The 138,951-nt window shown below is 40.9% G+C and overlaps 3 protein-coding genes and 1 non-coding gene across 5 annotated transcripts; 3 read left to right on the top strand and 1 right to left on the bottom strand.

The window, feature by feature from the left end:
* The first annotated feature begins 2,898 nt into the window (after nt 1-2,898).
* On the top strand, nt 2,899-106,873 carry Smg1 (SMG1 nonsense mediated mRNA decay associated PI3K related kinase). Of its 2 annotated transcripts, XM_021167439.2 has the most exons (64): nt 2,899-3,331; nt 26,877-26,934; nt 31,443-31,606; nt 31,917-32,072; nt 33,761-33,897; nt 35,064-35,122; nt 36,116-36,329; nt 39,923-40,048; nt 40,452-40,524; nt 41,392-41,489; nt 43,751-43,924; nt 45,850-46,074; nt 46,749-46,850; nt 48,168-48,437; nt 51,035-51,165; nt 51,273-51,434; nt 51,996-52,114; nt 52,558-52,645; nt 52,732-52,833; nt 55,312-55,452; nt 55,920-56,119; nt 56,465-56,661; nt 56,824-56,988; nt 57,546-57,700; nt 58,559-58,701; nt 58,853-59,054; nt 60,687-60,796; nt 62,246-62,393; nt 62,622-62,781; nt 64,283-64,403; nt 67,783-68,031; nt 69,118-69,402; nt 71,210-71,354; nt 71,466-71,604; nt 71,905-72,135; nt 72,239-72,416; nt 73,338-73,499; nt 74,040-74,257; nt 74,498-74,652; nt 77,002-77,224; nt 79,995-80,241; nt 80,595-80,824; nt 82,029-82,277; nt 83,077-83,215; nt 83,302-83,411; nt 83,537-83,755; nt 84,156-84,346; nt 85,530-85,702; nt 85,829-86,108; nt 87,334-87,606; nt 87,775-88,009; nt 91,253-91,479; nt 94,147-94,297; nt 94,391-94,580; nt 94,746-95,215; nt 97,159-97,293; nt 98,948-99,100; nt 99,333-99,512; nt 100,158-100,385; nt 101,478-101,689; nt 101,845-101,951; nt 104,210-104,389; nt 104,471-104,577; nt 105,653-106,873. In XM_021167439.2, the coding sequence occupies exons 2-64, from the start codon at nt 26,921-26,923 to the stop codon at nt 105,728-105,730; spliced, it is 10,905 nt and encodes a 3,634-aa protein (XP_021023098.1). In that variant the 5' UTR covers nt 2,899-3,331; nt 26,877-26,920; the 3' UTR covers nt 105,731-106,873. The 2 variants fall into 2 exon arrangements, with proteins under 2 accessions (XP_021023098.1, XP_021023097.1); XM_021167438.2 differs by lacking the exon at nt 26,877-26,934.
* LOC115031579 (small nucleolar RNA SNORA71) lies at nt 86,672-86,803 on the bottom strand. The gene has a single exon (XR_003837259.1). It is a non-coding gene; the product is annotated as a small nucleolar RNA SNORA71 (small nucleolar RNA).
* A 4,887-nt stretch (nt 106,874-111,760) lies between the features above and the next one.
* Nucleotides 111,761-121,513, top strand: Arl6ip1 (ARL6 interacting reticulophagy regulator 1). Its single transcript, XM_021167984.3, has 6 exons — nt 111,761-111,920; nt 114,093-114,226; nt 114,824-114,943; nt 118,318-118,435; nt 119,094-119,178; nt 119,959-121,513. The coding sequence occupies exons 1-6, from the start codon at nt 111,885-111,887 to the stop codon at nt 120,075-120,077; spliced, it is 612 nt and encodes a 203-aa protein (XP_021023643.1). The 5' UTR covers nt 111,761-111,884; the 3' UTR covers nt 120,078-121,513.
* A 2,906-nt stretch (nt 121,514-124,419) lies between these two features.
* Rps15a (ribosomal protein S15a) lies at nt 124,420-131,082 on the top strand. The gene is given in 6 exon segments (XM_021167733.3): nt 124,420-124,585; nt 125,024-125,161; nt 125,381-125,460; nt 130,145-130,230; nt 130,947-131,030; nt 131,032-131,082. Coding segments are annotated over 6 exon segments (453 nt in total). The 5' UTR covers nt 124,420-124,542; the 3' UTR covers nt 131,054-131,082.
* Nucleotides 131,083-138,951: the final 7,869 nt, after the last annotated feature.

The following is a 138,951-nucleotide window of genomic DNA, read 5'->3' on the forward strand; positions in this document are numbered from 1 at the left end:
TGCCCTTAGTGCCTTCTCCCTAAGCCTCTTGAGGGCTGGGTGCTGATGGCTGTCCTATTGTCAATTTCTTGGTTAGTAGGTACTCCATCAATTTTTCTGAATTTCGACTAAAAGAACAAACCATGATTAGATGACATATTAGAATGTACTAAAGACTGGGTCTGGAGAGATGGCTCAACAGTTAAGAATATGTACTCCATCTATATATTCTTATTATGTAGTCTGGCTGGCCTGGAACTCTCTGTATAGACTCACACTCACAGAGATTTCCCTGCCTCTGTCTCTGATTCCCCGGCTTAAAGGTGTACTTTACAATTCAGGGCTCAAGAACATACATTGCTCTTACAGAGGACCTGAGTTTGGTTCCCAGCACCCACTGGCTGGCTCCAAACTGCCTATAACTCTGGTTCCAGGAGATCCAATGTCCTCTTTTGGACTAATAGAACCCTATTAGTATTTGTATGTGCTACTCCCCACTCCCATAATTAAGAATAAAATACTTAAAAAATACTAGATTATGTGTTTATCATTGCTTCTGTAATTAAACACACAAGTAACAAAACAAGAATACCTTTTAAAAATCCAGGCATGGGGCTGGAGAGATGGCTCAGCGGTGTTCTTACACCGGTTTCTCTTCCAGAGGTCCTGAGTTCAATTCCCAGCAACCACATGGTAGCTTAAAACCATCTGTAATGGGATCTGATTGATTCCCTCTTCTGGTATGTCTAATGACAGCCACAGTGTACTCATATAAATAAAATAAATAAATCTTTAAAAAAAAAAAGGCAAAACCAGGCATAATGGCACATGCCTGTAAATCCAGCACCCAAGAGGCAGATGCGGGAGAGTTATGAGTTGGAGCCCAGCTGTGCTTTTTAACTTATGCACCTGGTGGGACCCTTCCTTGTATCCTCTCTTCAGTGAGAAGTAATCTGGCATTTCTGAAGGTGCCCAGAGCAATTTCAGTACAGAAACAATCTTATTGAAGTAACGATCATTATTTTACAGCACTGGCGATTGAACAGGAGGCCTCAAACATGGTAGGTGACCAAACTGCTGCAACACTGAACTACTTTTCAGCTCCATTATTATTATTATTATTATTTTTAACAGTAGGTTGGTGACCAGGGTCACCAATTGACCTGGGTCTGGCCAATTCCTTGTGGGAATTTCTGTCTTGAGTCAAAGATCGTATTTTTGAGAAGACTTTCCCCCCTTCTTCTGCAATGGTGGGCAATGTGGGTGGCAGAAAGAGAGAAAAAAAATCATTTGATTGTCTTTTGGAATAGCAGGATCCTCCTTTATTGACGGATTTTGTGGTCATACTCAGGATCAGATGGTGGAAAATGTAAGGGATATACTCATAGGGAGATATCGCTTGATAATTAAGTACTTTTAGTGATCGTTTTCTTTCTTAGGGGTTGGGTGGGTAGTGTCTCATGTAGGCCAGGTTTGCAGAAGGTGAGCCTGAACAACTTCCGGTTTCCAATTTTTTGAATGCCAGGGTTACAGACACATCGTCATGCTGCATTTATGGGGTGCTGGGGATGGAACCCAGTGATTCGTGCTTGCTCCTGCTTCGAGCATTCTACTTTCTGAGCCATGTCCTTGGTAACAATTTTGAATTACTTAAGTGATGTATACATACTTCTCTTGTGAGGCAAAACGATGGATGGCCTAAAAACTTTATGTGGAAAAGGTTTAAATACTTGCTTCATGTGTATCTCGGCTATTTTTAAAGATGAGCCTGCAGCTAGCTCAGTCATCAAAGTGCTTGCCCTGCACATAGGAGAAACCACCTGAAAAAAGCCAGAAATGGTGTCACCGTTTGTAAAGCCAGCGTTGTGGAAACAGAAGATTTGTGGGGCTCTCCGCCCAGCCAGTGAGAGAGAGAGAGAGACCTTGCCTCAAAATACAAGGTAGCTGGAGCTTATGAGCAACACTTGAGGTTGTTCTCTGGACTTCACGTGTAAACACGCACACAAAGGAGTATATTGCGTTCACATAATGTGGTCAATGCTTTATCGAATTCTTTCAGGAGAGTGTGGGTAACAGGACTCTTACTACTAGAAGGAACCAGAAGATTACAGAGCACAATTCATGGGGCAGGAAGCAGGCGTTGTTTTTCACATTTGGAAAAAATGTACCAGAACTGCATGACATTTCAGGTAGGGGTTGAAAAGGTGTCGCTTTCACTTCCCCTTCCTCGATTTTACTATTCTGACTTTTTCCCTTAAGACGGTGGCAGGCAGGTGGACGCACGTGAGCGCCAAGGGCACGTCTGTGTACGCGCATTAGCGCTCAAGGGCACGCTCCCCCTCCTGTCCTCCATTGGACGCCTGTTCACACCTGACTGCCGGTCCTCCGAGTGTATGGGAGGGTATGTGTGGACCCGGGGTGGAGACCACCTCTCCCATGATGCCCCGCGACGAGGCCACAGTGCTCTCTACCACCCGCAGACAGAGCTGCTGCTCAGGAGGCCCAGGGAGGTCCGCCCGGGTCCCTGCTCTCCAGTAGTTCTCGCCTTCTCCCCAAAGCCCCACCCCTTTTAGCTACGCGAACGCGGACCTCGCCTTGAAGCCTAAGCTCTCGGAACTCCCATGCCTCTGGAGCAGGTCCCGCCTTCTGACTTTCGCCCCTCCCCCTCTCCAGGTTCAGCAGCCACAGACCCCGCCCCAACTAGTCCCGCCCTTCTTCCCCAGGCTTGAGGCGCACCGGCACCGCCCCTCCTAGGTGACCCTACCCCCTGTCATAAGCCCCGCCTCTAGTCCATATTCTGTGACCAATAGCCCCGCCTTTCATCCCGAGCCCCGCCCCTCTCCAGGCTCCTAGGGCGCCGGCACCGCCCCTCGCTCCCAGCATGCCGTGCGGCAGCGGCGGCGCGGCGGGCGGAGCCGGGAGGCGGGGAAGCCGTGGCCGTGTGAGCGTGAGGAGCCGCCGCCACCGCCTCCTCGCTGTCCTCGTCCTCCTGGGCCCCAGCGTCGCGGGCCGCGCGCTGCCCTGGAAGAGACGTCGCCTCGCCTGCCTCCGCCTCCCCCTCGCCGCGCCGCTCCCGCCTCCTGCTCCTGCGTTGCGGGCTCCAGCGGAACCCGGAACGGCCGTCCGCCTCCCCCGCCCTCCGCCGCCCCCTCCGCGGCTTCCTCCTCAGCTCCGGGCCAGATCGCAGTGTCGGCGGCGGCCGGTTCAGGCGGCGACTCGCGCTTCTTCGGGCGGCGGCGCTTGGCCATGTCGTGTCGGGGAAGGTAATGAGCCGCAGAGCCCCGGGGTCTCGGCTGAGCAGCGGCGGCGGCGGCACCAAGTACCCGCGGAGCTGGAATGACTGGCAACCCAGGTGGGTGACCGCGTCGAGCCTCGCCTGGAGCTGGCCGAGGCCTAGGCCCGCGGGACTGGGAGGCGCGGCCTAGGCCCGCGGTCCCTGGAGCCGGGCGCGGCTTCCTGGGTGTCCTCCCGGCCTGGTCCGGCAGGAAAGCCGCGGGCAGCGGAGGCCTCTGTGCCCGGCTGCCCGCCTCAGCCGGATGGCTGGAGCAGTGGCTCTGAGCTTGGGTGGAGGAGGACGTTCCACTGCCGTCTAACTCCGAGTTGAGATTTGAGGTCCAGGAACCCTCCCTGTTACCCATTAACTTCCTCGGCTTCTCGTCCAGTCCTCATGCCAAAGACCACCTTAACTCTGCGCCCTTCTGGACTCCCACGTGTTAATTAATGTATTTTAAAAGCTGAGAACTCTACCGAGGTCTTTCTTTGACTTTAGACAGGATGTTAGTCGACCAAAAGATGAGATTGTGGGACTGTGAATGAAATCGACACAATCTGGCACTGGGGCATTTTAAGTTTTCCCCAACTGCAGAAATAGTTTTTCTGGAAACAGTAATTTCCCAGGGCGCTTTGGAGTCAATTTGAATTCTCAGGAGTAGAGAAATTTCGTTTTGCACGAAGGAATTGGAATCTGGTTGGATTTAAAATATTAAGAGAAAAGTACGAAAGAAAAACTATTTATAGTCAGTTCTTTCTGATTATGGACTGGTTATACTTAATGTAGGTTCCCATTCTTTGCTGAGTAAAGGCTTCAAGTATTCAGAGACTACCTGAGCTTTAACAGTGCCTAGGACTTCCTAAATGTATAAAACCTGTCTTTCAGTAGAAGTTGATGTATTCTTTGAAGTACACTCCGTTGTTCAGAAATTGGCCACGTGAATGGAAAGCTTAAACTTTTTGGTGTTGGTCTTGCTTTCTAGTAGATCCTCCTAATTTCAGAACAGCTTGGAAGTGGAGTATTTTAGGAGAAGTTAGTGTGTATTATTTTAAGAGTTGGTAGAGAAATTAAAATGCTCTTCGGCTAATAGGGGTACACTTATTTTGTTTTAACGTGCATTCCTAAACATTGTGCCTCTTGAGAACTGATGTTTGTGACTAAATGATTGTAAAAATGAATGCCTAAGTCTAGATTTGAGATTTGAAGCGGTTATAAAGAGTGTTTGCAAAATAATCGCTTTGACTTGCCCTGCATGAAGGTTTGTGCAGTGCGTTAAATAAAACAAGTTGACATTCTTTTCACTGACATGCTTTGTTTTCACTGTTATTGAAATGTGTGAGATTTGATTTTAAGCAGCTGACACATTAGGTGATAAATGAACTTGAATTTGACTTTCGATAGAGCTCTTATTTAAAAATGGATTCTACAGCTGGCTATGGTGGTGCACACTTTTAATCCCAGCACTTGGGAGGCAGAGGCAGGTGGCTTCCTTCCTGAGAGTTTGAGGCCAGCCTGGTCTGAGTTCCAAGACAGCCAAGATAAACCCTTGCCTCCTGTCTCGGAAAACAATGGATTCTACTATATTTTAGCATTATGACTTGTATAACACACACACACACACACACACACACACAGAGAGCAGAATGGCTTATATAGTTAAGGAATATGTACATAGGTTGTTAGTAAATGTCACCTATATTTCAAATACTTTTGTTTCTTGGCGTAGTGAGGGTGTATGGGGAAAGGATGAAAACTTTGTATGAGCTCTGAATTCTTGGTTAGAGACTACGACTATGATGAGGTGCACACTTGGCTTTATGGAGTACAAGGCTGGAGTACTTGCTTTCTAGAGGAAACAGGAATATACACATACCTCAGCACACTTGGTTTATTTGTAACGTGGTCACGATTGATATGCTAAATAGCCAGTGGAAAAAACCTCAAGTTTGTAGGTCATAATTTTCATAGTAAAAGTTGAAGTCATTCTTCTCTCTCAGAAAGATGAATAGCTAATGATAGAATGGAGACACCCCCCCCCCCCAACCTTGGCCAAGTGCTTTTTCCAAATATTTTCTCTATGTACTTACATAGAGACTATAGTTTATTCAAATATTTAAAAAAAAATCTTTTACTTATCTGTGTGGGCATGTCTCTGCCACAGTGAGCCATGAGTGGGTGAGTGAATAGAGAGATCAGAGGACCACACATAGTCTGTTTTCTTTTTCTGCCATGTGGATTCTGTCAATTTAACTCAGGTTACCAGGCTGGGCAGCAAGTGCTGAGGAGCCATCTTGCTGACCCTTGAATCTTTAAAAAAAAAATTACTAGTTTTATGTGTATTTACATGTGCCTGTAGTTTATGTATGTACAACATGGTTGTGGTAGGAGCCAGGAGAAGTTAGGTAAGGAGGGAGTTAGGTCTTTGGACTGAAGTTACTGGCAATTGTGAGTCATCATGTGGGTGCTGGTAACCAAACTCTAGTCCTCTGTAAGATCAGCAGCTGCTGAGTTCTCTTTCTAGGCCTCCTCCTCCTCCTCCTCCTCCTCCTCCTCCTCCTCCTCCTCCTCCTCCTCCTCCTCCTTCTTCTTCTTCTTCTTCTTCTTCTTCTTGGCGGGGGAGGGGGGTCTTGTTTAGCTGAGGATGACCTTGATTGAGCTCCTGATCTTCCACTTCCCAGGTGCTAGCAGTTTAAGTGTGTTACTGCCAGGCCTATTTTTTTATTCAAATAATTTTTATTAAAAACAATTATTTGTCCTTTCTTTCTGTACCATTTTACCCCCTCTGATTTTTATGGAGGGGAGGAGGAATCAGACAACTGAGAACTTAATTCTTGGGTTGGGAATGCATGAAGCAGCCCTGGGTTTGATCCCCAGCCACATAGCCAGGGTGTGGTAGTTAGTACATACCAGTAATTCCAGCAGTGATTTTTTCCATTAGATCAGAAATTCAAGGTTATCTTCAGCTACGTAGTGAGTTCCAGGCCAGCCTGAGCTACACAAGACTTGTGCCTCAAAACAGAAAAAAGAGCAGCAATTCTTGTCAGCGTCTTAAATTTTAGTTTGGCAGTTTGTCCTGTCGTAGTAGAAGTAATCCCTCTTACATATCCACAGGTAGTGTCTTTGGTCTTTGGTAGCTGAATAGTGGGCTACTGTGATAAGAGCAAGCTTACCAAGACCACTAGAAACAGTGTTTACAGAGCACTGGGCTGTAGTCAATCATGTGTCCTCCCAGGGTTTCTCTGTGTAGGCTGTTCTGGAACTTATTCTGTAGTCCAGGTTGTCCTCTAACTCAGAGATCTGTCTGCCTCTTCCTCCTAAGTGCTGTGATTAAGGTCATGTTCCACCACTGCCTGGTTGTAGTCTTATTCACTGTACTCTCCTACAGAATGGTTAGGTAAGAGCTTTGTGGGCTGTGGTGTCTTAGACCTATAATCTCAATACTTGGGAGGCAAAGGCAGGCTGTATAGCTAGCTGTCTTGCAAAGAAAAAGAAATGAGTGATGTTAGGTTTTATTATTTACTTGCAACCTGTTACTATCTTAGACAAAAAGTTGGGAAAATTTTGGGATCTTCCCAACCATTTTGTGCTGAACAGAGACCTATCTTTGCCACTAGCCAAAGTGTGCTATTTTTGGATTTTACCTGTATGGAAAATACCTAGTTGTATCCAAAGATAGAGATTAGAGTGCTTCAAGAGTTTTTTGAGCTGGCTGTAGTGGTATATACACCTTGAATCTCAACACTCTAGAAGCAGAGGCAGGTGGATCTCTTGAGTTCATGGGCAGCCAAGGAAAGCTACAGAGTGTGACCTTGTCTCAAACAAAAAAACATTTTTTTTTTGAGGAGATGGAGAGTTGGGTCAGTGAGTAAAAAACACTCAGCACCAGGCCTGTGACCTGAGTTTGAGCTCTAGGAACTACTTGATAGGAGAGAATCAACTTCTGTAGGTAGCCTCCACATTCCTGTAGGTGACTTCTATTTAAGTACGAAGGCACACACACATAGGGTCTCATATAGCCCAGGCTGACCTTGATACACAACTGTAATCTTAACCCCTTGAATGCTGGCAGTTACAGGTATGTGCCACATGTCCAACCAGAATTCTTTGTTTGAAAGTTGTGTGGGGCTGGAGAGATGACTCAGTGATTAAGAGCACTGACTGTTCTTTTGAAGGTCCTGAGTTCAAATCCCAGCAACCATGTGGTGGCTCACACCCATCTGTAGTGAGATCTCACGCCGTCTTCTGCATCCAAAGACAGCTACAGTGTACTAGATATAATAATAAATAAATCTTTTTTTTTTAAGATTTATTTATTTATTATATGTAAGTACACTGTAGTTGTCTTCAGACACTCCAGAAGAGGGCATCAGATCTCATTACGGATGGTTGTGAGCCACCATGTGGTTGCTGGGATTTGAACTCCGGACCTTTGGAAGAGCAGTCGGGTGCTCTTACCCACTGAGCCATCTCACCAGCCCAATAAATAAATCTTAAAAAAAAGAAAAAAAAAGAAAGTTAAGTGTGTAGTTAATTACTGTACATTTTAATATTCTAAATTGGCATTGACTAATTTGAGTAGGAGTTAAACTCATTAAAACAAAAGTTGGGCTGGAGAGATGGCTCAGTTCTCAGTACTCACTTTGGGCAGCTCACAATTCTCTGTAAATTTGGCTTCAAGGTATCTATACACACACACACACACACAAATACATATTGAAGAAAAAAATGCATTCAATAGGTCTTACTCCTAGACTTGGAAGTTTTAGGAGTTTAGCACATATGTATTGATATATATTAGGTAGCTTGTAGTGCCCAAGTTTTATCTGTCTAGATATTTTTTTGAGACATAGTCTGTAGCCCAAGCTGATCTCAAGCTTCAGGTACTATTCTCTCAGCCTTGAGTAGCGGGAGTTACTGGAATGTGTCACAGTGCCTTTCTATTTCTAGGCTTCTAAATGAATGAAACAGTACTAGAGCTAGTTACCATTTTTAGTACCATTTACCAGATCAAAGTTCTAAGGAGTATAAAACTCCATGTGAAAGATTAAAAAATAGAAGTGTTGGGCTGGAGAGATGGCTCAGCAGTTAGGAACACTGACTGACTGCTCTTCCAGAGGTCCTGAGTTAGTTTCCAGCAAGCACATGGTGGCTCACAACCATCTGTAAAATGATCAGATGCCCTCTTCTGGTGTGTCTGAAGACAGCTACAGTGTACTTACATATAAATATATAAAAAAATAATTTTTAAAAAGGTGTTAAATTAGAGTTACATAAATATATAAAAATAAATAATTAAAAAAGTTGTGAAATTAGAGTTAGATATTTATGTCTGGTATGAAAAGTTGGGTTTTAAGCTGGGTAATGATGATGCGTGTTTTTAATTCCAGCACTCTCTGTGAGTTCCAGGACAGCCTGGTCTACAGGGTGAGTTCCAGGATAGCCAGGGCTATATATACAAAGAAACCCTGTCTCAAAAAACAAAACAAAATAAACAAACAAAAAGTTAGGTTTCTAATTTGGAGACCGGATTCTCACTACTATAGCCCAGGCTTATCTTAATGCTCCTTGCTCAATCAACTTGTGGAGTGCTAGCATTACACAGGTGGGCAGGCTGTATAGCCTGGCTGGCCTGGAAATCCCTGTGTTGATCAGGGTAGATCTGCCTGCATCTGCCTCTTGAGTACTGGGATTAAATATGTGTGCCACCTCTGCTGGCTGACATTAGGTTTATGAGATCAGAATTGTATGTTGTACTTTTTTGTGAGTTTGTAGAAAGTCTAGTGTCCATAGATTTGTAATATACTGAATAAAAAACAGCTAAAAACCGAACAGCCACTTATCTCATTGCTATGAATGGAACTTTAAGTAGAATCTAATAATTATGTTTGAATGTTTGTTTGGTCTGTATTGTCTACTGGGCTCTGGTCCTTCTTCGTCAACCTCCAAGTATCAGGAAACATAACTGCAGCCCACCAAACTCCATCAGTTCTGTATTACAGATTCCTCAGTGCATTGAGAGTTTTCAACTAATTGTATAGGAGTGATTTGTTTTTCAGAACTTAATTTTTTCATTATCAAATAAAACCTTTATAAAAACATTTAGCAATTATTTTTTAAGCTGAATGTTTTTACCCTTTAATTCCTTAAAAAAAAAATCTTTGTGTGTGAGAGAGGGGGTAGGAGGATAGAGAGACATACATGTGACACAATGTGCATGTGGAGGTCATAAGACAAAGTTGTGAAGTCAGTTCTTCCCATTCACCTTTATGTGAGTTCTGGCAATAGAACACCAGCCAACCATCATGCTTACTGACAGCAAGTGCCTTTGCCCATGAGCATCTTGTTGGTCCTTCATTCCTTTCTAAAACTGCTGCGAGCCTGAACTTCAAATTAGTATTTAAACTATTAATTTTCATTTAAAAAAAAAATGTGTGTGATTGTTTTGTATGCCTGTGAAACATGTGCATGCAGTGTCCCCAGAGGCCAGAAGAGGGCATTGGATCCCATGGGATTGGAATTCAAGATGGTTGTGGGTGCTAGAAATTGAACCTGAGTCTTCTGCAAGAGCATTCAGTGCACTTAACTGCTGAGCCTTCCTTAAATCCCTACTAAGAAATCATAAAATAGTTTTAAGTGTGTGAATATGTCCTCACCAGTAAATATTGATACTTTTTAGGGATATTTTTGACTTGCAAGTCTGAGAAATAAAGAATGCTTTAAAAAATGACAGCATACTATACTCTAAGGCCTTATCTACGTGTATTTGATCATAGAAACTACTGAACTGTTCTCCAATAAAAATGGCAAGGTATAGTAACTATTTCTATATTAATGGCTTTAGAGGAGGAAAGCTATACATCTTAGTGGAAGTCAGTAGGGTGGTGAAATTGTTCTATATAGTTTTCATGGTAAGCTTGGAGAAAATCGGAACCAAACAAAGCTGCTGTCAGTGGAAGCTGTCCTCAGTAAATAATGTTTATTTAGAGGCACAATGCTTGGGAGGAATAAGATGATGAAGGTGGGGGGTGGGGTGGACTGCAACTACACTTGTTGGCTTTGGTCATAGTTGAAGTGTAATTGGAATGGTTTGAGGAGCTGTTGTTGAAGTCTTACTAGCAGCAAATTGGCTTCAGTTAGGAAGATTTAGTTTGTTGGTTCTTGAAGGGTGTGTAAGTATTGTAAGTACAGTTGGGAAAACCTAGACAAGAGACTACTGAGGACCTAAGTCACAATTCTGTGTTCTGTTTATAGTACATGATTGAAGCTCAGACAAAAGTGTCCCCAGTATGTAGAAACTTGGGCTAGCATAAGTCCTTCTTCATTTGTTGTCTAGTGTTGGTTAAGGGTGACTACTTACGTGAGCCTTTCTGCTTGCCCACACTTAATTCACCTTAGTAAATATGACATGTCACACCTATAAAACAGATGTGATCATACTGTCTTTTAGAACACTGAATTCTTACAGTGCTAGGGTTTTCTGCCTCCCCTATCCTAATTAACCAAAAAACAGATCCAAGGAGTTCCTGTCACTGAACTGTCCATGATGGAGTCAAACAAACTGTATGTTTCAGTTCTTTTCATACTGTCATTATTTTGATTACCTGAAGTTGGCTTCATTTTCTCAAAGCTTGTTGTATTTTTGGAACTACAAAATAAGGAAAGAATTTCTCTTGTATCAAGACCTAAAGGCAGAGTTTAGAAAATTTGTAGTTTAACTCTTAATAAAATACCTCAGCTTACTATATTTTGTTTTGTCTTTAGAGTATAATCAGCTTAGAGCACTTTGTTTACTCAGAACTGTTTGGCTTTAGAAAGTTCTGTTCCCTCTTCTGTTTATCGAGTGAAATGTATGGTTCATTTTTTGAGTTAGTGGCTTTTTTTTTTGAATGGATGTGAATACCTCTGTAACCACCACTCTCGACCAGGAGACTCACTTTTCAGTTGGATTCCTTGTCCCTGACATTGCTGCCAGCACCAGCATATGGTGAGAGCATACAATGACATTTGTTTTTTACATTTTTAATTTTTTGTGTGTATGTGTGCATGCACATGTGCACACAGGTGCCTCATCTCATTTGTGGAAGTCAAAGACTGTCAGATGTGGTATTAAGTGCCTTTAACTAATGAACCATTTTATTGGTCCTACCTTAAAATCTTTTGCAGAGAGGATATCTTTTTTTTTTTTTTTTTTTTTTTGGTTTTTCGAGACAGGGTTTCTCTGTATAGCCCTGGCTGTCCTGGAACTCACTTTGTAGACCAGGCTGGCCTCGAACTCAGAAATCCGCCTGCCTCTGCCTCCCGAGTGCTGGGATTAAAGGCGTGTGCCACCACGCCCGGCTGAGAGGATATCTTTACATGGTGGGTCAGGATTTATTATAAGTTTATACTTTATTAGGTTTTTGGGTCTTACCATCTTCAGTGTACTTCTGTCACACTATTGCTATAAACATTGCTTGCTTGGAATATCTGAAGAGTGCTATGACGTTTCAGATGGTAGACCTATAACATTACCCTTTTTGGGTATATGGGTTCTGGACCACATAGGTCCTCATTTGGCTAAGCTTATTCTAGGAGCTACAGATTCCTGGCCCTCTAACCACACTCTTGCTTTTTTTTTTTTACGTATCAGATATTTACATTTCAGTTCATAAGAGCAGCAAAATTGACCGGGCGTGGTGGCACAAGCCTTTAATCCCAGCACTCGGGAGGCAGAGGCAGGCGGATTTCTGAGTTGGAGGCCAGCCTGGTCTACAAAGTGAGTTCCAGGACAGCCAGGGCTATACAGAGAAACCCTGTCTCAAAAAACCAAAAAAAAGTAGCAAAATTATAGTTGTGTAGTAGCAATGAGAATAATTTTATGGTTGGGGTCATCTCAACCTGAGGATCTGTATTAAAGGGTTGTAGTATTAGGAAGGTTGAGAAACACTGGGTTAGAGCCTCTCTGAATGTCTTGTGTTCCCATTTGCAATGTCAATGTGTGTTGATTAGAGAATGCTAGTCAAAAAAAATTCCATTGTACACTGTCAGTGCATATGCAGTGTTTTTCAGGTACACTGGTCATAGGTCATAGATTGGTAGAGGCAGGACTTGGAGCTGGCAAGTTTTTTTCCCTATATAGCTCCTGAGTTTATAAACCTGTTACCTTAGAAAGCATTTGAAGGGGATTTGTTCTTGTAGGCCAGTTAGCCTCAGGCAGTAAATTATACAGCTGATTAAACAGGTCCTTAATAGAAGGAAGGATATGCTAATTAAAATTCATAGGTTTTATTAATCTTGAAAAACACCTTGCTCGTTTTTTTTTTTTTTTTAAAGATTTATTTATTTATTATATGTAAGTTCACTGTAGCTGTCTTCACACACTCCAGAAGAGGGCGCCAGATCTCGTTACGGATGGTTGTGAGCCACCATGTGGTTGCTGGGATTTGAACTCTGGACCTTCGGAAGAGCAGTCGGGTGCTCTTACCCACTGAGCCATCTCACCAGCCCAACACCTTGCTCTTATTTTGAAATTCTTTTCTACATTAGTCTCTTAACCCATATCTGTTATATCTATCCATATTGCTTAAAAGAGTCCATTCACTAAAATACTAAGTACTGGGTTGAGGTTGCTGATGTCCCGGGGCAGTGGCAATTCTGTGCTTGGTTAGAGGAATGAAACCCTGCTTCCCAGAGCCAACAGATTCATTTTGATGCCTATATCCTTTCAAAAAATTAAAAAAAAAAATTTTTTTTTTTTTTGAGACTCACTTTGTAGACCAGGCTGGCCTCGAATTTAGAAATCTGCCCGCCTCTGCCTCCCGGGTGCTGGGATTAAAGGTGTGTGCCACCACGCCCGGCCAAAAAGTAAAATTAATTCTGGTAAGCTAGTACTCAACATTATTCATCATATAGCTAGGACCTTGCCTGTTTTCTGACTAGATCACTGGTATCACAGAATTAATATCAATATTTAGTTGAAAAGAAAGCAATCTAGAATATGTTGTAAAAAGGCCAGATGCACTTCTTGTCTTGTCTTTACTGTTCTTAGGGTACCTGAGGAAAAATGAAGATGGAGTAGGTTTTCAGTGGCAGCAGGCCCATGGAACTTGATTTAATTAAATTAAATTAATTAATTAATTTTTTTTTTTCTCGAGACAGGGTTTCTCTGTGTAGCCCTGGCTGTCCTGGAACTCACTCTGTAGACCAGGCTGGCCTCTAACTCAGAAATCCGCCCGCCTCTGCTGGGGCTAAAGGCGTGCGCTACCACACCCGGCACATGCTCTATTTTTAAAAGATGCAGTTGTACATGTGTATGGAGTACAAAGTGATGTTTAGATAAATGTACATGATGTATATAATGCTGATGAATTAAATCAAGCCAGTTACTTTTTGCTTTTTTGGAGAGGAGAAGAGCTCTTTGAAATGGACTATTATTTTATTTTTTATTATTTTGGACTCAGTCCTACTTTTTTTTATCTTGTTGTACAAGGAAATTATAAAAGTTACTTATTTTAAATTAAATGATTAAATGTGTTTAGTATAAAATATAACAAAAAAGGAGTTTGTAGATTTTGTAGGTCTGAAATAACTTAATAGGTAGTGTTAAGATGTTTCTAGCTTCCTTAAGTTTAAGCTAACCATTAAGTATGTCAGTATTTCTGTTGCCTGCTGAGCACAGCTGGACTCTCCCACCTTTCCTTCTGGGGCTTTGAATGATACTGCTTCCTGGGTTTTAGTAAGTTCTGTACAACTCTCTTCAGTTAATGTGGTATAATAGTGTGATCTTGTGTCTTTTCTTAGTAGTTGATTTATAACATGCCTTCTGAGATTTATCTTTTTTTTTTTATTAAAAACGTTTAAAAAATGTTTTTTGTTTGTAAGCACTACAGCGCGTTTATGAGGATCAGAGGGAGCTGCTTCTTTAACCAAATGTGTCCTGAGAGGGAGATTGAGCATAGCTCATTGCCTTTATAACATTTTTAAAGAAGTACTTTGTATATGGGTATTTTGCCTGTGTGTATCATCCAATGCTCTTAGAAGCCAGAAGATGGTATTGGATTCCCTCTGGAACTGGTTTTACAAATGGTATGAGCTACAAAGTTGCAGTCAGGTTCTCTGGAAGAGCAGAACTGCTGCTGAGCCTGCTTTCCAGCCCTAGTTCATCTAGCAGGCATCCTTACCAGCTCTCAATACTTGTTTTTTTAAACAGTAGTTGGAAACCTGTTTGCTACCCCAGAATATTTAAGGAGATATGTCCTGTGGGAGTTACTAGAGATGTTGAATCAGTCAATTTAAAAATTTATGTGTGTATTTGTATGATTTTTATTGGCAAAGTTAGAAAATCAAGGTGTTCTAGATGCTTTTTCAAGGTTATTTTAATGTGCAAACTGAAAACTGCCTCTAGATGTTTCTGGAAGTCTTCCCCTGTAGAGAGCCACTGATTCTAAGCTTAATTAATGCCTCTTCTTGTTTGTCTTAATGTTTAAACATGTTTCAAGTTAGGCTGTATCAGGTAGTTGCTTAGAAAGGTTGGTGCTGGAGAGAGATGGCTCCATGGTTAAGAGCACTGACTGCTTTTCCGAAGATTCTGAGTTCAAATCCCAGTAACCACATGGTGGCTCATAACCATCTGTAATGAGATCTGACACCCTCTTCTGGAGTGTCTTGAAGACAGCTAGTGTGCTTACATATATTAATAAATTAATAAATCTTTGGGCCAGAGCGAGCAGAGGTCCAGAGTTCAATTCCCAGCAACCACATGATGGCTCACAACCTCTGTGCAGCTACAGTGTACACAAATACATAAAATAAATAAATCTCTTAAAAAAAAATAAAAGGAAGGTTGGTGCCCCTGACCTGTGGTATACCATCTCACATGGTCATACTAATTTGGTAAGATTCTTTTTCTCCTTTCCTCCTTCCTTCCCCCTCCTTTCTTCCCCCTTCTCCATTTATAGAATTGTATGTTTTATGTGTGTAGTGTTGCTCATGTGTTCATGTCTGTATCATATGCATGCTTGGTGCCCAAGGAGGTTAGAAAGTGTCTCATCCTCTGACAGGGTTGTTGTGCTAGAAGTTTATAACTGTTTTTGTTGGCTTTGGCAGCACCTGGATGTTACTGATCCAAGTTTTTCTGGGTACTTTGGCCAGATGGAGTTATGGATGGTTGCTACTTGCCAAGTGGGTGCTGAGACTTGACCCTGGGTCCTGTGGAAGAGCAGCACATACTGTTAACAGATGAACCATCTCTCCAGTCCAAGAGAGTTTGTTGTTTAAGTGTACATGTCTAAATCTCCAACTGTATTATCCTGAACATGCTCCATCTCATCCTAAAGTGACATGTTCAAATTACACATTATCTGTTCAAATGATTTTGTGGCACCACATCCTTTTTTTCTGCTTTTGTCTCACATGAAAATTAGCGTCTTTTACATAGCATTTATTTTTATTTTTATTTTTTTGGTTTTTCGAGGCAGGGTTCTCTGTATAACCCTGGCTGTCCTGGAGCTCACTTTGTAGACCATGCTGGCCTCGAACTCAGAAATCTGCCTGCCTCCACCTCCTGAGCGTTGGGATTAAAGGCGTGTGCCACCACACCCGGCTCATAGCATTTATTTTTGCTGTTTGTTTTTAAGACAGAATCTCACTGTGACTCAATGTTTACCCCATCTAGCCTGGTGCTGCTTTAGTGCTGCTTAAATTTTTAATTTTGCATTATCCTTTAGTGGTTCGTTAATGAGAATTTAGACTATTCATTTATCAAAATAGGTGATAGACTGTTACAAACTTATGGATTTATTATAACAATAATTACTTATTTTAAATAAGGTGCTCTGTGGATTTTCAAAAGTTTCTCAGGCATTGTCAATGGCAAGGTTGCTGTTGTGCTAGAAGTTTATAACTGCTTATTGTTGGTTTTGACAGCACCTGTCTTTTTCTGGTTCAAGTTTTTCTGGGTGCTTTGTCCAGATGTAGCTTGCAGCTTCAGTTCTTCCTATGGGCTATTTCTCGGGTCAGCAACTTGTTTCACTGGAGGTATATAGTGACATTAAACCAGTGGGACGGTGCTTATGTTTTCTTATAAAATGGGCAGTATAAGGCATGGCATCCTGAATTATTCAAAACAAAACTTGCTTTCTTTGAAAACCTTACCATAAGAAAGGAGTTTATTTTTTGACATGTTGAACCTAGGGCATCATGTATGTTAAGAGAGTGTTCTACCATTGAGCTTCTGTCCTAGCTGAAGGGCAAATACTGAAAAAATTAAAATGACTTTGATGGAAGTGATGCTGTGTAGTTCTTTTGGTTTTGACAAATGAATATAGTAGTGTAACTACTATAACCAGGCTATAATTATTCTCTTAGAAGCCCCTGTGTCCTTTTGTAATACATTCTGCACCTAGCCAGTGCTTCTTCATGGTTTAGAATATCACAAATAAGAATGTGGTTGGTTTTGAGGGGGTGGTAAAATGTATATAAAACGTACCATTTGTTGACATCTTGATGTAATGCAATCATTGAGCACTTGTATTTAGTTTGAATAACCCTATCTATATCCACTAAGCAGTCACTCCACATTCTCACTGTGATCCAGCACATGACAAGCACAGCCCTACCATGTGAATCTGTTCAGTCATATGAGTAGAACTGTGCAGTATGTGGCCTTTTGTTTCTGGCTAATGTCACTTAGTCTGATGTTTCCCACTTTAACTCAAGGTGCTGCACGTGTGAGCACTTCATTCCTTCTTACTGCTGAATTATATTCTGCTGTACGATGCCTTGCATCTCTTCTGCTGATAGACATACAGATGTCCACCTCTTGACTAATAATGTAACTGTTGTGGTAGAACTTTATGTATGCTTTTATTGCAACATGTATTTTCAATTTTGGGCATATATATACCTCGAGAGATTTGCTGGTCTACTTGTAATTTTCTGCCCTTTGAAGGATGGTCAAACTGTTTCCTGAAGTGGCTGTAATATTTTACATTCTCACAGCAATGCAGAAAAGCTCCAATTTCTTCTCTACATCCGCATAAATTTTTTTTCTTTTTTGTTTTTATTTTCAGTTTTAAGATTCTGATTATTAGTAAATTTACCTTGTAGTTTTGATTTGCATTTTCCTAATTATAGATGCTATTGAATGTTTTCATGTGCTCATTGACCCTTTGTCTCTGTCTCTCCCTTTCCTCTCTCCTTTATTTCTTGCTCTTGAGTCAGGTCTCCTGTATAGCTTGGCTGCCTGGATCTTGTGTTCTTTCTGGTTCTCCTACCGCAGCCTCCTGAGCCCATGCTCCATAGTGAAATTAGATCTTTAAGCTAAAAGATAAAACTTAATACATGTCCATTCACCATCATCTTTTTTTAAAAAGATTTATTTATTTATTATATGTAAGTACATTGTAACTGTCTTCAGACCTCCAGAAGAGGGAGTCAGATCTCCTTACGGATGGTTGTGAGCCACCATGTGGTTGCTGGGATTTGAACGCTGGACCTTTGGAAGAGCAGTCGGGTGCTCTTACACACTGAGCCATCTCACCAGCCCCTGCCATCATCTTCTAAACTCCCATTCTTTTTTCTGTCTTCTTTTCTCCTTGTAGCAAAAACTGCATTTGGTCTTCTAATTGGAAGAATATATGGTGTATCATAGTGCCTCCTGTTGTTAGTGGTAACATATCAAGCAAGTGAGCAGCTAAAATCATCCTATAATTAACTAGCTAGCTAACTAACTAACTAGCTAACTGACTGTGTGACTATGAAAAAGGAGCTAATGGTGAGATTTTTTTTTCCTGAAATTACTTACCATTTTTATACCCTGTCTTAGTCACTGTTCTATTGCTGTGAAGAGACACCATGACCAAGGCAACTCTTATAAGAGAAAGCATTTAATGGGGGGGGGGTAGATTGCAGTTTCAGAGGTTTAGTCTATTATTATCATGGCAAGGAACATGGAGGCATGCAGCAAAAGTAGTTAAGAGCTACATCCTGATGGCAGGGGTCGGGTAGGGGCAACTGAACCAGGTGTAGGCTTTTGAAACATCAAAGGCTACCCCTCCAGTGACACCCTTCTTTGAGCAAGACCACACCTACTCTAGTAAGTCCACACCTTCTCATCCTTTCACGTGGCTCCATTGCTTTGTGAGGAAGCATTCCCATATATGAGGTGATAGAGGTCATTCTTTTTTTTTTTTTTTTAAAGATTTATTTATTATATATAAGTACACTGTAGCTGTCTTCAGACACTCCAGAAGAGGGAGTCAGATCTTGTTACGGATGGTTGTGAGCCACCATGTGGTTGCTGGGATTTGAACTCTGGACCTTTGGAAGAGCAGTCGGGTGCTCTTACCTGCTGAGCCATCTCCCCAGCCCCCGATAGAGGTCATTGTTAATTCAAATCTCAACAGCATTTAGATTATGCAATTTAGAGTAGTCTTTTTTCTAGATGTATTTATTTTGAGACTGAGTCTGGTGTCTCTATGTAGCTCTGGTTGACCTGTAAGTTAGATACCTGCTTCTGCCTCTGAGTGCTAGAACTAAGTCATGTGCTACCATGCCTATCTAGATTATAGATTCTTAGGATCCTGAACTGGAAATATCTTTTGTAATCTTTGAAAAGATGTGTGTGAGCCGGGTGGTGGTGCTGCACGCCTTTAATCCCAGCACTCGGGAGGCAGAGGCAGGCGGATTTCTGAGTTCGAGGCCAGCCTGGCCTACAAAATGAGTTCCAGGACAGCCAGGGCTATACAGAGAAACCCTGTCTCAAAAACAAAAAACAAAAAACAAACAAACAAAAAAGATTAAAAAAAAAAAAAGATGTGTGTGAGTGCTCAAGTCTTCTTCTGGTATGGAAGTAGAGCTCAGAGGGCAACTTATAGGAATTGGTTTTCTCCTTCTAACATGTGCTTCTGAGGTTGATTGAACTAATGTCACCAGGCTTGACTGCAAGTGCCTGTACTCTCCCTAACCCTCTTTTGTAGTCTTTAGCTCTCAGTCCCTTTTGTAAAAGGTCCAAGAAAATGTTGGTATTCTTCTTTCTTTCTTTTGTTTGACAGTTGGGGACTGAACCAAGGTTCTCATGCTCTCTGTACCACGTGCATTACTACTGAGCCCAGAAATGTTGATTTTCCTGGAAGGATTTGGAGAGGAAGTTTAGATCGCAGCTGAATTGCAAAGTTGAACAAAAAGCCCCAGTGACTTAATTTAGTCAACATGTAATTTTATATGCTGTCTAGGCAGTGTGATACCTAACAGGCCTCTGCCCTTCTGATGTTTTACACATTTTTTGTAGAGTACATACAGTTAGTAAGAACTGAGGGAAAAACCATTAGGCCTTCTAAACTGCACAAATGATGGCTTCTAAGGAAACATGAGAAACTAACTTTGGCAAAGGAAAGTTGAGTGAGGCTTGGAATGAGAAAGACTGAGGGAGCAAGGGCTAAGGACAATGCTGTTCTGGCAGGCAGAGACTAAATTCTGTCTAGACACCAAAAAGTTAAAACTTGAGATTGTAGATAAGTTAACTTGGAAAGGAACATGTTCAGGATGATGATGGTGAGAGAGTGACCTTAGTTTTGTGCCTTAGAATTATTTTTTGCATTGTGTAGAAGAGACGAGGGTGGTGGTGGTGGAGCTGAGTATTGGAGATGAGATATCTAGTTTAACAGATCATATAGTGCCTTTTATTAGAAAATACCTGAAGGTGGCACTGTTTATTCTGTGGGCGATACTGGGAACAAAGGAGTCAGTTGTGTTTGAGGTCTTAGAACATTGAGAGTTTTTTTGTTTGTTTTAGTTTTGAGTTAAGGTTTTACTATATTGCCCAGACTGGATCTAGCTTCTGAGTTCAGGTTAGCTTCTTGCATCTGTCTCCCAAGTAGTTGAATTGCAGATGTGCTCCTGTGTCTAGCTTGAGAAGGTGGAATACACAGGCCTGATACTCAGAATGGATATATAGTGAGACCTACATGTGCAAGTTGATGATCCGCAGATGATACTTTGTCAGCAAGGATTAATGTCAGCAAAGGTTAAAGAGAGTACAAATCAGGTGGCTTCCCAGAGAGCTTAAGGCTAGGCCTTTAAGAGTTTGCAAGGATTGGTGGTTTGGCAAAAGAGCCTGTGAGAGGATCAGGAGAAGAATCAATTGTTCCATTCCCTCAAGATGTGATTGTAAGTATTGTTTTATGAATTAAAAAAATTAATTTATGTGCATGTGTATGTTTTCATGAATGTTGTAGTGCCTATAGAGACCCAAAAAGGGTATTGGGTCTCTTGGAGCTGGAGTTTCAGGTGATTCTGAGCTGTCAGATACAGGTGTTGGAACCCAAACTTTAGTCCTTTGGAAAAACAGCACAGTGATTCTTAAACATAGCTAAGCTGTTCCTCCAACCCATACTATAAGGATATTTAAAAGAGGGAGTTTTCGTTTTTTTTTTTTTTTTCCCTATCTCATTTTTAGGACTCACAACTCTACTTGTAGTTCTGTGAGAGCCTGAGAGAGTGAGTAGATTTCAGACTTAAAAGTAGATCTTGGATTTAGCAACCTGGAGGGCAGAGGCATGAGCAGAAGTCACATCAGGTAGGAGTTGAGAAGCTGGAAGGGGTGAAGAAATGGGTGAGGGGAATGCAGACATCTTGAATAGGTTGGCCACAGGGAGCATTGTGTGTGTGTGTGTGTACACTCATATCTTTTAAATGAAAGACATTAAGTTAGGAAATTTCACATATTTAGGGAGAAAATTTAGCGGTGTTGGGAAGAGAAGTAATAAGTCAGTACCTGGAAAATGGAGAGGAATGAGAGGAGCTGGAGATGCGGGATTGAGTGCAGATTTGTTACCATATACTCTCCTTGGCAAAGGTTGGAGTCTATGGGTTGGAGTTAGGATGTTTTGGAATCAGAAGAGAATTGGGAGGTCTGAGTAGTTTGTTGGCAGTGTTATGCTTCTGAGTGAGTAGCTGATCATTGGATTTATTTGGGGTTGGGGTTTTGCCATCTTAGTGTAAAAAAAAATCATAAGCAAGATTAAGGAACTCTGCATGGCTATTATGTCACAGTCTAAACTGGTCGCAGGATGAAGTAAGTAAAGAGGTTGTTTGGACTAGATTGAATTACAGAGCCATTGTATCTACAGCCACTTTAAAGAATCAAACCAAACAAGACACCAGGCAGAGCAGCATTGAGAAAGAACATTTGGAAACTGAAAAATGGATATGGGGCTTTAGCTAAAAGAGTGAAATTAAGTCAGACATGGTGGTGCATGTCTTTAATTTTAGCACTTGGAGGCATAGGCAGGCAGATCTCTCTGAGTTTGAGGCCAGCCTGGTCTAAGTTCCAGGACAGATATTCTGCCTTTAAACACACACGGACACACACACACACACACACACACACACACACACCTCCCTGTGGCCAACCTATCCAAGATGTCTGCATTCCCCTCACCCATTTCTTCATCCCTTCCAGCTTCTCAACTCCTACCTGATGTCTCTGTCTCTCTCTCTGTCTCTGTCTCTGTCTCTGTCTCTCTCTCTCTCTCTCTCTCTCTCTCTCTCTCACACACACACACAGAGGGAGGGAGGGAGAGGGTAGGGAAAGGGAGAAGTATACTGAAAGGCAGCTCTTAGAGATGAGTGGGGTGAATGTTTTTCTTTTTCTTTTTTTATACAGATCTATCTATCTATCTATCAATCAATCAATCATATGTAAGTACACTGTAGCTGTCTTCTGACACACCAGAAGAGGGCATCAGATCTCACTACAAATGGTTGTGAGCCACCACATGGTTGCTGGGATTTGAACTCAGTGCTCTTAACCGCTGAGCCATCTCTCCAGCCTTGGGGTGAATGCTTCAGTGATCTGAAAAGTAAGGTGGAGTTTTTAGGAACTTGGCTTTGAAGAATCTGGACAATAACTGATGAGATGGAATGTGCAAGACAGGGTCTCATGTGACCTAGTCTGCTCTTCAAATTGCTGTGTAGGTGAGGCTGTCCTTCAATTCTTGATCCTCCTAAGAGCTAGGATTCCATATGTGACCCTGATTAGATATTTAGAAGGAAAGGAATCCAGTTACTTATACAGGAGTGGTGTTCCTGTGCTCTTGCAGGTAGTGTGGTGAAGAGTGCTTAAGCGGAAGAGTCTGGCCTCCAGAAGGTAAAAGAGTTTGGGAGATAGGTGAAACTTAGGGTCTAGGTGACTTCTCTAGGAAAGAGCTTTACTTATCTAATGAAGATGGAAAAGGCTATATGGAGGTGAATTTGGATTTATAGGGAGAAAGTTTGTAGTCACCAGTACAACTGGGAACCTCAGTCACCCAACCCATAAAATGCAATTAAAAGGGTTGTGGTAAAGATGGAATGAAATGGTAGATGTTACTTTACTCACTGCTGTGATAGGCATTTGACAAAAGCAGCTCAAGGGAAGAAGGATTTATTTTGGCCCATGGTTTCAGAGTGTCTCAGTCCATCATGGCAGGTATGGTGGCCAAAGTAGAAGAGTGTGATAGGAAGGAGTCAGGGACCCAAGGACCTGCCTTCAATTAACCACTTTTTTTCTTTTTCTTTTTTTTTTTTTTTTTTTTGGTTTTGGTTTTTCGAGACAGGGTTTCTCTGTGTAGCCCTGGCTGTTCTTGAACTCACTCTATAGACCAGGCTGGCCTCGAACTCAGAAATCAGCCTGCCTCTGCCTCCCAAGCACTGGGATTAAAGGTGTGGGTCACCACTGCCCAGCAACAACCCACTTATAGTGAATTCCTAAAGCAGTGGTTCTCAACGGTCCTAGTACTGAGACCCTTTAATACAGCTCTTCATTTTGTAGTGACTCCCAACCATACATTGTTCTTGTTCATAAGAGTACTTTTGCTACTATTATGAGTTGTAATGTAAGTATCTGTGTTTTCCAGTGGTCTGTGAAAGAGTCATTTGACCTTCAAGAGAGTTTCACCCATAGGTTGAGAACTCCTGTTCAAAAAGTCCTAAAATCTCCCAAAATAGGACTAACTGATGGGGACAAAGCATTTCAAACATGATCATGTGTGTGTGTGTGTGGGGGGGGCAAGCTGGGGGGGGGGTCAGATGTGAACCTTTGATTAGGCTTGTTGCTCTTAGCAGGAGCTCATTGTGTTAGCACCTCTTAGAGTGAAAGTACAGTCTCTAAACCTGTGTAGCATTGAAGGTTTTGTTAAAGATTACAGCAAAGCAAAGGAATATGAGGGAAGTGTTTACTAGGCTTTTCTCTGAAGACAGGCACATGAAGCAAAGGTTACAACCTAAAATGATTTCTTCTTAGTGATTATATACCTTCCGTTTAATCAGATTAGCTGTCAACACGGTATTTGAAGTGCCTTGGAAGTCCCACATTTATCTGGTACTATTTTTTTTATTTTTTTATTTTTTATTTTTTTTTTTTTGTTTTCGAGACAGGGTTTCTCTGTGTAGTCCTGGCTGTCCTGGAACTCACTCTGTAGACCAGGCTGGCCTCGAACTTAGAAATCTGCCTGCCTCTGCCTCCCAAGTGCTGGGATTAAAGGCGTGCGCCACCACCGCCCGGCTTCTGGTATTATTAAAATTATACTTTACCAAGAAATTGTAGGGCTGGTGAGATGGTTCAGTGGGTAAGAGCACCGGACTGCTCTTCCAAAGGTACTGATTTCAAATCCCAGCAACCACATGGTGGCTCACAACCACCCATAATGAGATCTGATGCCCTCTTCTGGTGTGTTTGAAGACAGCTACAGTGAACTTATAATAATAAATAAATCTTTGGGCCGGAGCAAGTGGGGTTGGCCAGAGCAAGCAGAGGTCCTAAGTCCCAACAATCACATGAAGGCTCACAACCATCTGTACAACTACAGTGTATACTCATATACATAAAATAAATAAATCTTAAAAAAATTGTAGTAAGTACATTTTTAATGTTGCAAAGTTGATGCAAATTCATTTGTAATTGTGAAGTGAAACTACATTGTTTTATTAAACATGAATATAGTTTTTTAAAGAAGAGTTTTGTAATTTTTGGGTGAGTATATTCAGTGTTTTTTTTTTTAAATGTAGGTATAGGTAGAGGCAGTATAGTCCCTAATACTGTCCTTCCTTCTGATGCTAGTTGCAAGTAAAGTTCTTATGTATCAGGCTTATAGTTTATTATCACAGAAAGTGTTCATATTAATATTAGCGATGGACACATAGGACAGAGTTCAGGAAAGTTCCAGATATGAAACTTGTAGTTGACTTTCCTTGGAGAAACGCAGATGGTGTGGCTTCCTGTTGGTGTCTGTGTCTAATAGCTTTTGTGGGGTTCTTACTGCAGCTCTGTGGCTAGTTGTCTGCATAGTTACCTCAGTTCCTAGCCCTCTGGGGTTAGATCTGTGCAATTCAAATGCTGTTCGAAGTCATATCGTTCCACTGTGTGGTGTGGCTTAGATTCCTCCAGGTGAACAAAAAGAACCTTCCTAGGCAGGATTTTAGAGCCTACCTACTAGAATCCATGGCTAAAAGCTAGAGCTTCCTTGGGATAAGGTAAAAATATATTTTGTTTTCATTCAGTCTAGACTTATTAGCTACTGAGTTACAATAAAAATAGGTAAAAAAAACCCCTTATAAATAATTAAAATTTGGTGGTATAGTCACTTAGTACTTAGATAGTTAAGGAAAATTTACCAAGAAATTATATTACTTACATTTTTAATATAGCAAAATTGATGCAAATTCATTTATAATTTTGAAATAAAAATACATTCTGTTAATTTGAACATTACTACCACCACCACCATCACCATCACCACTACTGTTTTGTTTTTTGTTTTAGGGAGACAGGGTTTCTCTGTGTAAAAGAACAACCTTGGCTGTCCTGGACTTGCTTTGAAGACCAGGCTGTCCTCAAACTCGCAGAGATCCACCTGCCTCTGCCTCCTGAGTGCTGTGTGCCACCATGCCCAGCCCTGAATGCAAATTTCTTTTCAAGAAGAGTTTTGTATAAGTCTCAGAGGGTTTGGAAAGCTGGCTAAGCGATGAATAGGACTGGTTACTCTTGCAGGGGACCCAGGTTTTATTTCTAACACTTAATGGCGGAATTCCAAATCCAAGGGAAACTTATACCCTCTTTTGGCTTCTGCAGGAACCAGATATGCCTGGAGTTTACATATATACATACATGCAGGCTAAATGTTCATACACAAAGAATAAAAAAATAAAATTAGGGGCTGGTGAGATGGCTCAGTGGGTAAGAGTACCCGACTGCTCTTCCGAAGGTCCAGAGTTCAAATCCCAGCAACCACATGGTGGCTCACAACGATCCGTAACGAGATCTTGTGCCCTCTTCTGGAGTGTCTGAAGACAGCTACAGTCTACTTACATATAATAAATAAATAAATCTTAAAAAAAAATAAAATTAAATTAAAAGGAAAGTGTCTAAGCTTGTCAAATAATCTTTCCGCCCTAGACAATGGTGTTTTTGAAGCCCTAGGCTTTTTGTCCTTTCTTCCCCTTCATGAAAACATGTTTGAACCCAGGTGAGTAAGAGACTGTCCTGGTCAGTGTTTGGTCACCTTGACACTAGCTACAGTTATTTGGGAAGAGGGAACTTTGATTGAGAAAATCAGATTGGCCTGAGTGTAAAGCCTGTGTGGCTTTTTTATTTTTTATTCTTTTTAAAAGGACCCAGCTCACTGTGGGCAGTGCCAACCCTGGGCAAGGTGATCCTGAATTTTATAAGGAAGCCAGTTGAATCCGTTTCCTCCATGGTTTCTGCTTCACTTCTGCCTCCAGGTTCTTACTCAGACTTTTCTTGGTGATGGAGTGTAACCTGAGAGTTGTAAGCTGAAATAATGATCTCCTTTCTTCACCTGGTTGCTTTTGGTCATGGTATATTATCACAGGAACAGAAAGAAACCCTAAGACAGAGACATTACGGGGACAGTATTAGATTTAAGCTTTAAAGGATACATCATTTTTATGCAGAATGAGCTCCTGGCATTTCCTTCAGCTGTCTTTTTCGTATCACTGTTGAGGAGAGTACCCCATTGCTCTCATTTCCTGGTTTATGTCCATTACAGAATAGCTCAAGCCCAGGTTAAAAACAGCTTAATGTGATGATGCTTATTCCAGTGGCACCACTAGATGTGGTGTTTGCATCAAGTCTTTTAGGGTCCTTTATGGAAATGCTTCCTTGTAGGGAATTTCCTGACTTCACACTTTCTGGAGGTGGCTTTTTGTGGGGAATGGGGTTGCTCTAAGTAATGTTCATAGGAGCTGTACCAAAGAGTACCCAGAAGATGCTGTCTCCTATCTGTGGCAGATGTATGAGGGCTGAAGAGTTGAGTCAGCTGAAGTGAATGGCCTTCTGGATTTATACTTTTACTGGGTTTCGAATATAAGTAAATAAAATGATTGGTAACTATATTCACACTCGATCTATATGTTGCAGTTAAAATTTAAATTCTTATGGATTCACTTTTTTTTTTTTGGGATTGCCACTTAAAGAGTCTTTGTCCTCCAAGGCAGAGTGGCTTTCCATCGGGATTTTTGCTTCAGTATTTGAACTTACAGTGGCCATAGTTAATGAAAAAGCACTGAACCCATGAGTGAGATTTGCTTCATGTTTGAACAAATGTTTTAACCCACTGTCTTCACTAATACTGTAACTGCTGTCTTACAGATTGACTTGATGCAAAACACCACAAAGGCTCCATATTACACAGTATGCGATTTTTGAGGTATGAGCTTTAGAAACTTACTACCTCTCATGTGGCATGTACATCAGGTGTAACTTCAGTTGGATCATTTTGGGGAAATTTATGCATTTCTTCTTTTTTCCTCTTCACATTTTTAGAGTATTAAAGGGACTGTGGAAATATTTTTGGATCCTTGTGAGGATTCTTAGTCTAACATAATTTTCTTTTTCCACAAAATTGAAACACTGATTCTGGTAGATAGCTTTTTTAGCCCTTCTAACTAGCTTGCTTAGCACTGATTCCTGCCTCATAGAGTTGAAATCTATATTTTCTGTTTTGTGCTTTGCTAAGTCTTAAGTGCTTATTTATGTTCTTAACAGTTATTTATTTTTTAGACTGTGGTTGTCTTGTCTTGTTGGTGCTACCAGCCTAATAGTTTCTGAGACATAAGCAGAATAGATATTGTAAAAGTTGCTGTTTTATAAGAATGCTCAGCCATTTTGTATTTTGTGCATTTTGTGTCAGAATACATGTGCTCAATGCTGGTTGGAAATGCACATTTGCATTAGAAGAGCCTGACCAGGAGGGCATTTGGGGCTGTTCTCATAGAGTGGTTCTGGCCTAGGGAGTTCTTGTTATTGTTAAAATTTTTAATTTATGATGAAAAAAACTTACAATCATAACTTTTGGGAGTCAAAAACCTTTGTTTCTAATGAATTGGGAAATCATTCTTGTTTTTGTAAGCATAATGTGAAATCACATGAATCTAGTAAGTTAAAATCTTTTGGTAGCAATACAGTGCTTAATTTCTTCATTGAAGAGCATAGGCTGCTTTACATGTATGGAAGAAATTTGTATTGCATTTACATGCTCAAGGACTGCTAATACATGCTTTTAGCTTGGAAAACTCGAGTTTATTTTGAATTATGGCCATAATTCCTACTGTGTGCCCTGCAAGCTATGTATTTGTTAAGAATTCTGAATATGAGCTTTGTAACAGCCTTGCATGTTAGATAGGTATTAATTCACATTTATACAAGAGAAAACAAAGGCCTGGAAAACAACAAGGGTCCATGCTGTTAAAATGCTAGGACTGGAGTCTTAGCCCAGATGTTTTTAACTTGCCCAATCTGCAGTCTTATGTTACTGCTTTTTCACAGAAAGCCCTAGTTAGGATAGTATGGGCCACATGTGAGCATTACTGAGAATAGGAAATGCCGCATATATAAACATTGATAGACAAGTTTTGTATATCAGAATTAGTCATGTCCGTATTTGATTGTGCATTTACTAAGTTATTTTTTTCCCTCAGATTGAAGTAGGTGAAACCTCACTCTTGGATCCTCTTCTCCCTTCCCCACAACCCTGCCAGGAAGCCCATAAGCTCTCCCTTTTTTTCTAGTATTTTTTAAAAAAAGTAATAATGTATTAGTTGATTATAGGCAAACATTTAATATACTGTTTTTAGAGATATGAAGGATTATTTTTCAATTGTTTAATACATTTTTATGCTCCACTGAGCATTCTTATTGGCTGACTTAGTGTCTGCAATAAAGTATCTCCAGTCCCCCTGCTCTCCCTGCCATTTCATGGATGATTTTATTTCTCTGTAATCAAAGAATTAGCTTTGTTTGTATGGGCACAGACTCTTTGTACTTGGACGTAAGGATGAGGACAGTCTATCCATAGCAGTTTTAGCTTGCTGTGTTGTGTTGCTTACTCAGATTTTCTAGTTAGGAGTTCAAGTTTAATTGGCCCTGTTCTATGAACTGTATCAGCAGGAATTGCAGTAAGTACAGACCAAGGAGTGCAGCTTGTGGGGCTAAGAACAGGATGATAAAGTAAAAAAGAAGCATGTATGCAAACTCCTGTTGCCTCATGAGTTCAGGTTTTTGGTTTGTTTGTTCTGTGGTACTGGGAATTAAGCCGAGAACCTCACCTTGTTTATAGTAGCCAAGGAGCTCTAAACTGCCTTTTACCCTCCCACTCGCCAATCATCAGAGTTTTAAAATATTTATTTATTTTTATGTGCATTGATGTTTTACCTGCACATATGTATGTGAGGGTGGCAGACACTCTAGAAGTGGAGTTACAGATAGACAGTTGGGAGCTGTTGTGAGTGCTGGGAATTGAACCTCAGTTCTCTGGAATAACAGCCAATGTGGTTTGGTTTTGGTTTTGGTTGTTGTTTGTTTTTAAAAGATTTTATTTATTTTATGTATGTGAGTACACTGTAGCTGTCTGCAGACACACCAAAAGAAGGCATTGGATCCCATTAGATGTGGTTGAGAGCTGCTGTGTGGTTGTTGGGAATTGAATTCAGGACCTCAGTGCTCTTTACCGATGAGCCATCTCTCCAGCCCATATTTTTTTTTTTCCTTTTTTGGGGGGTGGGGTAGGTAGATTTCAGGGTTTTTCTGTGGACCCCTGGGTGTCGTAGAACTCACTTTATAGACCAGGCTGGCCTTGAACCCAGAGATCTGACTGCCTTTGCCTCTTGAGCATTGTGATTAAAGGCATCCACCACCACCTCAGACTTTGGGGACCACATGTTAGAAGGAGAAAATTGACTGCCACAAGTTGTCATTTTAAACTTTTATATGTTTGCTGTGGCACTTGTGGGCACATGTATATACCCCCACTGAGGGTTACACTCACAGTAAGTAAGCAAATGTAATAAAAAATTACATCAGATTTTTATGAGGCAAGGGGTCACTGGTTGGCTTTGGGGCGGAACTATGTGATCTTGCTTTTATCTGAGTAGTTAAGATTGTAGGTTTTATCATCAGCCCAGAAGATATTTGTAATAGAGAAATTACTGCTATTACTACTATTTTTTTTTAATGAATTTCTTTTTCTTGGGACAGTCAAACAAGCAACTACTTATTTGTATTCTTATGCTAAAATAGAATATTTGGTTTTCTTCTGTCTTGACAGTTTATGAGTGATACCTAGAAGAATAAGACTTACAAAATTCTTGTAGGTTGCCTTGGTTCTTTGTTTCACTGACGAGGAAATTGAGACATAGAACTAATAGGAGCTAATAGGTGGATAAAGATGTTGAGTTTTGTCTTGGGCTATACTACTTGTTAATTCCTAAGTGTCAGGCATTATTCTGACAGTAATTACATTACTGATTCCAGTCCCCAGAGTCAGAATGTCTGGAATTCTGAGACCTTGCCTTCTCTTAACATTTTGTTTGCTGGGCTGGCAAGATGTGTGTAAGTGCTCTTGTTGTCAAGCCTAATGACCTCAGTTCAGACTTTGGGGACCACATGTTGGAAGGAGAAAATTGACTGCCACAAATTGTCATTTTTAACTTTTATATGCTTGCTGTGGCACTTGTGGGCATATGTATATACCCACTACTGATCTTGCACTCACAATAAGTAATTAAATGTAATAAAAATTTTTTATTTTTATTTTTTTGGTTTTTCGAGACAGGGTTTCTCTGTATAGCCCTGGCTGTCCTGGAACTCAGTCTGTAGACCAGGATGGTCTTGAACTCAGAAATCCGCCTGCCTCTGCCTCCCGAGTGCTGGGATTAAAGGCGTGCACCACCACGCCCTGCTAAAATTTTTAGTTCTTGCTTTTTAAATAAGTTTAGTTGGCATTCTTTTTTGGCAAAGGCATTGAAATATAGCTGAACATAAACAATATCTTTTTTTTTTTAGTTAGTGTTCTTACAGCCTACTTGTTTTTCAAATACCAGTGCATATTTTCCTGCTAGATAATTGAAGATTCCATTGAGAGTTTGGTAGATATTGCTACAGGCACTAACTTTACAAGAAGTTTGGAACACACTTTGACATGCTGACACTATTTTTTATTTATAACCAGGAAGACTAACCACTAAACCTTTTCTGGAAGGATTGTGTAGGAAGAATTACTTTTTAGAATCACATCATGGGAGCGAATCCTTTAGCTAGAGTGACCAGTTGCTTAGTTTTTCTGGGACAGGAAGCATGCAAAACAAGAAACTCTTGGGGCTGAGGAGGTAGCTTTCTCCATAAAACAATTGTTGCATATATATGCACAAGGACATGAGTTGGATTCCTAGCACACACATAAAAAGCTGTATGTGGTATGTATGTTTGTAATTACAGCCCAGGGCAAGCAGAGAGAGGCAGATTTGTGGAGCTCCCTAGCCAGCCAGCTCCATTATTGTATCTCAGGATATTGTGTCCAGCAGGAGACTCCCAGGGGGAAGCAAAGGTCTGAGGGGTGACACCTGAGCTTGGATCGCAACCTGTTAGTCTCTACACATAAGCACCTATGGATATGCACATAGACACATTGGCACCATTCTGTGAAAAAAGCAAATTAAGTAAATGAACAAATTAACATCAGTATAATCCAACAGGAGAGCATGAGCCACAGGCAGTTCATTGTTGACAGTCTCTTTGCAGCTGAAAGGCTTACTAGACAATGGAGTGCTTATATAGAGTTATGGCTGAGCATAAAGGGTAGAGGGAGAGATGCCATATAGCTTTGGCTATTGAAATATTTGCTTAAAGCTCTGATACTAATATTTTCTTTTTCTTTTTCAGAACTGATAGTGCATCAGCCGACCCAGATACTTTAAAATACTCCTCATCTAGAGATAGGGGTGTTTCTTCCTCTTATGGACTGCAACCTTCAAATTCAGCTGTGGTGTCTCGGCAAAGGCACGATGATACCAGAGGCCATGCTGACATACAGAATGACGAAAAGGGTATATAGATTTTCTCCTATTGGGGTATGCTTCTGTTTTAGACCTGCTTCTCTTTTCTTAACCCTTCTTCCAGGTAACATCTGAGGTTCTTCCAGGCTACTGTCTCATTTACTCATCCAAAATGTGCTTAAAGCATATGTCTGAATTGAATTTTATTTCTCTACTCATCTTGCAATGAAGGGATCGAAATGGTTTGGAGTCAGGTAGCACAGGGGAGATGAGAGAATTAGGTTGTAAATGGGTAAGATCCTGTTAGCTGAGGGAATGAAACAGGGCCCTGTTAATGTAATGTAAACATTGCTGTTTTCAGGTGGCTACAGTGTCAATGGAGGATCTGGGGAAAATACTTATGGTCGGAAGTCGTTGGGGCAAGAGCTGAGGATTAACAATGTGACCAGCCCTGAGTTTACCAGTGTTCAGCATGGCAGTCGTGCATTAGCCACCAAAGACATGAGGAAATCACAGGGTAAGACTTGGGGACCAGGGTTGACACATTACCCCTGATGTCCATGAGCAGATGAGTGCAGCTGGCAGCCATTTACATTATATTTCTGTGAACTTCTAGCTTGTAAGAGAGGGTTACAAGTCTGAGTAATATAGTATTTGTTTGTTTGTTTGTTTGTTTGAGACAAGGTTTCTCTTAACAGCTCTGGCTGTCCCAGAACTCACTTCATAGACCAGACTGGCCTAGAATTCAGAGATCCACCTACCTCTGCCTCCCAGGTGCTGGGATTAAAGATGTACACCACCATGCCCAGCTTCTGGGTAAGATCTTAAAGGGTTTCTGAATAGGCAGTGGATATGGTAAGTGGAGTCTTTTTTTTTTTTTTTTTTTGGTTTTTCGAGACAGGGTTTCTCTGTGTAGCCCTGGCTGTCCTGGCACTCACTTTGTAGACCAGGCTGGCCTCGAACTCAGAAATCCGCTTGCCTCTGCCTCCCAAGTGCTGGGATTAAAGGCGTGCGCCACCACGCCCGGCTAAGTGGAGTCTTTTTAAAATTTAAATATACTCACACCTTGCCTTCTTTTGCAGATTTTTGAGTATAAATAAATAAATAATGTTCAACATTCAGAATATTAAAGATAATGTATATTCAAGCCAGGCATAGTGGTACATCCCTTTAATCCCAGCACTTCAAAGGCAGAGATCAGTAGATCTCTATGAGTTCAAGGCTAGCATGGTTTACATAGTGAATTCCAGGACAGCCAGAGCTACATAATAGAGACCCCCATCTCAAAAACAAACAAACAAACAAACAAACAAACAAACAAACATAATGTATATTTCTTCCATTAAAGGGAAGTAAAATTTTATTGGTAAAGCTTCATACAAAGTTGAGGGAGATACACACACACACACACACACACACACACACACACATTTGGTTTGTTTTATACAGTTGCTTTTTGCACAGTGTAGTTTGTTTTATGTGTACCTTGTTGAACATTTTGTGTGGGTACAAATATACCACCTTTAAGAAATGCATTTAACTTTAAAACAAACAAACAAACAACGAATTTCTCGGTCTAGGGAGATGGCTCAGTGCTTAGGTACAGTTTTTATTCTTATACCCGGGTTTGATTCCCAACACCCTTCTGTCCCAACTAGAAAAGTGATAATGTGAACACACTGTTTCCTGCAGAGGCATCTCTTGAGAAATAGACACATGGTCTTTTCTGCCTATAGAGACACATGTCTCTGGTTTAGAGTCAGTGCCTATTTTTGTTTTGTTTTCCTCTCCCTTGTTTTTAAAAATTTTTTTCCTTTTCTTTTGGTTCTTGTTTTTTGTTTTTTCTTGATGACTTCTCTGTTTTTCCTTAATCTCAAAACTTGTGAACTCAGAATAGTTGGTAGGGTTGGTGACTGCAGTTAACTGCCACCACGCCCCCTTTTACCTGGATCTTGAAAATAGCTTGAAATGGAACTGAAAAAAATGATTTCCTAAGCTTTGCTTTTCTTTCTTTCGAAGATTCATGTTATCTTTGACAAGAGTTTTTGGGGGTCTGTGGAACTGTAAACAGGCATTCTCCTGTAGATACAAAGAGCTGAACAAAGGGGAGACCAGTAGACCCTGGTTTTGATGTACTTTAGAACATCTGATGTACACTTCATATTTTTAGTGTACTAAGTGGCTACAAAATATTTATATTCACAGAGCGATCAATGTCGTACTCTGATGAGTCTCGACTGTCGAATCTTCTTCGGAGGATCACCCGGGAAGATGACAGAGACCGAAGACTGGCTACTGTAAAGCAGCTGAAGGAGTTTATTCAGCAGCCAGAAAATAAACTGGTGAGTAAATGTGCTTGGAGTTGCTGAGGGTTGTCAGGGTTTCCAGAGTACACAACGTGGTTCTGTGTTAGGATTGCAGGGGTTGATTTGCTTCCAGGAAAAAAAATGAAGGCTCCTTACTTTGCATCTGGCTTATGTTAAGGTGCCTTGGAATGATAGGCCCCTCATGTGTTATTTGTGATGGCTATTGTTGGAGTCACTTTGGTGTCTTTCATAAAGTGCATTAAATATTTTTTAAAACATACTTTAAGTTGTGGATAATAGCCCTGCTTACAACCATCTGTAATGGGATCTGATGCCCTCTTTTAATGTGTCTGAAGAGAGCAACAGTGTACTCATACATAAAATAATTCCTAAAAAAAAAAAAAAAAAGGGAGAAGCTGGGCATCTCAGGTTAAGGATGTCTCTTGTAAAGGTCTTGAGTTTGGTTCCCAGCATTCATGTTGGGCACTTCACAATTGCCTGTAACTCCAGCTCCAGGTGATTGGACACCTTTGGCCTCCAAGAACACTTCTTCATGAATGCACATACACTTTGAAATAATAATGGAAAGAAGTGGAAAAGCCCTTAAGACAAACTTCAAAAGCAGTTAGAAAATATTTCTCCACTCTTAAATAATTTTCCTGATGTTAAGAACTTGATAGAGAAAATTACAAAGACTTAATACAGTAAGGCCCCTCCCCTCAAATTTCATTATTAAAAGTTTGATTAAAGAGCAAGTAGAAAGATGCGCAGTGAAGCTCATGCTGTCAGCCCTAGATTCTGTCATTGCTATGTCACTGTATTACTTTATTACGTCTCTCAATCCCCTTGCCATTCCATGTAAATGCGCTCCAGAGGCTGCTGGTTAAAATGAGCTTGGATGTATCTCGATACTGATTATGACTCTTACTTCCTGTGAGTCAGTTTCTTTCATATCCCCAAGAGGGAAACATGCCATCCTCATGTGACTGAGGGATCTACGTGGAAGAGAGTCTTCTTTCCTAAACATTGGCTTCTGGAAAGGCATGGGCTGATGCGCCTGTGAATGAAAGTTACTATTCCAGAGAGTTTTATGCATGTAAACTGAGATGCTGTATAATCATAATCTGAATGGAAAGACAAGTTAAAGAATGTATACAGTGCTGTTTTTAACTAGAAGCTGAAGTTTCTCTCTATTTTTTAAGGTACTAGTTAAACAGTTGGATAATATCTTGGCTGCTGTACATGATGTGCTCAATGAAAGGTAAGTAGTAATGGTCACATTTAGATGATTTTGAAGGTAATTATAAAAATAAAGTAAACATGATAAACCGTGGACCATATCACTAAGACTTCTAAACTTGTTATGTAAGTTAATAATTGTTGAATACAAATGGAATCTACTTGAAAGAGGCTCTTGTCTCCTAGACATTGGCTTGTGGAAAGACACGAGCTGATGCTTTCATGAATGAAAGCTACTGTTCCAGAGAGTTTTAAAAATGCTTAGAGAGCAATGGGAAAGGGGGACTTCATTCTTTAAATAATCTCTAGGCTTTGCATAGGTGTGCAATGATTCCAAAGATTTGCAGTATTGAAATACACTCAGGGCCGGGCGTGGTGGCGCACGCCCAGCGCTTGGGAGGCAGAGGCAGGCGGGTTTCTGAGTTCGAGGCCAGCCTGGTCTACAAAGTGAGTTCCAGGACAGCCAGGGCTATACAGAGAAACCCTGTCTCAAAAAACAAAACAAAACAAAAGAAAGAAATACACTCAGTTTAGCAGATCACTGTCTTAGTTTACATAATTACTTAATGCTACACTTAATTTTAAGTGCTATCCTTTTAAGTTTGTGTGGTTTAGCTACTACAAAGTTTCCTACTTTGGAGTCCTTACTTGGTGGGTATTATAGAGAAATGGAGTGCATTTTCTAAAAATTTCCTCATGCCTCTTTCTGTGAATCTGTTATAACCCGAAGCCTGGATATTAGCACTTCTCAGCTTTTTAATATTTTTTAGTAAATGATTTCCTAAAGAAATCTCATGTCTGATAAAGGGACTTTCGAGCATTGTAGAACTCAGGAGGATACAGATGTAGAATGGGTAAAATTCCACCTTTTTATTTAGTTTGAGCTTTGGGAAGTTATTTAGGAATTCTTTAATACATGGGAGACAGTCTTTTGTAAGATGTGTCATATTTTCATCCTTGAAAATTGATTCCTTTTGTATGTTTTTTTGTTCCATTTGCATTAAAACAAACACAGTAGTAAGTTGCTTCAGGAGTTGAGGCAAGAGGGAGCTTGCTGTCTTGGCCTTCTCTGTGCTTCTCTGAGCTACGAGGCTGAGAAGATCTTCAAGTGGATTTTCAGCAAGTTTAGCTCATCTGCGAAAGATGAGGTGAAGCTCCTCTACCTGTGTGCCACTTACAGAGCGCTGGAGACTGTGGGGGAGAAGAAAGCCTTTTCTTCGGTGATGCAGGTGAGAGCCAGGGACCCATAATGGAGTGGAGTGAAGTAAAGGATAGGCTTAGCTGCCTACTGTTGAGGGCAGCACTGTGAAAATGAAGTGCCTTTTAAGTTCAAATAAAGTTAGGTTTAAAGTAATTTAATTTTAGGCATTTATGTCTTTTTATTTTTTAGAAGCTTCCCTTTGAAGTTGCTTAATCCTAGAGTGACTTGCAGATTTGAAAGTAGGAACTCCACTGTGAGAGTTTAGTCAGAGAGGCCATCAGCTTTTGAGAGAGACTAAAGCTAAACATCACAGCTAATTTCTAAATCTTTTTTTCCCCCTCCTCTCCTTTAAAATTCCCTAAGTTTAGATTTGATGTAAAAAATTATAAATCTAAATAATGCGAATACTTCTGAATATCTGGATATATAGAAAAGCTCATTCCCAACTTAGGTTTTTTTCTTTCTTTTTTTAATATAAGATCTCACTGTCTGGTGTCTACTGTTCTATAATGCTTTACCTTTCTGCCTTAGCTATGAGAGCCAAGGCTCTATGCTGGATCTGAGAAATATTTATATAACATTTTTGTTGAGGGAATATTTGAAAAAAAAAAGTTATTTTGTACCTGGAATAGCTGATGTCTATTTATTTATTTATTTTTTTAGAGGCAGAGTCTTACTATGTATTCTGCTTAGCTCAAAACCAAGGAGATCTCCTGCTGCTGTCTTTTGAGTGCTGGGACTAGAGGGTTGTGATACTATGCCTAGCTTTGTTTGCTTTTTACAGCTCACAAACTGCTTTATTTTGAGTAATTTAAAAAATATATGTATGTGTGTTTATGTGAATGTATCAAACTCATACGGTTTTCCTTGATTATAGAAACTTATGAAAGTTTATAATAATTACTTGTAACTAAACAGCATAGTAGCAAATTGGTCTAACTTTACATATAGTAGTATTTTCTAACTGTAGTTTGAAAGATTCCAAATCCACAGGAAGATATATAGATCACTCTTTGTTTTGTTTTGTTTTTGTTTTTTTTCTGAGACAGGGTCTCTCTTAACTAAGAGAGCTTGCTCTAGAACTTGCTCTGTAGACTAGTCAGGCCTCTGCCTCTAGTGTACTAGGATTAAAGAATGTCACTCTACCTGCCTTAAATATTCTTTAACTCAGGTTTATCACTTTTTTTTTTTTTTTTTTGTGGTGTGGAGTCAGGTGTTGCTGAAGATTATAATTATACCCAAGGCCTCATGTATATTAAGAGTGGTACTGTGGAGGCATTTCGTCAGCCCCCACTTAATCGCATTTTGCTAAAAGCTGTTTTATTGATTTACTTTTTGTTTTTTAAGTCAGGGTCTTACTCTGTATAGCCCAGGCTGGCCTGGAACTCATGATGATCCTCCTGTACCCCCTTCCCAAATGCTGGAACTACAAGGAGATACTACCATATCTGGCTTTTTTCTTTTATCTTTTTTCGTGTTGAGGTATGTGTGGTATTCACATATTTGGAGGACAGAGGTAGGTTTTGTTGTTTTTTCTTTTGTTCTCCACTTTAGGTGTTTGAGCCAGGGTCTCTCACTGCCTGGTCCATCATAAACCCCAGTGACCGGCCTGTCTCCAGCTCCTCCTCACATCATAGTGCTTGAGTTAGAGACATTTGTCATTACATCTGGCCTTGATTGGGTGTTAGCAAGTGAGCCCAGGTCCTCATGCTTATATGACTGGCACTTTACCAACCTAGCCATCTTCCTATCACTTAAAATTTATTTTCACATACACATTTTTCGTGGAAGTATTTGAAGATAAATATATAATGACAATTCACCTTACTATTTTAGTACATATCACTGAAGAACAAGCCTATCCTCTTTATCAGCAATATTATTCATCTAAGGAAAGGCATTTTATTTTCTATATACTATGTGTCCAAATTTCTATAATTGTTCTTAAGGTACCATTTATATTTATGGTTCCTCTGATCCAGGAACCCACATAAGATTTAAGCTTTGCCTTTGGTACTGTGCTTTAAAAAACTTCCTTATAAAAATAGTTTTACACGATCACTTTTTGTTTTATTGTATGCCCCCCCCCCCCCCCGCGCCCACCCCTTAATGCATTGCAGGCAGGTTGTCCCTCTATGGGACTTGAAGAATGATTTCCTGACTAAGGGGATGGTCAGATCTTATTATGAAGCTTCAGTTTTCCTTTCAAATAAGCAGTCTGGGTCTGATGTCTTGATCTTTGATGTCGTGGTGTTTTGGTAATGTTACATTCAGTCCAGACTGTTCAATACTGGCTACTGCACAATGGTGATTTTAAAATTCTAGCTTTACCTTTTAAAAAGATTTCATTTATAATATGTTTATGAGTGCTACATATGCAACCATGTACTTATGTGGTGTCTGTACAGGGTATAAAAAGGTATCAGATCATCAGATCCCCTGGAATTGGAGTTACAAACATTTGTGACCTGTTCTGCATGTGCTAAGAACTGAATTTGGGTACAGCAGATGTTTTAGCTACTGAGCCATCTCTCTAGCGCTGCATTATACCTCTTCATTACATGTATGTGTACATATGTGAGCACGCACATGTACATACATGATAGGTCTATTGTCATTATGTATTCTTAGTGGAAAGAAAACTGAATGTCATCTATGGGGTGCTGTGCTAATTAACGCTCTCCAGATCACTTTAATTACAAACAAAATGCATATACTTTGCCTTAAAGCATATTAATTACCTAACATTTACTCTGAAAAAAAATTTCCTTTTGTTCTTTGGTGTTTTAAGAAAGGTTCTCGGGGCTGGAGAAATGGCTCAGTGGTTAAGAGCACTGACTGCTCTTTTGGAGGTCCTGAGTTCAAATCCCAGCAACCACATGGTGGCTCACAACCATCTGTAATGTGATCGGATGCCCACTTCTGGTGTGTCTGAACACAGCCACAGTGTACTTACATATAATAAATAAATAACTCTTAAAAAAAAAAAAAGGAAAAAAAGAAAGAAGGGTTTTTTCTTAGTAGCCCACGCTTTTCTAATCTATTTTCCCCCAGCCTCCCAGGTACTGTGCCACATCTCCTAGCTTTACCCTACATGCTTAATTCTAGAGCAACTGAAATGTTTTAAAGAAATTAGATTCTCAAGTACATCTTACTTTTTTAGGGGTGTGTTGGTGGGTTTAATTATGTATTCCTGTCTGGTATGGAGCTTTCTGTGTAGACAAGAATAGTCTTAAACTGTCAAGAGTTCATGTGCCACCATGTCTAGTTATATCTTACTTTTATACTTTCAATTCAGTCATAGCTATAGTTACTTATGAATAACATATAGAGTTGTTTAGCACTAAAGTTAGTTGATAGGATAGGTATAGTGTTAATAGCCATTATAATAGAGAGCAGTGTTGGTTTTCAGCCTAATATAATGAATGAACTTTTACTTAAAAAAATTAAAGCAGGAGAATTTTATTTTAAAATACTAAGCTTGAAGTATTTAGATAAAAGTGGTGGAATTTTACACTCTCTAGTTTTATGTTTTATTGGCATCATAATAAGTTGTGAAGCAAATCTTTATATTTTCTTTATACTTAGTCAAATGTTTATGATCTTAACTTTGTCTTTCAGCTTGTGATGACCAGCCTACAATCCATCCTTGAAAATGTGGATACACCAGAATTACTTTGCAAATGTGTTAAGTGCATTCTTTTGGTGGCTCGATGCTACCCTCATATTTTCAGCACTAATTTTAGGGTGAGTTTCTCATACTCTCTGGTGTTATGGTTGTGTAAAGTGGGACATCGAATGGAAAACAAGCTCCCGATCCTTCAAATATATGCTCAGTGATGTTTTGGGGGCAAAGGAGTTGATTGGTCTGCTATCCAAACAGTGGTGATGATGATGACAATGGTGATTATGTTACTTGTATAAGACATGACTGCAGTTTTCTTTCTGACATTAATACTTTCAGTATAGAAGGGAAGATTTTCCTCAGTGTCATGACTAACAGTTCTTTTATTTTGTCTCTGTAGCTCACAGGTAAATTGAACAGCCTTTTCTAGGGCCTTTTAATGTGATGTGATCTCACTGATGAAATAGCAATGAAACCTTAAAATGACTGGCCTCCTGTCTTTTTTTTTTTTTTTTCTCCATCAAGGATACAGTTGATATATTAGTTGGATGGCACATAGATCATACTCAGAAACCCTCCCTCACACAGCAGGTGTCTGGTAAGTGTGTTAGCTTGTGTTAGTTCTTGTGCGTACTGTGAAAAGAAGAGTTGGTCTGATCTAGAAAAAAGGGTTGCTTTCAGAAGGTATATTAGCTATTAGATTCTATCTATCTATCTATATCTATATCTATATCTATATCTCATCACTTGATCGCTCTTGATCTTTTCAAAGCATACTTATGCAATAAATACTAGTTAGGAAAAAATACAGATCACAGTGTAGTGCCTGTGAGAATTTAAATACTGTATATCAGGTCATCTGTAGTATGTTTAGCAGGATAAAGTCAAGAGATTGGAATACTCTGAAAATTAGAAGATAAGATTCTGGTCATAGGTTATTTTAATTGTTGTTTTTCTGGTCATTTTAAATAAACCATAAATATTTGGAAGATTGTCATAAATAATAGAGAACAAATGATAACTGAGTTAATCTGTACACACCGGCATATTCCACATGGTACAGTTTCTCCCCCTCTCTGCATATTTGGTGTAGTAACTTTTGCAAAGAATATATGCCAGTGAGAGCAGATGGTGTCATTCTTGATGTGAAGCTAAATACACATCTTTGACAATTAGTTCTGACCCTGAAATAGAAAGCTAGGTTGATAGTACATGGTGGCACTCACACACACACACACAGTAGATATTAAAGTAGGTAAAAATATCACGCAAGATTTACATGCTGATTTCTGTTATATTAAAAGAGGCTTGAATAATTACTAGCATGCTTTTAGTGGGAGTCCTACTATTATGATACAGGTCATGCTTTAATGATCAAGTATCTTGATCATTTTTAATTTTGGTATCTCCCCCCCCACCCCCCCCCTTTTTTTTTAAACCTCAAAATTTCTTCTCTGATGTCAAGGGTGGTTGCAGAGTTTGGAGCCATTTTGGGTAGCTGACCTTGCATTTTCTACCACTCTTCTTGGTCAATTTTTAGAAGACATGGAGGCATATGCTGAGGTAAGTTGTAGAAAGCCAATTCTAAGTGATTCTTAAAGTGTTTATAATAAAGAGCCAGGCAGTGGTGGCACATGCCTGTAATCCCAGCACTCCGGAGGCAGAGGCAGGCAGATTTCTGAGTTCAAGGCCAGCCTGGTCTACAGAGTGAGTTCCAAGACAGCTAGAGCTACACAGAGAAACCCGTCTTGGGGGTGGGGTGTGTGTGTGGGGAGTGTTAATAAAGAAAATTCAAAGATTTTAAACAGAAGTAGATTTCTTTTAAAAATAATTAAGACTGACCTTTAACTAGAACTTACAAGATCATTGAGGTTAGATTTTATTTTATTTATTTATTTTTGATATTTTCAAGTTAACGAGGAAAAAAGGTTTCTAGGTTGATATGTAAAGTTTGAATATTCTTAATAGCAGATGTTTTTCTTGAAGGCAAATCCCATAGTTCCTACTTTGTTTCTGTTGGTTGTTGTTACCAACAGCAGATGCTATTCAGAAATAAAAACTGCCCCTAAAGATGCTACCGTAGGTTATTCAGAGACTGTCATATCATGCTGTCCAGGGCAAAATTGGGTTTATTGCACTGGAGCTTGTGCAATTACTGTCTGTGACTGTGACAGCTTTCAGGGTTCTCCCTATAACCGTTGCCCTTGCTCTGGCCTTACTGCTGTGGCTTAAGCCTTTATTGTCTCGTATGGGAGTACCATAATTTCTTAAGTGTTAAAGGCTGTCTGAAATACTAAGTTTGCTTTAGTTCTTTGCTGCTTCTAGTTAAAGTTCATTATTCTACCATTTTTATCACTGGAGTGTTTGCTCTTTTCAGGGAAAATAAATATTATACTTTGATTCCTTGGGACATACAGGATGCAGGTCATCTCATCTTTCTATCTCACCCCCCTACTCACTTATACAGATGATTATTAGTCTTTGAAAAGGTACCTGTTCTTACAAGTTTAGACAGTTAGGTAGTTTTAATATCCCCCTCCCTCCCTTCTTCCCTCCCTCTGTGTTCATTCGTTTTTTTCCTTTCCTTTCCTTTCCTTTCCTTTCCTTTCCTTTCCTTTCCTTTCCTTTCCTTTCCTTTCCTTTCCTTTCCTTTCCTTTTCTTTTCTTTTCTTTTCTTTTCTTTTCTTTTCTCTTTTCTCTTCTTTTCTTTTTTCTCTTTTCTCTCTTCTCTTCTCTTCTGTTTTCTTCTCTTCTCTTTTCTTTTCTTTTCTTTTCTTTTCTTCCTTTTTCTTTTTTTTTCTTTTCTTTCTGTGCATAACCTTACCTGGTTATGTAGACCAGTATGGTCTTGAACTCACAGAGATCCTGCTGCCTCCCATATATTGAATTAAAGGTGTGTGCCACTCTGACTCCTTTCCATTTTTATTTGATACTTAATTATCTGTAGAAATATGTTGATTCTAACACCCAGTTTTAATCATTTTCTCTGGGTATATTTTATACTTGCAACTAGATTATACGTTTGTAGAGTAGTTCCTTCAATTTCTAACCTCATTCCTTTGGAGTACATGCTATTATATTCTTAATATTTTGGTCAAAGATTACATAGAATGAGAATTTAGTAGACAACAGTTGTAGGAATGGTAAAACTTTACTCCATTTGTACTTATACAATAATATATGCATAAAGGTTTGGTCTTTTCCCAACTCCTCTCTGCATCAGTGGAGATCATTTTCATAATTTTATCTGGTTCTGTAAGGAATGATTTAGAGAACTTTAGGCATATGCAATTTGGCATTTCCTCTTTTAGGCTAAAATTTCTCTTAATTGGTAACAGTCTTTCTAGGGCTTGGTGTGGTTGAACACATCTTTAATCCCAGCACTTGGGAGGCGGAATTGGGTGAATCTCTGTGTGTTGGAATTCAGCCTGATCTCCATATTGATTTTTAGGACAGCAAGGGCTACTTACACTGTTTTAAAAGGGGGAAAAACAAACAAATAAACCTGCCAGCATTAACTGACTAAAGAATTGAGATACTTACAGGATAAGTCTCAGCTACTCCAGAGGCTGAGATTAAGAGGTCGATTCGGCCCATAAGTCTTGGCAACATAGTAAGACTCTTATCTCCAAATGAATAAAGTGTTAGGGGTATCTGGGAATAGATTATAAAGAAATAGTGACGGGAGTAAAGTTTACTGTTGAGTGCTTACCTATTATATGCAAGAGGTTGTGCTTGATTCCTGATTGATTACCAGTATATAACGATAAAGCCACAGCAAATCTTATACTACTTCAGTAAGAATGTTGTGTATTCACATCTAGGACCTCAGCCATGTGGCCTCCGGGGAGTCAGTGGATGAAGATGTTCCTCCTCCATCAGTGTCATTACCAAAGCTGGCAGCACTTCTCCGTGTGTTCAGTACTGTGGTGAGGAGCATTGGGGAGCGCTTTAGCCCAATTCGGGGTCCACCAATTACAGAGGCATATGTAACAGATGTAAGTGTCTTTTAAAATCCAGGTTGAATTGTGAGGGCCTCCTCTACCCATTGAACTATATTGAACTTTATTTGCTTAACATGTTAAATGTGTTTGTTCAACCTACCCTTTGCTCAGGAAAGTAGGGAAGCCTGCTTATCAACCACCGTCCTTGAACTCTCACCTCACCAAGAGAGGGCCATCTTGATTTCTTACGTACCCTTGAAATTTCCTTACGGAGTTCCTTCATAGATCCATGTATTCTTATGTTTTTTTGTAGTACTGAGGATTGAACTTAGTACCTTGCACAGGCTCTATCCTTGCCTGCACTTCATAAAGCATTGAGATTTTTCCTCAACCTGCACTTACTTACTATTTTAACATCTATTTTTAAAACTTTAAAAAATAAATATTACCTTTTCTTTAAAAATTGATTCTCCTTGCTTGGCATGGTGGTGAATGCCTTTAATCCCAGCACTATGAAGATAGAGGTATGCAGATCTCTGAGTTTGAGACCAGTTTGGTTCACAGAGTGAGTTCTAGGACAACAAGAACTATGTGGAGAAACCCTGTCTCAAACAACAAATAAACAAATAAGTTGAGGATCCTTTTAGTTTCAACACAATAAGAATCATATACTATAAAATGTTAGAAGTCATATTATTGGGTTGAATGTGTAGTTTGTGGTTAGAGCTTTTGCCTTTCACGGAAGTCCTGAATGTCATCCCCACTTCTGCAGTGAAAACAAACTGGTCATTTTCTTTGAGCATGAGGGTGAAACTCAGGAGTCACATGTTTATGTATTTTTTGATGTAAAGAGACACTCTTTAAAAATATCAACCTAAAGCCAGGTATGAGAAGTGACCAGACCACAGCACTTGAGTGATCAGTGTACAGTGTAGTCTAGCAGAGAAAACTGGACCATGATCACTGCTGTGGAGGGAGGAGGGAGATGTGTTAGTGGCAGCCAAGGAAGACAGTCTACATGACTGAAACGTGAAAGTTAACTCAATTGGAAAACAAAAGGAAAGAAACATAAGCCTTCTCAGAATAGTTATATTTTGAATATGTTATGAAGGTCTTCAATTTTGGCTTTTGTGAATAGCATTAAGGAAACTTCTTTACAGGTTTTAAAGACAACTGGGTATTATTGATTGATTGTTATAGATCTGTGATACTTTGTAGCATGGAGTTTTCCATTTTTCAAAAACCTCATTTACTAGAAATGTAGTACACAAATACTACTAACAGTTCTAGTGATTTATGTGTGTTGGAAATTACTTGTGTCTTATGGTCCTTAATAGGATTGTGCATATCTGGAGTTCTTATTTTGAGAAAGAACTTCCAGGGTTCAGTTGTAGAACACTTGGCTATCATGATCACTGATACACAAACTTTAATATTAGTTTAAAAGCAGTTTTAGTATTTACTTTGAAAAGATTATTAAAAATAGAAGATCTGTGTTTAAGCAAGTGTGAGTAGGACATTCCTAAGTATGCTCCGTTGTGATGTGTATCACAGTGATAAAGATACTGAGCTTTTTATCTAGCCTTGGAATAATTACAGGAGTAGAAGAAGCGTGTAATTGAACTCAAGGGCGACAAACTTCATTTCTTGTCATGATAGGAACTTGGAATATGTTTTAGTCAAGTTTTTTCTTTTTCTTTTCTTTTAAATTGTATTAAAGATGCCTATGTTAGCTACTAAGAATTAGGGACTCAGCTGTGAACTGTGGTGGTGCACATCTGTAAAGACAGCCTGGATTATGGATTATTCTTTTTGCCTCATCTCAGTCAAAAACAACCAACCAACCAACCCCCCCCCCCCAAAACCTCAAACAAGACTGTTAACAAGATATTTTTGAGTTGAAACTGCATTAAATAGAAAATAGTGGTGTAGAGAAGCCTGTGAATGTTTAAAAAGGTGCTTGTTTTCCCCATTTGCAGGTTCTATACAGAGTAATGAGATGCGTGACGGCTGCAAACCAAGTGTTTTTTTCTGAGGCTGTGTTGACAGCTGCTAATGAGTGTGTTGGTGTTTTGCTCGGCAGCTTGGATCCTAGCATGACTATACATTGTGACATGGTCATTACATATGGATTAGACCAACTGGAGAATTGCCAGACTTGTGGTACCGATTATATCATCTCAGTCTTGAATTTGCTCACATTGGTATGTGAATTACTGTTTTTGTTGTTTTTAAATTGTTTGTGTCTTCAAGTTGATGTGAAAGAAAGAGCTTTGCTTCTTGTGTTTTAAGTAAGGGCTTGCATTTTAAAGAATCCTTTGATAATTTTCATTTTTCTAGTCCAGTGTGGTTTTCTTCCTAGTATTAATTCGCATTTAGTGTCTGGTAGCTCACTTTAGTCTAACTTATCTAACTTTGTATTTATGACATGTCCCCATTTTCCTGAGACTCAGTAGTGCTCTTGATATGTACCTTATGGTAGAATGTATTTGACTATATTTAAAGACCTGCTTATATTTGATTTCTTAGAAAAAAACTTACATGATTTCTCTTTAATTTCTCTTTACTTTATTAGCTATATAGCCGCTCTCTTTGAAATCTAATAGAATAGTGAGTCTTTATACTGAGTACTCAGTTCCTGTAATTAGAAACACATGGCCTGTCTTCTTCACTGGAGGCCGCTGGCTGTCTCTTGCGGGAACACTGTCCAATTTCAGAGTTGTAAAGGTCTCCAGATCCTTTGCTCTCTCCCTAGTTTCCCCTTTTTAAAGAATTGCCAACTTTAATTGACACTTTTTTCACTTGTAATGTACATCTAAGGCTCTTTGTTGCCTCTTTGTAACTTAAGTAAGCTTATTTTAAAATTTTGTTCATTTAGATTGTTGAGCAGATAAATACAAAACTCCCATCGTCCTTTGTAGAAAAGCTTTTTATACCATCATCTAAACTACTATTTCTACGATACCACAAAGAAAAAGAGGTAAGTAACACATTGATAACAGCAAGTGGATTTTTTTTTTGACATTGAACTTTTGCTGCTTAGTAGACTATGTCACTGTGAAATAATACTTGATGCTGAATATAAACTGATTACAATGAATACTTTTGGTTAATACTTATTATCATACTAAGTACTGGCATGACTGATAAATTCTTACAAAGGCAAATCGAGTGACAATCTTGGAATTTTGGTTTCTTTTTAAAAAAACATAGAAACATTATAAGAATGTACTTTCATTTTAATCCTAGGTATGGGGCTGCTTCAGATTGTCCATAGCAGCTGACTATGATTTGTCTTGTGCTCTATCAGTGGCATGATTTTGCCAGCTTCAGATACTTTCTGCCATCGTGTAACATTTGGAATTCTGTGGACTTTTCATAGGATATATAAATGCTAGGGCTCTGAGAGGTGGGGTGAGTTGTTGGTTTGTTGTTGGTGGTCATGAACAAAGAAGAAATAGTAAGAAGAAATTAGATATCCTGGCTGCAGATCAAACTTGCCCTAAGGAACCTGACATCTCGAATGAGCAGAAAGTAGTCTTAAGGATAATGATGTCGTCTTTATGACACCTGACTTTATTCAGGAATCTCTTTCCTTTCCTCTCTATCTTTTTCTCCTCTTTTTTTTTTTTTTTCTTTTTAAAGATTTACTTATTTATTATACTTGAGTGTCTTCAGACACACCAGACGAGGGCGTCAAATCTCATTACAGATGGTTGTGAACCACAATGTGGTCGCTGGGATTTGAACTCAGGACCTTCAGAAGAGCAGTCAGTGCTCTTAACCACTGACCCATCTCTCCAGCCCCCTTTGCTCCTCTTTTATCTAGTGTTAGGATATAGTTAGTGGAGACGGATGGAAGAAAGAAGAACCCACAGAGTTGCTAAATCCAGCAATAGATGACGAGTCAGATATATTCAGAAGTATCGCATATATTAAAAATAAAATTACTAGTTACTAATAAGCTGGCACTCCAAATGGACTATAGATCTCAGTAGATGGGGGAGCTTAAGCTGCTGTTTATATATGTGTGGGCATTGACTTTAAAACAAGATAAGATTCATCAATGCTCCTGAAAATCTCATATTAGCAGCGTTTGAGAGCATTCTTTATTTATAATAAATTCATAGAGCTTTGTTTAAAAAAAGTAACCTACATACAGGTTCCTTAAAATTGGTCTTCTGAAGTGAACCGTTTGGGTGTTATGGACCATGTCTAAATCTTGAAGGGTTATCTCCCCAGCGTGCTGCATGCATATAGTGATTTTTAACCAGTTCCCTGAATTTTTCTTTTGTAGGTTGTTGCTGTAGCTCATGCTGTTTATCAAGCAGTGCTCAGCTTGAAGAATATTCCTGTTCTGGAGACTGCCTATAAATTAATTTTGGGAGAAATGACTTGTGCACTAAACAATCTGCTACACAGTCTCCAGCTTCCTGATGCCTGTTCTGATATTAAACATGAGGCTTTTCAGAATCATGTGTTCAACATTGACAATGCCAACTTTGTAGTTATATTTGATCTCAGTGCACTGACTACAATTGGAAATGCCAAAAACTCATTAATTGGGGTAAGTCTTTAATTTTATAGACTTTGTTATTATGTTATTATTTATTTATGTATTATTTATGTATTTTGTATTATTTCTGGTTTTGAGACAGAGTTCTGTTGTATGGCCCAGGTGGGCCTTGAGCTCACTATGTTCTTGGCTTTAGCATTCTGAGTCCTAGGATTACTGACATATACCACCATTCCTGGCCATAAGTCTATCCATGCATGGTTAACCTCTCTACCCTTCCATACCCCATTTACTTCTTTTTCCTCTTCTTTGTAATAGAGTTCTATGTAGACTAGGCTTACCCTAGGTGCTGAGATTATAGGCACGCATCACCATGTTCATTTATAACTTCATATATTTTGTGTGTTGGTGGTAGGGTGGGACAGGGACAGAGTTCAACATTCAATGCCTTCTTTAATTGCTCTCCATCTTATTTTTTGAGATAGGGTCTCTCATTGAACCTGGAGATCACTGATTGAGCTAGCCTGTTTTTGTCTTGTGAGTGCTTGGATTACAGATGTTTGCCTAGTTTATGTGGTGCTGGTTGTCCTTTACCCACTGAACCATCTTCTTAGCTCGGGTTTTGTTTGTTTGTTTGTTTTGTTTTGTTTTGTTTTGTTTTTCTTTTTGAAAGAAGAGTCGCCCTTTTCTAACTTCAAAAAAGGACCTGGAGAGATGATGGCTCAGCTAATGAGAGCAAGTAATGTTCTGTTCTTGCAGAAGACCCAGGTTTGGTTCCCAGCACCCTGTCAGGCTGCTCACGACAGCCTGGAAGTCCAGAGTCCAAGCCTAGCACATGCACTAACTCATCTTCCTCTGTGCTCCCCCTCCCCCCACAAAGTAATAATAACAAATGGGGAGAAAAATCAGCCAGATGCAGTATATGCCTACAGTTGAGTACCCAGAAAGTGAAAACAGGGGGATTACAGGTTCCAGCCTGCCTGTGTTTAGAGACCAGTCTACACAGTGAGACTCTGTCAAAAAAAAAAAAGAAAAGAAAATTCTTTACCTCTTCCTGGGGATATATAGAATTAATAGTTGCTAAAGAGAGAGAGAGAGACTTTGTGTATGTATGCCTCTGGTAATGATGTAGCTTATTTTTCTCTAAACTATACTACTAAATTTGTTGAGTCTCAAAACCAAACAACCAAAAGGGACACACAGTTGAAGTGAAGAGCTTGAGAAGAAAAGGATTACTGCAAGGGAATAAGAGGGTGATGGAGGAGGGGATATGGGATCAGAATACATTTTGTGCGCGTATGAAAATGTCCTAACGAAGTCATCAACATACACGAAACATGCCCAGTGTATAGGTGGGGAGGGAGAAGGCTGGGCATGTAACTAAGTGGCAGAGTGCTTGCCTTGAATTCAATCCCATCACACACACACACACACACACACACACACACACACACACACGGATACAAGAAACTTGATGTGGCATCATTTTTGATATTTCTTTTTATTTGAATTAGCTCTATAGCTCTGACTGACTGTGGCATCATTTTTGATATTTCTTTTTATTTGAATTAGCTCTATAGCTCTGACTGGTGAAAAAAAGGGACCTGCCCACCTTTTCCTTTGCCTCCCAAGTATTGGAATTACGCTGTCTGATTTTGGTTTTAGAACTACTGCACCTAGTTTATATATTTCTTCCTTCCATTGGACCATACAGAGGTGAAAACAATTTTAGTAGAGAGCAATGTTCTGTATTAAATGATAGTTTTGTGAGAAGGAAGAAAACTTGATGCTTGTGCCTGCTTTCTCCAGGCTGTGTGCTCAGAGTGCCTGCACTGTCCATAGATGCTCCTTCCTCCCTGCTCTTTCACCTTACCTTTGATATCTGTTGGAAACTTCCTTTCTTCTATATCTCTGTTTTATTTTTGAGAAATTCATGTTTTATATAGGTTGGAGAAGGTTTATTCTCTCCGATTTGTCAATGAATGTAGCAGTTAGTCAGATGGAGCATTGTGTCCTAGAGGAAAAGAGATGGGTGGAAAAGGCTCAGGGAGGCGGGATTGCTAGCTTTGTCATTGAACAAGATACCTTGCCATTTGCAATGTGCTGATGGTTGAGGAAATACAGGCTCTATGGTATCAAAAAGTACAAAGGGCTTTGCTTAAACTAGACATCGGCTAACTGATCCTTTGCTCCAAACTTAGTTGTGTACCTGCTTCTTATTTGTGTTTTAAATAGCTTGATTGAGATATACTTCACATAGCATACGATCCCTTCTTACGTTTTACTAGTGTTTACTGACTTGATGACACAGTGTGGTTGTGAACACTACCATGCTGTACTCCTTTCGTAAAGAAAGCTGTATTAGAAGCAGCTTGTTATGGCATTCCTTGTTTTGGCTGATGATGCCTCATGACAGTGGAATAGTTGAGGAGTTGCTGGGTTAAACAGAGATGCCACTTGGCTGCAAAACCTAACTTGAGAAACTATTTGGTGAGGACTCCAGCTTTGTGTATTAGATAATTTCCAAGTTTCATGCTATCACTTGTAGGTTTTCAGTGTCTAAGCACACTTGATTCCAAAAGCAGACTGTTCATCTATGCATGTGTGTGTCTTGGAGCCATAACTATACTTGGTTTTTAACTTGGCAGATGTGGGCACTGTCTCCAACTGTATTTGCACTGCTGAGTAAGAATCTGATGATTGTGCACAGTGACCTGGCTGTTCACTTCCCTGCCATTCAGTATGCGGTGCTCTACACCCTGTATTCCCATTGTACCAGGTACTGTGCTCACAGGTCCTCAGAATTAAAAAAAAAAATGTTTTGTTTCTTGACCTTGCTGACTTTTTGACGACAGCTGAAAAGATGGACTCTGCTTTGCTTTTCAGGCATGATCACTTCATATCCAGTAGTCTTAGCTCTTCATCCCCTTCCTTATTTGATGGTGCGGTGATTAGTACTGTAACTACAGCCACGAAGAAACATTTCTCAATTATATTAAATCTTTTGGGAATATTGCTAAAGAAAGATAATCTTAACCAGGACACAAGGTACCTAAGTAATTTTTAAAAATAATATTTAACTCCTAAGTTTATTAATTTATTGTAATTTGAGGCTAAGAAATGTAGTTTATAGTTTCACTGTGAAGCATCTGACTTGATTCTGTTAATTGATTTCTGTGTATCCTGCAGGGCTGTACGTTGGTGAGCTTTTCCAGTGACTGCTGCTTTTCAGACACAATATCATGATACAGAAACAGAATTCTTTAGACTTTGCTTTTTATTTACAGACTAAGTTACTTATTAATTTTATATGTTTTTTTGTATCTCTCTATGTGTAAGTGAGTGCAGTGCTCTTGGAGGCTTGTAGTGTTGGATTCCCCTGTAGCTGGAGTAGCAGTGTTGTGAGCTGGCTTATGTGGGTGCTGGAAACTTGAAAGGGCAGTGGCCACTGAGCAGCCTCTCCAGATCCACTTTAAAAAAAAATTTTTTTTTTTTTTTACTATTATTACTACTTTTGTTGTTTGAAAAATAAAAAGAAACTGATAGAAGAGAGTGTCTTGTTGTTTTTGTTTTGTTTTAATGTAAAGCCAACTTTATTTTATGTTTCAGGAAATTGTTAATGACATGGGCTTTGGAAGTGGCTGTATTAATGAAGAAGTCTGAAACATATGCACCTTTATTCTCCCTTCCATCTTTTCATAAATTTTCCAAAGGCCTTTTAGCCAACAGTAAGAGACTTATGTTTTAATTTTGTTTACCTTTAAAATAATATTGGTTAGCGGAAGGTATTTCTAGTTAGATCAACACTTGAGGATGTGAAGATGCGTGGTCCCTACTGTAGTGCCATTCATAGTAGATTATATTTCATTCTTAGGATTTGTAAAATAATTGAATTGCCAGATTTTCAATCTTATATGTTAGCTTATCCCAAGAAGTTGAAAATTTTTTCTTAGAATAAGGTTTACACGAGGGATGTTCAACTTGATTTTGTTGAGTACTAATTTCCTAGGTATTACTGTCAGAAAGGATTCCAGGCAAGAGTAGGGCATAGTCCATAGTTGGTGATGTCTGTTTGATGAGTGAGTGGGTGAATGAATGATTGGGTTCAATAGATACATACACTTTTGAGTGTGTGGTGTCACTGAAAGTAACTTTTCCTTTTTAATAATAGCTCTTGTTGAAGATGTGAATATCTGCTTGCAAGCATGTAGCAGTCTCCATGCTTTGTCCTCTTCCTTGCCAGATGATCTGCTACAAAGGTACGGAGGAGAGACCACATCTTTGACTCTGACTACACTGTATGTGGGAATACTACCACACCTCCTTTATCTGTTATTTTTCATAGGTGTGTTGATGTCTGCCGTGTTCAGCTTGTCCATAGTGGAACTCGTATTCGACAGGCCTTTGGGAAGCTGTTGAAGTCAATTCCTTTAGATGTTGTACTAAGGTATAACTATTTTAGCTCATTATATTTTACCACTTTGTAATTCTCTACCATAGCAAAAGATAAATCACTATATTACTGCATTAATTTTATAGGCTACATGGTACTTAGTTATCAAAGAAATGTCTGAGAATAATTTTGGAGACCTAGAAGAAAAAAAAAATTTTTTTAAAGATTTATTTATTGATTATATGTAAGTACACTGTAGCTGTCTTCAGACACTCCAGAAGAGGGCGCCAGATCTTGTTACGGATGGTTGTGAGCCACCATGTGGTTGCTGGGATTTGAACTCTGGACCTTCGAAAGAGCAGTCGGGTGCTCTTACCAACTGAGCCATCTCACCAGCCCAGAAAAATTTTTATTTTTATGATTTTCATCATCTTACAATTGGTGGAGAATAATTTATGTAGTACCAAAATGTATTTCTTAGTAGTTTAGATTCTCTTCCCTTTTTTTTTTTCCACCCCTTCCCCCGGACTCCCCCTTTGGTTTGGTTTTCCAAGACAGGGTTTCATAGATTATTATTATTATTATTATTATTATTATTATTATTAATTATTTATTTATTTTTGTTTTGTGTCTGAATGTTTTGCTTGTGTATACATCTCTGTACCACCAAGTGTGTGCCTGCTGTGTCTATTGAGATCAGGACAAAGGTGTTGAATCCCTTGGAACTTGAATCACAATTTGTTGTTGTTGTTTCTTTTTTTCTTTTTTTCTTTTTTTTTTTGGTTTTTCGAGACAGGGTTTCTCTGTGTAGCCCCGGCTGTCCTGGAACTCACTTTGTAGACCAGGCTGGCCTCGAACTCAGAAATCCACCTGCCTCTGCCTCCCGAGTGCTGGGATTAAAGGCGTGCGCCACCACGCCCGGCTCTTTTTTTTTTTTTTAAAGATTTATTTATTTTATATACACTAGTACACTGTAGTTGTCTTCAGACACACCAGAAGAAGACATCAGATCCCATTACGGATGGTTGTGAGCCACCTTGTGTTTGCTGGGAATTGAACTCAGGACTTCTAGAAGAGCAGCTAGTGCTCTTAGCCGCCGAGCCATCTCTCCAGCCCCCATCATACGTTTTTGAGCTGCCTTGTGGTTACTAGAAACCAAACCCACCTCCTCTGCAGATCAAGAAGTACCCTTAGTAACTGAGTCATCTCTAACCCCATTAGTGGAGATATTTATTTGGCTTTTGATTAAGCTCATTTTGGGAACATTTGTTTCATTTTTGATGGGTTTCAGTTTTCCCAGGGTAGCCTCTAACTTCTTGTGTAGCCAAGGAGAATCCTAAACTACTTATTACTACTACTACTACTACTACTATTATTACTACTACTACTACTTATTTTTAGTTAGTCCTACTACTTTTTCTTTCCTTCTGTCAGAGTGCTGGGATTACAAGTATGCATCACAGTGTTCAGTTTGTTGGCAAACCTAGTGCTTTGTATATATTGGCCAAGCATTCCACTGACTGAGCTACACCCTCAGTGTGCACCCTTTTTCCTCCCCTCCCCTCCCGTCCTCTCACTTCCCTCCCCCCCCTCTCGTTCTCTCTCTCTCTCTCTCTCTCTCTCTCTCTCTCTCTCTCTCTCTCTCTCTCTCTTTCTTTCTTCTTTCTAGAAGGCCTGGGTATGTATGTATGTATGTATGTATTTATGGAAGGCCTAGGTTTGTAGTCCAGGCTGTTCTTGAACTCAAGATCTTCCTGCCCTCCAAGTTCTAGGATTATAGATGTGTAGTAGCAGTATTTTTAAAAATAGATTTTACTTAGTATATGTGCAAGCCTGGGTTTGTGTGCATATATGTGTATTTGTCCCCTGTTGTTGGATTCCTGGGACCTGGAGTTATGGGCATTTGTGAGCCCCTGTGTGGGTATTGGGAACTGAACTCAGGTTCCCTGGAAGAGCACCAAGAGCAGCAAATACTCTCTTTTTTTTTTTTTTTTTTTTTTTTTTTTTGGTTTTTCGAGACAGGGTTTCTCTGTATAGCCCTGGCTGTCCTGGAACTCACTCTGTAGACCAGGCTGGCCTCGAACTCAGAAATCCGCCTGCCTCTGCCTCCCAAGTGCTGGGATTAAAGGCGTGCGCCACCACGCCCGGCCAGCAAATACTCTCAACATTGAGCATCTCTTATTCCTCTGTACCAACAATGTGAGAACTTTTAAGATTCTAAAATGACGACATTATAATCCCCTCCTGTGTATGTGCATTTTGTTTTTAAAGATAGATTCTCACTACATATCTAAACTATGTCTTGAATCTGCTTTACAGACCAGGCAGACCTTGAACTCCAGAATCTACATGCCTCTGTCTCCTGAATACTAGGATTAAATACGTGGACCACCATGCCTGGTGTTCTCTATTCCTTTTTAAACCTTGGTTTTGTTTGTGCTTTTAGTGATGTACAGTATCTCATTAATAGACTCTACTACCCTTTCTCCTAAAACATGTTACATGATAATAATGACTGTTTTCTGTTAACAGCAATAACAATCACACAGAGATTCAGGAGATTTCTCTGGCATTGAGAAGCCACATGAGTAAAGCACCAAGTAACACGTTCCACCCTCAGGACTTTTCTGATGTCATCAGTTTCATTTTGTATGGAAACTCTCACCGAACAGGGTAAGGCTCTTTCATTAGAAAAAGGTACTTCTCTTGAAAAGACTAGGATGATAATTACATCCAGATTCGAGGAAATATTATCCAAGGTGCCAAATTGGAAGCCAATAGTTTTTGCTAGCTCACTTTGGTCTTCATCAGGTTTAGAGAGAGTACTGCTTTGAAGATTGTATTTTTATCAACAAAAGTGGGCTGTGACATTCACTGATGATTGACAGTTGACTGATCTGATTAAAATGAATCCATTGGAGGGTGGGTTGGAGGTGATGGTATTATCAAAATGTTCAGTTATAGTGGATGAAATGTAACCTGGCAGCCAAATTGCTAAGAGCTGTGCACCCCAGCCTATTCCATGATGCAGTTTTCTTTTGGTATGAAAACTTGGTCCTTACTCCCATGTACCTTGCACTTGTTTTGATGATTAAAATGAAGTTGTCATTGTCTGTTACATATGAAACTACTTTTCCCAGGAAGGACAATTGGTTAGAAAGATTGTTCTATAGCTGCCAGAGGCTGGATAAGCGTGACCAATCCACAATTCCCCGCAATCTTCTAAAGACAGATGCTGTCCTTTGGCAGTGGGCTATTTGGGAAGCTGCGCAGTTTACTGTTCTTTCAAAATTGCGAACCCCATTGGGCAGAGCTCAGGACACGTTCCAGACAATTGAAGGTAACCAACAATTTAGCATTCTTCAAAATTTGTGATGCAGATGACTTTCTAGGTTTTTAACTTTAGAAACCATGGCTTTCTTATACTGAAACAGATTTCAGAGTTGGTTTTTTATTTTTTAATTGAATAATTTCTAGATCTTTTTAGATAAGGTTTGTTAGTTGAATTTTGTGCACATCTGCTTTTATTCAAAAGCTTAGGGGATTATATGGACAAATGTTTTCCTCAGAAAGTGAGAGGTTTTTAATTTTTGTTTTAAATTGATGAATATATAAATAGGATATCTTGTAAATTGATTTACTAAGAGTTGTCTCTGATTCAGAATGTTGCTGTTTTTGTTTTCAGGTATCATTAGAAGTCTTGCAGCCCACACACTAAACCCTGACCAGGATGTTAGTCAGTGGACCACTGCAGATAATGATGAAGGCCATGGAAGCAATCAGCTTAGACTTGTTCTTCTGCTTCAGTATCTGGAGAACCTGGAGAAATTAATGTATAATGCCTATGAGGGATGTGCCAATGCATTAACATCACCTCCCAAGGTTGGTGTTGCGAAATAGTGGTGCTTTGTAATAGATTGTGAAACCTGGTGGGGTTGTATATGGCTGAGATCACAGTCCATCTGGATTCTGTTTATGTGTATTTAAGGCATCTTCATCATGATTGGAACTAGTCCTGAGTCCTTTTCTTTTTTTTTTTTAAAGGTCATTAGGACTTTTTTCTATACCAATCGACAGACTTGCCAAGACTGGCTCACTCGGATCCGCCTCTCCATCATGAGGGTTGGCTTGTTGGCAGGTCAGCCTGCAGTGACAGTGAGGCACGGCTTTGACTTACTTACTGAAATGAAAACAAATAGTCTAACTCAGGTAATGTGGTGTATTTGGGATGCATTTTAGCTGATTGTAGGAATTTTTTGAGTTTGGTCTCTGATGGAGTTATATATAGATATATAAGCTCGCTCTCTCTCCCTCCCTCCCTCCCTCCCTCCCTCCCTCCCTCCCTCCCCCAATAGATATCTATAGATAAGTTTACTTTAGTTCTTTTTCTAGGCTTTATCCAGTATCTTACAAAACTGGTGACTTTTTCATTACAAACTTTACTTCCCATTACTTCCCCATTACTGATCATAAAATTTACTTATGTTTTCTATATAGAACATGTTAAAAATATGAACGTCTTATTCCTAAAGACTGGGACTTTAGGAATAGTAAGGAATTTGTCTGTGGAATACATTATAATGTGTGGGAAAGTTCTTTAATTAGGTTCAGAATAGATGTTTTGTGATGATTCTTAAGCCATCTAAGCTATCTAAATATTGTGAAAATGATTGTTAAATATATATAGATTGTGACCAGATGTTGTAAGTTCAGTAGAGAATTGAATTTCAGTGGTATCGAGAGAATCTTTTGCTTGCTGTTTCCAGGGGAGTGAATTGGAAGTAACTATCATGATGGTGGTAGAAGCACTGTGTGAGCTCCATTGTCCTGAAGCTATACAGGGAATTGCTGTCTGGTCATCTTCAGCTGTTGGTAAAAACCTTCTCTGGATTAACTCAGTGGCCCAGCAGGCTGAAGGGAGGTAAGCTATAAGGAAAGAAATAAGTAATGGTATTTTTATGTCCAAATTCTTTGTATTGTATAATATTGAAAATGGCTTTGTCCACTTTTGAGTATTATACTATAATCACTTCAATAGGAGGCATCTTTCATTTGGTTTTTGATTAGCAGCCATGTATGAATGTCTCTTTTAAGAGGTTACGAGAAATCATACTGGAAAGCAAGGTCTTTCAGCTTCATAAATAGTTTTAACATGATTTTTGATTGAAAACCTTCCGTATTAGACTCTGGTGTGATATTGTGTGTTGCTGGAGTGTTTGCTCACAACTTTGTGGATTGATTACATGTACAGATTGATTCAGTTTTGAGTGAAGGGCATACCTCATACATTTAAGTAGTTCTTAGAAATTTGGAGAGAGAAACAACCACTTAAATTTGGAAGAATAAATAACCTGGTGTCTGCAGGCTTTGATGTGCCTATAAAGCTCCATTTGTCATGTGGGTAGTGTCTTCCTCCCCTACAGAAACAGCAGTATACCTATGGAGCTGCATTGCTTTTCTACACAATATTCTAAAACATCTTACTGTGGTAATATTCCACAATCTGAATTTTCTTAATTGATACTGTTATATATTTGTGAATTTATGATAATTTGACATACTTTATTTGTGGACATCAAAGTTGTTATTGATCATTTCTACTAGTTGTTCTATACTGTCTTGGTGTGAGACAGAGATCTAATATCTTCCTCCAAATAACTGACTCATTGTCTTGCAATTCACTGAGTAATTCATTTTCTCGTCATTAATTCTTTTAGGATTGAGATACATTTGAGTAATTTTTTTTTTAAGAAATAAGGCTTCTATATTTGCATTTAAGGTTTGAAAAGGCTTCTGTGGAATACCAGGAGCACCTGTGTGCCATGACAGGTGTTGATTGCTGCATCTCCAGCTTTGACAAGTCTGTTCTCATGTTGGCCAATGCTGGACGTAACAGTGCCAGCCCCAAACATTCTCTAAATGGTGAGCATTCAGTGTTTACATTTAAAATATGCCAAAGATACCATTCATTTGTGCAGGTAAACTTCTAGGAGTTTGCCTTCTTTTCATGATATATTAACAGTTCTCAATTTTGTCTTTTTTTTTTTTTAAAACAAAAACAAAACCCTTTTAGGTGAATCCAGAAAAACTGTGCTATCCAAATCAATTGACTCTTCCCCTGAAGTTATCAACTACTTAGGAAATAAGGCATGTGAGTGCTACATCTCTATTGCTGACTGGGCTGCTGTGCAGGAGTGGCAGAACGCAGTCCATGACCTGAAGAAGAACTCTAGCAGCACCTCACTCAATCTGAAAGCCGATTTCAACTATATCAAGTAAGGGCTGCATTTGCCAGTTACAGGTCTGTGTTGTCTGCCCTGTCAATAAGTAGCCTTCCTCAGTAGTGAGAAATACCAAAATTGGTTATTTTTATAACAGGAAGCTAACAGTCAAGGGAGAAATCTGCTTAGTGGGAAGATAGAATCATTATACATAAAAAGGCAATGCTTTAGAGAGGCTCACACAGGAAAGCTGTGTTTCTGAAGTACTGTTGAATAGTTGAAGACATTTACTTTTAAGGATGAGAGTTTGTGAACATCTATATTATTTTTCTTCATTCCTCTTTAATTGTCCTTCTCAAAATTGGGAATTTACTGCATTTTAGTCACATGGCTGGTAGGGCAAAGCACATCAGAGTTGGCTTGCTGTCACTTTCCTTAAAAACTGAAAACAGTCTTTGTATAGCAGGACAAAACACTGTTTTTAGCTCTTCAAAATGGAGAATGAAGAAACAGGAGAAAACACCTTGACAAAACATTAAGTAGACTTCTCTTTTCTGTGTCTCAAGAAAAGCAGTTAGTCATAGACAGTTTAGGATAACTGTGGTAGATTGGAGTTAGGGCAGAAGAAATCAAAATAGTAAGTTTTGTTTTGTTTTGTTTGGAAGAGGAGGGCAGCTGAAAGTCAAAAACTGTAGATTAGTGGGAACATGGAGATCCAGCCACCAGAAAACCCAGGGTCTTGTTTTGGTCACTAGATATGAACAGTTTATCAGCAGCCAGTACTTAACTCTCACTGTCTCACTTGAGAAACAACTGGTTATACTGGTCTAGGTTGGAGCAGGAGTTGGGTAAGGCAGCCGATGAACATTTCCATTGCTGTTTTTAGACCTAGTGATAAGAGGGACCAGTGAGAGAGGCAGATAAGGAGAGCATGGCAGTTGTGGTGGCCGGGAGTGGGTGAGTGTAGGCAGTAATCTCAGCGCTTGAGAGGTAGAGTCAGGACTTTCATCCTTAGTTATATAAGTGAGTTCCAAAGCAATGGAGAGCTTGTCTTACAAAAGACAGAAGAGAGAGATTGAGAACATAAATCCTCCTCCTGGTTGGAGAGTATCTGTGGTAGGACAGTGGAGTAGTGTGGAGCTTAGTATGACTGAGGCATCTCATTTTGGCATTGGGGCACCAGGGCCATAGGAAATGGCTGCAGATAAGAAAACAGAAAATTGGAATCTCATAAAAAAAACAGGATCTCAGTGAAGGAGTCAGGGCTAAGGTACAAAGCTTAGATGATAGGAGACTTAATAGGAAAACAGTGTAGGCTCTCGGTGGGGAGAGAGGCCAGCTGGCTGGATGCAGTGGCTTGGAGAGAGCAAGGATTGAAGACATATTGTAGAGTCTACTGCCAGTATATTAACAGGCTCCTGGGTCACTCACTACAGAAAGATGAAGGAGACAAAGGGCGAGCAAGCTCAACTAACTGGTTGTCATAGCTAGGACCATGTTTGCCTGTCATTGCAGCTGTAGTGTGACTTAGGTCTTGGGAACCACATCAAGATAAAACGGTGCTTTGCTTGTAAATGCTATTTCTCTAGATGGCTGCTTCCTTCCAGTGCTTGTTCTCCCTGGAGTCCCCAGTGGTTATACAAGCTGGTAAGGCCTAACACAGACTGATGGACATTTTAATTACAGGTCACTAAGCAGCTTCGAGTCTGGAGAGTTTGTTGAATGCACTGAGCAGTTGGAATTATTACCAGGAGAAAATATTAATCTACTTGCTGGAGGGTCAAAAGAAAAAATAGGTATTTGGGAATGGTTTTAATTTTTTTGTTATTACAAGATTATTCATTATCTTTTCCTAGGAAATTGGTAAGTTTCTGTCTGTTTATTTGGAGTCCTAGACTATTGTAAGTTTCTGTATATTTATTTGGAGACCTAGATTATAATAAGAAATAGAATTAGGGTTGTGCTAGTAATAGTTGATAAAGCAAATGAAAAATAGCTCAGTTAGAACTAAACTAGAAAGATGTGATATTGATACTTTGAGATGAATGTAGACATTTAGCTTGAGAAAGTACAAAGTAGTGTTTTGGCTGCAGTTTTCATCTTGATGAGCACACTGCACACTGCTTTGTGACATTCAGATGTCTGCTGTGTTTTGAGGTTTGAGAGTAGGCTGCATTGTGTAAGGCTCTCAAGTACCTCTGGAGAGCTACCCAAATGCACCAGGATCATTCTTGATGTGTATAACTGGAAAGGAAGTTTCCCTCATGACTTAAAGTGTCAGTTTTGTTTCCATGTAATTAGCCTTTTGTTTATATTTTTGAAAACGCATTCAGTTTTAAGAATGAGAGAAAAGTTTATCTTAAAACTAATTTTCCTTTCTGAAATTTTTGTGTGTGTCTGTTCCCTTGGAATTCAGTATGTCGACTTTGCCTGAATTCATGAGATCCTTTTACCTCTGCCTCCTGAGTGCTGAGCTCCACTCTACCTTGTGCTTTGCTTTCTTATAGGAGGTGCTAAATTAGTGGGTCGGCTTGTTAAAGAGTATTCATTTCAAGTCTATAATAATTACACATTACTTGTTTTAGAATTATTTTAGTTTTTCTGGTATAAATAAATTTGGCTAAACTTAATTAGTTAAGGATATACAAATAAGTTTGAGATTTAGGAGCTTGCTCAGTCACTAAAATGCTTGTCACACAAGCATGAAGAGCTGAGTATAGGATCTGTGTCACAAAGCTTTGTATGATTGGATATGCTTGTAATCCCAGTGAAAGGCAGGTAGAGTAGGTGGCCAATGAGATACTGTCTCAAAACAAAGACGGATAATAATACTCAAGGAAGAATACCAGAGGTTGACCTCTGGCCTCCAGATGCACATACAGTGCACACCACTAAATAAGTAAAAAAATGAGCTTAAATTTCATGAACTAAAGTGGAAGAAAATTCACTGAAATGGTTAAATCCTTTTTAGAATCAAGTTTTAGTCTATTTCTGAGCAAAGTATAGATATAAAAAGAAGGGTGAAAATAGGTTGCTTGCTAGTGTTTGCGCTTTTAAGGGCAGGTAATTCTTAGAGTCAGGAAGTGTAATTTTATGTTAAATAATGCTGTTTATATTGTGATCTGAAATGCTTTAACTACCTAAACTCAATGAAAGGAAGCTTTCATTAATGATAATTATATATTGCTAGAATATATTAATACTTTTGTTCATTAGGATCAAATTAATTTATCTAACTTGTTTAGATATGAAAAAGCTGCTTCCTAACATGCTAAGCCCAGACCCACGGGAGCTTCAGAAATCCATTGAAGTCCAACTGTTGAGAAGCTCGGTTTTCCTGGCAACTGCTTTAAACCACATGGAACAAGATCAGAAATGGCAGTCCTTAACTGAGTGAGTCTCTAGTGTACATTGGCTGCAAGGGATGCTGTGATTGGCACTATAGATGTGCAGAAACCCCTAAAAGTATATGTCTGTCTTTGCTCACAGTCTATTATAGAGCAGGCTACTTTTTCTTTCTATGACCCCTGATTTTTGTTGCCAAATGATAATGCCTTAGTGACTTGATGTTAATGGCTACAAGCTGAAGAATGTTAATTGACAGCAAATACATTCTTTCAGAAATGTGGTAAAGTACTTGAAGCAAACCTCACGCATCGCTATTGGACCACTAAGATTGTCTACTCTAACGGTGTCACAGTCCTTACCAGTACTGAGTACCCTGCAGCTGTACTGCTCATCTGCACTCGAGAACACAGTTTCTAATAGACTTTCAACAGAGGTATGTAGATTATTTGCTGTTTGTTTGTTTTGTTTTTGCTTTTTCCTTACATTTTTTAAAAACTGAGTTTATGTCTATGAGTGTTTTGCCTGCCTGCATGTCTGTGTACCACTTACATGTTTGGCACCTTTAGAAACTGTAACAGGGCATTGGATCCCTTAGGATGTGAGTTACAGATGGCTGTGAGCCACCATGGGGCTGCTGGGAATTTAACGTGGATCTTCTGAAAGCCACAAGTGCTCTTAACCACTGAGCCATCTCTCCATCCTTGAAGTGGCTTTTTTTTTTTTTTTTGGTCTTTCGAGACAGGGTTTGCTGTCCTGGAACTGGAACTCACTTTGTAGACCAGGCTGGCCTCGAACTCAGAAATCCACCTGCCTCTGCCTCCCGAGTGCTGGGATTAAAGACGTGTGCCACCCCGCCGGGCTGAAGTGTATTTTTGTAAGCGTTTTCTGTGAGTATTTATAAGATAGTATAGATCAAAATCTTCATTTTCTCAGTTTTTAAAGTAAAATTTATAATTGAATGAACTGGTGAACTCAGAAGTCTAAAATACATTTCTAGACAGATTTTTTTTTTCTTCGTTTTTTTTTTTTCCTATTTTAGAATAATTTTTATTTTATGTACATTAGTGTCTTGCCTGCATGTATATCTGTATTGAGGATGTTTGATCCTTGAATTACAGACAGCTGTAAGTTGCCATGTAAGTGCTGGGAATTGAACTTGGGGCCACTGGAAAAGCAGCCAGTCCCTTCAATCACTGAGCCATCTCTCCTGCCCCTCTAGGCAGATTTTCATTTGTGGTCGTGTAGGGCAGACAGAAGAACCTGAGTTTTTGAACTTTTGGTTTTTCTTATAGATAAATTTTGGATTTGACTCTAAATAGAGTAAGCTTCAACCAAAGAGAGAACCTTTGCAAAGGAGTTGCAATCTTGGAAAGTTATAGAATCAGTAGTTTAATGCTTTTCTCGAATTCTGGTTTATAGTAACATGTTTTTACAAATGTACTTTATTAAATATACTGACAAATTGTACTTAATATCCTGGATTTATTTAATAAAACAAAAGGTTGTCTGTTTGGGTGTGGCTTAGTTTCTTTTTCAATGCTTTAATTTTATACCATGACCAAGGCAGCTTATAAAAGAAAATATTTGATTTGGAGCTTATAGTTTCAGAGGGTTAGAGTTCTTGATGACAGACTGTAAGCATGGCTGCTGAGACCGTAGGTTTTGATTTCCAAGTTGGAGGCAGAGTGAGTGAGAGACACTGAATGTTGAAACTTCAAACCCTACCCTCATTTACTCTATTCCTTCAACAAGACCATATCCTTATCCTTCCCAAACAGTTCTACCAGTTGGGACCAAGAATTCAAATATATGAACCACAGCTTGCAAGAAACATGGTGGAAGGTTGTAGGAAAGTTGGAATAGATCTAAAGGCTGTAGTCTATCCTGAGCTTATTAGGTGAGATTGTTTTACACAGTGTTTGTCTTTCTGGCAGGACTGTCTTATCCCACTCTTTAGTGATGCTCTTCGCTCATGTAAGCAACATGATGTGCGGCCATGGATGCAGGCACTGAGATATACCATGTACCAGAATCAACTGTTAGAGAAAATTAAAGGTAACATATTCCCTCTTCCCCTTCCCTCCCTATTCTCATCTCTTGCACCAACCCCTTCCGGGACTTACTGTATAGACAAGGGTTGCTTCAAACTCAGAGATCTACCTGCCTTTCAAGTACTGCGATTAAAGGCACATGCTACTTCTTGGCCTGATTTTCTTTTTCTTAAAGTTAGCTTCACTGAGATGTAAATTACACATTTAAGTGTGCAGTTTTTTTTTCTCCCATCTTCCTCTGTGTACCCAGAAAAATCCTGTGTCTCTCTGTTCATTTTCTTACTATTGCCCCATCTCGGGCAGTTGATTTGCTTTCTATCACTGTAAATTAGTGATGTTTGCTATGTCTTTACATAAATGGAATTGCATGCTACTATATTTGGTGTCTCTGGCTTACATGATATTTTCAAGGTTTCCCCATGTTAACTTGTTAGTCAAGTGGGCCTGCTTTATTATTGTTCAGTAGTATTCCACTGTATGGATGTGCCACCACTTGTTTAGTTTTCCATTCTCTGCTATGAGCTTGTTCTCAGTCTTTCTAGTTGGGTAGCTAAGCATGAGCTGCTATGAACATTTGTATTATTTTTCTTGCTTCAGCTAAAACCTGACAATAAACTTAAGGAAAGAAGGGTTTATGTTGGTTCAAAGTTCAAAGTACAGTTCACCATGATAGGGAAATCATGGAGACAGAAATGCAAGGTAGCTGGTCACATCTGCCACCAGGAAGCAGAGACAATGCTAATGCTTAGTTTGCTTTCTCCTTTTTGTTCCCATGGACACTGTAGTGCCTAGACTGTTTTTTGGGGTGAGTTTTCCCATTTTAAAAGCTAAACCTTTTTGGAAACACCCTCACAGATGTATTCAGAGGTCTATTTCTGTAGTGATTCCAAATCCTGTCAAGTTGACAGGACAAACTGTTACTATATTCATGTTCAATACCACAGTCAAATCTTGGGGCTATGTATCTCTTGAGTTGAAGTGTAGGAGTGAGATTGTTGCATTATTGGTTTCTACTTTGTAAACAGTTCAGTATTTCTTAGATAGTGGTTATGCCTTTTTAATGTTTTTTAGTATTTATGAACGTTCCAGTTTTTGTCTTGTTCCTTTTTTTTAGTCACTGAAGGGGGTATAATTTTAGTTCATGATTTTAGTTTGTATTTCTCTGGTGCTAGTGCATTTCCTCATTTTCTTTGCACAGATACGATTGTGTGCTTTATGTTTCAAATGTCTCTTGACATCTTTTGCCTGCTTTTCTTTTTTATTGGGGGAGGAGGCAAGATCTATCTTTCTGTAGCCCTAGCACTTGATATTCAGGCCAGGCTTGCCTTGACCTCACAGATATTTGCCAGTCTTTGCCCCTGAATGAATTTTGGAATTACAGGTATGACCATCATGCCTGGCTTTTTCTCTATTTTTGGCAGGGTCTCACTGTGTAGCTCCAGTTATCTTTGAATCAAGAGTAGACCAGGCTGTTCTTGAACTCAGAGATACAGTGCTCGGATTAAATGTATATGCCACCATGTCTAGCATTTTTTGCTCATTTTTAATGAATAAGGCTTGTTTATGTGTTCTATGTACAAGTTCTTTAGCACTTAATATGTGCTACAATGTTAAGGATTTTCAAATGCTTCAAATGAAAAATATTAGAGAATGAGTATGCAGATTTTATCTTTTTTTTTTCTAAAAGGAAAGTGTCTCTTTTATTGCTATAGAATAGTACCTTGCCTCAACTCAGTTCTATAGTTTTAGTTGATTATATGTGACTAAAGTTAAAGTATTAAATGTTAAGTAAATCCACTTCCAAAATAGGCCTTGGATTACTAGACAGTTATTGGCATCTGCCAAAGATAGCCTCTCATTGGGTTTAAAACATTGGTTCAGCATTTGCACATTGAGGGCCCTGAGCCTGATGCATTTCTGAGTTGCTTTCCTTGTAATTTATGTGAGAATTATCCCATTTTTGAGGTGAGATATATGGAATTCTTAGCATAGGATAGAGACATAAGCAGAGTTGAAAATACCACCATGTCTTTTCCTTGCTATATGAAACATTGGAAAGTCAGTAACCTACTTTTTGATATACAACTCCATTCCCAATCAGTTTTATTCATTAGACACAATCTAGAAGTAGTAGTTTGTGCCATTAGTTAGCAGATAATGGCAAGCAAGATGGGCCTTCTTCATTGTTACAACCAAGGAGATTTTAAAGTTCAGCAGGGAGAACTGAGCAGTGAATGAATGAACACCACAGTACTATGCTGCATGGAAGCGTGGAAGTACATATGTAGGCAGCTAAAAGAGCATGCAACAGGGATCTCTGATCTGACCATAGGAATTAGTAGAAAACTTGTGGAGGAAGTAATAACATTTAATCTGAAATTTGAGAGTAGAAATGAGAAGAAAGGAGGGGTGCATTACTTAGGTAGGATATGAAGGTTAGAGACCATATAAACAAATTCTTAGGTGACTCAGTTTACCTGAGTAGAGCTGGGTGAGATTTTGGTGGGATGTCAGTCAGCATAAGGCATCAATGGAAACTCCCCACTTTGAGGGGCTGCGGAAAGAAAGGGCTCTGTGGGTTTTTAGGAAAAATAAAAGTTCCAGGTTTACTTGTGTGTAATCACTTCAGTTGAAAGTTATCTTGTGAATTAGAATAGGGTAAGAATGAGGCAAAGGGACCAGCTTCCTGCTGCTAAGCAAGGTTCTTAGGAATGACATTAAGGAGGGAAAAAGCAAATTATTTGAGGAAGTTGAAAGTCAAATCTAATTTAATTGCCAAGCAACTGCTCAGGGTGTGGGCCTTTCTTTGAAGCCACAGGATAGATGCCTTTTCCAGGAGTCAATGAAAGGGAAGGGGTCTTTGACTTCTTTGACCTTTATTTATTTTTTTTCCTGCTGTTTGGCCAAGATTTTTCATTTTCTCTTCCCCCTCTCCTTCCCCCCCTTTCCTTTTAAATGTACTGTGTTCACCATTTAAAATTTTTTTTTATTTTATGCATATGAGTATTTGCCTGCATTTGTATATGTAATACCACATGTGCCCAGAGGCCAGACCTGGAACTGGCATTACAGGCAGTTATGAACCATCCCGTGGGTGCCTGGAATACAACTGTCCCTGCAAGAGGAGTAGCAAATGTTCTAAACTGACAAGCTGTCTCTCCAGGCTCTGAGGGAGGCTCTTTTCTGACAATTCCAATGTTACAAGGTTAATTTCTTGTAGAGAATGATTTTCTCTTTGCTCTACTTGTAGTGTTTCTTCATTTAAACACTGTTCTATGCTAAGCATTGTTTGAGGGTTGAGAGCTGGTGAAGAAGAGCATGCTTCAGAAATAGTGCCTGGAGTTAAGTGAGCTGGGACTAATGAAGCATTTTCTTCCTTGCAGAGCAAACAGTACCAATTAGAAGCCATCTCATGGAATTAGGTCTGACAGCAGCAAAATTTGCTAGAAAACGGGGGAATGTGTCACTGGCGACAAGACTGCTGGCACAGTGCAGTGAGGTTCAGCTGGGAAAGACAACCACTGCCCAGGACTTAGTCCAGCATTTTAAAAAACTGTCCACTCAAGGTCAAGTGGATGAAAAATGGGGCCCTGAGCTTGATATTGAAAAAACCAAATTGTTATATACAGCAGGTTAGTAAACTGAATGCGTGTTTCTGTGCATGGTATAAAGAAATATTTTAGAAAAAAATTATTTCCAGATTTTGTAGAACATTGTTTATGGCATACTGGTGTTTTATAATTGATACTTGAGTTTCCAAAATATGTAAGTTTAATAAAGTGTCCTTTAGTAAGACATATTTTCAAAGATCCTTGATTGTTCCTGGATTCCATTGTTTCCTTTTGGGGAATGTGGTATGCCTACTTATTTGTCTTTGTAGGAGCCATGCCTACATATAAGTTCAGTTCATATGTGTGTGCATGTATGTGTGTGTGTGGACCAAAGGTTGACAGTGGAAGTCCTTGATTGTTATACATCTCATATTACTGAGGCAGGATTTTTTTCACTTGAACCCATATCCATTCTCAGAGAGTGCTAGGGTTACAAGCAGTCTGTCATGCCCACCCAGCATTTATGGGGATTCAAACTGTAGTCCTCAGTGCTTACACAACAAGCATTTAACCCACTAGTCCATTTTCCCAGCTCTTGAATTTTTTATTTTGTCATTATTAACAACTTTCCTAGCTGGCCTGAAACCCACTATGTCAAGCAGGCTGACTTCCACTTCCTGAGTGCTGAGATTAAAGACCATGCCTGCCTGACTTTATGATATTCTATTTTATTTTGTCTTAGTTTTTGTTACTTTATTTATGTGTTGAGTGCCTCCATGTATATGTATGTACCACATACATATGTGCCTGCTACCCCAGAGGCCAGGATGTGCTAGATCCTCTGGAACTAGAGTTGTAGAAGTTGTTTGTTTGTTGTTTTTTCCAGACAGGTTTCTCTGTATAGCCTTGACTGTACTAGAACTTGTTCTGGAGACCAGACTAGCCTTGAACTCAAGAGATCTACCTGCCTCTGCCTCCCAAGACCTGGAATTAAAGGCATGCACCACCACCTTGAATTTATGTTTTTAAAAACAGAAAAGTAATTACTTCATCTTGAAATAAATTATTTACCATTAAGGGTAAATTATTGGTTTTAGATGTATATGTGGTTTTTTTTTTTTTTTCTTACTCTCTCTCTCTCTCTCTTTTTTTTTTTTTTTACTGTAGGCCAGTCAACACACGCAATGGAAATGTTGAGTTCTTGTGCTATATCTTTTTGCAAGTCTGCGAAAGCTGAGTATGCAGTGGCTAAGTCAATTCTGACCCTGGCTAAATGGGTCCAGGCAGAATGGAAAGAGATTTCGGGACAGCTGAGGCAGGTGTACAGAGCTCAGCAGCAACAGAACCTTTCAGGCCTTTCTACTTTGTCTAGGAACATACTCGCTCTAATAGAGCTACCATCTGCTAATACAGTTGGAGAGGAGCATCCTCGGATTGAGAGTGAGTCTACAGGTATGGTTTCATTCTTTTGTTAGCTTTAAAAATACCAACTTCATAAATGTAAAATCAGTGTTATGTTAGTTATAATTTGCCACAAAAAGTTCAACTACAAAATGTTGCCTGGCAGTAACTTATTGTTGTGTGTCTGATCTTTCAGATGCAAGTTGTTGTCCTGACTAGATGGTATTTTTACCTTGTTTCATGAAGGAGTTAGTGTCAGGAACAGCAGGCATGTAGCAATAGCTTGTATTACGTTACATATGGTTGTTGGAACATAGAAAGACTCAAGTGCCTTATTGTCTCTGACAGTGACAAGAAATAGATGGTTGATTCATCTAAACATCTGGGTTGTTTGTTTGTTTGTTTTTGTTTTTTGAGGAGGGGAAGGGTGTTAGAGATTGAATCCAGGCTCTTGGGCATGCTAGTTATAGGTTTATTTTATTGTCACACATAAAAGGAAAGGGGAAATTTCCAATTGTGTCCCAATAAACAATGTGCCTGTGAAACTGCAGTAAGTCTTTAATCCTTGTTGCTTTGACAGCAGGAGGGCTGGTCCCTGCAGAACTGTGCTCTAGGGAAAGGATCCATGCTTTTATATATAAGTAGAATTTTTTTTTCCCTCAGAAAAGTACCACATCTCTTGTGGGGTCCAATGGAAAAGCAGTTTTGTTTGTAGGGTGTCTCCTGCAGGAACGAGCTACTGCTCATAGCTGTGTGGAATCAGATGAACTAGTCTGCAAACATACTACTTAAACCATTTTCAACACATAAGGGAGGCTACTACCAAGCTCCATCCCCAGTTTCTGTTTTTTTTTTTTTTTTTCCCCCTTTTTTGAGATAGAGTCTCCGTATGTAGATCCACTGGCCTAGAACTTATGTAGGCCAGACTGGCCTCAAACTCACAGAGATCCTCCTGCCTCTCTTGCCCAACTACTATGATTACAGGAATATGCCACCACACCCATCAGCTTTATATTTCTTTTGAGACAGTATCTTCCTTCCTACAGAGCCTAGCTGGTCTCACACTCAAAACTTTCCTTCTTGAGTTTCCTAAATGCTGACTTATAGGGAGGCGGCACTGTCTCCCTCCCCTGACCCCACATCCCCCCACCTCCATGTTTGTGCATTTTACTAGTTACAGACTCTCTGCCTCATGCATGCTATGTAGACATTCTATTGACTTATTAATCAGTTTGGAAAATAACTAATCTTTTAACTGACACAGGAGAATACACCTCCATTTTATGCTGAAGCTTGGGGTTTAAATTTTGTTTTTGTTGTCCACTAGTTTTTATAATTCTAGTGCATATGTTAACCAGGTCTTTATGTTCATAAGGGATAGGTCTTAAAATCAGTGTATGTCATGGCGTATGAACTCACTAAACCAGGCAGTTTTCTTTATTTAATATGGAACTAAAGATCTGTCAAGCCTGTGGTCTCTGTGGTTTGCTTATCACCTATTCATTGTTTTTCCAAATGTTTAAAATGATTCTATTCATTAGGGAATAACCACTCAAAAGCAGGATTTAAGACATTCTACAGCATGTCTGACACATGAGCTGTTGCTAAAGATTAGTGTCATTAAAGGTACAAATGTTTCCACAGATGCTTATGTAAGCTGATGGGAGAGGCTGATGTCTTTTAGTATAGTCATGTTGCAGAAAAGTATCCAAATTTTGGTCATAACAAATTATGAACTGTGATAATGTTGGGCTTTTTGCTTGTTTATAAATAATAAAATCTTCACAGGTCAGTCAGAGCACCATTAGATGTTTCTGCATGTGACACTGAACTCTTGTTCTTTTCCCTGTCATGGCAGTGCATATTGGAGTTGGAGAACCTGACTTCATTTTGGGACAGTTGTATCACCTGTCTTCAGTGCAGGCACCTGAAGTAGCCAAATCTTGGGCAGCATTGGCTAGTTGGGCTTATAGGTGGGGCAGAAAGGTGGTTGACAATGCCAGGTATGTATGTTTCAATGTGTAGTTGATATAACCCTCTGCAAAATGGAGATATAAAATGTCATTGGGAGAGTTCAGTTGCTGAAATATTTGATGACTTGTTTATTTTTATAGTCAGGGAGAAGGTGTTCGTCTGTTGCCTAGAGAAAAATCTGAAGTTCAAAATCTGCTTCCAGATACTATAACTGAAGAAGAGAAAGAGAGAATATATGGTATTCTTGGACAAGCTGTATGTCGGCCAGCAGGAATTCAGGCAAGGAAAAAAGGACACAGTGCATCTGGGGGAGTAGTGCCAAGATTCCTGTTACAACTCAGTTTTTTGGGAATTGGCTACTTTATTAAATAAATAGTGAATGAGGTTTAGGCTGATTGTGTTGCAAATACAATTGGCTTTGTTGATAAGCATATTATAAAGAGAAGCTTACTAATGGGTTTAGTATTTGGAATTATTTAGTGTGTCATATATGAGAAAAATGTTCCCACATGATAGTCAGATCATGTATCTTTGTTCCTTTTCACGTTAAGTATTATTCTATGCCCATGTTTTCCTTAGGATGAAGATATAACACTTCAGATAACAGAGAGTGAAGATAATGAGGACGACGACATGGTCGATGTTATCTGGCGGCAGTTAATATCAAGCTGCCCTTGGCTTTCTGAACTTGATGAAAATGCAACTGAAGGTGTGATTAAAGTGTGGCGGAAAGTTGTGGACAGAATCTTCAGCCTGTACAAATTGTCTTGCAGTGCATATTTTACTTTCCTTAAGCTAAATGCTGGTCAGGTAGGTGGCACCGTCTTCTAAGGGAATTCATTTGGAATTTCTTTTCTGTAGACAAAGAGTGGTAGCAGAAATGGTTTCCTTATCCCCTTAATTGTTCACTTAGGTTCTGTTAGATGAGGATGATCCCAGGCTCCATTTAAGTCACAGAGCAGAGCAGAGCACTGATGATGTGATTGTGATGGCTACCCTGCGACTACTCAGGTTGCTAGTGAAGCATGCTGGTGAGCTCCGGCAGTATCTGGAACGTGGCTTGGAGACAACCCCTACTGCTCCATGGAGAGGTAATGGCCTAATTAAAATGCCCTGGTGTAGTAGATATGTTTCTGAGTGGGACAGAAATAGTTTGTTTCTCTTGTTATGGATTTGAAAATGTTAGAGAATATCCATGCTAGTTCATAGAACAACCAGGACAGTTTGGTGTCTCATTAAAAGCTCTCCTCTTTCCTACTTCGTAGAGAACTGAGAGTCTAGAAGGCAGAAGAAGCTTTTCATTATCAAAAGTTAGTTTTGGAGAGGGTGGTGAAAATAAATGTGGAGGACTTAGTGTCTTAGTCAGGGTTTCTATTCCTGCACAAACATCATGACCAAGAAGCAAGTTGGGGAGGAAAGGGTTTAATTCGGCTTACACTTCCATGCTGCTGTTCATCACCAAAGGAAGTCAGGACTGGAACTCAGACAGGTCAGGGAGCAGGAGCTGATACAGAGGCCATGGAGGGATGTTCTTTACTGGCTTGCCTTCCCTGGCTTGCTCAGCCTACTCTCTTATAGAACCCAAGACTACCAGCCCAGGGATGGTCCCACCCACAAGGGGCCTTTCCCCCTTGATCACTAATTGAGAAAATGCCTTACAGTTGGATCTCATGGAGGCATTTCCTCAACTGAAGCTCCTTTCTCTGTGATAACTCCAGCTGTGTCAAGTTGACACAAAAATAGCCAGTACACTTAGTATAACCATTTGTCACAGTTACTTTTTCTGCCTTCTTTGAGGCATATGCTGAACATTCAGTGCTTTAATTCCTCTAGACTATGATTATAGTTCTACAGTAAACAGACTTGCAGAGCAAGTATCATTTCATATGGGCCTTGGTCATTACACAGAGAACTTGGCCTTTAGGATCTTTGCTGATACTGACATAATCAGGTTTTTTCCCTTTTGTATTCCTAAAATTCATACATTTTATTAACTTTGTTTTCTCCTGAAGGAATTATTCCACAGCTTTTCTCACGCTTAAACCACCCTGAAGTGTATGTGCGCCAGAGTATTTGTAACCTCCTTTGCCGCGTGGCCCAAGATTCCCCACATCTCATATTGTATCCTGCAATAGTAGGAACCATATCACTTAGCAGTGAATCCCAGGCTTCAGGTATGCAACATTAAAATATATTTACTTGGAACAGAGTCTCGCTATATCACCCTCAGTAGCCTGGCACTCACTATTAGATAGCTGGTTTTGCCGCACTCACAGAGTACTCAAGTTAATGATGTGTGCTCCTTTGCCCAGCGAAAATATTGCTACTTTAAATTGTTTTACCAGTAATTTTTAAGTGTCATTTTGTGTGATGTGTTTTTTGTTAATAATGGCTGGGACTTGCTGAAGAAGCTACTATGTGTCTATGTGTTTTGCATGTTATTACTCCTTACCATACCTCAGGAGCTTAGCATAGAGCTGTTTAAGATAAACATTAGGGAATGTTCTACACACTCTGGGGAGGCTTCCTATTTGCTTGCCATCTTCCCCAGCTTTTCTCCAATAGTTTACATTATTTATAAACATACATGAAAAGCATATCTTGTAAAAGTACAGAACACCACAGTCTGAAGCTTCGTGCACAACACTGTGAACTAGCGTATCCTTGCATTCCATACCCAATGTGTGCATGTTCTCCTGTCCCACCCACTGTAGGAAACAAGTATTCCTCTGCAATCCCAACTTTACTTGGAAATATTCAAGGAGAAGAACTGCTGGTTTCCGAATGTGAAGGAGGAAGTCCTCCTGCTTCTCAGGATAGCAACAAAGAGGAACCTAAAAGTGGTTTAAATGAGGACCAGGCCATGATGCAGGATTGCTACAGCAAAATTGTAGATAAACTTTCCTCTGCCAACCCAACAATGGTTTTACAGGTATAAGAAAACTTATTTATTTGTTACAAAGTAGTGTTCATTGCAAGCCCCTCTCCCCCAATCTTAAAACTAATATCTCTTAGGAGAATCATATCAGAGAAGCAAAGGTTTACAAATAATTGGAATTGGTCTCACTAATCTATATTGATAGTGCTGCTGATAAATTTTTGAGAAATGAGCATTACCTCTGTATTAATTGGATGCTGCCTTGTGAGCCATGTGGATGTGTTGTGTCTGCAGGTCCAGATGCTTGTGGCAGAGCTTCGTAGGGTCACTGTACTCTGGGATGAGCTGTGGCTGGGAGTTTTGTTACAGCAGCACATGTATGTCCTGAGACGAATTCAGCAACTGGAGGACGAGGTGAAGAGAGTCCAGAACAACAACACCTTGCGCAAGTATGTCTTCACTCCTTTGCTGGAAAGATGGGGCTGCTGCTTTTGTCTTTTAGATTTATCTGTTTTATGTGTGTGAGTGTTTGCCTGCCGATATGTATGTGTATACCTGATGGCCCATGGAAGTCAGGAGAGAGCATTGGATCTCCTGGAACTGTAGTTAAGGATGGTTGTGAGCTGCCATGTGGGTGCTGGGAACGGAATCTATATAAGAGCAGCTGGTGCTCTTAACTACTGACCCATCTTTCCAGTGCTCTCCCTACTTTTTTCTTGTTAATGTGTCAAAATTCATAGTCTTAACCATTTTTAACTGTAGAGTTGAGTGCTGGCCGTATTGTGCCTTCATTACCACTAACCTCTCCTAGAATAATTTCTAACCTCAGATAGGTGTTGAGTGCTCACAGTACTGTGCTTTCATTACCACTACCCTCTGCTAGAATAATTTCTAATTTCAAATAGGCTCTGTACTTAGTAATAAACTCTGTCTGCCTCTCATTACCTCTAGTTCTTATTTCTTGCTCTTGCTTTATGAACTATCCTGCTTTAGGTGTATAATTCCTCATATCAGTGGAATTATATTCTTTTGTAACTTTTTCATTTAGCCCTAGGTTTTCAAGCATGCATCTGTGTGTGTGTGTGTGTGTTTTTTCCATGATTATAGAACAGTACTGCATTGTATAGATTCTCCAGGTTAGGAGATTTTTATCATTTATATATGTGTGAATGCTGTGCATATGCAGATCAGAGGAAAACTTGTGCAGTTGAGTTTTTCCTTTTACCATGTAGGTCTTGGATAAGCCTAATAACTTTTGGTTATTAGCAAGTACCCTTACCAGCCGAGCCATGTGTCAGCCCTCATAAACCATAGTTTACTCTTTGATTCGTCTGTTGGAGACTTGGGTTTGCTTTTAGCTGTGTGACCACTGCTGCTCTGAACAGTAGTGTGTAGTAACTGACTGAGTCCTTGGATTATTCTGTATGTTACTTGGTAAATTTACTGACTAATGTGATTATCTTGTTAAGCCAAGGAATCTTTTCCACAAAAATTTTGCCATTTTATGTTCCTATTTTCAATGCATGAGGATTCTGGTTTTTCTCCTATTGTTGCCAACATTTTTTTTTTTTTTCTTTCTTTCTTTTTTTTGGTTTTTGAGACAGAGTTTCTCTGTGTAGCCCTGGCTGTCCTGGAACTCACTTTGTAGACCAGGCTGGCCTCCAACTCAGAAACCCGCCTGCCTCTGCCTCCCAAGTGCTGGGATTAAAGGCGTGCGCCACCATGCCCGGCTTTTGCTAACATTTAATTGTATGTTTGTATATATGTTGCATGGTGTGTATACATTCACGCCATGGCCTTTCTAAAGAAGTCAGAGGACAACCTTGAGTGTTGGGCCTCATCTTCCACCTATTTAATGCAGACGTTCCCTCACTCCCACCCGCTTTCTGCTGTGTACATGAGGCTAGTTGGTCCATGAGCTTCTGGGGATTGTCCTACCATGTGTGTCTCTCTCTCTGTCATGTGTTGAGATTACCATGTGTCTCTCTGTCATGTGTCTCACCACTTTTTCTGGCTTTCATATGACTTCTGAGGATTCTAATTCAAATCCTCATGCTTGTGTAGTAGACTCTTACCTACAGAACCATTTCTCAGTTGGTAGTTTTCTGGGAGTTCTGTTCACAGTCCTCATGTCTGCTAAATTATCTGATTGTAATTTTGATTTGTGTTTTCCTAATAAGTAGTAACGTGTAGCTTCTTTTTGTATCTTAAGTATTGAGTTGTATATCTTTAAAGAATGTTGAATTAAGTTGTTTTGCTGTTGAGATGTAGGATTTAAAAAAAGCGGGGTAAGACCTTGTAGATGCATGATTTGCAAGCATTAGCCACTATTTTCAGTTGTCAGTTTGGTCTGTGTGGCACCATATTCAAGGAATTACAGATAAATCTATTGTAAAGATCCCCTTCCCTTATGCTTTTGACAAGGAGTTTGATAGTTTTAGTTTTTCTGCATCTGGATATCTGGTCCATTTTGCATTGCTTTTCCTTATGATTAAGATTAGGGCTCAGGCCGGGCAGTGGTGGCCCACACCTTTAATCCCAGCACTTGGGAGGCAGAGGCAGGCAGATTTCTGAGTTCGAGGACAGCCAGGGCTACACAGAGAAATCCTATCTCGAAAAACCGGGGGGAAAAAAATGGTGAGGGCTCAGATCATTTTCACTAACAAAATTGAAAGGCAAAGCAGTCTCATTTATTGATTTTTTTTTTCTTAAACAGCATTAGGTAGTAAGTTATTTGTCAGTATTTTACTTCTCTTTTGATACTAAATAAATTTTTGAATGAAAATGTCTTTGGTCAGAGAAGAGAAAATTGCCATCATGCGAGAGAAGCACACAGCACTGATGAAGCCCATCGTGTTTGCTTTGGAGCATGTGCGGAGCATCACCGCTGCCCCTGCAGAGACACCTCATGAAAAGTGGTTTCAGGATAACTATGGTGATGCCATTGACAATGCCCTTGAAAAACTAAAGACGCCATCAAACCCTGCCAAGCCTGGAAGCAGCTGGATTCCATTCAAAGAGGTACAGAGTAGTTGTAAAAGTGCTGAGAGCGTGGAAAGTTCCCCATGAGACACAACGTTAAAACAGCTTGCTGACTTCAGAACACAAGATGAAAGTCTTATAAGCCCGTTGAAGTTATCTTGTTTTTATTTATTGGTCAAGAAAAGGGAGAAAAGTGTTTTACTTATTTTGAGGGTCTGGGAACCGGAAGGTAGGGAGGATGGCAAACACGATGCCTGTATAGTACTAAGCATGTCCTGTAAAGGCATTAACTTTAGCTGCTGTTTTGTATTCTTTTTTTTTTTTTTTTTTTTTTTAATTATTATATGTAAGTACACTGTAGCTGTCTTCAGACACACCAGAAGAGGGAGTCAGATCTCGTTACGGATGGTTGTAAGCCACCATGTGGTTGCTGGGATTTGAACTCAGGACCTTCGGAAGAGCAGTCGGTGCCTTAACCACTGAGCCATCTCACCAGCCCCCTGTTTTGTATTCTTGTAGGAGATAAGGATGTTGGCGTTTTTGCCTATAGTTTTTAAGGGGACAAGTAGGCATTTCTTTTTTTCAGGTTCAGCATCACAAATTTGAAATGCTCCAAAAATCTAAAACTTTTGGAGAAATACTCAGATTTTTTTTAATTAGTGGTTTACAGTAAGATATTTTAAAATGCTGATATTTTAAAATCTGATGCTCTATGAAGTCTAAAGTACCCCGAGTAATAAGATGGATTAATATTGACCTATTTTGTCATCAGTATAGTAATGTATTTTGCTGATTGAAATGATTTGTGGATTCAGATATTTGAGAATCTTTGTCTTGTTTTCCTTAATTCTGTTTTCTCTGTGGTCTTTTTCATAGCAATGGCACCATCACTGAGTATCTTTGCTTATCATACTTTTTCTTGTTTTTCTCCTTTCTCTGACACTTAGGATTTTAGCTGGTTTCTTTGTTGGGCTTTACTATCGTGGAAACAAGAAAATACAAATCTAATCAGACATAGGAACAAAAGTTCATACACCTTTAGTAAATGAAAACTGCTAACTCATTGGGCATGGTGGTTATACTTAACCTTTAATCCCAGCACTTGGGAAGAGGAGGCACACAGAAGAGTTCAAAGCCAGCCTGGTCTACAAAGTGAGTTGTAGAATATCTAGGGATGACACAGAGAACCCTGTCTGGGAGGTAGAGAGGTAGAGAGGTAGAGGGGGAGGGAGAGGTAGAGAGGTAGAGAGGTAGAGGGGGGAGGGAGAGATAGAGAGGTAGGGAGGGAGAGGGAGAGGGAGAGGGAGAGGGAGAGGGAGAGGGAGAGGGAGAGAGAGAGAGAGAGAGAGAGAGAGAGAGAGAGAGAGAGAGAGAGAGAGAGAGAGAGAGAGGAAAGGACGGAAGAAAAGAAAGAAAGGAAAGAAAAAAATCCTGAAATACTAGACAAGAAAACTAATTTAAAAATATGTTTGTTTTTACAAGGTTTCTCTGTGTAGCCCTAGCTGTCCTGGAACTCCCTCTGTAGATCAGGCTAGCCTCAAACTTAACGAGAACCACCTACCTCTTCTTCCCAAGTGCTGGGATTAAAGGTATATGCCACCATATCCACCTTACTATGGTATTTCTTATGCCCAATCAGCTTATTAGGTAGGGCCAGGTTTTTGAGGTTCAAGACCAGATTCTTACTTGTTTTTATTAGTTAAAAACCTGGAGGAGATGTATATGAAATAAATCATTGAGAAAAGTTTTTAAGATTGTAGTTTAGGCTATAGAGATGGCTCATTGGTTAAGAGCACTGGTAGCTTTCACCCAAATGACAGCTCACAGCTGTCTATAATTCTAGTTCCGGGGGGTCCTGACATCCTCACAGCGACATACAGGCAGGCAAAACACCAATGTACATAAAATGGAAATAAATCTTTTTTTTTTTTTTTTTAATTATAGTTTGTTGTTGTATGTTGATAGCATTGGCTGTCAAAACTAAGGGGCCTTGTATGTTAGATGAAGCACTCTTCCATTCCTAAATCTCCAGATTTTCCATCCCTGCTCCATGTTTAACTAAACATAGTCTCTTTATGTGAACATGCTAGTTTATTTGTTATTTTCTCCTGATTAATGGGAGATTTTCTAGTTTGTTTAATTTTTTTAAACAACTTACTGAAAATTGCTTTGAAAGTTTATATATTAGGTTGTTAATCCAGATATACATTACTATAAACAGGGGTAGAGCTTTGCTTTATTGTTTGTTCCCCAGGGATTGATCTGTGTTTGATACATTCATTGCTCCCTGTGGTTATTAGCAGTGGTTCTCGTGTTTGTTAGTTTGTTTTTTCCATATGTCAGGTGGTCATCTTTAAACTGTTACTTTTGTTAAAATATTGTCTGGTACAGTGTTGTCTGTGCTGTTTAGTTTGTACAGCCTCTTATAAATTCATGATAGAGCTGTATTTTTGCTTATAACTTTGTATTAGTAACTTAGCAGGTGGTGTCCCAAGGTAGTCTCTGCTGTTCTACTATGGCAAAACTGATAGATTGCTGAGGCATAGCCCGCAGCTTCATAGAGACCCTCTGTGGGAATTTCTCCCATTGCTCCTCTTGATTGTTGTTTTAACAAAGTAATCATGTACAACATATTAGCACAGCACTCCTTACTTCAAGCGTGGTCCTCATCCCTAGCATCAAATCAGACATAGAGACTAAAACAGCAGGTATATATGGGGGTGTTTGGGTTTATCTTTATGCCAAGTACAGTGAGAAGAAAATATGCTACACCAGAATGCAGACTTCTTTTTTTACCTTGTGAACATAGATAATGCTGAGTTTGCAACAGAGAGCGCAGAAACGAGCAAGCTACATCTTGCGACTTGATGAGATCAGTCCTTGGTTGGCTGCCATGACTAACACTGAAATTGCACTTCCTGGAGAAGTCTCAGCCAGAGATACTGTGACAATTCACAGTGTGGGTGGAACTATCACCATCTTACCAACTAAAACCAAGCCCAAGAAACTCCTCTTTCTTGGATCAGATGGGAAGAGCTATCCTTATCTTTTCAAAGGTAGAGCTAAACCTAAGTTGTATTTTTTAAGACAAGTGTGTGACTGACTGTTACTGATATGTGCATGTGTGTGCCCATGTGTGTCCATGTGAGTGTGCATGCACATTAGGATAAGACTGCTGTTGATGAGTTCTGTATTTCTTGTGACCTATGTGATTTTGAATGATTAGTTGGCTGCATGTCACAGTGTTTCTCCCTCTGCACCTTGCAAGTACAACTCAGTGTTAATAACTGGTTCTAATACCATTAAATTCAACTTACTATTGTTCTTACGTCTGCTTTACTGTGTTCATTGCTAACTGAAAATTTAAGAAGTAGTATAGTCCCTGGTAATTTTGATTTTGTATTCATAGGACTAGAAGATTTGCATCTGGATGAGAGAATCATGCAGTTTTTGTCTATTGTGAATACTATGTTTGCTACAATTAACCGGCAGGAAACACCCCGCTTCCATGCACGGCACTATTCTGTAACACCACTGGGAACGAGATCAGGGCTGATCCAGTGGGTGGATGGAGCCACACCATTGTTTGGTCTTTACAAACGATGGCAACAACGGGAAGCTGCCTTACAAGCACAAAAGGTTTGGTAAAACTCAAGTGCATCCGTGTCCTTACTGGACTAAGCATGAACAAGTGTGTGTCAGGGCATTGTTAGTGACTCTGTGAAGTTAAACGTGTGTACATGCATCTGATGGGTTAGAGTAGGCAGAGTTGATGCCCTTAGTAAGTGCTGGTGAGGAAACTACTCACGACTTTATTGAAAAGTAGTTTTAAAACATATGTAGTTCCTAATAGCTCAGCAATTTGATATTTCCTATCTTAAATGCTCTTAAGAGCTTTTGAGTTAGCCGGGCGTAGTGGCACACGTCTTTAATCCCAGCACTCGGGAGGCAGAGGCAGGCAGATTTCTGAGTTCGAGGCCAGCCTGGGCTACAGAGTGAGTTCCAGGACAGCCAGGACTGCACAGAGAAACCCTGTCCAAAACCAAAACACAAAACAAAACAAAAAAAAAGAGCTTTTGAGTTAAACTTGTAAATAATAAAATGTGTTAAAATCCAGATGTAATATTCAGTATTTGAATAAGAACATTGACTTACTTGATCAGTACAGTATCCTTTTTTGTACCTACCTGTGAATTTTACAATTTGATTCAGGCTAAAAATTTTAATTTGAAATTCATTTAGTCACCTACCTGTGAAATTTATATGTGAAGCTGCAGAACTGAGGAGGAGGCCCAGATCTAGTACACTGCAGGCAGTTACTTCAAGCTGGTGGAGCTTGAAAAGAAGCATGCTTTTCTTCTCTTTTTATGTATTTTTGTGGTGGAATCTAATTCCATGGCTCCCCAAATGCTAAGCCTTCCTGTACCTTCAGCCTGGGAAGCTAAGTTTCAAAAGCAAGCACAGGTCTATAGTCCAGTTATCAAAGAATAAGTTAGAGAGCTGGAGGAGCTGTCTCAACGTTGTCAGGGACATCAGGGAAGAATCAAAATATGCACTGGTAGATTATGCCTTTAAAAGTGAATTGTGTTATAAAAAATATAGATTGGATTTTATGTTGGACCTCAAGAAAACTCAAGAGTCCAATCTTTAAACAAACTCAATCACAAGAAAGAGAAGATAAATAGTACAGAAGAATCGACTTTTGATTTTCTTTTGTTTTTAAATATAAAATGTAGACAGTTAGGTGGAAAACACTATGAAAAATAAGTTTTAAAAAGTACTCTGTAGTTTTTGTCTTTCCTTAAGTAAAACTAATCTTTTCTTTTAAAAAAATTTTTTTAAGGCCCAAGATTCCTACCAAACTCCTCAGAATCCCAGCATTGTACCTCGTCCTAGTGAACTTTACTATAGTAAAATTGGTCCTGCTTTGAAAACAGTTGGCCTTAGCCTGGATGTGTCACGGAGGGATTGGCCCCTCCACGTGATGAAGGCAGTGTTGGAGGAGTTAATGGAGGCCACACCCCCAAATCTCCTGGCCAAGGAACTCTGGTCATCTTGCACCACTCCTGACGAGTGGTGGAGAGTCACACAGGTATGCAGCATGTGGGGGGTTAGGTGTCACCAATGCTACCCTGGCTTTGATCAGATTCTCTTTGTTAGTTTTTGTAGTCTTTCTCTTTCCAGACTTTGTAGTTGATTCCTGTGCTTGAATGATACTTGAGAGTTATAAAAAATGTGCCAGTGATTGTAAGGGAAGGGTTGTGGGGATGATGGATGGAATTAAAAAGTAAATATGAAAAGACCTTTATTTTAAAACCTAGTCTTCTGGGCTGGTCAAAAACCCCAACACTCAGGAATCAGAGGCAGGCAGATATCTATTAAAGGGCAGCCTGGTCTACATGGCTGTCTACTGCAAAACAAACCAAACCAAAACACAACAAAAACTACCCACATTATTTCTGGGGCTTGTGAGGGAGAGGGCTTAGAGTATGTACTGCTCTTTCAGAGGACCCAAATTTGGTACCATCACCCATATCTGGGTGTTACTCTGGCTCTGGGGGATTCGGTGCCTTTTGTAATGACTTTCTGGACTGCACCAATGTGCACATGTCCACACATAGACACATAATTAAAAATTGAACTAAGTCTTTAGCAGCAACAACCCCTCTCCCAAGCTTTCATCGTATTCCTTAGATCCCAGTGTTAAATGCTCCTTTTATTATATGACTATCCTGGGTAGCCATGTGCAGCAGTCTTAAGGAGTGCTTTGTGATTATTGGCTTATTTTAGAACAAGGGAAGTAGGATTATAGAGTTGTATTGACCTCAGATCATCCAGTGTCTTTTGGAGGAAGATCGGCCCCTAATGTTTACCTGCTTCCTTCCCTTTAGTCCTATGCGAGATCCACCGCTGTCATGTCTATGGTTGGCTACATAATTGGTCTTGGAGACAGACATCTGGATAATGTCCTCATAGATATGACAACTGGAGAAGTAGTTCACATAGATTACAATGTTTGCTTTGAAAAAGGTAAGATGAAATGGGCTTCTCCATTTATTTGAAGGTCAGGTTATTTTGGTGTTAAGGGCAAAAGTAAAATGATTTGTCTTTTTAAGGTAAAAGCCTTAGAGTTCCCGAGAAAGTGCCTTTTCGAATGACACAAAACATTGAAACAGCACTGGGTGTAACTGGAGTAGAAGGTGTTTTTAGGCTTTCCTGTGAGCAGGTATGCCTTTCCTCTTTTGTCCTGTAGTGTAACTGTATAATGAGCAAAATCCATGGGAGGAAGTCATAAAACATTTTCATATGGAAACTTGTGTTGAGTTTATTGAAAAACACTTCTAAAAATAGGTTCTCCACATCATGCGGCGAGGCCGAGAGACTCTGCTGACACTCTTGGAGGCTTTTGTGTATGACCCCCTGGTGGACTGGACAGCTGGTGGTGAGGCTGGGTTTGCAGGTGCTGTCTATGGTGGAGGTGGCCAGCAGGCTGAGAGCAAGCAGAGTAAGCGAGAGATGGAACGTGAGATTACCCGCAGCCTCTTTTCTTCCAGAGTTGCTGAGATTAAGGTGAAGCCCAAAGATGTTATGTCACTCACTGTCCGCTTTTTAACATAGCAGATGTACTTAAGGGTTGAGTATGTTTGGGCTTTTCTGGGTGTGAGGACTCCTTGTCATCTCTATTAGACTGTCCTCCCACACAGACGCATTCACACTCCTTAGAGCTATTCCAATGAACATAGCAAGTGTCTAGTGCAAATAACTGAATAACCCTTTTTCCTGTTCAGTAGTCAGAGATCTCAGGCTTATTTTCTGTGGCCCGTGATCTGTTCACTTAATGGCAATGTAAATGTGAATGTATTGATTATCAAAGGTAGAACAACAAAGCAATATCTTAGTTTGGATTTTAGGTAAAGCAGCACACCCAGATGTTCCTGTACTCACTGTTCCTGATCACAACCTCCTCCAGGTGAACTGGTTTAAGAACCGGGATGAGATGCTGGCTGTGCTTCCCAAGCTGGACAGCAGCTTAGATGAATACCTAAGCCTGCAGGAGCAGCTCACAGATGTGGAAAAACTGCAGGGCAAACTGCTGGAAGAAATAGAATTTCTAGAAGGAGCTGAAGGAGTGGACCATCCATCTCGTACTCTGCAACACAGGTTGAAAATAATAATTGATTTGTGCTTCTGGACATAATGGTGTTACAGAGAAATTTTGTATTCGTGTAAACACTGTCAGCTTGAAATAGAATTTTTAGCAACTTTTTTTTTTTTTTTTTTAATTTATTCTCCCTCCCCCAAGACAGGATTTCTCTGTATAGCCCTGTCTGTCCTGGAACTCATTCTGTAGAACAGGCTGGCCTTGAACTCAGAAATTTGCCTGCTTCTGCCTCCCAAGTGCTGGGGTTAAAGGCATGCACCACCACTGCCCAGCGAATTTTCATCAACTTAGTATGAATTCTGTTAATGGCCATGAATTCAAAGTGCAGATACTCAGCTGTTTACTTATATTTTTTACTTTATTGTAGTTAATTCTGTGACAAATTATTGGATGGAACTCTATATATAGTGAGTAATTAGAACCCTTAGATTTAGAAAACCTAGGGCTTGGTTTTCTCTCTGCTTGTGTGTGATGAGTCCTTTATTCATTTGGACAGTGGCAGTTACCTGCTTTCTTGACTTTAAAAATAAAGCATGCGGGAGGCAGAGGCAGGCAGATTTCTGAGTTCAAGGCCAGCCTGGTCTACAAAGTGAGTTCCAGGACAGCCAGGGCTACACAGAGAAACCCTGTCTTGAACCCCCCCCCCCCCAAAAAAAAAAAAAAAAAAAAAGCATACAGGAACCAGAGAGATGTCTTAGCAGTTACCAGCACTGACTGATCTTGCTGAGGACCTGGGTTCAGTTCCCAACACCCACATGGCATTTCCCACCTATAAATCCAATCTCAGGTGCTCTAGTCCTCTCCCTTCCCTGGGCCCCTGCACATAAACTTCATGTAGTCATACATAGACATAAAAGTAATAAGTAAATAAACCCTTTAAAAGCATATAACACACAGAAGGTAACAAGTTATCGAATATGTGTGTCTACCATTACTAGAGGCTTTTAGTCTATAAAGATCCAGCGATTTTCCTTCAAGAAATCTCAGATTCAGTTAGTGCTTATTTAAAATGTGAGCATAGTTAAGGAAATTGCAAGTTGGAACAAACCAAAGCAAGGAGACATTTGAACAGTGTCCTTGAGATTTAAAAGGAGCTAACTAATCTAAATATTTACAGTGTCATGCCTTAACTAGATAGAAGAAAAAGCTGCAAATGACCTTTGACTTTGGTTTCCTGATTAGGTATTCGGAGCATACTCAACTACAGACCCAGCAAAGAGCTGTTCAGGAAGCAATCCAAGTAAAGCTGAATGAGTTTGAACAGTGGATAACACATTATCAGGCTGCATTCAATAACTTAGAAGCAACTCAGCTTGCAAGTTTGCTTCAAGAGATAAGCACACAAATGGACCTTGGTATGTGAGCATGTGCATTCTGTCATTGTATGTTTGAGAGGATGGGAGTCTAATTTTTGAGTCTTAAAATTGAGTCTGCTATCAATGATTACTGACTTGAAGTGGTTTCATTGTGACTGTCTTTAGGTCCCCCAAGCTATGTACCAGCAACAGCCTTTCTACAGAATGCTGGGCAAGCACACCTCATCAGCCAGTGTGAGCAGCTAGAGGGGGAAGTTGGCGCTCTGCTGCAGCAGAGGCGTTCTGTGCTCCGTGGCTGTCTGGAACAGCTGCATCACTATGCAACGGTTGCTCTGCAGTATCCAAAAGCCATATTTCAGAAACATCGAATTGAACAGTGGAAGGCCTGGATGGAAGAGCTCATCTGCAACACCACAGTAGAGCGCTGTCAAGAACTCTATAGGAAGTAAGTTGAAGGCATCTTATTCCCTACATTTAACTCTGAGGGAAGCAGGGTTGTGTTGTAAGTTGCTGTCTTATTAGTTAGAGCTTCTTTCAGTTGCTGTGAGAAAGACCATAACCAAAGCAACTTGAGGAGGAAGTAGTTTATTTTTGTATCTTACCATGTATAGTCCAGCATGAAGGAAACTGAGGGGAGGAACTCAAGGCAGGAAGCCTAGAGGCAGAACCTGATGCAGAAACTATGTAGTAAGTAGTCTTCCTCCCTTGCTTGCTCAGCCTGCTTTTTCATACAACTCATCCACCTGCCCATGGGCTGTGCTTTCCCACATTAATCATTTATCAAGAAAACACTCTCCAGACATCTTTACCAGGTAGGCAATCTGGTGGGGGCATTTTCTCAGTTAAAATTCTTCCCAAATATGTTGAGGTTTGTGTCAAGTAGACAAAACGAGCCAGCACAGTTGCATTTGTATTTTATTTTTCTGAAAAAATGGTTAACAGATGAAATTTCAATGAAGTACCTGGTGGGTTTTTTTTTTTTTTTTTTTTTTTTTTTTTTTTATACAATGTGGGAAAGCACCAGGGTTTGGCAAGGACGAGTGTGGATCCTCCAAACACGGGGAAAGGCTTTCCGAATCCTCTCCCTGCCATATCAATGACCAGGGCACCTGCAGCTCACAATCACTTTCGAATACAGGGGGTCATTTGTTTTTTAATGCTTTTGAGAAAGTCTGTCCTATGTCACCTTTCCAAGTAGCTGAGATTACAGTATTGTGCTATCACCACCAGATATCTTGGTGCATAAGAGGGTGCTTATTGCAAGTTTGAAGCCAGTCTCTTCCTGACTCAAACTCCTCAGGGCTTGGGTATGATCCAGTGCTAGATTTGTGGAATATCTACGTTTGCAACGTTATGGACTCCATTCCTGCATTACTGCAGAGGGAGAAAGAGGATATTAATGTGAGCTCATTCAGGGTTTCTCTTGCAAGATAAACCGTTTCTCCTAATTAGTAGATGAAAATGCTCACATGGTAGGATTGTTCAAGGAAGTTATTAAGTCATTGTATCACTCAATAAGCTATCTTATGAAATAGCTTGTGTTCTTGAGACTTTTTGACTTTCTTGAGACTTTTTTGAGACTAGAATGCAATTTTCTCATTTTGCAGTGTGAATGTTATTTATATGCAGGGGTGTATTAATATAAGCAAGCACCTGCTTTATTTTTATAGGTATGAAATGCAGTATGCTCCTCAGCCACCTCCAACAGTGTGTCAGTTCATTACTGCTACTGAAATGACCCTTCAGCGGTATGCAGCAGACATAAACACCAGACTTATTAGACAAGTGGAACGTTTGAAACAAGAAGCTGTCACTGTGCCAGTTTGTGAAGATCAGTTGAAAGAAATTGAGCGTTGCATTAAAGTTTTTCTTCATGAGAATGGAGAAGAAGGTTCTCTGAGTCTAGCAAGTGTCATTATTTCTGCCCTTTGTACTCTTACAAGGTGAGCTAGTGCTTCATACTAGATGATCTTACTGTATTCATATGTTTTATTTTAATCTCAGATTTAAAACACTGTTATACTTGGCCAGTGTTTGTCACTTTCTTTGAGATTTGAAGTCTTCTCTAGTCTATATGCACTCAGTCAAATTTGTTTTCATTGTCCACATAGGCGTAACCTTATGATGGAAGGTGCAGCTTCAAGTGCTGGAGAGCAGCTGGTTGACCTGACATCCAGAGATGGAGCCTGGTTTCTAGAGGAGCTGTGTAGTATGAGTGGAAATGTCACCTGCTTGGTGCAGTTACTGAAGCAGTGCCACCTGGTACCCCAGGACTTAGATATTCCCAACCCAGTGGAAGCATCTGAGGCTGTTCATTTAGCCAATGGAGTGTATACATCTCTGCAGGTGAGCACTTTGAAGTTTGCTTGGGAATAGAGTTCAGTTCGTAAAGTGCTTGGTTAGCATGCATGAAGCCCTAAGTTTGATCCTGAGAGACACATAGTCAAGAGTAGTGTCACAAGCCTGTAACACTGGTATTCGGGCAGTAGAGCCAGGAAGATCAGAAAGTTCAAGGTCATCCTCAGCTGAGAGACTCAAGTCTTAAAACAACAAACAACCCAGCAGCAAAACAGATTATCAGGCAATGGGGGTTCCCACTTTTTGGCCCCAAGTTTTTTAGGTCAAGGTTAGATATTAAACAGTCTTGCTTAGGTTAAGAGCAGTTTGACTGTTCAATGTTACTTAAGCAATTATTTAAAATGTTGCTATGGATACATGTGTGTGCATAAAGCAGGGATTGGTATGAGGTTTGTAATTAATTTGACTGTTGACTGTTGCTCAAGCAGTTATGTAAAATAAGGATCGGGGCTAGACAGTTGGCTTACTTGATATGAGCACTTGTTGCAAAAGACCTGGTTCAATTCTCAGCACTCACATGAAGAAGGTTCATCTCCTCAGGCACCAGCATGTATATAGTGTAGCAGTGAGTTTAGGCTACACCACTTTGGATCCCTTCGCATTGTACATGTGCACCCACCCAGGAGCTATCTTTGGATCTGCAATGACAAGACAGACCCCCCCCCCCCCACACACACACACACATACACACACATACCCCAGTTAATTTTAAAATGTCTTGGCTACCTCAAAGGCTGGGCACTCCTAAACCTTTTCCTGCTACCCTAGACCCAGTTGGGGAAGTGCCAGTGGCCACTTGCCTGAATTCTTACATGACTTATTGGTCTTATCTCCTGTAGCTCCTATGTCCATCTGCACCCCATGGCTTTGTGGTGACCTTTTTCCTCCCTGAGTCCTAGTGGCTGCTGGCATCTTTATTGATTCATCATAAACCAGTTCGGGACAAAGGACCTTTAACATTTGGATACACAGATTCCTGATTGAATCAAAGCATTAGAACCAATCTCTAATTGGTTCTAATTAATATCTGTCCAAATTAGGAAAAACACCCAAAACTCTTCTCTCAGACATAAATTGAATATAGCATACCAATTATGTAAATCATAAGGGTGTATGATACACAGTTAATATCCAGTCTATCATGTTTGTCAGTTACATAAAGTACTCTACCATCATTCCTAATTTAAAGAGTTTATGATTCTATACCTGAATTATGTTTTGATTTTTAGCCATTTCAAAACCATGTTTTCAACTCTGTATCACATCTCTCGATGCTAAACAACCTAAGTTTATGAGACTATAACTAGTCTTCAACCCCATCAGAAATCTAAGAACAAATTAAATATTACCTGAGTATTTAAGAAGCACTAAACATAGCTTCTAAAACAGTTGTAGAGACAGCTGACTACCTGGACAGCCCCTAGTCCTTATAATGTTGCAGCATCTGTCGTTAGCCTTCTGGCCCTGAACCATCTGAGAGACTTTGATATGGAGCAGGAACTATAAAGGGCTAGTTTGTTCTGTCTTGGCAGAACTAAACTGTCAACTCTCTCGCATTATGTGTGCTTTCATGAGCAGTATTTTTTTTTTTGTCTGTAGATGGATAGAGCAGTTTTTGCCATGTGGCTTACCTTACCTTACCTTGATAAGCAATATTGCCTGGAGGTAAAGATGTACAATTTTTCTTTGAAGGAGAATAGGAAGCTGTCAGGAGCAGACATGTCAAATGACCTTTAATAATGAAAGCATATTAAATGTCATATTTTGTGGATTTCTGATGTTTTTGAAGACTACGTAAGATATATTTGAACTGTTAAACCTTAGATACTCTTAGCCATTTTTATTTGAGTAAATTGAAAGCATTTTATTATAATTAAATTAGAATCTAACCAGATAGTTTACTATCTGGCCCTTGTGTTACTTAATCCTCTTAAATAGTTTGTAATAGCAGCTATTAGAAAGACTGGGTCAAAACCTTGTATTCTTGAATGAGTGTCATGGGGCACAATGAATATCTAAGAGTAATAATTTTAATTTAAAATTTTGTATCAATAGACAGATTTATACCAATAAGATTATGGCTATACAATATTTTGTTCAAGAATAAAATTTAGTAATCTATCCCATCTGTTTCTTTTCTGTTCAAAATTATGACCATTTCCAAGTTAGTCCTAAAAATGACAACCAATCTATAATTTATAATATAACCATAACCAGACACCCAAACCCAGGGAGTTGGACTGACATCTCTCTATGGCTTCTTCCTGTTGGAGATTGGTTTAAATGTTTTGATTCACTTGGGAATCTGTGTGTCTAAATACTAAAGGTCCTTGTCCCTAATTGGGTTTTGATCAATCAAAAAAGGTGCCAATGGCTAATAACTGGGCAAAGAGAGATGGAGCAGGACCCTGGAGTTGTGTGGGTTAGGATGCTCGGGGAGGGGGGCGAGGAGGAGGAAGAAAGATTGCCATGAAGCGGTGGGACAGGAGATAATGCTAATGAGCCATGTAAGAATTTGGGAAAGTGGCCACTGGCCCATTGGACCTTTGTTAGCATGGGAAGGTTTAGGAGTGCCTAGCCTTTGAGATAGCTAAGACATTTTAAAATAACTGGTATGTGTGCATGTGTATGTTCATGTTCAGTGAGCCAAAGCGGTATAGCTTAAGCTCTCCACTACTGTAGTGCATACACACACAAAGCAAAATACTCATACACATGAAATAATAAAAATAAAAATCTAAGGATCAGAGTGTGGCTTTGTGTAGGTTGGGTTTTTTGTTGTTGTTGTTTGTGTGGTTTGTTCTTTCTCTGTCTCTGACTCTGTCTGTCTCAGATAGGGTCTTATTATGCAGCTCTAGCTGGTGCCTAGATCTCACCATGTGGTCCATGCTAGCCTCTAATTCCTGCTTCTGCCTCCTAGTCCCAAGGGCTAAGATTAAAGGTGTACCATCACACCCAGCCTAGTTTTGTTTTTACATTTTGGGCTTTTTGGACACAGCATCTCTTTTTGTAGCCTTGACTAAGGTGGAATTTGCCGTGTGGTATAGGCTACTATCAAATTTATGGCAACCCTCAAACTTGAAGGACTCCCTCAGGCTCTGCTTCCTGAGAGCCACCATTACAGGCTTGTGCCACCATGCCCTGCATGATTGGGGTTTCAGTTCTGGGACTGCATTATGAAATGTATAATACTTAGCAAAAGCATTAAAATATATATTATTCTTTTTGTAGGAATTAAATTCAAATTTCCGGCAAATCATATTCCCAGAAGCACTTAGATGTTTAATGAAGGGGGAGTGCACCTTAGAAAGTATGCTCCATGAACTAGACAGTCTGATCGAGCAGACTACTGATGGAGTTCCTCTGCAGACTCTGGTTGAGTCGCTTCAAGCCTACTTGCGAAACACAGCCATGGGACTTGAAGAAGAAACTCATGCTCATTATATTGATGTTGCCAGGTAAATGTGTTAACCAACCAGCTATGTTCTGTTTCAGCAAAAAAGAGATGGCAAATCAGCAATCACTATTGCTGTTTTTGTTTCACATGCCTGAAATACCAAGGCTTTGGAGACTAAGGGAAGAACATGGTTCATTTGAGCCATCCTCTTTCACAAAAAGAGAGGTGGTAGGAATTAGGAGATAATCAGGTAATAAGATTCTGAGTTCTAACCTAATTAACTTTATTTTTAATTTTTGGGACAAATCTGATTACTGATGAATGTTTATGATATAAAAACAATGACACAAGTCCATTACTTTATGATCAGTTTTACTACAGATTGTCTACAGTCCTGTGCAAGCTCATCTTTAGTCTGACCTTAGTGCATGCTTTCTTCACAGTAACAGTGTCATGAGATGGGCAGTGGGAAAGTCATGGAATGTGCTTGTATTTCACTAGTAACTAGTAACACTCTTTGAGTGTCTGTGCCCTCTAGTAGCCTATGCAGCTCTTTGTTGTACACACAACTACCCTATTGTTGCCATGGCTACCTGTGTGTACATAAAGTTCAATGTGTGTATATGGGGGGGGGGAGAGTGTGCACACTTGATGGGGGAGACTGAAATCACTTATCACCGTGCATATGCGGAAGTCAGATAACAGCTTTATAGTCAGTTCTGTGCTTCCATTCCCCCCCCCCCCCCCAAACAGGGTTTTTCTGTATAGCCCTGGCTGTCCTGGAACACTCACTTTGTAGACCAGGCTGGCCTCCAACTCAGAAATCCGCCTGCCTCTGCCTCCTGAGTGCTGGGATTAACGGCGTGCGCCACCATGCCCAGCTATGCTTCCATCTTTATATGAACACTTGGAATCCAACTCAGGTTGTAAGGCTTCTGTGACAAGTATCTTTACCCATTGAGCTCTCTTGTCAGCTCTCATTGTATTTTTTAAAGCCATGAAAGTATATGAGGTGGTTAACTTGGCTGATTAAATGTATACCCCACTTCAGCCAAACAATTTTAATTTAGTTTATAGTTATGTTTGGGAGATTTTAAACATTGTATTCTTGTTTGTTTGTTTGTTTATTGGTTTTTGGAGACAGGGTTTCTCTGTATAGCCCTGGCTGTCCTGGAACTCATTCTGTAGACCAGGTTAGCCTCGAACTCAGAAATCCGCCTGCCTCTGTCTCCCAAGTGCTGGGATTAAAGGCCTGTGCCACCACTGCCCGGCCATTGTATTCTTTAATCCTGAGAAGCAATTTGACTTTGGAAACTTAGCTCTGCAGACATACATTATAGCTATGCTGAGCCCTTAGAAACTCAGGATCATTTCCTTTGTCATTCTGGTATATAAGTTTACTGCAGAAAACATAACTAAGGGGACAGAAATACTGCCTTCCTGGTTTCTTCACATGGAAAATTGCAAGTAGAGAGGAGGGATGGAGAGAAGGACTTGTTTCCACGTGGGAAGTCATCTGCACAAGCTCATTCTGGTTTATGTTCTGTTCCTTGTTAATTTTGTTACATGTTGCTGTGGAGGGTGTACATGCTGGTGTGCACATACAGAGGCCAGAGAATTGCTTTGTGGAGTCCTTGTGTCCACCTATATTAGGGTTGTGGATTGAACTCGTGTCATCGGGCTTGCATACTCTGATAGTAACTGCTTTAGCCATTGTGCCATTTTAACAGCCTTCCCTTAGTTATTTTGAAGTAGATTTTTTTTCTTAAATAATTCAGGAAACACAATATGCATATAAACTTTTGTTGTTCCTTCAACAAAAAGGTAGCAATAATTCCTTCCTGACATCAGTGCTGCTTTTAGCTGCTTTTTCCTTTTTAGCTGTAGTTGTGTAAGAGTGTAACTAGTAATGTAGACATGCACCAGCTAAATGTGGCTTAAACTAGTTATGTAATAGCAGTGTCATCACTTCAAGGAACGGTTACAAGGTAGGTTAAAGCTGTGTATGATTTACTGAATTTCAGACCTCCTCTTGATGTGTAGATGTGGGTGCAGGTTCATGTGCTCATGTATGTCCATCAGAAGTTGATGTCAAGTGTTTTCCTCTCTTGCTCTGCCCCCCACCCCCCTTTTTTTTAATTATAAGAGTCTCTCATTGAGGCTAGAACTCTGATTGCCTAATTCCCCTGTCTCAGCTTTCCATTGCTGGGGTCAGAGGCGTATGGCTTCATGCCTTGCCATTGATGAAAGTTGTCATCTGACATGCTCTAAATCACACAATATTTTTATTATTTTAAGTTTTGAAGTGTACATAATTCAAAACTGTATATACTACAAATGGCAGGTACTTCCATTACTGACTAAAGTTGGTTCCAATTACATTGCTATAGCACCACCGCACCTGACAGTTTTATAGATCTACATTTTGGAATTAGGTTATTAGGTTATTCTTGATGTTCTTATATATTATATAGTAATTTCTAAAATGTCCTTCACGTTTACATAAAACTGAAATCACATAAATAGGTATTACACATAACCAAAACTGAGCTGGACTCATTGATTTCATGATAGAATTGTCGCTAATACCATTCTCTCATAGAAGTTAGCATAATGGTAGCATGTTTCTATAGACTTTGCATAGATGTCTCTAAGACTCAGACTTTTGTATTCTCCAAACAAACTCTCCTTCAGGTGAGGGTCTTAACACCAGTTTCTTTTTCTCTAGAATGCTACATGCTCAATATGGTGAATTAATCCAACCAAGAAATGGTTCAGTTGATGAAACACCAAAAATGTCAGCTGGCCAGATGCTTTTGGTAGCATTTGATGGCATGTTTGCCCAAGTTGAAACTGCTTTTGGCTTATTAGTTGAGAAGGTAAACATTAACTTTGTTTTATGAAAGGTATAAGTGCAATAGTCATTGAATGTGAACAGAGGAAAGTGAGCATTCCTTTTTCCATTTGCATAGTTAAACAAGATGGAAATTCCTGTTGCTTGGCGGAAGATTGACATTATTCGGGAAGCCAGGAGTACCCAGGTCAATTTTTTTGATGATGACAATCACCGGCAGGTGCTAGAAGAGATTTTCTTTTTAAAAAGACTACAGACAATTAAGGAGTTCTTCAGGCTCTGTGGTACCTTTTCTAAAACATTGTCAGGTAATACTAGCATTCCGGCTTAGGTTTCCTTCATAGTACTATAGAAGGATCACTTGGAGGATGCTTCATTTAACTGTGCACTTGTGAATTCTGATGTTTCTTAGATGATCTTATTTCTTCAGGACCCATTTTAAGATAATTTTCATTTTCTTTCTATTTTTTTAGGATCAAGTTCACTTGAAGATCAGAATACTGTGAATGGACCTGTTCAGATTGTCAATGTGAAAACCCTTTTTAGAAATTCTTGCTTTAGTGAAGACCAAATGGCCAAGCCTATCAAGGCCTTTACAGCTGACTTTGTAAGACAGCTCTTGATAGGACTCCCAAACCAAGCCCTCGGACTCACATTGTGTAGCTTTATCAGTGCCCTGGGTGTTGACATCATTGCTCAGGTAGAGGCAAAGGACTTTGGTGCTGAAAGCAAAGTTTCTGTAGATGATCTGTGTAAGAAAGCTGTGGAGCACAATATCCAGGTAGGGAAATTCTCACAGTTGGTAATGAACAGAGCTACGGTGTTAGCCAGCTCCTATGATACAGCATGGAAGAAGCATGACCTGGTGCGCAGGCTGGAAACCAGCATTTCTTCCTGTAAGACAAGCCTGCAGCGGGTGCAACTGCACATTGCCATGTTCCAGGTAAGCAATTTGCTGTGTAATTTTCCTTACACAGTTCATGTATGACAGTATAGAGAAAATATGTAAACTACCTCAGTTGTGCCAAACCAAAGTAAACACTTTCAAGGGTTTTGTATTTTCTTTGCAATTACTTTTGTTTTGTTTTGTTTTTTTGTTTTTGCTTCTTGTTTTCAGTGGAATGGAGTTGGTTTCATGTTTAATGTCCTTTGACTTTCTTTTCAGCAAGACTGCATGATAAGCATTTTATATATTTATGTATTAATGAACAGTGAGTATTGTTTGTGAATGTAGTTTATAATGGTTGTATTTATTCATGGTGTAGGTAGGTCTGCATCCTGTATTGTTTAGTTTGTAATTAAATTTATCTCTAAATAGGTTTCACAGATGCTCTAAAAATACAGTGCATAGCTTTGGGTCTAAGTAAATCTGCCTTTATTTTGAAAAGTGTGTTTAGAAGAAACCTCTTTTGTCAAAGCACAGGCTTTGGGATAAGATAGGTGTGTATTGCAACCATACCTAGTTCTGGTACCCTGCCTGTAGGTTGAGGGCGGTATCCCTTATGGAGGATGACTTGTGAGGGTTAGGCAACAATCTGTGAAGATGGTAAGAATGTTGTAATGGAACGTTGTAGCTTAGGAATGGCTTTCTTTTATTTATTCTTTTATAAATGTTGGCTTTGATATTTATCAAAAGAATGCCAGTTTTCTTGAGTCTGTTTTGGCATAGGCATGGTTATTTTGTTTTACTTTTGTCAGTGATCAGAAGGAACTATGTTTCAGAGGATCTATTGGCAGGTTCATCATTGCTAGCTATTTTCCTACTTCATAAGTTAGGAAGAGAAGTATATTCACCCTGAATCACATTGGTTGTGTATTAATAGTCCTGCTTCTTGCACATTGTCTATGGATTGGGGTAATGCTTTATGACTTCTTTCTTTGAAATGCTAAACATTTTGGATTTTATTCCCATACAAATGATCAGCGTTGGGGCTGAGGATGTAGCTTACTTATATTTGGTAATGCATGCTCAAGGCCCAGGACACCCAACAGTGCACAAACTGAACTGGGTTGTACACTTGTGTGGCTGAAGGATCAGAAGTTCAAGCTTATCCTCTGCTATATGGCAGGGTTAAGATCAGCTGGGCTCCATGAGACTTGGTCTAAAACCTTGTCTAAAATAGTAGTAAGAATAGTTAATGAAAAACAAACACCAGACATTTAAAAGTGAGAGTTAATATTGAGGAAAACTTGTTTAAATATGGGCACACTTTAAAATTTCAAGCATAATATATAAGTACTGGATTATTTAACTGGTGCTAGAAATTATGATTTATACACGTTATGTCAGGCACATCACTAAACTACCCTAGCTCCTACAGAAGTTGTAGTCCCAATGACCCTCATAACATTAAAAGAAAAATGTTTTAATAGTGTGTCAGAGTTTTTCTGTGCCATTATTTCTTTCAGTCTCTATCTAGTCTACATGCTAGACCCCAATACAAGTTCATTGCATCTTCTTATCTAGAGGTCCTCACACACACATCACCAAATAAGGGATTGTTGTTGTTTGAAATGAAGCTCAAACTGACCTGGAAGGTGTTAGTCCTCTTTTCTCCAGCTCACAAGTACTGGGATTACAAGTTTTTTTCCACTTGACTTAGAAAGGTCAGTTTTTGGGAGTAGGTGCACCAAATGTACTTACCAGATGTCTTAAGAATTCCTATTTGAATGCCATATATTAGTGATCTGTGAAGTTTAACAGCTATCTTCCATGTCAGGGAAGTTGTCAGTTAGACGTGATATTTCTTTTATTCTCCCCAACTAATTGCCCCTTTATTGCAACTCAATTTTCTGTCTTCTCCCAGTCTCACCTCATGTGGCTCTTTCCTTATTTATCCGAAGTTTTATTCTACTGGGTCTATATTCTTCTTTTTCTTTGAATAGTGGCAGCATGAAGACCTCCTTATCAGCAGACCACAAGCCATGTCAGTCACCCCGCCTCGGTCTGCAATCCTGACCAGCATGAAGAAGAAACTGCATGCTCTCAGTCAGATTGAGACTTCAATTGGGACTGTTCAGGTGTGTCTCACTGTCCTCCTACCAGCACATTCTGTTATACAAGTGTAGCTTAGCATATCTGTGCCTATCTTTAGCTTCTAAGCCATATGAATATAACACAATTCCTTTTCACTTTCAGTTTTTTGTTTTTTTTTTTCTTTAATTGAAAATTAAGTCCTTTTCATACAGTATATTCTTTTTTTTTTTTTAAGATTTATTTATTTATTACATGTAAGCACACTGTAGCTGTCTTCAGACACTCCAGAAGAGGGCACCAGATCTCGTTACGGATGGTTGTGAGCCACCATGTGGTTGCTGGGATTTGAACTCTGGACCTTTGGAAGAGCAGTCGGGTGCTCTTACCCACTGAGCCATCTCACCAGCCCCCATACAGTATATTCTGATCACAGTTTTCTCCCTCATTTCTTCCCAGAGTTTTTCCACCTCCCCTCCCTTCCAACACTATGCCTTTCTCTCTTAAGAAAACAGATATGTGGTTTTGTTTTGTTTGTTGTGTCCTTTTCCAAGGTCAAGGACTACGATAATAACTATTTTACCTGGTACGTCTGTCTTGTAGATAAAGGATTAAATCTGTCCAGTGGAGCAGAGCATGGTTCTAAATGATGGTTGACTATATGCATCATCTCTCTGTGAAAGCTAAATATTTAGTTAATATTTTTAAAAAAGAAATTGTTCTTAAAGCTATATATTTGTATGTATCCTTCATTTCTGAGATATTTGGTGGCATTCTTTTCTGATTATATAATTTAATAATATATGAAATTCAGTATTAACATAGTATTTTAAAATTTGAAGTGAAACTTTTTGATCTTCATTCTTTCAAGTTATCCAGAAGTCTGCCACCTGAGCATGTTCTCAACCATGTTTTCTTTCCTTCCTTTTTTTTTAATTTTAAACTTTTATTTTTCTTGTGGTGAGGATTGAACCTAGAGTCTCATGTTTCCTAGGCACGAGTTCTACCTCTCAGATACATATATTTCCAGCAATGTTCTCTCTCTCTCTCCCTTCTCCTCCCCTCCCCTCCCTTCTCCTCCCCTCCCCTCCCCTCTCCCTTCATAGAGATGACAGGTTGACAGGTTCTTACCCTGTAGCCTGGACCCGGCAATCAGCATTCCCAGTGCTGAGATTACAAGTATACCATCACCATTCAGAGTCTGTATTTAATTTTTTAAAAAATACTTTAAGGGGCTGGAGAGATGGATAAGTGGTTAAGAGCACTGACTGCTCTTCCAGAGGTCCTCAGTTCAGTTCTCAGCAAGTACATGGTGGCTCACAAACATCTGTAATAGGATCTGATGCCCTTTTCTGGTGTGTCTGAAGAGAGCGACAGTGTACTCAAATACATAAAATAAGTAAATAAATCTTTTAAAAAGATATTAAAAAAAATCACAAACACTGCAAAAAATTAAGCAAACCCCAAAGAACACAAAAGTGTTAGAGATTTTAAGTAAGTCAAAAGTTAATCTTTTCTTACCCAGACATCCTTGGCCCTTAAGTACTCAAAATCAAGACTAACTCTGAAACAAAGGTATTAGATATGTTTTCTAAATTAAACATGCCCACCCATACTACTTCTGAATCTGACCATAAAATGTTTAACAAGTAGGAAGTGATGAGAGTGGTAAAGGCTCAGGGTTTCTTCTGGCTTTTATAGGAGAAACTAGCAGCCCTTGAAGCAAGCATTGAGCAGCGGCTGAAGTGGGCAGGTGGTGCCAATCCTGCCCTGGCACCAGTACTACAAGATTTTGAAGCAACAATAGCTGAAAGAAGAAATCTTGTTCTCAAAGAGAGCCAGAGAGCAAACCAGGTATGGCACGTTTCTCTCAGGCTTCTAGTCCAAGACATTTGAACTTTGTCTTCAGGTACTTTTAGCTGTCTCAGATCTTGTAAATACTGACAAAAATTAAAATATGTGCTACTCAAAGCCTTTGGAAGTAAGTTCTCAGGACCTCTAATCCAGATTCTAGAAATGTGCCATTAGTGCTGTTTTTCACATCATCATTTTTTCCACCCCAATGTGGGTTCTCTCTTCTTCACAGGTCACTTTTCTCTGCAGCAATATCATTCATTTTGAAAGTCTACGAACAAGAACTGCCGAAGCCTTAAGCCTGGATGCTGCCTTATTTGAACTCATCAAACGGTGTCAGCAGATGTGTTCATTTGCGTCACAGTTCAACAGTTCAGTTTCCGAGTTAGAGCTTCGTTTATTACAGAGAGTGGTGAGTCCTATGGGAGAAACTAACTGCTGGTTTCTGAAATGAAAAGGCCAGGAACCTAAATTAAGGTTATGGTTACTGGAGACTGAGTATATGTAACAAATTGTTATAGGAATGCAGTGATGATTAAATCTTGCTTTTAGCATCCATGGAACTTGACTGTTCAATAGTATGTTGAATGAAAAAGATACTGTGGCTTATGTGAAAGTTCTGGAGGGGGCAAAATGTGTATAGTATTGGGTGCAGTGTGCCAAGAGAGTAGAACAGGTTACTGGGAATGGCTGCTGGAAAGGTGAGCTAAGCCTGAAAGTACCAAGTTAGTGAGCTCAGTGTTTGAATGCTATGGGAAAGATTTATCTAGGCTGTTTTAGGAAGTTTTGTCTTAATTTCAAAGAGTTATTGAGGTTAAGTTTAGAGATTTGGTTATAGATAATTGTCATTCCAACTCTATTACTGTCTTTCAATCATATATTTCAAGCATTTATATCCTATATGATATGCTGAAAAATTAAAATTCTTCTACAGACTTGCAACTGTTAAGTATTGTCTCTAAGTATCATCAAATCAAGAGCCAACAACTGAGAGTTTGTATCTCTTGCTCATGGTTATAGGATTTATTCCAAGTGAATTAATGCTTATTCTATTTAGGACACTACTCTTGAACATCCTATCGGCAGTTCTGAGTGGCTTCTATCAGCACATAAACAATTGACCCAGGATATGTCCACCCAAAGGGCTGTTCAGACAGAGAAGGAGCAGCAGATAGAGACTGTCTGTGAGACTATCCAGAGCCTGGTCGACAGTGTAAAGACTGTGCTCACCGGTCACAACCGGCAGCTTGGAGATGTGAAGCATCTCTTGAAAGCCATGGCTAAGGTAATGAATCCCACTGGCTTCGTTTCCTGTCTCAAGATAAAGCTTTGTGGAAAGATGTGATATATAAACAGAAATAATTTCTCAATTTATGTTTTGCAATTTGTTTGTAACTGTATCAAAATCTATTGTTTTCATCAATTATGTTTTAAAGTAGGCATTCTGATTTTTGTATAGAGAGAATCTGAGGTTTAAATTGGTTAATGTAGTGTCATTAAGCAGGCATTTTGGTTTTCAGTCTTTTCTTCTCTACCTGTATTTCCAAACATATATAGCTTGCCTCCAAAGTGAATGAACTATGTATGGTCTCTTGCCTCTAGTACCTTACTCAGTCTGGTTAATAAGGACATCCACTCCCAGAAAATAGTGGGGACAGTCTGCAGTGAAAATCCTGGGATTTTGGTTTCTTTAAAAAACAAATATTTTAAGAATATATTTTTTCATTTTAATCCCAGGTTTAGGGATATGGGGCTGTTTCACAGCAGCTGACTATGAAGTGCCTGGTGCTCTAGCAGAAGTGTGGTTTTGACAGCTGCAGATAGTTTCTGCAATTGTGTGACATTTGGAATTCTGGGAATGTTTCAGAGGGTGTATATATATATATGCATGCTAGAGCCTCAATAGGGTTGTTGGTCATTGTAGGCTGAGCAGGGGTGGGGGTGGGGTGGGGGGGCAGTGGTTGCTGTTTGTTGTCATGCTCAAAGAAGAAACAAGAAGAAAGAAATTAGATTCAGGGATCTCTCCCTTCCTCCCTCTCCTCCCCTTCTTTCTCCCTCTCTGCGGCCCCCCCCCCCCCCAATCCTTCCTCTCTTATCTGGTGATAAGGGGTGAAACTGGAGGTTATATAAGAAAATAAAAGAATAACTCACAAAGTTGCAAAGACTGGGCTACAACAGTCATTTTGGTATTTCTTTTTATTTGAAATAAATAAAGATGCTAGAAATAAAGATTCTGTAATAAAACTGATCTATAAGCAGATCAAACACAGTGACATTTAGATCACTTACTAGCTTTTAATCAAGAAGTGACTGTCTTGAAAGGAGTTGCTGAACAAATAAGTCTGTTTCTAATGATTTATGTATGCTTTGGTGGCAGGATGAAGAGGCTGCTCTAGCAGATGCTGAAGATATTCCCTATGAGAGCAGTGTCAGGCAGTTCCTGGCTGAGTACAAATCATGGCAGGACAACATTCAGACGGTTTTGTTCACACTAGTCCAGGCCATGGGTCAGGTTCGAAGTCAAGAACATGTTGAAATGCTGCAGGAAATCACTCCCACCTTGAAAGAATTGAAGACACAAAGCCAGAGGTAAGGGTGCTCCCTGGCCAGCTCTAATGAAGTAGAAGCAAAGCCTGAGAAGCTTAGCTCCTATCATTTTTATTTCTAGTTTTGTTCATATGTTTGTAAACAGTTCTGTGGCAAAACATTCCATAAATAAATATTTCATAAATTTTGTATTTCAGTATCTATAATAATTTAGTGAGTTTTGCATCACCCCTAGTCACCGATGCAGCAAATGAATGTTCAAGTCCAACATCATCTGCAACTTACCAGCCATCCTTTGCTGCAGGTATGAAAGATGTGTTTATACATAGAGGTTTAGGTGTTTAGCTATGGGTGAAGGGTTATTGTATTTATAGTCACTGCCTTAGAGTTTTCGTTAACACTGCCACATACTGGTTCAATGGATTTTTAGGATTAACAAAAATTTCCCATAACTTTAGCTCCTAAGGATCTGATGCCTACTTTGCCCTCTCCCTGTGTGCTACACACACAAGGAGTGTGGGGATAATAATGGCATCAAATCTGTTGAGGTTTAATACTGTTTTTTATTTAAAAATGAATAGATTGATTTCCCTCATAAAGAATAACTAAGTCAAGCATATTGGTGCATACCTATACTTGGGAGGCCAAAGCAGGAGGCTTGCAAGTCAGGCCTAAATGATCTTATACTTCTTTTTTCTCCTTTCCTTCCTTTTTCTCGCCCTCCCTCCTTTCCTTCTTTTTTTTTTAAATTTTATTCATCATTCATTTGTTTAATTTAGATGTTATCTCTCTACATAGCTGTGGCTGTCCTGGCACTCACTATGTAGACCCAAGCTATCCTTGAACTCAGAGATCCACCTGCCTCCCAAGTGCTGGGATGGAAGGTGTGCACCACATGCCCAGCTTCTGACTGTTTATTATGATTTAGAATTTTACTCTTAGCCGGGCGTGGTGGCGCACACCTTTAATCCCAGCACTCAGGAGGCAGAGACAGGCGGATTTCTGAGTTCGAGGCCAAGCCTGGTCTACAAAGTGAGTTCCAGGACAGCCAGGGCTATACAGAGAAACCCTGTCTCGAAAAAACAAAACAACAACAAAAAATTTTTTTTTAATTCTTGTTGAGACCTTTAGAGTACTATATTAATAGGAGAAAGGGATTTTTGGAGTCTTCTGTCCAAAATAAGACAGGAAAACTACTGTGCTATCTGTAGGGCCTTTAAAAATTTAAAAAAAAAAATTTTTTTTTAAAAAACGTTAGCACATAGACATCAGGATCAATTTTCCTTTTTTACAGTTAATATTGATAATTGCTTGATGTAAAGTTTATAAAAACCTTGGTGGGCCTAGAACCCATAGTTTCCTGCTTCTGTCTCCAGGGAGCTGGATGCAAGGTGTAGCCATCAGTTCATCTTTTCTTTCCTGTGTTCTTGCTACTATTCCTTTCTTCCTCCAGTGTGTTTTGGGCATGTTTTTTCCCTTACCCCCAACTCCTTGCAGATTTCCTCCTGCCCTACCCTAATTTCATGTTTTTTTCTTTAAAAATAAAATCATCAAAAACAAAAGCACACACGCAAAATCTGAAACCAAGTGAAACAAAGAACAAATATGAGTTCTATTGCATCAGCCCTGTTGTGTCTGGAACATGCCATTTCCTTTGAAGCCATCCACTACCTTTGGCTTTTATAATCTTACCGCAGCCTCTTCTGCATAGATCCCTGATTCTTGAAGGGTGGGCTGTGATACATTTAGGGTCGAATGCTCTAGGTTTCTCACTCTCCGATGTTGTCCAGTTGTAAATCTTGGCGTTGATTAGACATTTACTTCAAGAAGAAGCTTGCCTGATAGGTTGATCTGAGACCCAGTTATATGTGGTGGCTATGATGTTGCCAGGGAGCTGCTGAAGAATTGAGATTGGTTAGGAGGAATGGTTTAGGAAGGTGGTAAAGAAGCCCCCCAACCCCATTAAGATTTTAAAATTGAATGTATGAATGTTTTTCTTGTATTGTGCACCAATAGGTGCTGCCTTGTGTCCCCAGAGATCAGAAGATGGTCTTGGTCAGATATCCTAGATTTCCATTTACCAATGATTGTAAGCCACCATGTGGATATTGATAATTGAACCAGAACCCCTGTTAGAACAGGAAGTACTCTTAAACTGCTAAGCTGTGTCTCCCAATTTTTAAGGAATATGTTTTTGTAGTGGGTTGGGTGTGTGTGGGGTGACTTGGGGAGATAATGTGAGGGTTGGGGTGTGTGTGTTCCAGAGGTAACCTTGGATGCCATTCACCTTTGGTGGGTGTGGGTGTGGGTATGAGCTCATTCTGTAGAGGTTGGCCTCAAACTCAAGATCCTTCTGCCTCCTGAGTTCTTGGTTTAAAGGCATGAGCCACCACAGTGGAATACGGACTTTTAACAGTATAAAATCAAGTTCATTTTCAAGGTTGAGTAATGTGGAATAAGTCCTATCAGCCATCCCTTGTATGTGTGCTGCCCCCACCCCCGACCCCAGTTACCCCCAGCTTTTATTTGTATGCAAATTGAGCCACCAATCTTTTACTTTAGCGGTTAGGAGTAACACTGGCCAGAAGACTCAGCCTGATGTCATGTCTCAGAATGCTAAAAAGCTGATTCAGAAAAATCTGGCTACATCAGCAGATACTCCACCAAGCACCATCCCAGGAACCGGCAAGAGCATCGCCTGTAGTCCTAAAAAGGCTGTCAGAGACCCTAAGACTGGGAAAGGTAATCAGCCAGAATGTGGATGCCTTGTAATTCTATAATACACACAAGTTGGTTTGACTTACATGTGCCATTGCTTCATAGCTGTGCAAGAGAGAAACTCCTATGCAGTGAGTGTGTGGAAGAGAGTGAAAGCCAAGTTAGAGGGCCGAGATGTTGATCCAAACAGGAGGATGTCAGTTGCTGAGCAGGTGACTATTTTTTTAAGCTTAAGCTATGCATTAATGCTGCTGGTAGGCTTAAGGATCTCATTTACTCATTTCCTTATTTTATCAAGAAATAATAGGCTCTTGGCCTAGCAGAATGGTTCAGTGGACAAGGGCATATGCATATGCTTCAGAGCCTGACAGCCTAAGTTCAGTCTCTGGTTTCACATGGTAGAATAGAGGTTGCCAACTCATTCACGTTGTCCTCTCACTTCCATTATGTACGCCTGTGCACACTCACACACTAGGTTTAATGATAAAAAGAAATCAGCCCCTGAAACCTACATCCAGGACGCAGAAGGCTATTGACAACACTGCTCAGAAGTTGTCAGACGCTCACTACTTACTCCTCACTACTTAGTACTTTCCTCTTAGGCAATCTCTTGCATAGTCGTTTAAGCTATATGACTGCTCTAATCATCCTCCACACTCAGGCTAACACTCACCTTACCGTTCGGAAAGTATCAGGAGGGTGACAATTTTTGAAGGTGTAGACTCTTTAGTTCCATGAATACCTGTGTGTTTTTGTCCAAAGTTTTCTCCTGTTACTGTATCTGTACCACCCCACCCCACCCCAGGGTGCTGGAGATTGACCATTGGTCCTTATAGGTGCTAGGCAGATACTTTACTGCTGAGCCATTCAACTGTTAGTTGTTTATTTTGAAAAATGTTTAAAAGTTACAGAAAAGTTGTAGAAATGCCATACTTTTTACCTAGACTAATCACTTCTTACCCACATTTGCATCATTGATTTTGTTCTAAACAGAACCCTTCATGGTATTAGCACCCCTGGGTGGGGGTGGGGGTGGGGGTGGGGGTGGAGAGGCTCTTACCATTCCTAAAGGTCTAAGGGTTCTGACTTTCCTAAGACCACTGAGCTTGTTGCATTCTCTGTGGTCATGGAGAGTGCTACATCATTCTACCAGAGTGTAACCTCTCCTCCTTTGGGTGAGTCGTTTGACTAGAAACTTGCTCTTGAGACAACTCATGCAATTGGTATATGAAATGTGACCTTTCTGGTTCTTAGTGATTTTCAATTCTGTCCTGCCTATGTTCACAGGTTGACTATGTCATTAAGGAAGCAACTAATCTAGATAACTTGGCTCAGCTGTATGAAGGTTGGACAGCTTGGGTGTGAATGGCAAGACAGTAGATGAGTCTGGTTAAGCGAGGTCAGACATCCACCAGAATCAACTCAGCCTCAGGCATCCAAAGCCACATCACAGTCGGTGGTGATGCATCTGGGGGCTTACTCTGAGGAAACCTAGGAAATCTCGGTGTACTAGGAAGTGAATCCTGCAGGACAGCTGCACTCAGGGATACGCCCAACACCATGGCCAGGGTCAAAGGTGAAGAAAGCAAGCTCACTGCCTGCACACGGAGATTGTCTTTCTGCCACAGAACAGCTGCAAACGTGTCAGGAGGTTAGCTGAGAAAGAAATCGGGCTGCTGCGGAGCACAGAGTGACTTGGAACTCCACTCCACCTGACCCTGTGTGCACAATCCAGGAAAACAAACCCCGCTCAGAAACAAGAGAAAGCTGGGGCCGCGAAGAACTCACAGCCACGGAAGAGTTGTTGCATTCAGATTCTTGAGAAACATTTGTTGCTCGGCAACAGTACTGGTTGGGTTGACCAGTTAAGTACCAAAAGGCTATGCTGTATGAATTTCAGAAATGGACTGAAAAAATGGAGAGCAGTGTAATAGACACACACTACATCGGAAGAACTGACTTCTGAAACGAAGAGATCCCACTCCTTCCCATCGCTTACCTGTTCCCCGGCTCCCCGTTGACCCACCCTGGTAGATTAGCCAGCTGTCAGACTCACTTTTATTTCAATCCTTACACTTCATAAACTTTTGTCTCCACATTGTTACCATATTTGGAGACAGAAACAGGAGTTTCTCCAAATCCAATGAAAACATGGAAAATTCAAGGATTGTTTAAAGGTCTGTGATCATCACATACAAGATGTAACTCTGGTTATTTCAGTCATATCTGTGACTCTATCTATCATGTACAGTTTCCTGAATTGTCACTGTGCATCCAAACGCAATGAGTCTAACAGACACTGATTTCATGTGCACTCCCCTCTGCTTACAATGTGCATTTTTTTGGAGGTCATTCAAATTTCCCCTCTTCTGTGATTGCTGTAGTTTCTTTCATAGAAAGTAGCTGATCTGATGTAATCTTTTACCTTTTAAACAACCAGGATAGAGAACCTATTGGAGTTTGCATTGTTGATGACAGGTTCACAATAAAGTGACGTTCTGGTGGAGGTAGAGTGAAATGTTTTTTAATTCAGTTTTCTCATTTGATACTTTTAATTTACAAAGTGTAATTTTGTTTTATGTTTTAAAGTGTAAATTAAAAATGCTTTAGTTTACCTGGCATTTGGGGTATGCTCAGTAATGCCTACCAGCAGCATCTTTAATTTCAGCTGGTGGCCTGTGATGGGTTCTGTTTACCTTTTGCAACATTTTATAGCTTGCTGTTTAGTGACTAGTGTGTAGTGAGTCACGATCAAGGCATCCTTCAGCTTAGCATTTTCAGTACTCACTGCTGATCCTTGGTAGAAGTGCAGACTAGAATAGAGCTAAAAAATCACGTATCAACACAGAATAGCACACGGTATTTTGAGGTCCCCCCCCCCTTGCATTTTAGCAACTAGTGTGGTGGCCACTTAATTTGCCAGCCTCTCCAAGCCTGAAAAGGTCCAGGTGTCTCTAAGCTCTTCTCTGACTGCAATGAGTTGAATTCTAATCCTCACAGGATGGATGCCAGTGCTGGCGCTTTCTTAATTATGAGTATTGAAAGGTGCTGTTTTCAGTCTCCACATGTCTGCTGACAAGTTCAAGAATCTAGCACATTGCATTTGGTTTTATTTGTTGATTTTGAGCCTTATTGTCACAAAACAGCCTAGCTGGAATATTAATGCCATACTATATTTTGCATGCTATTTTCTTCCCTAGAGGCATTGAGGGCAATTGCACTTTGGCTCTCTCAAAGATGTGTCATTTTCAGACATTCTTCATGTCGGAAGAGCTTTTGTTGTAAGGAGAAAACCAGCTCAGACTTTTGTCCCTGTAAGTGATGATAGTGGTCAGAAATGGCTTTTGCTTTGGTAATAAGTGAATTTTATTCCCCAAGAGTCTCAGGCATCAGAAGTACTTGGCGTCTTAATCCAAGCAAAAATAAGACAGCTTAAAAAACAACCAAAAAAAAAATGTGCCTCTGGTGAATTATCCATCCTTTTTTTAAGTGTTAAACTGGTCTTTGAGAGAATAGTGCAGATAAGAGCGGCCAAGGACTTCAAAGTTTGTTGATCACTGCACTCTGGATAAAACCCTTGGCTTCCTGTTCAAATAGCCTTTCCAGGTTTAACTTCTGTAAGGAGCCTCAAGTGAGAAAAAACAAAAACAAAACAAAAAACCCAGGGCCACTGGGGGAATGTTTTATGAAATCATGTAGAGTGCTGTAGTTTTGAAGTCATCCTTTTTTTGATGACAAAATACCTGTGGAAAACCAGGGATTTTCTTTTTTTCCTCAACTTCTTCCTCTCTTTACTCCCTACCCCTCTCCTCCCTAATTCTGTCTTCCTTCTCTCCACTCTGTTAAGGTTCAGAGGGTACAGAACAACCCCTTCTATTTCAGAGTACCCTTGAGAATTGACATGTATTTCCATTAGTTGTCTTTAATTAGAGTCAGTTGATCTCTACCAAGCTGAAGCCTAGTACCTACGAAGCTGTTTCTTTACCAAAGTGTCTTGTTTCTGTTTATGGTCGTGAGCTGAGCACGCAGTTTGCTAGTTGATTGGACACTGGTGGTGAGTTCCTTTGAGGTGTGAGATTTCTATGTGAAACTGATAGGTCTTGATCTACTTTCCTAGATCACTGATTCGGAGCTCCAATCCCAGGTTCAGGGTAAGAATTTGTAATGCAGAAGAAAGACTCCCTTCACTTTGCCCTTAACACTTGCCTCTGTTATCTAAGCTTCGTCAGTAGATTTCTTAATTTCATCCAATGTTTGGTGTTATCTGCATTGTTTTTTGTTTTAATTGTGGTTGTTCTGATGTGTGAAATTTAAGGAAAGAGCCATTTAATAAATGCCAAGCAAGGCAATGCAGCCAAATATTAGAGTTGATGTGCAGTCTTAGGTCCTTTTTAATCTGGGGTATTACAGGCAGTACTTTAAATCAGAGTCTTCCTGGCCTATTTCCCTCCACCTTTTTGTAGTTACTCGGGGGCTTGAGCAGTACTAAAATCAAAGGAGCTGGTTCTTCTTTTCTCCCAATCTTTTCTTAGTAATGAACACACCTACAACTAGCCTGTCACTCCTAATCATACACAGCAGATGTCAGTGCTGTGCTGGTATTAGCTGGATTTCCTGCAGTGCAGGGATGCAACCTTGCACATGCTAGGCAAGCTCTCTAACCCTGAGCTGCGTACATCCTAGCCCTTAGAGCTACCACCCTGAAGCATCTTGTTTCCTGTGTTCAGATGCAGATGAAGACCAACATTGTTTTATATTGTTGAATTTATAAAATGCTAGTAATTTAGAACCCTCCCCCCAAATCAAGGAGGCAAAAAATAACGCACTAGTCACTGAAGTTCATCTTCAGTTACCTGGATAGGATAGGTAGATTCCTAACAGTGCTGGTGAACATCACAATGCTTTGCAAAGATTCAAGAGGAGGCAGTCACTGTACTTTGCCTGCTTTTGGGCCTAGATAACGTCACTGTCTTCAAAAAGCTAACAGCTTAGGTTTGAAAAGGCAACCATGTAGAGAAAGAAAACTTGACAATTGGAGCTCACTGGGAAGTTCTAGTGCTAATGTTAAAAACTCAAATCAGCTGGCTATTTGAAGATGGCAAAGAATTGGATATAGTTTTGAAATTTTATTTTTCCAAAACAGGATGATTGGCAGTGGTTGTTTTCCCTTTTTCTGACAGTGTGGTTCAGCTCCTGTTTCAGATTTCTGTGTTATTTTTTAATTTACAAGTCCCTTAAGTTTCTACCTGGAATGTCAGGTGGCAATTACATCACATTTCGTGTTTTTTTTTTTTTTTTTAAACCTTTATTTAAGAGTAAGTTGAACTGAATCTTCCTTGTCTTAGTAACTTTGTACAAATAGTGGCTTATTTTTAAGTTGTAATGCCTCCTGATGGATATAATTTTGTGCTTGTATTTAAGATTAAAAGTTGAATAAATAACACCAGCTTCCTGAAAATGTCCATAATGCATCTTTTGAAAAACAAAAACACCTGCCTACTTTACATTAACATGGTAAAGATTGTATGAAATACCTGTTTTTCAAAAAAATAAAAATAAAGGTTCAAGTCTTAAAAAGATAACAGTATCTAAGCTCTGAATTTATTGAGTAGATCCCAGAAAGTTTGTTTTGGAATAGTTTTTTTTTAAAGATTTATTTATTTATTATACATAAGCACACTGTAGCTGTCTTCAGACACTCCAGAAGAGGGCGCCAGATCTCGTTAGGGATGGTTTTGAGCCACCATGTGGTTGCTGGGATTTGAACTCTGGACCTTCGGAAGAGCAATCGGGTGCTCTTACCCAATGAGCCATCTCACCAGCCCTTGGAATAGTTTTGTGGCTTTTTTTTTTCATATTATCTCTCCAAATTAAAAAATTTCTCAAAAAATGTTTTACTCCCTCTTGAACAGCGAGTTAATTATTTCAGTAGGAAAGTTCTTAGATAAGAATCGACACCTTTAATCCCAGGGGAGGCAAGGATAGGTGGAATTTCTAGGCGAATCTGGTCTATAGAGCTAGTTTCAAGACAGCCAGGACTGTATGAAATGTATGTAGCTTAATTTTAGCAATATTTAAAACAAAACTGCAGAGCCTTACTTGTGAGTGAAAGCTCTGAAAGAAGAGAGTGTCTGGAAAGATCTTGTTCATTTGCAGTGCCAAAGTTCTGAGGAAGATTTGTGTTACGAGCTTCATCATCTGACACATTTCAAAAGGTCACGTTTGTAACCTCTGAGCCGTTTGGAAGGTTAGAGCTGGATTGGGACCTGGGACTGGCCTAAATTTAAATTTTACTTTGGGAACACCGACTAAACTAAGCTTTCTGAGGCAGTAGCCAAGTTGCCAAGGAAAAGCTTATTACTCTGCCCTCTCTTAGCAAAGTGACTGCTCCTGGTACCACCAAGATGGACACCTCATTGCTTGGTAGCAGCTGTTTGGGTCCTTTTGTTCTCAATCCTGAGAAGGAGGGAATTCCAGGCTTTACAATTTTTGATGATTTCTGTATCAACCGAAGTCATAATATTCCCTCCACCCACACACACAATGAGCGTCCTTCCTGGTCAAAACTGTTGTCTGTACCTTCTAGTACTTTCCACAAATTCTATGACAAATTGTATGCCTCTTTGACAGAGCCACCATAGGCCAGGAAGGGACCAGGTGATCTCTCACGTTTCTCTTTAACCTCCAAGGCCTTTAAGGAACCTGGTAATTAAGGAACGAAAAAAAAATTTTTTTTTAAATAATTTAAAATTAGTTGAAGGTCTTTTTTAGCCTGGCTTCCCCATAAACCCATTAATATATCAGTCTGAAGCCCTCCAACATTCGAATTGCTCCTCTACTCATCCATCCCTCCGAATGAAGCGCTCCCCTAGCTACCTGAAGTACTCATAGAGCACCCCGCAAATAATTCCCCCAAAGACTGGCTGCAAATGAAGCCCTTTAAGAGTTAGTGCATCTTCCATGTTCTCAAAAGGCCACAGCTGGGGAGAAGGCACAGATAGCGCTCACGTGGGGCAGCCAATACTTCAGTCAGCAGGTGCCACAGCAACCTAAAGAGTCCTTTGCCCTTCCAGCCTCCGCATAGGATGCCCTTGCGCATCCCCCGCGCAGCTGAGCGGACAGGCGCCTGAGCGGTTTTGAGATCCAGCGCAAGACCGCTAGGAACTAGAGAGGCCCCAGGATTTAGGAAGATCTGGGTGAGAGACTAGCTACGGCGGTTGAACCGCTTCCTTCCGCTCCGCCTCCCGAGGGCCACACCCCTGCACTCTGATTGGTCAGAGTCTTTCAGCTTCGCTCTCCTTTGACCTGGATTTCAAGTCATGCGCTAGCTGCCGGTTGGCCCGACTTCCCAGAAGCCGGAGTGCGGTCTACCCAATGAGGGGCGAGTTTCGCGAGGGCTGTCGGGAAAGGCAGCTAGTCTATATAAGCAGCCTGCGGGGCGTTCCCCCGCGCTCGGGTTGCCTTGCTGGTGTAGGGGTATAGTGTGTGTTTGCTCGTTGATAACCGCGAGTCTGGAACGATGGCGGAGGGGGATAACCGCAGCAGCAACCTGCTGGTGAGTTGCGGTGGTCAGTCTGTCCCCGGAGCTTCCGGATGGGCCTCCTGGCCTCGGTGGACTACCAGGGACAGCCAGGCCTTATATCCACGGTGGAGATCGCTGCTGGCGATCCCCAACGTCTCCCGGAATCCTGCACTAATAATGCTTGGACCGTGCGTGAGGAAGTGTGAGAAGGGGGCTGTGGCAAGAAGGAACCTGGGTAACAGGTTGGGGCACTCGGCCGCCAGGGGCCTTGTCTAGCGCTCCGGCTCAGGCCGGAGACCTACCTGTTTTGCCCTTTGATCTTAATCTCATGTTCCGTAGATTATTTTTAATCATGATTCCTTTTCCCCTAAAACTTGGCGCAAGGGTAGAGGGTCAAAGGGCTGCTACAGAGAATTAGTTTATCGCTGACACAGAATTTGTTGGAGCTGGCTGGTTGGAGTTCACCGCAGGAAGCTGAAAACGGGTTCTGCAGAAAGGACAGTGGGGGATCCTGGCACTTGTCTGGGAACTGGCGAGGGACTCACGGGACTGGATGCAACTTTAAAAATGATTAGCACGGATTTGACGGAGCTGCACGAGATGATGGTATTAGAGGAGGGCGCGTTTGCTTCATTACAGGTCTTTGTTTTTGGTTTTTAAGGCTAGGTTTTCGTTGACGAGGCTATCCTTGTATTTGTCATCCTCCTGTGCTGGGATTACAGTTGCGCATCACCAGGCCCTGCTAGTTTCACATTTTTAACTGCATCACCCACCTAGAGCGAAAGATCTTTTTATTTTTTTCTGTATTGTCATTCTCCAGAAAAGGCAGGCCATATCAGAAATGAAAAAAGCAATCAGCTTTTAATGCCTGCCTTTTTACTGCTAAGTGCCGACAAGATTCTTCGGGACAGTTTTGATTAGTGCAAGATTTTCAGTTTGTATTTGTGTTTAGAGGTGCATTCCCTGTATCCTTAAATTCCCTACACACACACACACACACACACACACACACACACACACCATACAATAGAGATGCTTACCCTGTACCCTTAAACTCCTCCTACACAATACCAACAAACAATTCAATAAGAGGATTAATTGCTGTACAAGGAAACTATCCTGGGAGAGGGCCTGATCACTAACTACTATTTCCATCATTTTAAGGAGAGCAAGTCCATTAGTCTTGGATTTCCTGGATTGAAATATATTAACCTCTTTTATGTCTCCGTCTCCTTATCTTAAAGTAGAGGTTGTGAGAATACCTTTTTCCAGTTGTTTGGAGCATCAATTGAAGTATAACATGTAAAATGTTTAGGATTTCTAGTATGGGGTGATGTCAGAAGTACTTAGTCGCATATCTTTATTAAAATTAGCCTGAACTGTTCTACATTTGCATATTCCTTTGTGAAGAGTTGATAGTGTCAGTTGGGCTTTGTGTGTTTGTAGTTCCTGGATGTTGAATCCAGAGTTCTGCACAAACAGGTTCTAAATACCTTCTGTTACCAAAGTCCCTGATAGATTCAGGTCACAGTAGCCCATGGTAAAGGTCTGCTTTTGGCTAGTTGTCACATATAGAGAAAAATTTTGAGATTTAGTTGAAATTCTATCATTAATGATGAGGAGCCATTAAGTGCTGAGCTCACATAGTTTGGTTGAAATAGTTTTCTTTAATTCCACAGTGACTGCCAACATCAGAGTCATTCCATTATACAAAGAGCTATTTTAGAGATTTATGTACTTAGTGTTAAGGGAAAGGTTCTCCTGATGGATTTAGAAGGACTTAAATCAATAAAATGGCCAATCAACAGATCAATGTCAACCACCTGAAATGAGCAAACAGAATATTCAATTTAGTAATATTCTGAGCACTGCCTCTTGGCTCTGTGGCTGCATTTGGGGATATTAGTTTCCCATATTAAGCTCACTTTCATGAATATTGAAATAAATTGTGAAATCTTGGGAATATTATGATACATCATGGACATATGGCCCAGTGCTAAAATGACCATTAAAGCCTAGGCTTTCTCCTACCCACGGATTTTCATATTTGGTGCCAAAATTACAGGTTTTCATGACTCACCTTGTTTAAGATAACCATTTTGTAAAAGGCATTTTACGTGTTTTTGATGCCTGAGAAAGTACTCTCTGAGCCACCAAAGTGTTGAGATTGGCAAAGTAACAGTATTAACTGTTGATCATGTGTAGGCCGTGGAGACTGCAAATCTTGAAGAGCATCTGCAAGGCTGGGGAGAGGTGATGCTGATGGCTGACAAAGTCCTTCGATGGGAAAGAGCCTGGTTTCCACCTGCCATCATGGGTGTGGTTTCCCTGCTGTTCCTGTAAGTGAGATTCTATTGCTAAATGCTCAGAGGGTTCATAGCCTGTGCTTAGAGAAGCTTTTGTAATACATAATCCAAAAGGAATGCCTTTATTACAAGCAGCTTGCCCTCTTTCTAGATTTGTAGTCCTTATGTAAAGTTGTAACTTGATGCAGTTGAGTAAATCCCAGACACACAAACTCTTGTGTTTCAGCACTCTTACTTTATTATATTCCTTCTAGTAAATTTTGAGGACCTAGCTGGGTGTGGTGGCCCACGCCTTTAATCCCAGCACTCGGGGGGCAGAGGCAGGCAGATTTCTGAGTTCGAGACCAGCCTGGTCTAGAAAATGAGTTCCAGGACAGAGAAACCCTGTCTCGAAAAAAATCAAAAAAAAAAAAAAAAAATTGAGGACTCCAGAGGTTTTTGACTATTGCTGTTTACATTAACCGCTATAGCTGTGACGACATCATGCCATGGTGCTCCTAGAGAACCACTCTGAGGAAGTTAGAAAGGGAGCAGCACCATCTTTGAGAATCGAGGGTGAGGGAGTGAATAGCTTTGCCTGGGAATAGTGACTGTTCTCTAACCTTGGTTAATTTTCTTTGTTTTTAATAGGATTATCTATTATCTCGATCCATCTGTGCTGTCTGGTGTTTCCTGCTTTGTTATGTTTTTGTGCCTGGCTGACTACCTTGTTCCCATTCTAGCACCAAGAATTTTTGGCTCTAATAAATGGTAGGTGGCTCTGCATGATAAGTGTGCTGTGGTTAAATGAAGACCATTGTCTGCCCATCAGATGTCTGCTGGAGTTAGAGTCATTGCTCTTATGTGAAGAATTTCATACCTGACTTCAGATGTATATCAGAAAATTTCAGTACTTCTAGCTCTGTCCTTAACTTTGGTGGAAAACTTGCTTTTTTGTTGCTTATTAAGTTTTATCTCTATACCTTAAGTAAGGGTATTTTTTTAAAGGTGATATTTAAGTAAGAATTCCAGGACTCTCTTTTGTTGTTGTTTTTGTTTGTTTGTTTTTTATTAAACTATGGATGCTTATTTGGGGGTGAGATCAGACGGCAACTTTCCAGAGTTTGTTCTCTTACCATGTGTGGGTCTTGGGGATTGAACTCAAGTCAGAAGGGTTTGCAGCGTGCACCTTTGCCTGATAACCCTCTCAGTGGACCTTGAGCTCCTTTGTTTAAATGCATCTCTTTGATGTGTGAGTCCTTGCTTGTGTGTACACTTGAGGACAATCTCATGTCAAGCAAGGTCAGTAGCCTGTTCTCTTTTTAAATGTGTTACATTGTATGGTCACCAACTTTCCCCAAACACAACAGTATTAGGTCATTATGGCAACTTAAAAGCAGGTTGAAGGACACCCCAGGTGTTACTCATTCTTGCTTTCACTGGTGCACCTTTTAATCCCAGCACTTGGGAGACTGAGGCAGGCAGGTCTAAGTTCAAGGCCAGTCTGGTCTACAGATCAAGAGATGGTATAGGCTACACAGAGAAACTCTTAAAAAAAACCCTACTTATAGAGGTTATTAGACTTTCAAGCTTGATCTTTGAGCTAATGATTGGTACACACTTCTAATCCCAGTACTCTGGATAACAGACATTGTGAGATTAAGGCCAGAGTGGGCCACAAACACATAACAAACTCGGGGCTTGGCTTGGCTACATAGACATATTCTGTCACAAACACATGCAGTGCTCCTCCACACATCCCAAAACAAACCAAGAGGGATGTTGTGTTTAAGGTTGAGTGAAGGGGTGCATTGAGGCAGTGCAGGAGTGGTTGACCACATGTATTCTCAGTCGATGAGAGTAGGTGCTGCCTTGGATACACTGAGTGTTGACTTCAGTTTTACCATTCTCAAATGGTCACTTATGATGTCCTAAAATTATAGTTAAGTGGTTAAGGATTACATTGATAACTCTTTGAACTTCCTGAGGAATGTTGGCTTTCTCAGTTTTGATCCAGACATCAAGCCAGGCACTGGAGGTGTAGCTCAGTATTTAAAGTGCTTGCCCAGAACACATGGTACCCTTAATTCTCTTCTCAGCTGGAGGAGTGAAAAAACACACATAATGAACAGAGTAGATTTTTCTATCAGCTGACATTCAGTTGCTTAGTGTTCTGCTTGTACTCTTAATTTTTTTTTTTTTTGTATCCAAATGACAGCAACTTATATAATCTAGCAATGGGAGCTTTATTATGTACCTTCCATATCTTTAAGAAGAAATTCACATAATTTGGGGGAGTTAGATTAAACTCTGATTTAAGTAAGCATGTTTCTTTATAATGTATCAATGTTAGATTTGTTATTCAAACTGCTTTTCCCTTGCCATGGGGAGTTAAAGCTATTATATTTGGGGACGTTTATGACCTTGACATTAGCCAGACAGCAGTCCACTAACTCCTAATCCTAGAGGAGAATCTTCAGAGAATAAACAGTTAGTGTTAATAGCATCAGTGGAGAAAGTTTCTGCTTTGATTATCTGCCATGATGCTGTGGGAAAGAAGGGACAGTAGCCACCGCCTGGCCTTGACCATGGACAGTTTGCAGGATCTGAGAAGTCCTCCCACCACTGCTGTACTTTGCCAGGCTAACACTAGAGGAGAGAGGGCAGTGCGTCCTCAGCATGGGTCCTTTTTAGTACTGGACCTGTGCCACAAAAAGAAGAGAGAAATAGATTAGAAATGAGAAAGAAAAAAGGGCTTTTTTAGAGAGGCCTGTCATTTTTTTCTCTCCCTGGGATTGAACTGAGTTTATAATGATTTGGTCTGGTCTCTGACATTTTAAAATAAGGGTGTGTGGAGCCAGACCTTTATTCCCAGCACTCAGAGGCAGAGGCAGGCGGATTTCTGAGTTCAAGGCCAGCCTGGTCTACAAAATGGGTTCCAGAACAGCCAGAGCTACATGAGAAACCCTGTCTCGAAAAACTAAAAAAAAACAAACCTCAAAATAAGAGTGTATATGTGTGTGTGTGCTCATTGCTCCTTCACCCATGTACACCCGCCCCTGGCACATGTACCTTAGCATGGAAAAGTCAGAGGTCAATTTTTTAGTTTGTTTCTCTCCTTTCATGGGGTTCTAGAAATTGCACTCAGGTCCCCAGGCTTGGCAGTAAGAATCTTTATTTTCTGAGCAATCTTGCTGACCTGGTGTAGAAGTTATTCTCCTACAGATACTCAGATGCAGCTGCTCGGAGCCCTGGTGGGCACAATGCAAGGTTCATACTATTCGAAGTATGCACACACGGACTGGTGAGGTGGCTCACACAGCGGTGGTGCAAGCCAGCAAGCCTGATTACCTGACTTTGAAACCTGGGGCCCACATGGTGGAAGGAGAGAACCAACTCCCACGGGTTGTCCTCTGACCTCCACACGTATACCATGTCATGTACTTAAACACATATGAACACTCACACATAAAATAGGTAAAATGTAAAGAAAGAGAATATATGCATGGGCATACTTTATGCAGGACATAATTCTGTTCTGTGAAAGATGTCTTAAAATGTAGTCATTTTGGGGGCTAGAAAGGTCTCAGAAGTTAAGAGCACTTGCTCTTCTCTGGGGGACCTGAATTTAATTCCCAGTACTTAACAGCTGTCTATAACTCCGGGCCCAGGGGCTTTATTGCTCTCTCCTGGCCTCTGCATGTAGCGGGCACTGCATGTATGTGGTGTGTAGATGTAGACCCAACACTGATACACATAAAGGAAGACAGGTTTTCACTGTGGGGGTACCTTCCTGTGTGCTCAGCCCATGGGAGGTCAAGAGTCTTAGCTGTCAGCCAGGGTATTGTGGCTCAGGCCTGTAGTCCTAGGACTTCACAGTGCTGAGACAGAAGGATGATGAGTTCAGAGGCAGCCAAAGAGTAAGATTCTGCCTTAGGAGCGGGCGTGGTGGTGCACGCCTTTAATCCCAGCACTCTGGAGGCAGAGGCAGGCGGATTTCTGAGTTTGAGGCCAGCCTGGTCTACAGAGTGAGTTCCAGGACAGCCAGGGCTACACAGAGAAATCCTGCCTTGAAAAACAAACAAAAAAAGATTCTGCCTTAGGAAAATTAACTAAGTAAATAAATTGTACCATTCCTTTTCTAGGACCACTGAACAACAGCAAAGATTTCATGAAATCTGCTATAATCTAGTAAAAACTCGACGCAGAGCTGTGGGCTGGTGGAAACGCCTCTTTTCCCTAAAGGAAGAAAAGCCGAAAATGGTATTTATTTATTTTTAACTTACTGAATGTGAAGCAAAATCATGAGTTCACTGATTTCAGCCTAGTGATAGCATTGCTATGAATAAAGTTTAATACTTACTCCCCTTTTGTGTAATGCTGACTTATAAATGTCTCCATATCTTAGCTTTGGTTTTGGTGGGAAGTTGCTAACTGGGAAGGTAGCTTAGTTTATGTTATAAGTATTAATCTATATAGACACAGTAATTCTAAGAATAATTTATTTACATTCTATAAAAGAAAATTAATAAAACATGGTATTATTTTTCCTAGCCTTTAAAAAGAAAACTGTTTAAGCTGGGCGTGGTGGCTCACGCCTTTAATCCCAGCACTCGGGAGGCAGAGGCAGGTGGATTTCTGAGTTCAAGGCCAGCCTGGACTACAAAGTGAGTTCCAGGACAGCCAGAGCTACGTAGAGAAACCCTGTCTCGAACCCCCCCCCCCCCCCAAAAAAAAAGAAATGTGTTTAACCCCCCGCATGAAGCTGTATGTGTAACATACAGCATGGTCTTTGGAGCTATGTAGTGTTGAGGCAGGCCTTCAGGCTGTGGTTGCTGCGTGCAGTGTAGAGGGGCCGTGCTTCAGAGTTGCACTGGCTGGCCTGCTGCTGGGAGCTAAGTTGTCACTCTTTTTTTGCCAGTACTTCATGACCATGATCATTTCTCTTGCTGCGGTTGCTTGGGTGGGACAGCAAGTTCACAACCTGCTTCTCACCTACCTGATTGGTAAGTCATTGAAGAAACATCACATGTTCAACTTAGCAGGGAAGTCTGACTGTGGTGTGTAGTCAGTAAATAAATTGAGTGTTCACAGGGCCTATGGGAGTGGAGCAAGGTGAGAAGGAAAGGGTCCAGTCTGTGCTGGGGTCATAGCTCAGTTTGTGCCCTGTGTCACCAAGGCCTGGGTTTTATACCCAGTACTGGGTAAAGCTGTCATTCCAGCCCTAGATGCAGAAGGAGTGGAAGTTCAAGGTCATCCCTTTCTACATGCTACGTGTCGGGTTCAAAACCAGCCCGGCTAGAGATTCAAGTCAGGGCTTAAGATAGAGCTCCATGGTTAAAAACATGCTTGGTTCAATTCCTGGCTCACAGCAACCTATGACCCTAGTCTCAGGGCATCTGATAGCCTCTGCTGGCTTTTGTGGGCACTGGGCACACATATAGTCCACATATATACTTCTAGACAAAGCACTTGTGTATACACATAAAATACAAATCTTTTTAAAAAAGACTGATCCCTTTTTTCCTGGAGTTCATTAAAGCCAGGTAGGACGTGAGCAAAGAGGAGTGAGATAGAGGGCATCGTGGTGTGAGCGTGAGTGCACGCTGGCTCCAGGCATGAGCGTGAGTGCACCGTCAGGAGGCACCCTGGCTACAGTTTTGGGCTGAATCCTGATGGATGGCTTTTGTGTCACTTCTCCACAGTCCACCTGCATTCAACTGTAGTCATCTTCAGAGAGTTAAATATTGTCTCCTCAATTTCATTTTTTTTTTTTTCATTTCTAGTGACATTTGTGCTGTTGCTTCCTGGACTAAACCAACATGGGATCATTCTGAAGTACATTGGAATGGCCAAAAGGGAGATAAACAAACTTCTCAAGCAAAAAGAAAAGAAAAATGAGTAGTGTGGCTGCTGCGGAGTGTGCCCTGGCCCTGGAGCAGTTGTCCAGTGCCGTCTGGGCACTGAAGTGTTACAGTGGCTCATTGCTTCCCTCACTCTGCCCTTGTTAATAGAAATTCTCACAGGCCAGGCTCTGTGTGGGCTCTAGTGCCAGGTGTAGCTGGGTACATTCCTGTCAGTATGACTTGCTTTCATTTTTGACAACTTCCTTCCTTTAAAATACTAAGTGGTGAACTTTACTGTTTTGTACAGTGAACTGTGACTTTGCATAATTGTTGATGTTTGCTTTAGCTATATTCAAGGTAGTGGTCTGTGGCTACAGGAAGCTGGTTCTACTGTCTGCTTCCACAGTCTGCTTAACAAACTGTCTTTGTGAGTACAGAGATTGGGTTTACCACTTCTGATGAGGAGACCACTTAAAATTCATTCCTGATTTTCCACTGTGGGAGAATACCCATGGAATAAGATAAAAAATTAATTCCACACCCTAGTGTGTTTAAGTTCCTCTCTCATAGGAAACGCAACAGTTTCAGGGAGCATTGCCCCTTTGTTCCTGTGAGGACTCTGACAGGCTTTGACTGACCTCTCATTCCCTTTGCACTGCTTCAGGTTAGTTCTAGTCCATCATGGCCTTTGAGCAGCAAGCTTTCAGAAGATTATATTTGAGGATTGTAGCAGTTTCTTTGTTTCAGATTTTCAGCTGACTCAAAATGTTTGTGACTTTTCTGTAAAGGCAGCCAGGGATAAAAGTATCCTTTGTTCAATGAGTAGAAAATTAGGTTATCTATTAATATTTAAGACCAGGGGAAAAAAAGGCTTAAAAGTAAGCCTGGAAAATCTCACTTGTTTTCGTAGTATTGGCTGTATTTCAGTCCCTCCAGCTTTGCACTTGAGAGACAAGTGTTTCTGCTGTTTGACTTTCCCCTTGACATTTCTCAGAAAAATGCAGGGCTGCAGCTGAGAGCAGACTGCTGATTGGTGACTCTGGACTGCCTACCTTTTGCAACTCCTTAAGCTTACTGTGATCACGTGCCCTCTCAGTAGGGGGGCCTTTAGAGCAGTTGAAATCTGCAGAACTGAACCTCTGAGGGCCAAAATAGGACACAACTCCTTAACCCATGAACTAGCTGTAACAAAGTTTGTGGATCCATGCACTGATGCTGTGAAGCCTGCCCCTGTGTGTATCTGTCTCTGTTCTCTCACCTCCCTAGCACTGTAAGCAGCGGTGCGGTGCCTCTTGTAGCATGTGCGTTTGTTTTTTATGTTTCATGACCCCCACTTTGATTTTACATGTTCTCTTGTAAATAAGCCTGCCTTCCTACCTGGAATGTGTGTGTGTGTGACTAATACATGTTCTACGAGTTAACTACTTTGGCAGTTTTAATCATTTCTTCTACGTTGTTTTGTGGTAAAAGGGGAAAAATTAAAAACCAGTTGGAACCCTTTTGTCTCACTTTCTTTGTTAACTCTGAGTTTATGAATCTAACTAGTGACCTCCTGTTGTCATTGGAGCTCTCTAAGGTACCCATGTCAGATGGAAAGGGAGAACACTGAAGAGGAGGGGACAGTGGTGGCTCAAAAGATTGTGTACTTAAGCTCCCAAAGCAGGTGGTTGATAATCATCAGTAGTTGATAATCATTTGCCTTTTAAAATTTGGGTGTCATAACTTGTGGTCTCATTGGGAACAGGCTTTACCCTTAAGCACACTTCCCTTTCTGCAAGTTCAAGTAAAGTCCATCACAAATCCTATGGCTTTGAAATTGCTGACTTGTAATCTCTTGAGGCCAGCCCTGACTTCATGGGAAGACTTCAAAAGTTTAAAAATCACAAAAGAAAACTCTGTTCTCTCATTGTGGTAATTGCTCAGGTCAGCTGTGTCTTGAGTGCCCTCCTGAGGTTCTCTCATATTCAGGCTCACATGGAGACAGACATTAGGACCTGTGCCCTGTAGGTCTGGGCCTTTGGTACTTCTAGGCAGGCTCACATAAAGCCTGGGTAGGCCTTTGACTCCTGGCCCTTCCTCCTTCCCCTCGAACAGTCATGTGTCACTTCATCCAACCTAGTTTTTAAGTGTAAGGTGTAGTTAAATGCCAGCAGCTCATCTTTCATTAGTTCTAATTTGCCTCTAGCAAATCACAAATGTGAGTCAGTTTTTACTGGGTTCTTTTTTTCCACTTCCCTCCAGCCCAGCCACCCCAAATTTTCCAGTTTCTATATGCACATGCCCTCTAGGAGCTCATCAGCCTAGGGCCATCTAGATTCTGTGGCACACCAAGGTCACATAACACACTGGGATCAGGTAGCCAAATCCCCACAAAACTAGGATCTCAGACTCATTAACTACCACCCCTCCCCACTGCTGCTTTGATCTGAATTCCTGAGGTCATTGCTGTTGGGTCCATGTTAAGGAAATTGGAAGACTGGATGTGAGCTTGAGGTCAGTCTGAAATAGACCTGTGCTCAAAATCCTTATAAACCTTGGGAAAGCCTGTGGTCCTTTTGTGGGGTGCATTATGACTGGGAATGAAGACTTCCCCTGAGGTGAGAGAACATGAAGGGGACTCTGGCCGGCCCGAGCATGGCAAAGATGGTTCTGGCAGGCCTTTTTCTTCTCCCTTTCTCTTTTCTAAAAACTATTAGGTTACATTCCTAAAGCTCTCTTATTTGGTCACTTCCTTCTGAGGCTGACTACCAAGGTCCAGCAACCGAAAGTCCCCTTGCGGCTACCCTAATTAACCTGTCCAGCCAGAGTTACACTTCATCCCAACAAGAGGTTTCCCCCTTTCCCCTCATTAACTGTCATTTGTTCAAGGGCCACACCTGTCTCCTCTCTATGCAGAGGCAGTCCTTTGTTCCCAGGACTTAATATCCTTTCCCTCCCCCTCCCTTGTTCCCTTCTCCCTCCCCCTCTATCCTCACCCTCTTTGTCTCTCATTCCCTGTCCTTTGTTCCTCTGGGAGAAATAAATCTTGTGCCAAACACTGCTGAGCACTGCCACATTTGTGTGGTCTCTCATCTCAAAGTTACTCTGAGTGGTTCTATCATCCCTGTTTTAGAGATGGAGAAACTGATTTGTCCATTCAGTTTTTTCTTCAACTATATGTCGAGGGCCTACTATGTGGCAGATGCTTCTCCAGACTTAGTGTGAACAGCAATGAACAAAGCTTCCGGAACCTCTGTAGGCTTGAAGCTTAAAGGTCCAGGCTAGGAGTCAACAGATTCACTTCAGGTGTAACCCCAGTTCCCAGGCAGAAGTGAGGCAGACAGATCACAGGGCTACATAATAAGAGGAGCAGGAGGAAAGGGAGGAGGAGGAGGAGGAGGAAGAAAAGTGGACCATAAGCCAGGCATGGTGGCACGCGCCTTGAATCCCAGCACTCGGGAGGCAGAGGCAAGCGGATTTTTGAGTTCGAGGCCAGCCTGGTCTACAGGGAATTCCAGGACAGCCGGACAGCCAGGGCTACACAGAGAAACCCTGTTTCAAAAAACAAACAAGAGAGAGAGAGAGAGAGAAGCGCACCATGGCAGTAATCCCTGTTACTAGTTAAGATTTTCATGACTCTGGGGACAGCATGGGCCACTACTGGTCTCCAAAAGCCAAATTCAAGCCAAACCAACCAAAACAATAACAACAACAAAAGCCAAGTGCGGTGATGCACGCCTTTAATCTCAGCACTGGGAGGCAGAGGCAGGCGGAGGCTAGAAGTCCGCTTGGTCTTCATAGTTCCAGCCCAGCCAGAGCTACCTAGTGAGTTTCATTGCAGCAAACAAAACTAAACGCAAGAACCCGCAGTGGTGTTAATGCCAAGATCCTAGAAGCTGAGGCAGGAGGGCTGCAGCAAGTTTCAGAGACTTGCAGCCCACCATTTCTAGTTTCATCCGCCCCTCCCAGAGGAGGCCCCGCCCTTGCATTGGTTGTCCTATAAGAAATCACTTACAGGGTTTTGGTTGTTTTTTTTTTTTTTTTTTGGGTGTGTGACCATGAAGTCTCGCGATAGTACTTCCGCTTCCCATAATTCCGTGCGTTTGCCCGGCCCACTCTCTTTCTGCCATCTTCCCTCGCCGGTGAGTGAGTGCTTGTGAAACTCCGTGTTCATCCGTGTGGTATCTGCGCCATCCCTTTACCCCGTGTTCGCTTTCGGAGTGCCGTGGGCCTATAGATCCCTGCAGGGGCCGTAGCCTCCGTCTGCCGGGGTCGGGGGCTATGGGTAGCACCTTGCGGGAGCCGGCGCACTGCAACAGGCCGGGCTCGGCTCGGGCCGGCGGGGACGGTGGCCGGCGTGGGCCCTGCAGCCTCCCGTGTCTGCGGGCGCTCTGGAGTCCCGAGTGTCCCACGCGGCCGTGGCCAGGGTTGGCGCGGGGAGTTGGGCTCAGCCACTCACTGCCGAGTTAGGGAACCATGTCGTGGTTTACTCTTGGCGCGTAAAATACGTCTCGGCAGCGTCCTGAGGAGCCGTAGGGGTAGCCTATGGATCGTGGCCGTTCAGTAGGCTGTCTGGGCTCCCTGTCAGGTACTGCCTCTTCTCCCGGAAGGGTGTGTGCGTGTGTCTGTTAAATGGTTACCTGTAAATGAGTTAAGTCGCGTTAACCTCTTGACAGTCTGCTAGCTTTGAAAATCTTGGCAAATGGTGCCTGAACTTTTTCCTAATGACAGTTCCCGTACCCCCACTTTCAGTTTGGCTAGCTGGTCGGTCCCACCTTTCCGAAGGCTATCTTCTGTGTGATGAGGCTCGGCTTGTGTCATTCTCTCCCCAGCTATTTTGTGTGGTGGGTGGTATGAATAGGAGTGTCTTGGAGGGCTAGACTCTGAAGAACAGTTGCTGAACAGTCGGGAAGTTGTAGTGGATTTTTCCTGGGTCTTGGGAATGTTGCTTAGACCTAGGGAAAGCTAATGGGGGTAGGACAGCGTGATTGGGTGTTGATGCAAACCCCGGCTTTTCTTTCCGCAGCCACCATGGTGCGAATGAATGTTCTGGCGGATGCTCTCAAGAGCATCAACAACGCTGAGAAGAGAGGCAAACGCCAGGTCCTCATCAGGCCGTGTTCTAAAGTCATCGTTCGGTTCTTAACCGTGATGATGAAGCACGGTGAGTATTGGTGTCTTGGGTTTTTGACCCTGCTGGATCTGGGAGGGAAAGACAGCAACCGTTCTAGAAAAGAAGAATGGGTGTGTTGATGCTAACTCCAAAATGTTTATGATACAGAGCTTTCAGAATTCTGATGCAGAGACTCAGATGAGAGAACAATCTAGTGGGCAAAAAGTTAGTGTTCACGTAAAGATTTTAAACTTGTCACTTGTTTTATAGGGTACATTGGTGAGTTCGAGATCATTGATGATCACAGAGCTGGGAAGATCGTTGTGAACCTCACAGGAAGGTTGAACAAGGTAAGACATCTTGCTTCTCAAATTGCAGCTGTCTGCAACTTAACAGTGGTGTCATCCCTGCCTCACTTTCCCCGATTTAAGGGATTGGCTAAGGCTATGCTTCTGTTTTAGTACCCACATTTCACTTGGTATCTTTGGTTACTTGTTCAAATTATTGGTTAGTTTTGTGTGGGATAGAGCTAAACTCTGGAGTGGGAAACTGCTGATTTCAGCAGCTTGAACTTTGGCTTACTATATAGCTCAGTGTATGAATAACTCAGTCTTGTACTGGTGGTGTGTGGGACCTGTTTATTTTCAAGATGGAAGTCTCAACACGTAGAGAGGTTGATCTATACTCCGTCAACTGCTGTATTAAAGGTACATGATGCACTCGTCCAGTGGTGTGCTGGTTTCTAATAAAATTGTTAATCTTGAGTAAGTGGCTAAGAGGTCGGGTTCATGGTCTGTTGGTGTAGGTTGTAGCTGTCTGAGCTCTAGGCTGCTTGACAGTTTTAATTGTCATCAGCATAGCCAAATAGACTTTGTGACTCCATGGTTTAGTAGCAGTCTGGGGCATTGTCAATAAGCTAGTGATAGTGTGAATGAGCCTTCTGATCTGTAAGGAGTTTGATGCCCTCTAGTCCTACTTGTATGACCCTTTCAGAGGGGTCGTGGGCTAAGGCCATCAGAATCAGGTACTTCCATTACAGCAAAAGTACAGTTATGAAGTAGCAGTGAAATGATTTTATTGTTGGGGTTACTACATTTTGTTAAAGGGTTGCAGCATTAGGAAGGGTGAAAACCGCTGCTCTAGTTATGAGGCTATTGCTGTTCTGACAATTTTTTCAAAAAGTTGTTCTCAATATCCAGAACTTGTTAAAATTTAAGTGACACCTACTGAATTAGAAGTTGGTACCAGGGACTGGAATATTACTGTGATTGGCCTGAACGAGGTTTTGTTTGGAAAAAGGATTGTGGGACTTTGAATTTGGAAAGCAGTGAAATGCTATAAGTGGGGCCTAATGAGCTATCCTAGTAGGAATATGGACGACTTTGTTACTGAGTTGATTTGAACTGTGCAGACCTGGCCTAAGAGGTTTCAGTGGAGAAGAACTTCAGTGTGTGGCCTAGAGACTGTTTCTGTGGTATTTTGGTGAAGAGCTTGGTGGCGTTTTTGACCTTGTCTCAAGTCTGCCTGAGGCTAAGGTGAAAGGAAGTCTTGAAGACTTTGTTCTCTGGTTAAGTCTCATTGAAGAGCATTTTAAACACACGTAGCAAGCTGAGAATGAAAAAATATAAAATATATGGTTATTAAAATATTAAAGGGGCGCCAGGAAGTGAAAAGGAGCTGAACCCTGTCTTCAAGGACATTAAGTTGAATTAAAGACCTTGGGGCAAGATCCCATCCAGCTAAATTTAGGTCTAGGCATGGTAGTATAAGCCCAGGAGATAAAGCCAAACAGATCTGAGTTCAAGGCCAGTCTGGGACAGAGCAAGTTTTAGGCGAAGAAAACTTAAATCCAAGGTTGGTGGACCACGCTTTTAATCCCAATGCTTAGGATACAGGCACACAGATCTCTGAGTTCAAAGTCAGTCTACAGAGCAAGTTCCAGGATAGCCAAACTTAAGCTGTGAAAGAATTGGAAAAGAGAAAGCCTGGTGATAATGTAATAGAACAAAAGGGTAATGTCATGTTCCAGCCCCAGGAAGCAGCAGAACTTGGCAACTTTGGCCACATGGCTTTGGCTTTTAGACTTCAGGATAGAAGGGACTACTGGGACAATTGGTGTTCATTAGCTGGAGCTAGGAAATTAGCAGTGATTAGGAAGAGACCAGTATAACGGGGGTGAAATATTCGTGGAAGTGTTTTCAGAGAGCACAAAGAAGCTGTGTTCTAGAGATAGCTAAGGTTGTATCTTATCCTGCAGTTGTACTTGGTAATGTATAAGTCACCCAGGTGGTACAGGTTTTGAGGCATGAAGGGGTCATGGAGAGCAGCTGAGGTCTGGCACAGTGAGAGGCCATAGAAGGCCATTGGTGAAGGTGCAGCCTCAGTTGTAGTTGACAGCCCAAGACTGAAGGGGTCATGCAAACGATTTGAGGCTTGGCACTATGAAGAGAAGGCACTGTGAGGCTATTGATTCAGCCTACTTTGAGTGGGAAGACCCCAGTGTATTGGAGATGACCGTGCCATGGGATGGTCACCAAGAAGCAGCAGCAGTGGAGTGGATCAACCTGAGCTCAGAGTGCTACAGAGGGCAGAGCTGGAGAAGTGATGCCAGCCCTTTGGAGTCAAGAAGATCATGTGTGGATCTCAGACATTGAAACATTGAAGCTGCCTTGGAGACCCCAAGATTTTCGGGATTCGAGAACCATAGGATATCTCCTGAGGAATAATACCATAACGAGTGGAGCCAGCTCAGGAAAAGAAGTTTGTTGTATTCAACAAAGATGATGAAAAGAGAAGTTGGAGATTGCCGGGCGGTGGTGGCCTGGCGTAGGCACACGCCTTTAATCCCAGCACTTGGGAGGCAGAGGCAGGCGGATTTCTGAGTTTGAGGTCAGCCTGGTCTACAGAGTGAGTTCCAGTTCTAGGACAGCCAGAGCTACACAGAGAAAACAAAAAAACAAGCTGCTTTGATATCAGACATGGAGATGCAGAGTTTGGAGTTTGCCTGACTGGTTTCCTGTTTTGATTTGGGGATTACAGTTAAGTGATTGGATGGATCTCAGAAGAGACTTTGAACTTGTGTTTTTAACATTGTTGAGACTGCTATAGACTATGGGGACTTCAGAAGTTGGACTAAATGTACTCTTCATTATGCTATGGCTAGATAATAGCCCACTTAGACAAGCCTATGGGGGCCAGGGAGTGGAATGTGATGGTTTGTATATGCTTGGCCCAGGGGGTGGCATTGTTAGAAGGTGTGGTCTTGTTGGAGTATGTATGTCACTGGGCTTGGATTTAAGACCCTCTAGCTGTCTGGAGTAAGTCTTCCAGTAGCTGCCTTCAGATGATGGTGTTGAGCTCTAAGATCCACATGTACCATGCCTGCCTTGACAATGATGGACTGAACCTCTGAACTTATAAGCCAGGCCCAATTAAATGTTGTCTTTTTAATAGTTGGCTTGGCCATGGTATCTGCTCATAGCAGTATAACCCTAACTGCTGCTTCTGAGCTTCTGAGGTCTTTGAACATGGTGAAAAGTTGGGAAGGCTAGTTTTGAGCCATTTGTTTTGTTCAGTGAGAACACATCCCAGGTGTGCTTTTAAAGTGGAAGAATATCTGTCCTGTTTTGGTTTCCCTGGTTTTAGGAAGCCTTAGCCTGTAAGAGGGTGGGCAAGCTGGTTTGGTTAGAGCAGCTTGTGGTTATCCTCACAGAACTTCCCTGACCTCATGCAGGACAATACCTCTTGCCCTTAAGAGAAGGCTTTCACTTGCTGGTGTTGAGGTAAGTCTATAGATACAGTTCCTGGCGTTCATCTCCTACTCTTGCGAGGTTGTGCTGGTTCCTCTGGAGAGAGTTTCACAGTTGGAATTAAAGGTTGGGTTATAGTTCATGACGTTGAGCAGGCAGGATATTGGAGCAGTGGAAGCACAGGGTCAGAATGAGTCTTTGCTTTAGGGGGTACAGTCTGGATCTGTCCAAAAGCCTTTGCGAATTCTATATGGTTGTCCTGTATGGGAACCCTGGGTCCTTGGAGGAGGAGGTAGTCATCAGAGGCACACAGGGCTATTGAGTATAAGCAGTGGGAGCCCTTTCTGTGTCTATGTTCTCTATGTCCTACTTGATTCTGTGACTGAAGTCAGTGATTAAAGTGGAGCTCTTTCTCTGGAGGATAGTCTGTATCAGAGATGGGCAAGTTGTAAAAACATTGCTGTCTAGCTGCTGCCACCCTCCCTCGACTGGGAGTTGGGGGTAGGTCGGGCTGGGCACTTGTTATTTAGATTACTTAAATGTACTGTATTGCAGCTTTTAGTTATAGGTTTATTGGTGGGCGATACAACTTAAAGCTGTAGGGCTACTGAACTGTAGCCCCCTTAAATTGTGGAAATGAAATATTGACAGTAATTTCACTTAGTCTCCGTGCTGTGTAGTGAGATGATTTTTTTTTTCTGGGCTAGTTTTCCAGGCACAACTATGTGACTGTAAGTCATTTGGCCATATTTGTTTGACATGGCTCTTGTAGGCAAGAGTGTAGATGTACAGCTTTGCTTGAGTTTAGATGTACATACATCATACATGTTGTGAGGGTGGTGTATGTATATGGTTGCTGGGACAGGATCATCTCATGTAGCCCAGGCTGTCCTAGAACTCAGTCTTCCTGTTTCAGCCTCTTGAGTCCCTGGTGGTGGGTTTTTTTTTTTTTTTTTCCCGAGACAGGGTTTCTCTGTGTAGCCCTGGCTGTCCTGGAACTCACTCTGTAGACCAGGCTGGTCTCTGAACTCAGAAATCCACCTGCCTCTGCCTCCCGAGTGCTGGGATTAAAGGCGTGCGCCACCATGCCCGATGAGTGCCAAGTTTCTAGGTAAATGCTGCCACACCCTGTTTAGTGTGTTGAATGCCATTTATAGAAAAATTTTTATACAGAGTAGGTGCCTGTTACATATGGATGGTTTGTTTTGAATCAGTTGTGTTCAGCAGGTAAGAAAGGCTTCTTTGGTAAAAATGTAACAAATTTGATCTTTGGTTCCATTTACAGTGTGGCGTTATAAGCCCTAGATTTGATGTTCAACTCAAAGACCTAGAGAAATGGCAGAACAACCTGCTCCCCTCACGGCAGTTTGGGTGAGTTGGCTTTCTACATACAATTAAAAGTTGGTGCTTTGATAAGTTGGGATATAGCTGGGCTTGAACTGAGGTTTGTTTTTGTAGCGGTCTTTTTCTAACAAGTTTGGCTTAAACTACTTTAGTTTTTTCATCCATGTGGGTCTAGGGATGAACCTCAGATCTTCAGGTGTGGCAGCAAGCACCTTTACCTCTAAGCCATTTATTTCACTGGCTCGGTACCTTTTGTTTATTTGAGGTAACTTGTTGCTGATCTGGAACTCAAAGATTGCCTGTTTCTTCCTCCAAAGTGTTGGAATTTAAAGGCCTGTGCCACCATGCCTCATTTTCTTTTAAAAGCTTTATATATTTACTATATATACAGCATTCTGCAGGCCAGAAGAGTACCAGATCTCATTATAGATGGTGGTTGCTGGGAAGGAACTCAGGAGTTCTCTGCACTATGAGCCATTTTTCTAGCCCCTGATTTTTGTCTTTAAAGCTTAGTTGTTCCCAGTGTTGTTGGCAGTCAGGGCAGTGTATAGCTGGAATCTATCTTCTTTGGTTCCAGCATTATTCCTTCACACTGCCCTCTTGTCAGTCACCCACTGCCTAGGCAGTAACAGTCCCTGTGTGTCTTCCCAGGAAGGCAGGCTAAGCACTGCCTTAGGGTGGAGGTGAGCAGAGTGAAGCATGGCTGGAATAGTTACTCACCAGCGTGTTTGTTTCCTCCATAGCTTCATTGTGCTGACAACCTCGGCTGGCATCATGGACCATGAAGAGGCAAGACGAAAACATACAGGAGGGAAAATCCTGGGATTCTTTTTTTAAATGTAAAGCATAAATAAAACGCCTTCGTGGACTGTGCTCAGAGTCGGTCCTTTTGAATCTTTGCTGCAGAGTAGCTGGCTGTGCTGACTGGTGACAGTTCCGGTGATGCTCAGCTGTGAGGTTTTATCTAGATATTGAAAGCATGACCATTGTCTTCACTTCACCTACAATTTGGGTTATATGCCAGTAACATCAGCATAAGGTGGTTAATGACAGGATGGTCCCTTGAGTGTGCAGTGAATCTGGTTTATTTGCCAATAAGAAGCACAAGACTCCTGCATGGGTCTTTACCTACAGCCCCCTTTCATCACCCACACTTGGTAGACTTACATTATCTGTCACACTGTTGGCTCTTACTCTCAGCCCTGAAAAAATGTCATTTCTTGGGTATCAAGGCTCAATCAGAAAGATGATAAATTCCAAGTCAGTTGGAGGTGTAGGTCACCTTCCTAGTCTAGATTCAGAAATCATATAAAGGTTGACAGAGCTGGTTAAAAAAAAGGCTTGGAGCTTGAGTTGGGTTCCCAGGTTACTCCAGGGTATCTGTCTGCACTTTGTCTCCCAGATTTAAAGTAAGTGCCACCATGCCTCGCATGGTAACTTAGCTCTGTTGCTGTGGAAAATGCATCAAATGAAACATTGGTATGGCTCTGGTTTCACAGTCCATGGTTAGTATCTGGTGGAACCAAGCTGCTCATCCCAGAACAAAAGCCATTCCCCAGAGACTTGTCTTCCTACTAAGTTCCATCCCTACAGCTTCTAGTAGTAGCTCCAGAGGCTGTGAATTGTGGACTTAGTCCGCCATAACATTTAAAATGGGTATTAAATTCAAGTCATTTGGTCACTCAGCACCTTCGTGGCTCTTCAGAACAGAAGCCCCTCGGACTTGTCTGTTGGAAAAACCAGTTTGAAATCATGTACCTGCTTTAGTTGAGAAAATGCTACAACTGGTGCCGTGTCCTGCCATGCTGATGAGCTCTGCTCTGGGACCTGCCGAACTTGAGGGATCTCTACCCTCAGCCTTTCCTCAGATCTGTTAATTTGTCCATACAAGAAAGAGTTTACAAGGTCTCTGTGTGTGTCTACTAGTTACTAGTTGCTGTGACAAAAATACCTGAAAGTGTTTACTGTGAGGCACAAAGTTTGTGGGAAGCTGTACCCTCCCTCATTTTGGTGCAGCTCCTGCCTTGACTGACAGGATGAGCTGCCCCAACCATCATTGCCATCCTCTTCCATAAGAAGCAGGTGGTTCTATTGAGTTCCCTGGAGGTGATCCCAAAGGAAGGAGGAGCCTGGGAAAGTGGATCTCAAGTCCCCTAGTCTGGCAGTGGACTTAGAAAAGTCCAGTGTCAGTGTTTGATAAGTTGTAAGGAAACAAATTCAGGTTTTATTTAGCTTATTGGCTCTGGGGAAATGGCAGTTCCCATTAATCAGTGCTGTCTTCCTCTTTGGGGATCAAAATTAGCTTCCTATTAAGTTGTTAAGCATATTTCATAGTCAAGTAATCCTCTTATCTTTACAAGTGAGGTTTTCCTTCGTGTGGGTGTGGATATCGGAGTCTTCGATCCCTCCTGCCGCTTCTATTCCTCCTATCCTTGTGTAGGAAGTTAAGCTTGCTCATTTGTAGATTAGTGGTTGGTTACACTGCAATTTAGAGTATCATGTGTACTTTGCCAGCTACACATGCCCCCTTCCCTCTCCATGTCCTTCAAACGTTTTTTATTCTGAGACAGTGTTAGGAGTTTTCCTGGGCTATCCAAATGCAAGAAGTTTGTTGGTCCCAGACTTGTAATCTTTCTGCCTTAGCCTCCCAAGTTCTAGGAGTATAGATTTATGTCATGTGATGAGTGGTCTTTTAAAGATTGATTATCTTTTATTTTTTATTTTATTATTTTTTTAAGATTTATTTATTATATGTAAGTACACTATAGCTGTCCTCAGACACACCAGAAGAGGGTGTCAGATCTCATTTCGGGTGGTTGTGAGCCACCATGTGGTTGCTGGGATTTGAACTCTGGACCTTCAGAAGAGCAGTCGGGTGCTCTTACCCACTGAGCCATCTCACCAGCCCTTATTATTTTTTGAGATGGGGTTTCTCTGTGTAGTTTTGTCTTTCTTGGAACTTGCTCTGTAGACCCAGGATGGTCTTGTACTCAAAGAGATCTGCTTGCCTCTGCCTCCCAACTGCTGGGATTAAAGCATGAGCCTTCATGCCTGGCTGACAGGTGAATTCTCAATACCCACCTAGCCACAGGGAAAGTGATTGTGTCCCCTTCCTCTTAGAGGGGCATAGTAACCCAGGCCATAACTTTAGCTTGGGCTTTTGGTCAGTGAAAAAGTATGAAGAGACAAGAACAGTATCAAGAGCCTAATGTGCTCTGGCCTGGATGGTCAGGACAAAATGAATAGACATACCAAATTCTGGTGTCTCCTTGGTAGACATGAAGTTGTTGGAAGAGTTCTAAATTTAGCACAGACTATACTGTCAGCCTATCAGACTATAGGCTGCTGGAGGGCAAGTCTGCTAGCTATTTCCATCTCATGCCTGCATTGTCCATCCACCTACATACCCACCTACCTGTCACTCATTCCTCCATCCAAAAACTATTGTAGGTTCAGTGGAAATTTGAAGCTTGCCTGTCTCAGCATCTTTTTTACCTTACCCCTAAGGATGGCACCTCCCTCGGCCACATCTTTGGTTTATCTGAGAGATCCTTGATTAATTTGAACAAGAGCTACCTTGGGTTATGCAGTTTATGCCTCCAGTGTCCCAGAGACTGACATTTGAGAGATCCCTGATAGCAAACCCATAGGGTGGCCTTTTTTTTTCATCCACCCCATTCTCCCTCCCACCTCCCTCTTTTGACCTTGGGTCCTCACCAGAGAGAAACCAGGCCCACTTAATTTGTTTTACTTGTGTACACTACATGGGTGCAGTGCCCAAGCAGGAGAGGTGTTAGATTCCCTTTTAACTATAGTTAATAGACAGTTTTTAAGCCCCAAGTGAATGTTGGGAATCAAACCTACATCCTCTAGAAGAGCAGCTATTTCTCTGAGCCATTTCTCCAGCACCATTTTTCCCTCTTTTAAAAGCAGGTCTTGCAATGTGGCCTAGTCTGGCCCCCTGAGGTGCTTGCATTGCATGGCATGTCCATAGGAACACCATAGTTCTCACCACTGGTACAGCACAGCAAGGGTTGTGCTGCAGGGGATTGTCACTTGAGTATAAAATAAGGGTTGCTTTAGATTGAATAGGCTAACGAAGCGTTCTCAGAACAATCAAGGTAGGCTGGGGTGAGCCAGCACCAACCTTGTTTACTTAGTAAACTACTAAATGTATGCACGGGTAAGCTTTTGGGTTGATGAGGTCAAGCTGTCAAGAAATGGTTCTCTTTATAGTGGATCCAGTCAGGATTGGCAGCAAGGACCTTTGCCTGCTGAGCCTACATGCTGTATGTCCCAACGTGTAGAATGGCAGGGCATTAAATGGGTTTTTCATTTACGATGTGTACTGGCTGGTTTTGTGTCAACTTGACACAAGCTGGAGTTCAGTTGAGGAAATGCCTCCATGAGATCCAGCAGTTTTCTCGGTGATCAAGGGGGGAGGGCCTAGCCCTTTGTGGGTGGTGCCATCCCTGGGCTGGTAATTCTGGGTTCTATAAGAAAGCAAGGCAGTAACATTCCTCCATGGCCTCTGCATCAGCTCCTGCTTCCTGACCTGCTTGAGTTCCAGTCCTGACTTCCTTGGTGATGAACAGCAGTGTGGAAGTGTAAACTGAATAAACCCTTTCCTCCCCAACTTGCTTCTTGGTCATGATGTTTTGTGTAGGAATAGAAACCCTGACTAAGATATAATGGTTTGAGATTATGGTTTTATTTATGACTATGGTGAGCCCTACTGAAGAAGCCTCAGCATTCAGATCTATCTTATCCTGCCAGTTGCTTGAAGCATGAATTTGAGTATCCCTTCTAAATAGGTTTTCATTTCTGTGAAATGGGTACAAAGAGGCTATGTTCTAGTACTGTGGTCAGGCTTGGGATAAACTGTTAAATGAAAGTGGTGCTTGGCACAACACTATTTTACTTGTTTTTAATCCTGAGAGGGAGCCTGAATGCTTCTGGGTAAAAGATGTGGAGTCTGGACTGGCCTGTCCTGACTACAGTATGTCTGCAGTCCTGATAACAGCCCCTCAGGGGTTCTTCACTCTTCTCAGCTTTTGTACTCTGACCCAAGAGCAGGCACAGATAGAGTGATGGGGGCTAGTGAGGCTGCTATGTGGAAAATCCAATAACCAGGGGTATTGGAAAATTGAGATCCTTTTCTGTAGCTGATGAATGAGGGCAAGAGAAGCAGTAAGTACTTGGGGGCTGAAGCAGAGACATGAGGGGAAGGGAAGTTATAATGGAAGTCTTGAGTCAGCAGACAGGAGCTGACAGGAATCATGAGTCAGCAGAAACCTGAGTGACCAGGAGTTGTGAGTCAGCAGAAAGTATAGATAGCAAAGATGATGAGTCACCATCATTCTTGGTGAATCAGGGCTGAACTGTTGTTACTGAAATTCCTTTTTGGGTTCTTAGTCTTATCAATGAGATAATTTAGAGGCTGGAACAATGGCTAGGTTGTTAAGAGCACTTGCTGCTCTTGAGTGGATTCAGGTTCAGTTCCCAGCACCTCTGTTGGGCAGCTCACACTAGCCTATGACTCGGTCTCCAGGGAGTTTGACACCCTCCTCTGGCCTTCACACGTGCATGTACACGCCTGGGGGTGGGGTGGGGGGAGATGGAGTAATGAAGTGAAATTTCTGATTTTTTAAGTCTTTGAAAGTAAAATACAGTTATGTTGGCCTCTCTCCCTGTCCTTTTCATTCAACCTCTCCTATGTGCTCTCCTCTTACTCAATTTCTCGAATTTATGGCCTCTCTTTGTGTGAACGTGTGTGTGTGTGTGTCTGGGCAGGGTCCTAAATATATAATATATTACTCAGTCTGCCTAATGCTACTTGTATGTTAATGATGTTAAGGACTTCATGTGTGTGAATAAAATAAAGCATTTTTTTAAGACCTCGTTCTTGTCTGGATGGCTTCTGAGTTAGTGACCTTTTGAATAAGCTTGCCTGGTTTCTACCTGATCACACTACTGTGCGGTGAGCAGCTGGACTTGCAACAAACACGACATTGGTTTCTTGCTGCTTCAAGACTGCTGGGCACTGGCCATGTCACACCTCTGGGTCTGTCACCTTGCCTGACTGCTGCTTAAAGCCACACACACACACACACACACACACACACACTCCCAGCTGTGTACACAGTCCGAAGGAGGCTGACCCTTGTACGCAGCAATTTTCACTTGGGACAGGTTGCTAGAAACCTTGATAATCTCGGAGTGTCTCTGCCTGGGCTCTTCTAAGCTGTCCTGTCCTAGTATTCTCCAAGGTCAATTTCTTCAGCAATTTCCTTGTTCTGAAGGTTTCCTAATTAGCTTCCTACAGATGTCTTTCTTGCTTAAGTAATAGTCTTAACTGTGGGTGTGTGAGGAAAAGCCTTGTGTATGGTTGAACCTTCTGGCATAGGCTATAGTTGCACAGTGTGAAGTCTGGAGAGGAGACGGGGAAGCCCTGGGTGTGTGATGAGTGGGGATGCAAACTCGCAGGTTGGAGACTCCTGGTGGCTCCCTCCTGTCTCCATGGATAACCGGATATGTACACTGCTCACTTACTCCAAGATCTGCATAGCTGAACTAACCCAATCCTTTCATCCTTTCAAAACTGATTTTAAAACCACGCCCAAGACAACTTCCACCTGGTTCCACATGGCATGGGCAGGGTATAGCACTTCTGAGACCATTCCTAAGAGGATCCCAGACACCCAGAGACTTTGGGCACCACTAGGATGACCAAGTGGTGGAGAGATGGAAGAGAAAGAAGCAGAAGAATGTGAACAATGAAGAGAGGCAGAACTAGAGAATCAAGGAGCCTGATTTGAGTACCACCTAAGGCCATAGTGAGGTCCTGGACTTCTAGGTCCCTGGCCTTGTAAGGGTTTGTTACCACCAAAGGCTAGTCAGATGTCCCTGGTCTGGGCTGCTGACCTGTCATTATATGAGGATTGTGCAGAGCTGGCCCCATCCCTTGCCTCCCAGCCCTAGGAGAGCTAGCCATGAAGGTGGAGAGTAGGAGAGCTCACCCTACCTACCCCTAGCCAGCTGCAGGTCCTATGCCTCACCTAGGAAGCAAAGTAGAGCTGGCCCTGGTAGTGGGAGTTGTTGGTAAACTGGCCCCAAGGGTGTGAGCATGGCAGAGCTGGCCCTGCCACTTATCTGTTGTGGTGGCATAGGTGAGGGGAAACATGCTCCCTCCCCTACTCTTTGCCACATGTGGCAAGTGGGAGAGCCGGCCCAAGGGCATGAGAGTGGGAGAACTGGCTCTGCCCTTAACAGTTGCAGTATTGGATGAGCTAGCTTGAGCAGTGCTGGAGAGCTTTCCCTGGTGCTGTGGGTGTGGGAGAGCTGGCAGGTGACCAGCTCGGATACCATCCAGGCCCAGATCCAGGGCTTTGAGTTGGCACACCCCAATATCAACTCCATCTGTGAAATGCTGGAGTACATGAAGGGGCAAGTCCTACAGATCCAAAGCTACAAGATCTCCACTACACAGGGTGACAGTAGGGTGTCCAAGGGGAGTCCTAGTAAGTTTCCAGTATTGATAGTGTAGCAGAAACCAGAGGCCTTGAACTAGACAAATGACTCATTGCAATGAACATTTGCAAGCAAAGAAGTATGGACAAAAGGGTGTACTGTGGGACACGCACACTGCAGCTTCCACACCAGGTTTTTTTTTTTTTTTTTTTAATTTTGGTGGGAGGTTGCAAGGGTGAAGGACAGTATGAGAGAACAAGGAGATGGGTGGGATTGGGTTGCATGTATGAAATTCATGAAGAATCAATAAAAAGTTAAATAAAATTAAAACCAGTTATAAATCCATCATGAGTTGTTAAATTCTGTCCAGGCTCCCATGAGTGCTTCAAGCATCCTCCCTGCAGTTTCACAGAATTTCCACTAGGTGGCAGCACAGGACCACAAGTGTCTTGAAACAGCTTGCTGCCATTAACCTATGTCTGGACTGGAAACCTTGTTGAGATGAGGCAAATTATTCATGGCCACAGGAAGCAGGTTCAGAAGGAGGGAGGATGTGTATCATTGGCATTGGCCTTCAGGTCAAGGAGAGTTTGTCGTAGCTACTTTTCTACTGCTGCAACAAAGTTCTAAGACCAAGAGAAGTCAAATGTGCTGGGCGGTGGTGGCGCACGCCTTTAATCCCAGCACTTGGGAGGCAGAGGCAGGCGGATTTCTGAGTTCGAGGCCAGCCTGGTCTACAAAGTGAGTTCCAGGACAGCCAGAGCTACACAGAGAAACCCTGTCTCGAAAAACAAACAAACAAAAAACAACAAAAAGAGAACTTAATTGTGACTTGCTTACAGTTTCAGGTGGTGGGTTCATGACTATCGTGTCAGGGAGCATGATAGCAGGTATGAATGAATGATGCTTGAGCAGGAGGAAGGGAGGGAGGGGGAGACTGAGTGTGAGGACGAACTGGGCTTTTGAAAACCCCAAGCCAGATCCTAGTGACATACCTCCTTCAACAAGGCTACACCTACTAATCTTTCCCAAACAGTTACTCCAACTGGGGGTCAAACATTAAACATTCAACTATATGACCCTCTGGGGTCCATTCTCATTCAAACCTCCACCACAAGATTGTTCTGAGGACTGGGGGGATATGTTGTGCCCAACAACCCATTCACCCATCCATCTATCTACCCATTCACTATCCACCCATTCACCTACCTACCTACCTACCCACCCATCCACACACACACACACACAGCACAGCACATACTAATACATGTCATAGCA

This window comes from Mus caroli, unplaced genomic scaffold, assembly GCF_978045245.1.
Source record: "Mus caroli unplaced genomic scaffold, Mus_caroli_1 scaffold_8, whole genome shotgun sequence".
NCBI classification, from domain to species: Eukaryota; Metazoa; Chordata; class Mammalia; order Rodentia; family Muridae; genus Mus; species Mus caroli.

Coding starts and splice junctions, on each gene's coding strand:
- Smg1 (XM_021167438.2), top strand. CDS start 3,246: ATGAGCCGCAGAGCCCCGGGGTCTCGGCTGAGCAGCGGCGGCGGCGGC. Junction 56,662..56,823: donor CATTAACATCACCTCCCAAG/GTTGGTGTTGCG, acceptor TTTTTTTTAAAG/GTCATTAGGACTTTTTTCTA. Junction 68,032..69,117: donor CAAATTGTTATATACAGCAG/GTTAGTAAACTG, acceptor TTTTTACTGTAG/GCCAGTCAACACACGCAATG.
- Arl6ip1 (XM_021167984.3), top strand. CDS start 111,885: ATGGCGGAGGGGGATAACCGCAGCAGCAACCTGCTG. Junction 111,921..114,092: donor ACCGCAGCAGCAACCTGCTG/GTGAGTTGCGGT, acceptor GATCATGTGTAG/GCCGTGGAGACTGCAAATCT. Junction 119,179..119,958: donor GCTTCTCACCTACCTGATTG/GTAAGTCATTGA, acceptor TTTCATTTCTAG/TGACATTTGTGCTGTTGCTT.